We start from the raw sequence: 121,960 nt of genomic DNA, 5'->3' as shown, positions 1-121,960 counted from the left end.
GGAAAAACAAGATTAACATATGGGGAAAACAGAGCAGTATCAGGAAGATAGCCCTGAGCAAATGTAAATGGGTGTTAAGTATTGGCAAGGATACCTTGAGCACTTATCTGGGAGAGAACAATGGGATTCTGGTTGAGGGATATTAGCCTGAAGCACCCAGAGATTACCTGCTGAGGCATTTCCCTGTGTACCTGGTCTCTCGCCTACTGGATCATGGCAGAGAGATGGGTCCCCTTAAGGGCATCACTCCATACCCCAAATGAGTTTACTCGGGAAGAGACTTCGCTTAGGTGACCCCCCCCACCCGCATAATTTCCGTAACAACATTAATCTGAGACACGTAGATCATTGGTGCTGCCGGGCTGGTGTTTCGCAGCCTGGAGTTTTGACCCAATAATTGCATGGAATAAATCCATGATGGGTTTGTTTTGCCTTGTTCATTGCTATAACAACAAACAACAACAACAACAATTTAATTATACCCCGCTCGCCTGGTTGGGTTTCCCCAGCCGGTCTGTTGGCTGCTCCCAACAGAATATTAAAAACACGACAACACATCAAACATGAAAAACGTCCCTAAACTTCCCCCCACTTTTCCCATCACACTGTCTGGACTAGAGCATGGGTAGGCAAACTAAGGCCCGGGGGGCCGGATCCAGCCCAATCGCCTCCTAAATCCGGCTCGCGGAGGGTCCAGGAATCAGCGTGTTTTTAAATGGGTAGAAGGTGTCTTTTTATTTAAAATGCATCTCTGGGTTATTTGTGGGGCATAGGAATTCGTTGATCCCCCCCCCCAAAAAAAATATAGTCCGGCCCCCGCACAAGGTCTGAGGGACAGTGGAGCGGCCCCCTGCTGGAAAAGGTTGCCGACCCCCGGTCTAGCGGGGATCTAGTATGACGAAGGCAGGACAGAAACGAACCAGAGCATTTGTCGAAACAAAATAGACAATTCTTTCCAGTAGCACCTTAGAGACCAACTGAGTTTGTTCTTGGTATGAGCTTTCGTGTGCATGCACACTTCTTCAGATACACTGAAACAGAAGTCACCAGACCCTTAAATATAGTGAGGGAGTGGGGAGGGGTATGACTCAGAAGGGTGGTGGGAATGGGTGATCGGCTGATAGGTGTGGAAAACTTGGCTCATCTTCCAACATTGTGTATGCAATCAAATGCCAACAGTGCCCTTCAGCTCTCTATATTGGACAAACAGGCCAAACCCTACGCCAAAGGATAAATGGACATAAATCTGAGATCAGGAATCACAAGACAGAGAAACCAGTAGGAGAACACTTCAATCTCCCAGGACATTCTATACATGATCTCAAAGTAGCTGTCTTAATACAAATAAATTTCAGAAATAGACTGGAAAGAGAAGTGGCTGAATTGCAACTAATCACCAAACTTAACACCATGGAGAAACCTGGTCTGAACAAAGACATTGGATTCTTATCTCATTATACGTAACAAAGCTATCTTTAGCCATCTCACCCCTTGCCTTTCCCTGCAAGACCAATTGCAGCCGTTAAGAGTCGTCAACAGGTTTTCCACACCTATCAGCTGATCACATATGAAGCAGACTTCATATGCTCAGGGGCACTTTGCCCAAAGTTGTTGCTGTGTTTTTTTTTAAAAACAAAACAAAACAAAACACAAGGACTTCTTCCTACTCAAGAAAAAAAAGCAAATTCTAACAGGTATCAGAATTTTGCAAAGGTAAAGGGAACAAGCTTACCTAGGTGCTCACCCTAATTTTTAATTCTATTCCCCACTACCATACTCATTTCCCCACCTCTCCCTCTGGCATCTCTGAAGGAGAGCTCAGTCGGTAAAAGCACGAGGCTCTTCGTCTCGGCGAGGTTGCGGGTTCGATTCCTGCACCGCAGGGGGGTCGGACTAGATGACCCTTGGGGGGTCCCCCCTCCAACTCTACAATTCCAATGCCCCTTCTCTGCCTCTCAGAACTTTACTGCGCCAACCTGGAACGCTTTCCCGAGTAACCATCAAAACAGAACTTTTTCTCCGTGGCGACGGATCCAGGAAGTCAGTCCTCGGGCAGGCGCCCCTCGGCAAAGGGGGGTCCAGATGGGCAGACTGCCCTTCAGCTCAACAGAGGGATTATGCAGCAACCGAAACTGTTTTACCCCCAGCATGAGACGTACAACCCTCGGCCTTTAGAGCGACCAGACGGACAGTCAAACCGGCCCTTCCCGGCTTTCGTTCTCCCTGAAAACATTGCCTCCGTAGGTAGGATCGGTTTACGCCAGCGGGTTTTCTTACCTCGTTTTCTTCTCGGACGCTGCCAACCCCACGTCTAAGGAGGACAGCCACAGGGCAAGTCCCTGGGGGTTGCTTGGCTTGTTGGCTCAATGGCATATGACACAAGGACAGGTTCCCCACTTACAGCTTCCTGTAAAACTAATTCTACACCCCATATTATTGCAAGGAGGTAACCTGTCCTTTGGTCATGGCCTCTCCAACCCAAGGTCAACCTCGGCCCCATTTTCCTTCCCATTCCCTCACATCGCTAGCAATGACTTGGGTGCCCTCGGAGGCCTCTTTCCCCCTTGGCGTTCATATTTTCTCGCACACGGCTGAAGCAACGTTGCTGAAACATGCGCCATGTTGGTACGGAAGGAAGTGTGCCGCCAACCGCCGCAGCAGATCCCTTCAGACCCGTAGCTTTTTGAATTATACAGGTGAAACTCGAAAAATTATAGTATCGTGGAAAAGTCCATTTATGTAAGCAATTGTTTTCATTAGCTTGTTGTTGTTCAGTCGTTCAGTCGTGTCTGACTCTTCGTGACCCCATGGACCAGAGCACGCCAGGCACGCCTATCCTTCACTGCCTCTCGTAGTTTGGCCAAACTCATGTTAGTAGCTTCGAGAACACTGTCCCACCATCTCATCCTCTGTCGTCCCCTTCTCCTTGTGCCCTCCATATTTCCCAACATCAGGGTCTTTTCTAGGGAGTCTTCTCTTCTCATGAGGTGGCCAAAGTACTGGAGCCTCAACTTCAGGATCTGTCCTTCTAGTGAGCACTCAGGGCTAATTTCTTTGAGAATGGATAGGTTGGATCTTCTTGCAGTCCATGGGACTCTCAGGAGTCTCCTCCAGCACCATAATTCCAAAGCATCAATTCTTCGGCCATCAGCCTTCTTGATGGTCCAGCTCTCACTTCCGTACATTACTACTGGGAAAACCATAGCTTTAACTATTCATTAGCTACTGGAGTTTAATATATGAGACAGACTCGTGACACGCAAAGCAAGATATGTCAAGCCTTTGCTTGTTATAATTGTGATGATTATGGCGCACAGCTGATGAAAACCCCAAAGTTGAAATTGTTAATTTGGGGTTCTCATCAGCTGTACACCGTAATCATCACAATTATAGCAAATAAAGGCTTGACACATATCTCGCTTTGCATGTCATGAGTCTATCTCATATATTAGTTTCACCTTTTAAGTTGAATTACTGAAAGAAATGAACCTTTCCACGATATTCTAATTTTTCGAGTTTCACCTGTATTCTGATTATTGGGGTGGGGAATCAGGATTGTGTGTGTGTGTGTGTGTGTGTGTGTGTGTGTGTGAAATTTCACAGGGAATAGAGCCCCGATACCTCGCCGTTGCTGAAATTCGGTCGAGCGGCACAGCTACTACGAAGCGCGCTGCAAAATTGCGCACAAATGTTCGGCAGCTTTCGGGCGCACAGAGCGTCCGAGGGCAAGGGGTGGTGGACTCGCTCCATAGCTCTTGCAAAACTCACGGAAGGAAAAACAAGGAAGACTCACAACACACACACACACACACACGGGCTCACTGAAAAGACACAATGGATTTGAGTTTCAGGAAGGCAGACTATAAAAGGTACAATCAAACCTCTGTTGTCGAACAGAATCTGTTCCGGAAGACTGTTTGGCTTCCGAAATGTTCAACAACCGAGGCGCGGCGGCTTCCGATTGGTTGCCAGAGCTTCTTGCACTCAAGCGTAAGCCGCGCCGGACGTTCGGCTTCCAGAAAATGCTCGAAAACCGGAGCATTTACTTCCGTGTTTTCGGCGTTCGGGAATCGAAACGTTCCAAAACGGAGCCATTCGAGAACCGAGGTTTTGACTGTAGAGTATAGCAAACTGACAGCATACAGCAGAAGAACCAGGTATCGCAAGTGTCCCTGTTTTCCGGGGATGGTCCCGGAATTACAAATGCCATCCTGGCTTCTGATTTGATTCTGGAATGTCCCTTCCCTCCCTCCGAGCTCAGGGAGGAGGAGGACGAGCCGACGCTTGAGCAACAACGGCGGTAGCGTTGGTGGCCGCAAGAGAGCACCCTGCTGACTCTCCACAGCTGCTGCTGCCGGCGTCCTCCCTTGGGCAGCTCATAGTGGCTACTGGAGAGCAGGCGAGGAGGAGCAGAGGCTGCAGCTGCCCCAAAGTTCAGCCTCACATTGGGTCTGAGGTGCAGGCAGAGGGCAGGGCAGCCCTGGGCAGGAAGAATGGGGGAAGCAGGAGAAGTCTTGGGTTTTTATTTTTTAATCCTTTGTGCATCCGCGTATAATTTCTCCTGTTTCTCAAATGCATTTATTAGCCTGCATTTCCCTCTCTGTAAATCGACCGAAAACGAAATAAAAGCGGGATTAAGGAGTTTTCTCAGGACGGCGGAGGGCTTGTGTGGCGCGTCCCCTTGGTGGGTGTGTGGGGCAGGGGTGGGGAAACTCTGCGGTTGTGGCCGGAACAAAAAATGGGGCTCGAGAATCATAGAATCCTAGAGTTGGAAGAGACTACAAGGGCCATCCAGTCCAACCCCCTGCCAAGCAGGAAACACCATCAAAGCATTCCTGACAGATGGCTGTCAAGCCTCTGCTTAAAGACCTCCAAAGAAGGAGACTCCACCACACTCAGTTTGAAGGGTCAGTTTGGGGTGGGGTGGGGGGCGAGAAATGTCCCCTACAGTCGTACCTTGGTTTCCGAACAGCTTAGTTCTCGAACGTTTTGGCTCCTGGATGCCACAAACCCGGAAGCGAGTGTTCCGGTTTGCGAACTATTTCTGGGAGCCGAACGTCCCGGCGCGGCTTCCGATTGGCAGCTTCCTGCAGCCAACCAGAAGCCGCGGTTTGGTTTCCGAACGTTCGACTTCCGCTCAGCCTCCGGAGGCACGGCTGTGTTTTCATCCGAGGCATGTTGGAGGGCATGGCATCGTTGCTAAGGGGTGACACCCAAAGGTGTCAGCCCTTTGGAGCCCAACCAGAAGCAGAGGAGGAGATTCCCGGGAGACGGAACTAGAGAAACAACGCGGCGGCTGGCAAGAGCAGAGGGTAGAGCATGAATTTTTCTGTGTGTTGACGTTACAGGGACACCCAGCTTGTACCACGCCCCCAGCCAAGAGAAAGAGATATTTGCAACACCCCCGGCAGGTAACGCTTACGTGGTGCGTAGAAAAGAGCAACTCTCGCGGGCGCGTGGGTGGGCCTTTGCGGATTGTGGCCTGTATATCTCGACTCAGGACAGGCCAGGGCGACGCCTGGCTAGGTTTCCGGCGGACTGAACCTGAGATTTGGTCGGCAGCTATTGCGATAAGGAAACGGAGCGCACTGCCAAGTAATGGGATTCATCCCTTCAAAGTACACGGGCATGATTAGTTTTGTTGTTTTTTTAAAATAAAGAATTTATTGGTATTTAGAGAAAATACAAAGAAAAAACAGAGGAAATACACACAAAATGTAAACTACAAAATACAAAACAAAAAAGGCTTATACAAAACATAAAACGCATCTAAAACAACAAACACCAATTTAACTATCTTAAACTTCTTTAAAATCTTACTTGGGGGGACTTCCTCACGCCCTCTCTTCTGGGTTCATTTCTAATATACTGTAGTAACTTTATAACTACTTTGACTCTACTTTTACAACTAATATTAATCCTTATCTACCATCTTATATCTATCGCCTTATTCTTAACACAAATACAAAAAATACAAAAAATCACAATTTATCTTCTTATATCCTATTTTAAACTAACATTTTAATGCTATCGCCTATAATGTTCACTGATTTCCATTTCAAATATCCAACTTTTCACGTTGTTTCAAATATTCTTTAAATTTCTTCCAATCTTCTTGCACCTTCTCTGGTCTCGGAGATTCGCGGTCAGTTCTGCGAATTCCATATATTCAATCAACTTCATCTGCCGATCTTCGACTGTTGGTAGCTCTTCAGTTTTCCAGTTTTTAGCTATTAAAATCCTAGCAGCTGTTGTGGCATACATAAAAAAATGTTCTGTCTTTGTTGGGGATCTCATGATTGGTCATGCCCAGCAGAAAGGCCTCTGGTTTCTTGGCAAGGGCATGATTGGTTTTGATTTTGCTTGCCGTAGGGATGGGACACAAAAGCCCACCTGCTGCAAATGCAGGAAGCCCCGGGTTCGAGTATCTCGAGGTAGGGAAGAGACTCCTTGCCTGAAACCCTGCAAAGCTGCTACCAGTGAGTGAAGACAAATACTAAGCTAGCTGGACTAAAGGCCTGGCTCAGAATAAGTCTGTTTCCCAGACTCAGACATATAAGCTAGGTGCCAAATGGCTCCTTACGCCAAAATGGAACGCCCAGTGTTGCCATTTTTGGGCAAGATGGCTCTAAAGTCTTATTTTTCAAAGGATGGACTGGGTGTGATTGATTCTCAGATAAACATCCGGCTAGTTCAGATAACAGCCTTGAGCTAGGTTAAGAACTTTGCTGTGCAAATTTCAATGTATTATTTTTGTATTGTTGATTTAGTAAGTTGGTCTGTGGCCGTAAAAATAAATTCATTCATTCAGAACTTAAAATAAGAAAAGTCACTTGATCCAGGAATAGTCCACATATATAAATTGGCCCATTCCGACCTCTTTTTCTTAATGGTGACACAGACCATTCATAACATAAGAATAATGTTCACAAGTGTGAGCAGGGCAGGGGGGTGGGGTGAGTGTCGACAAGCGGCAATAATGAGCTATAAAGTTGTCCACTGCTCCTGCAGTTTGGAAGAGAGATTCCCACCGCAGAGTTAGCACAATGGTGACTGTGCCAAACACAATAAAACCTGGCTAGATTTTTAACTTCTCCCTCATCCACCTTTAGGCAAGCATTCCGCACAAAAATACTTAGGCTAGAATAAATCACAGACACTTAGCTTTGCAAATAAGCGAGTATTTTACACACAGGGTTTCAGGAGTTACAGAAAATAAGTCTCTGTCTGCTGGCAGTAAAAAAAAAAAAGGAAGAAAAAGCTTCCAAATGGCTTTAAAAGAAAGAACTTGTTTCTTTCAAAATAATAATGCAGGCTTTGTGTTATGCAGGTTGTAAAAATCTCCTTTAGAGAGATTTTATTCATGTGGTTATCCTTTAGCTGGGAGCCATTGTGCACGGCTCCTTTCTTCCAGGAAGACACAGAGAGAGGGGGAGGGAGGGAGGGAGGATGCAAAGGCTGCTAGCCACCCACTGGCAACTTGAGCTCAGGGCATTAGGTATCACCAGAGCTGAAGGACGCCTTCTAGTGGTGGAGCCCTGGGGAAGAAGAGTTTGAAAAAGAAGAGTTTGGATTTGATATCCCGCTTTATCCCTACCCGAAGGAGTCTCAAAGCGGCTAACATTCTCCTTCGCCTTCCTCCCCTGCAACAAACACTCTGTGAGGTGAGTGGGGCTGAGAGACTTCAGAGAAGTGTGACTAGCCCAAGGTCACCCAGCAGCTGCATGTGGAGGAGCGGGGAAGCGAACCCGGTTCACCAGATTACAAGTCTACCGCTCTTAACCACTACACCACATGGGCTCCCAAGGGTGTTTGGCCTGGACAGAGCCACTAGGGCCATAGAGAGAGGGCTTGGGGGGCTGCGCTAAAGTTCAGCACCTCAACTAGTTAGTAGTAATAATAATAATAATAATAATAATAATAATAATAATAATAATAATAATAATTTATTATTTATACCACGCCCATCTGGTTGGGTTTCCCCAGCCACTCTGGGTGGCTCCAAACAGAATATTGAAAACATGATAAAACAGCAAACATTAGGAACTTCCCTAAACAGGGCTGCCTTCAGATGTCTTCTAAAAGTCAGGTAGTTGTTTATTTCCCTGACATCTGGTGGGAGGGCATTCCACAGGGGGGGAGCCACCACAGAGAAGGCCCTCTGCCTGGTTCCCTGTAACCTTGCTTCTCGCAGGGAGGGAACTGCCAGAAGGCCCTCGGAGCTGGACCTCAGTGTCCGGGCTGAACGATGGGGGTGGAGACTCTCCTTCAGGTATACTGGGCCGAGGCCGTTTAGGGCTTTAAAGGTCAGTACCAACACTTTGAATTGTGCTCGGAAACGTACTGGGAGGTCTTTCTGGACAGGTTTTAAATGGTTCTGGTGGCCACTCCCAGTCACCAGTCTAGCTGCCGCATTCTGGGTTAGTTGCAGTTTCCAGGTCACCTTCAAAGGCAGCCCCACAGAGAGCGCATGGCAGTAGTCCAAGCGGGATATAACCAGAGCATGTACCACTCTGGCGAGACAGTCTGCGGGCAGGGAGGTTCTCATCCTGCATACCAGACAGCCGCCCTGGACACAGAATTGGCCTGCGCCTCCATGGACAGCTGTGAGTCCAAAACGACTCCCAGGCTGCGCACCTGGTCCTTCAGGGACACAGTTACCCCATTCAGGACCAGGGAATCCCGCCCCCTGTCACCTCCGCAGTCAAAGGAAGTGGCAGCCAGCCTTTCCTTGGCAGATTTGAGCAGGACACGTGTTGGAGGGTCTCCTCGTCCGTCCCTCATTTTCCTCTCTCCTCGCCCCCCTGCCAGGCTTCCACATGGCTCCGTGCGGGTGCTTCTTTGACCCCAGGATCTACCGCATCGAGTGGGCTACGGCCAACTTCGTCCAGCCCTCCGTGTACAAACTCTCTGGTGCGCCGGGCCCGCAGAACACCTACCTGCTGGACGGCCAGAAATACCTCAAGAGCCCCGTCCAGCCGGTGCCATACCCGGCCTACCAGCCGGTCGCCAGCAACCCCCCGTTCGTCTTGCCCTTCTTCAAGCCCGAGGGGCCCTCCACCCACTTGGCGGACCACATCGGCTTCGTGGGGAGCCCTGCCCATGGCTCCCCCTTTGCGGAGGCGGTCTCTCTCCACAGTGAGGGCCCGGGGCAGAGCAAGGAGCACAAGCTACTCTCCGCGCTCCCTGGGCTGAACCCCAGCGAACGGCCAGCCCTGGCGGCCACCTATGAGCCCCTGAAAGACTGCCACGACTTGGCCTTCCAAGCTTTCAAGGACTTCCAAGCAGACGAGGCGGACGAGGTCCGGAACCCAGATTTTGCAGGGGACCCTCCGGCCCCGCCGAACGCCTCTCCCGAAGACCACCAGGCCATCCTCGGTGCGGCGAGTGCGGACATCATGCCCGAAGCGGAGTCTTGCGTGGACCTGGAGAGCATCATCGCGGACGGGAACGCATTGATAGAGGAGGAGGAGGAGGAGGAGGAGGTGTCCTTCAACCTCCCGGAGAAGGTCCTCTTGGAAGATGCCATGAAGTTGTTTGACTGCTCCCCGGTGAACTCGGACACCGAGGCCTCGTTGGACGGCCTGGGCAGCGGACGCCGCAGCCGGCACTGGGGAGACAGCCTGAGGGACAGTTGCTTCTCTGGCGAGGATTCGACCAGTGACATCCGGTCCCTCAACTTGCCCGACGAGCTGCTGTCCTTCGATTACAGCGTGCCGGAAATCCTCAGCGCGGTCACAAGCCTGGACTACCTCTACGACGTGAACGCTTTCGGGGAGGAGCCGCAGTGGGAGGCCCGGCCACTCTCACAGCCCCCTCTGCAGCACGAGCCCCACGTGGGCCTCGAGGACAAAGCGACGAGCGGTGTTGCCAAGAAAAGCAAGCCTGCGGCCGGCCAGTCAAAGGTAGCATCCGTGCAGGGAGGCGACGGTGAACCCCAGGGACAGGATTCCACCCCACTGGGGATCTGACCAGTGCAACTAACTGGACAGGGGGTTGTGCCACTAGATGAAGGATGGGGACAGAGTTCCTGCCGTTTTGTCTATTAAAAAGAGAGAGAGAGCTTTTTAGAACTCGAACTGTGTGCCTGTCACTCCGGGAGAACTCGCTGTGTATATTTGCAAAGTTAAAAACTGCATGGGAACCTGGCTTTATGTTGCGCAGGTGAAACTGTAGTCGGTGGGGGGAGTCAAGGTCTTTGTCTTCTTCGGACTACATTGGTACCTTGGTTGTCAAATGGCTTGGCTCCTGAACAAATCGGCTCCCAAACGCCGCAAGCCCAGAAGTAAGTGTTCCGGTTTGCAAGCGTTTTTCGGAAGCCGAACGTCCGATGCGGCTTCCGATTGAGTGCAGGAAGCTCCTGCGGCCAATCGGAAGCTGCACCTTGGTTTTCGAACGGTTCCGGGAGTCGAACGGACTCCCGGAACGGATTAAATTCGAGAACCAAGGTACCAATGTACATGTCAAGTTGGGATTTGGCAGCAGGTTTGGAATAACTCAGAAGGTGTCAAGTGAAGTTAACTCTTTATTCAAGGAATCCAAAACAGTGCAGGCCTAGTGGTCCCAGCAACTCTTCCCAGTGGGTCTTGTCCCGATGAGGCAGTTGTGAGGACTGCCGCTCTCTAAGGCTCCTCCTCATCCAATTCCTTCCCAAGCAATCTGAGACGTCTCCATTTTGCCTGTCTCCGCTCTGCGCTTTTCATACCTCTTCTGGTTCCGGGAGACCAGAAGGAAGGGGATCTTGTTGCAGCAGGAGGGGGAGAAACACAAGACTCTTCACCAGCCTGTCTCTCAGCCTCCCTCCTCTCCAGCCTCTGCTTGCACCTCCGATTCTGGGCTGCTCTCTGCCACAGACTCTTCCTGCTCACAAAACCCTGTCACCTTTCCTGTTTCTGCTCCCTCTCCTCCCTCTGACCACTCACCAATCCCCAGGCTCTGAGCCTTCTTCCCTTGGACGTCCCCCACCTGGTTCCTCTCACCACTTCTCTGCACCCTGCCAGTTCGTGACGCTACAGCTCCCTGTAAAATAGGCCAAGGGTTGTGTGTTCCAAACTCACACTTGGTCATGTACCCAAACGCATTGGCTACCCGACTGCGAAAGGATGGGTATGCCTCCTTGCTGAACGACAACTCACCCCAGGCAGCGAACCCATTCAGAGAGACAACAGGAAGCCTCTTTTGAGAATGAGCCATCCTGCCGTCCCTCTGCGCCAAGAGTGGTTTGCTGAGCCAATCCTTCTCAATGCAAACCCCCTCAAGACCTAGCAGGGGGAGGCTGGAGGAAGGCAGTGACAGAACAGGGATCCACACAGAGGCTCGGCGGTCAGCCTCCCAGGCGGGATGAGAGGATCTTTTGGCGTCATTGGAGACTAGGAATAATTCCTCACAGTACAGCGGGGGGGGGATCGGGGGGGCTAAAGGGCCCTGTAAATGCAAAATATACCGCTTGATTGTAGGGGAAAACCTCAAAGCAATTGCACTGCTCCCAACGCGGTGATCTCAGGAACCATCGTGCAAAATTTGGCTAGAATCTGCAGTATTGAAAGGCTGATTCAAATTGGCATCTGATTTTATCAAAACAACTGTGTGCATAAGCAACAGTTTTAAAGCATGTTTTCTCCCTCTCCCCCCTCTTCCTTACACACACCACCAACATTTTTTTGGGGGGGAATTTATTATCTGTTTTTTAAAATTTATTAAAGTCGAAGCAGATTTGGGTAGGTCTTGACCACTTCTGTACAGTAAAATAATTTCGAAATTGGACAGGGGCTGTACAACCCCCAAGTGCTCCTGGCTTGGATGGACTGTCTCCTGGGGGGGGGTCCTCTGGAGGCTCAGATTGCTGTGAAATGTCTTGCAAGGACAAAAAAAGGGGGGCATACGTTTGCATTAAGGGGAGGCGGCGTGGTAAATGCGATGAATAAAAGCGCTTCTTTAATTTATATATTTAAAAAAGGGAGCTTCCAGTTTCAGGGGCACTCCGCTGCAGAATAGCAGTGCTTGCCTTTGCGTTGCCTGCATCTGATTGGCGACTGCGGAGAACAGCGTGCTCCGCCTCTTTCCGCGTCTAACTCTGGGCACGCTAAGAAATAATGCAAGATCAAAATCTGTAGCAAGCCATCAGGCTCCGTTGCGGGGCCCCCCTCTGGCGCCACCTTCTGTTGTCTTCCTGCCTTGCACCCCGCGAGTCCCAATGTCAGCTGCCGTGGTCACTGGGACAATGAGTGCTCCTCTCTGGGAGCGGTTGGCGCTGTGGTGTCTAAAGCACCGAGCCTCTTGGGCTTGCCGATCAGGCCGGCGGTTCGAATCCCCGCAATGACGGGGCGAGCTCCCGTTGCTCTGTCCCAGCTCCTGCCAACCTAGCCGTTCGAAAGCACACCGGCGGAAGTAGATAAATAGGTACCGCCGCGGCGGGAAGGTAAACGGTGTTTCCGTGTGCTCTGGCTTCTGTTGAACCAGAAGCGGTTTAGTCCTGCTGGCCACATGACCCGGAAAGCTGTCTGCGGACAAACGCCGGCTCCCTTGGCCTGAAAGCGAGAAGAGTGCCACAACCCCATAGTCGCCTTGGACTGGACTTAACCGTCCAGGGGTCCTTTATTTTTTCTTTAACCTCTACCTCTCGGAGTACCAGAAATTGGGGCTGCATAAGCCGAGCATCCCATGCTGCCTCTCTGGTGTGTGGTATTTCTCAAGCCCAGCCTGAAATTGTCCCAGGCCCAAACTAGTTCCAAACAGGGGATCCCCCCTCCTGCTAATGGCTACCCCCCCCCCCGGCTGAATACAAGGGCTGGGAAATGATGCTGCTTAGCCTGCAGAATGCCTCTTGGCAGGACAGGGAAGGTAACATTCTACAAAATCATGAGAGAAAGGGAATGGGAACAACAGGGGGGGTTACGGGGGGCACATTACTTCACCTTACACAATTTAAGCTTAGTTATAGCAGGAATAGGCTGGACCCCCTCCTATCAACAACTGCCCTGAAATCTATGGGGAATAGGTAAAGGTAAAGAGACCCCTGACCGGTGGTCCAGTCGCAGACAACTCTGGGGTTGCGCTGCTCATCTCGCTTTACTGGCCGAGGGAGCCGGCGTACAGCTTCCGGGTCATGTGGCCAGCATGACTAAGCCGCTTCTGGCGAACCAGAGCAGCGCACAGAAACGCCGTTTACCTTCCCGCCGGAGTGGTACCTATTTATCTACTTGCACTTAGACGTGCTTTCGAACTGCTAGGTTGGCAGGAGCTGGGACCGAGCAACGGGAGCTCACCCCGTCATTGCGGGGATTCGAACCGCCGACCTTCTGATCGGCAAGCCCTATAAATTGAATAAATAATAATCTCAGCCGTCACGGCTAATGGTTAGGGACGAGGGGAGCTGTAATATGACTTCAGGAGGACGACATATTCCCTAGCTCCACACTTTAGTCTTTTAATCGTGTCCGCCTCTTCGTGACCCCATGGACCAGAAAACGCCAGGCACTCCTGTCTTCCTCTGCCTCCCGCAGTTTGGCCAGACTCATGCCAGTCGCTTCGAGAACACTGTCCAACCATCTCGTCCTTTGTCGTCCCCTTCTCCTTGTGCCCTCCATCTTTCCCAACACTAGGCATCGGTATTTAGTGCACAGGGCGGTTGTCTATGTGGAAAAGGCTCCATTTTATATTTCACTCAATTTCTAGTTAACCGTGCAAGCTATGGTTCCTAGCCGAAATGCATGAACTGGGAGGTTATACTGGTTCCAAGCCGAAATGCATGAATTGGGAGGTTATATTGGTTCAGTGCCACGCATCAAAACTTTCGCCGGAAACTGCCTTTCTCAAACAGTGACCTGCTCCCCAACCCTTCCCACTCCCTCGGTGAGAAATGTCTCAATGCCTTCAGTAGTTTGGTTTCAGAAGAACCCCACACTTGCCGGCCAACAGCTCAACAGGGCCATACCAGAAAACCGGCGCCGTGCAAGATCTGTGGGAAGAGACCGCAGTTTTTAAGTCCTAGCTTCTCCCCTGGCCCGCCTGCAGTCAGGAGCAGCTCAGCTCGGTGCCCCAAAAAAGTGCTTTATGGAAGGGGAAAAGACCTCCCATCAGCCACAGGGGCACATTTCTTTCGGGGCAACTTTGTGTGCGAGGGGTAGGGTGCGGGAAGGACAAAAGGCAGAAGCGGCCAGACTTTTGTAAGCTTTACTTTCTTACGTTGGGTCAATCCTGCACAATGTATTTAAAGCACACAGCTTCCCCTACCTCCAGAAATCCTGGGGACTGTAGTTTAGGAGTGCTGGGGATTGTAGCTCTGCAAGGATTCCTTGTGGTTCATGGTGCAGGTGTAATAATAATAATAATAATAATAATAATAATAATAATAATATATTTATACCCCACCCATCTGGTTGGGTTTCCCCAGCCACTCTGGGTGGCTCCAAACAGAATATTGAAAACATAAAACAGCAAACATTAGCAACTTCCCTAAACAGGGCTGCCTTCAGATGCCTTCTAAAAGTCAGATAGTTGTTTATTTCCTTGAGATCTGATAGGGAGGGCGATCCACAGGGCAGGCGCCACTACCGAGAAGGCCCTCTGCCTGGTTCCCTGTAACCTCACTTCTCGCAGGGAGGGAACCGCCAGAAGGCCCTTGGAACTGGACTTCCGTGTCTGGGCTGAACGATGGGGGTGGAGACGCTCCTTTAGGTATACTTGGGCCGTTTAGGGCTTTAAAGGTCAGCACCAACACTTTGATTTGCGCTCAGAAACGTACTGGGAGCCAATGTAGGTCTTTCAGGACCGGTGTTATATGGTCTTGGCGGCTGCTCCCAGTCCCCAGTCTAGCTACCGCATTCTGGATTAGTTGTAGTTTCCGGGTCACCTTCAAAGGTAGCCCCACGTAGAGCGCAGGGCAGTAGTCCAAGCGGGAGATAACTAGAGAATGCACCTCTCTGGAGAGACAGTCTGCGGGCAAGAAGGGTCTCATCCTGCGTAACAGAGGGAGCTGGTAGATAGCCACCCTGGACACAGAATTGATCTGCGCCTCCAAGGAGAGCTACGAGTCCAAAACGACTCCCAGGCTGCGCACCTGGTCCTTCAGTGGCACAGTTACCCCATGCAGGACGAGGGAGTCCTCCACACCTGCCTGCCCCATCCCCCCAAAACAGTACTTCCCTCTTGTCAGGATTCAACCTCAATCTGTTAGCCGCCATCCATCCTCCATCTGCCTCCAGGCACCTTTCTCCTCTTCAATCTCTCCTCTCTTCTCATGCCCATCTCTCTCCCCCTGCTACCCCCAGTGGGTACTGCCTTTCCGTTCAAGACAGGACTGACCGCTCAGTGCCCTGCCCTCAGCTCAGCTGCCAAGACCCTCACTTTAAAAACTGCACAATTCCCAGCTTTGATGTGTTAAGCCCCGAAAACGACACCCGTCTCGCTTGCAGCTCGGTGCACATGCACATCCGGCGACCGGGGTGGGTGAAAGCCCTTCTACTATGGAGCAATTTAAAAGAAGAACCACAACAGGCCGTGTGCCACATTGTAAATTTATTTGGCAAGTAGGGGAAAGCACGGGGGGGGGCAGACCAGATGCCCCCCCTACCTCTGCCTCCCCACGAGGCGCAGTGGAAAGGAAAGGGGTCTTTCGGGGAGGCAAGCAGAGCTGCGTCACAGTGGTAATATAGGGAACCCCGGAGGAGACGGCTGGGTTTGGGGACGTCGCTGCCAACCAAGCACCCTGTCTCCGAGGGTTCCGCAATCCATTCAAAGAGTCAGTTAAGGCCAAGAGCATGAGGGTATGAGGGAGAGGGGAATTGAGAGAGGGAGAGAGGGAGAGACAGACAGACAGACAGAAAGCTCCACGTTCAGCGCAGAAGGGGCCAGGGACCCCCCCCCCATTGGAAGGGAAGAGCCGGCCGCTGATTCCCTTTGCTGCAACTGGGCCAGCTTGTGCCCGCGCAGCTGATCAGGCAGGGACCACATCTGTGAAACGTTAAGAGGAGCTGAGAGGCACTCGGATTGTGGAGGAGGCGGAAACCCAGCCTTTGGGGTTTCCAGAAAGCTTTGGAAACTTTTGCTTCCGGAGTTGGGACGCGATGGGGAGCTGGGCGTCTCCCGCCGTGCCGCCAACTCTTTAGATCTCTTGCAGCGAGGGGCCGGGGTCGCTGCGTTCGCGCTTCACGAGGGGCTCGCCGGCGCACCGGGAATCCGCCTCCGCCTCGCTGCCCAGGTCGCTGATGTCGTCTGCGGGGAAAGAGGAGAGACAGAAGTCAGAGGGCTGCATCCAGCAGGAGTCGCGACTCCGGAGCAGACCCACCGGGAATGAACGGGCACAGCTGACTTAGGACCACTCATTCTAGCAGGTTCGCTCCGAGTTGAGCATAGCTGCCACAGAAGTCCAGCGAAATTGGGGGGGCCAACAGAGGCAGGGACAGGTTTAGATGATGGTTTGGGTCTACATCAACTTGAACTAATAACCCGAACTTTACACTGCATTTTTAAAAGCATTAATGGCCTAACTACCCAGATAGACAAGCTCCTACAAGCACTTACTACCCGTCTACCTATCCTGACTGACCTGCCTAATTCACACTAGTTCCACCATTTGCATGGTGAGCTGCCAAAGGACCTCCAAAGCCAGCTAAAACGGCCAAACGAAAGTGGATGCTCCCCCTCAAGTCCGCCTGGCAAACAATCACTCCTACTTCTACCGGACAGGATATGCTTAACTATATATAACGGGGTCCCTGGGGTCCCAAGATGGACTAATCAGAACTTGGCAAAAGAACACCTATGTGCCCTTCTACATATTCCTTCATCACAAATAGACCTTACCTCTGTGGACTTCTTAAACTCCACCCCCAGGTTCACCAAAGTTTTACTCGCCTTCCGGACTCCTAAAATACCAGTACTACTTCTTAGAAGGAAAGGACACCTGGCCAGCTGGGGTATCGCTCCGACGAGTTTTTAAAGATCTCAACATCAAACCCTTATTCCCTAACCTTACAGCAACTGGGGCCCGTGCCCCGCACCCGCCGGAACTAGTTTCCAAACCAAATTTGCATGCTACAAATTCATCTCCTCTGTCTCCACCAAAGCCGGCTAGCACTCAACCCTCCGCCTCACCGTGCCATGCGAATTCAGGGTTTAGCATCCTGGAAACTACTGAGCTGAATACAAGCCACAGGGTCCGGGTTGCAAGACCCTGCAGCTGCCACCCCCCTTTCCTCCAACCAGCCACCAATGACCCAACGGCCCACACCAAACGGTTTTATCAATGTATCGTTTTCTGCAAGTGTCTATAATTCATGTATTGTGAATTGAGAAGCAACGCATTGGATGAACAACAGCTAATCCACTTTTCGTTGTGACCGGGAAGCATCCTGGCAATAGTTACTACGACTTGTATTAATTCATTTGATGGATTGGCTGCTTGTCCTGCATTGCCGAGGGTTGGACTAGAGGACCCTTGGGGGTCCCTTCCAACTCCACGTTTCTATATGCTATTGTGTCTGACATTACAGCGGTTGAGCTGCAGTTCTCGTGAGCTGCTTCAAGCTCAGCCTTCGTTGTTGGAGAAGCGGGATACAAATATTTAACCCACTCGGCCCCAACCCTCTCCCTACTTGGCCCATGACCGGAAGGAGCAAAGAGAGATGAGATCTGAAGCAAGAAATACCTTTATCGAGCAAGGCTGGAGACATGGAGGCCAGGTCGCTGAACTGCAAGAGAAAACGGGCGGGTGGCATTTGGTTGTGAGCAAATCTGGAGAAGCCCCCCCCCCCACTTTGCTCATCAATTCCCCACTGCTCCCTTGTTAACCTCCCCCCCCCCCCGAGCTGTGGAGCGTCCAAAGCTGCTTGTGGGTCAAAGCTCTTGTTCTGATGCGCAAACGCCCTGAGCGATTCAGGTCCGGTGTACTTTCAGGACTGCCTGAGGCCAAGCAGCTTGATCTCGGAGACCAGTGCCGGATCTAACCCTTTGGCAGTCAAAATCACAGGGGGCTCCCTCACAAATTATCTCCCGATACGTTTTTTGATTTTACCAAACGACAATTCTAATAAGCCAATTTTATTACGCAAAACGAACAGCATTTATTTTTATCAGTTGTTGGGGGGGGCTAGGTAGAGGGGGGGGGAAAGTAAAGGACCCCTAGACGGTTAAGTCCAGTCAAAGGCGACTATGGGGTTGCAGTGCTCATCTCGCTTCCAGGCCGAGGGAGCCGGCGTTTGTCCACAGGCAGCTTTCCGGGTCATGTGGCCAGCAGGACTAAACCGCCTCTGGCACAACAGGACACCGTGACGGAAGCCGGAGCATGCGGATCTGCCATTTACCTTCCTGCCGCAGCGGTGCCTATTTATCTACTTGCGCTGGTGTGCTTTCGAACTGCTAGGTTGGCAGGAGCTGGGACAGAGCAACGGGAGCTCGCTCCGTCGCGGGCATTCGAACCGCCGACCTTCCGACCGGCAAGCCCAAGAGGCTCAGTGGTTTAGACCGCGGCGCCACCCGCTCCTGAGCTAAACCCATATAACTCATAGCAAACTCATTTCTCTCTCTCAGACGGTTTAGAACAGAAACAAAATAGAAAATTCTTTCCAGTAGCACCTTAGAGACCAGCTGAGTTTGTTCTTGGTATGAGCTTTCGTGTGCATGGACACTTCTTCAGATACAGGTATCCCCAAGTTGCGGCCCTCCAGATGTTTTGGACTAGAACTCCCATGACCCCTAGCTAACAGGACCAGTGGTCAGGGATAATGATGGGAGTTCTAGTCCAAAACATCTGGAGGGCCGAAGGTTGGGGGTGCCTGGTATAGAAACTTCAGCTGGTGCACGATTCAGCGGGCAGGTTGCTCACCGGGGCAAGACAGATCTAGCCTACTGCAATGACTCTCTGGGTTTTGCAGCCCTGTGGGTGCCTCCAGAGAAGCTTTCCTGCCTGTGGCTCCCTCACCTCTCCCATCACGGCGATGGGCGTCTCCCCCGTCGCTTGAGCCACGCGATGCTCCACCAGGTAGAACATGTACTCGTCGTACAGCAGGCGGATCAGGTGAAAGGAGCCGAAGCTGGCAGCGCTGCGCAGGGTGAGGTCTCGGATCACCATGGAGCTGTCGAGGGACAACGCACAACACACACACACACAAACCGCTATCAATGCGACGGGGAGTTAACTTGCCACCGCAGCACGCAGGGGGTCGGTCGGAAGGAAAGCAGCCGGGGTTTTAACCCCGGGGGGGGGGGCAACAGGGCCTGACCTGTAGAAGGACCACTTCAGCAAGAACTGCCTGGCTGCCTTTGGGAAGCCGGCTCCTCCCTCGTGATGCTTCAGGACCTGGGTCACCACGTTGTCCAGCCAGCTGGCCCACTGGTCCAGAGAGCTCTGCTGCTGGAGGGTCAGCTTGAAATCCTGCTCCAGTTTCTGCACCAGGCCCTCCTCGCACTGGCACACCCACGAGGCTTGCTCCTGGACCGGGGAAAGGGAGGGATGGAGAGAAAGAGAAAGAGAGAGAGAGAAGGAGAAAGAGAGAGAGAAAGAGAGGTGTACATATAATAAATAATAATAGATAATAAACTTTTGGGACGCGGGTGGCGCTGTAAGGGACGCGGGTGGCACTGTGGTCTAAACCACAGAGCCTAGGACTTGCTGATCAGAAGGTCAGCAGTTTGAATCCCTGCGACGGGGTGAGCTCCCATTGCTCGGTCCCAGCTCCTGCCTGTTATGAAACGTCCCGCGGGGGCAGGTTGTGAGACTGACCCCCAGGTAGGGACGAAGCTTGCGCGCCCTCCTGGCTACTCGAGTCCAGAGGCACGTTAGTAATATGTGATTGTTCCCCATCTTGAAGAACAACACACACAAGCCATTTAGGCGAAAACTACTTTATTGTAGGTAAATTGCAGAATATGTTTCTGCTAGCCAGCTCAGATAGTCAGAGCTGTGCATAAAGGCGTCTAGCATCTCTCGAGCCAGAACTGAAAGTAAAGTACAACAGTACAGTACAAAACATCACATGTGTGAGAAAGCTGGTAGGACGGGTAGCTTTCCCACAGGATAAAAACAGACACAGTCATGCTGGCCTCGCTGCTGCAGCTGCTGCAGCTCGGCTTGTAATAATATCACAACACTGCCAACATAGCAGCCTCGAGTGATAGCAAAGGATTCAGGAGTCCATTGCAGGGGGATGGACTGGATGGCCCTTGGGGTCCCTTCCAGCACTACGGTTCTATGATGCTGCGATGCTCCAGCTCACCTGGACGTTAGCAAAATCCACCCGGTTGAGGTCGCTGAGCATCTGGTTGATCTGCGAGGTGTTCTGGAGGACGGCGCGAGCCGCCTGCGCCAGGTGGTTGAGGGAGGTGTACCTGCGAAGAGTCTGTGCAAAGGCGCTCACCACACCCACCTGGTGCGTTCGGGGTGTGGTGACAGGGATTGGGGAGGAGAGAGAGAGAGAGAGAGAGAGAGAGAGAGAGATAAAGTGAGGCCAAACTCAGAGAAAGTGAAGCAGAGAGCGGATGAAATGCAAGAGACGTGGAGTTGTGCTTCATTTATTGATTAAATTTATAAAAAGGTAAATATAAAAATATGGGGGGGAGGACGCGGAAGGTGCTGTGGTCTAAACCACCGAGTCTCTTGGGGTTGCCGATCGGAAGGGGGTCCACAGTGCTTAGCTAACTGGCAACCACCGTGTTAAAGTTATTCAACAAAGGGAGATAAGAACTAGCAACTAAGCTGCTGATCCTGCGTATAAACAAGGAGAAAAGTGCGTTTTGTGGTTGTCCCCTGCTGCTTTTTATGTGTGTTGGGTGTCTGACGGAAATTTGCGCTGCCGGCCCAACAAGACTAGTGAAAACGTATAAGAACACGACCGACATATATGTTGGAAGTGTAAAGTTAAAAGAAGGTACATTTCATCCTATGCGGTGGACATGTAAATTCAGCATCTTTCCGCAGGGCCTGCAAGAAGGAGCCGTTCCACCTGGCCTTTGGGTTGGTTTCTGTTCGATACTTATGCTTCATTCTTTTATTGGTGGGCTATTTGAAAATGAGACTGCGGTTTTAAATTTTGAATTTTTAAATTTGTATTTTAATCTGTTATTTTAAATTGATTGCTTTTTATGTTTTTGCTGTGATTTTAATTAGTGTTAGCCGCCCTGAGCCCGGTTTTTGGCTGGGAAGGGCGGGGTATAAATAAAATTATATTATTATTATTATTATTATTATTATTATTAAGGCCTTCTGGGAAATGATTTATAATGAACTGAAAAAAAATGTTTAAAATAATAATAATAATAATATTTATTATTTGTACCCCGCCCATCTGGCTGGATTTCCCCAGCCACTCTGGGCGGCTTCCAACAGAAACCAAATACAACAATATCAAACATTAAAAACTTCCCTAAAAAGGGAATAAAATAGCTTTTATTAAAAAGCCAGGGGCCTTTTTATTAGGTTTAGTAGGAGACGAATTACCGAAAGACAAGAAAGTACTGCTTATGTATGCACCGACAGTGGTAAGAATACTATATGCCCAGGGATGGAAAGAAGAAATGGCCCCATCGAAACAGAAATGGATAATGAAGCTGGCGGATTATGTGGAGATGGCAAGGCTGACCGGGAAGATCAGGCACCAAGAAGATAATAAATTTAATAGAGAATGGCGTAACTTTATAGAAATATATTAAAGAACACTGTGAAAGTCTAAAAAAAACGTTAGCAGGATTTACATAAAACTTGTAATTCAAAATAACAAAGGTTAAAAATGAAGTGTAACAATTTGGATAAATGTAATATAGATGCAGTTAAAAAAGGAAGATGAACTTTGGAAGCCAAGGGAGGGGCGGAGGGAAGTCTGGGAGTTCAGGGAACCCCCAAAAAATACTGATATGACTATGGTTTTATGAAAATAAGTGTGTGTGTGTAAAAAAAAAACTGTTGTCTCTTTTGTAAACTTTGGGGGAAAAACTTTGGTATCTGAAGAAGTGTGCAGGCACACGAAAGCTCATACCAAGAACAAACTTAGTTGGTCTCTAAGGTGCTACTGGAAAGAAATTTTTATTTTGTTTTGACTTTGGGGGGAAAAAGTTTTGTTTTTTTAAAAAGGAAATTTGTGCTGCCGGAAAATCCACTTTCAAAAACCCCTGGCAATTGCCAGGGGTTTGGATAACTGAGGCAAGGCTATGGGGACCCAGGGACCGGTTCCAAGCGCAGCTGCCCCAGAGCTTGTTCAGACCGTAAGGAAGGAAAGGGGTGTAACTTGCGACCCCCGCTGCTTACCTTTGTCTGGACGATCTGCTGGGGGAAGTCGCTCATGGCGTTTATTAGCCAACCTTCCAAACTTTTGGCGAAGTTGCGGATGGCCTGGGTCAACGTGCCTGCGGGGACAAAGCGAGATCTAGACAGGACAGCCTCGCCAGGCTGGCAAAACCTTCACAGCGTCCCACATTTCACCCCCCACCGATTTAAATTCTAAAGTTTCGCCCAAGTAAGCAAAATCTGCAGAAGATCAATGCTTAGCAAGGGAGGAAACGAGGCCAGGGTGCTGTCAGTGAAGTCTCAAGAGAGCAATAAGAGATATAAGAATGTAAGATATAAGAATAAGGCGGTTGGAGGATGGATGGCGGCTAACAGATTGAGGTTGACAAGACAGAAGTACTGTTTTGGGGGGACAGGGGGCAGGCGGGTGTGGAGGGCTCCCTGGTCCTGAATGGGGTAACTGTGCCCCTGAAGGACCAGGTGCGCAGCCTGGGAGTCGTTTTGGACTCGTAGCTGTCCATGGAGGTGCAGGTCAATTCTGTGTTCAGGGCGGCTGTCTACCAGCTCCATCTGGTACGCAGGATGAGACCCTCCCTGCCCACAGACTGTCTCGCCAGAGTGGTGCATGCTCTGGTTATCTCCCTCTTGGACTGCTGCCATGCGCTCTACGTGGGGCTATCTTTGAAGGTGATCCGGAAACTACAACTAATCCAGAATGTGGCAGCTACACTGGTAACTGGGAGCGGCCACTGGAACCACATAACACCGGTCTTGAATGACCTCCATTGGCTCCCAGTACATTTCTGAGCACAATTCAAAGTGTTGGTGCTGACCTTTAAAGCCCTAAATGGTCTCAGTCCAGTATACCCGAAGGAGCGTCTTCACCCCCATCGTTCAGCCCAGACACTGAGGTCCAGTGTCGAGGGCCTTCTGGCAGTTCCCTCACTACGAGAAGCAAAGGAACCAGGCAGAGGGCCTTCTTGGTGGTGGTGCACTCCCATCAGATGTCAAGGAAATTAACAACTATCTTACTTTTAAAACACATCTGAAGGCTGTTTAGGGAAGTTTTAAATGTTTGATGCTGTACTGTGCTTTTAAAATTCGGTTGGAAGCCGCCCAGAGTGGCTGGGGTATAAATAAATTTATGATGATGATGATGATGATGATGATTATGCAAGGCTGATGCTCTGCCCCCTTAAGGAGCAGGAAATGTCCCTTGTACAGGGTGAAAATAATTTAGGCACTTTAAGCAGATGAAAAGAAGAGGAAGAAGAAGAAGGAGTTTAAATTTGATATCCCGCTTTATCACTACCCGAAAGAGTCTCAAAGCGGCTAACATTCTCCTTTCCCTTCTTCCCCCACAACAAACACTCTGTGAGGTGAGTGGGGCTGAGAGACTTCAAGGAAGTGTGACTAGCCCAAGGTTACCCAGCAGCTGCATGTGGAGGAGCGGGGACGCGAACCCGGTTCACCAGATTACGAGTCTACTGCTCTTAACCACTACACCACACGGGCTCCCAAGGGTGTTTGGCCTGGACAGAGCCACTAGGGCCATAGAGAGAGGGCTTGGGGGGCTGCGCTAAAGTTCAGCACCTCAACTAGTTAGTAGTAGTAGTAGTAATAATAATAATAATAATAATAATAATAATAATAATAATAATAATATATTATTTATACCACGCCCATCTGGTTGGGTTTCCCCAGCCACTCTGGGTGTCTCCAAACAGAATATTGAAAACATGATAAAACAGCAAACATTAAAAAGGGCTGCCTTCAGATGTCTTCTAAAAGTCAGGTAGTTGTTGTTCTCTTTGATATCTGGTGGGAGGGCATTCCACAGGGTGGGAGCCACCACCGAGAAGGCCCTCTGCCTGGTTCCCTGCATGTGGAGGAGCGGGGAAGCGAACCCGGTTCACCGGATTATGAGTCCACCGCTCTTAACCACTACACCACACTGGCTCTCAAAAGCAAGAGGGAGCCTTGAGAGAAAGGGAGAGGGAGGGTGGGAGAGAGACGGAGAGAGAGAGATGGATTTAGCGGCGTTCCCCGTCCCCCCCATACTCACTGGGAACAGGCCGGAGAACATCTGGGATGAGGATCTCCACAAGCGTCTGGTACAAGATGTGGTCGCAGCCCCGCATCCATTTCATGATGGGGATGTATTTGCACATGGCGATCAGCTTGTGCCTCGGGACGAGGGCGTCGCAGGGCTCTTCGCTGCACGGGGAGGGAGAAGGGCGAGGGTCAGCAGCCCCTAGGCTTCCGAAATTTGAAACACGGGGGCCACTCGGGGTGGAGGAAGGTAGGTAAAGGACCCCTGGATTGTTAAGTCCAGTCCAAGGCGACTATGGGGTTGCGGCGCTCATCTCGCTTCCAGGCCGAGGGAGCCGGCGTTTCTCTGCACACGGCTTTCCAGGTCATGTGGCCAGCAGGACTAAACTAAGTTTGTTCTTGGCATGAGCTTTCGTGTGTATCTGAAGAAGTGCGCATGCACACGAAAGCTCATACCAAGAACAAACTTAATTGGTCTCTAAGTTGCTCCTGGAAGGATTTTTTTTATTTTTTTTTTTGTTACGTTTAAATGAGTATTTTAAATTGTAAAACAGAAAATATAATTAAAAAATTATATGTGATGTACTATGTACAAAGTGTTGTACGTGCCTTAGAAAATCTGCAAGCTCCGTTTTCCCTGTATTATAACACACAATTATGATTATCACGCATAATTTACACAATGCATTATACAGTTACATATACAAAAAAATCGATTCATTGATTTCGGGGTGACCTTCCCCCCCCCAAAAAAAAGATTTGGAAGCGACAGCTCATTCCTTTGTTTTCAGGCCAAAGTTCGTCTAACTAAGCTGCAGGAACACGGGGTTGCTTTAAAAAAAAGTTATAACCCTATTGCAGACAGCGGCAGTGTAACGATTCGCTCATTTTAAGGCCAAGGGTGGGGATTCCCATGTCCAGCTGAGGTCATGGCTGCTAGGACACGTAATGCAAAATGCAAGGATTTTGCAAACTTCAGCCGGGAAGTTTTAGTTTCATTATTAATTGAGGGGGCGGGGAAGATGATAAACTGCTTATCGATCGAGTTCTTACAGACACAGTGTTGGGTTTTCCTTTGCTCAGGAGGCACGCAATCCCTAGAAATGGCCATCGGTTTTTGACTGTGAGATGGAGTAGGGAATCTACTCTTTTTTAACGTGTAGAATTTTCAACGAAATTCTCTTTTTCGTTGTTGTTGTTGGGGGGGGGGAGGGCAGGCTGCGCAGCGTGGTGGTTTACCTGGCAGGGACGGCAGCGGAGGCCGATTCGCTCGAGTGGGACTCCGAATTCCAGAAAGACTGCCATAGCTTCTCGATGTAAGGGAACTGCAAGCTCATCACGACGTCCACGTTGGCCTGGGGAGAGAGAGGGACCCCTGGAAATGTAGCGTGGCAAAAGGAGCCAGAGATCCTTGGTCAGAACCAAGCGAGAGTCACTGTCAGTGCCAGAGGTGTAGGAAGGTCAGATGGTACCCGGTGCGGAAAATTAATTTGTCATACCCCCCCACGTTGTTGTTGGGGTTTTTTTTGCCTGCAAAAATGGTTTTACTTTATTTCTGAATAAGGCAAAAACAATTATTACCCAGAGACTTTTTGGCATTGAATTGCAAAAAGAAGGTGCCTCTCTCCCTGAGAATTAGGTAAAGGTAAAGGGACCCCTGACCGTCAGATCCAGTCGTGTCCGACTCTGGGGTTGCGGCGCTCATCTCGCTCTATAGACCGAGGGAGCTGGCGTTTGTCCGCAGACAGCTTCCGGGTCATGTGGCCACAGCATGACAAAGCCGCTTCTGGCGAACCAGAGCAGCGCACGGAAACGCCGTTTACCTTCCCGCCGGAGCGGTACTTATTTATCTACTTGCGCTTTGACGTGCTTTCGAACTGCTAGGTGGGTAGGAGCGGGGACCGAACAACGGGAGCTCACCCCGTCGCAGGGATTCGAACCGCCGACCTTCTGATCAGCAAGCCCTAGGCTCTGTGGTTTAACCCACAGCGCCACCTGGGTCCCTCCCTGAGAATTGTTGTTGTTCAGTCGTTCAGTCATGTCCGACTCTTCGTGACCCCACGGACCAGAGCACGCCAGGCACCCCTATCCTTCATTGCCTCTCGTAGTTTGGCCAAACTCATGTTAGTAGCTTCGAGAACACTGTCCCACCATCTCATCCTCTGTCGTCCCCTTCTCCTTGCGCCCTCCATCTTTCCCAACATCAGGGTCTTTTCTAGGGAGTCTTCTCTTCTCATGAGATGGCCAAAGTACTGGAGCCTCAACTTCAGGATCTGCCCTTCCAGTGAGCACTCAGAGCACACCAGAATTCAAAAGCATCAATTCTTCGGTGCGTCCGTTCGCGGTGGCGGCAAAACCAATTCCACAGCTCCAGATTGAGTGCAGGAAGTTTACTGCAGCCAATCGGAAGCCGCACCTTGGTTTCCAAACGTTTCCAGAAGTCGGGCAGACTTCCGGAACGGATTCCGTTCGAGAACCAAGGTATGAAGAAAGGGAGGTATACAAATTAAAAGTGAAATGAAACATGCATTGATTAATACAAATTACTGTATTTTCCCGTGTATAAGACTAGGTTTTTTAACCCAAAAATTAGGTTTAAAATTGGGGCTTGCCTTATACACGGGTAGTGCTGGGGGTATTTTCTTAAAATACGGTATGTAGAGTGGCTGGGGAAACCCAGCCAGATGGGTGGGGTACAAATAAATTATTATTATTATTATTATTATTATTATTATTATTATTATTATTATTATTTTGAAATATGGCACCCTTTTGTAAAACAGTTTACTGACAACCCTGAAGAATGGAAACCGCCTTTGGCAAACTTAGCTGGATTAATCAGTCCGGGGGTGGGTGGCGAGCTGCGATTTTGTTTTCGCATCCTTTCCTCTCTCTCTTTGTAATTGTCACTTCACCGGAGATCGATAAACCTGCTTTGCAATCACCTCGCAATGCCGCCTGTAGAGGACCTGGAGAGTCTTGACGTCGCTCGCGTCGATTCCCTCCTGCAGGAGCACGTTTTCCAGATCGAGGGCTGGGAACGCAGGGAGGGTGTGGGTGACGTCTGCAGGGCAGGGAGAAAAATGTTAGAGGGAAGGAAGAAAACAATGGCATCTGGTGGAGTTTTTTTTTTTGGGGGGGGAACAATTATTATTATTATTATTATTATTATTATTATTATTATTATTATTATTTTTTAATGTATATGCCACCCTATACCTGGGGGTCTCAGGGTGGTTCACAGAACAAAATCAAAATATAAAGCCACAAAATATATAATCAAAATAAAGAAAACAACCCATTAACACCCCCCCCCCCAAATCCCAAATTTTAAAAGGGCATAGGCATAGTTGTCAACTTTTTCCTTTTCTGGCGAGGAATCCTATTCGGAATAAGGGAATTTCCCTTTAAAAAGGGGGAAAGTTGACAGCTATGGCATAGGATGAATCCCAAACTGGAATTAAGATTGCCGGAACAACCTCAGATATGCAGATGACACAACCTTGATGGCGGAAAGCGAGGAGGAATTAAAGAACCTCTTAATGAGGGTGAAAGAGGAGAGCGCAAAATATGGTCTGAAGCTCAACATCGAAAAAAACTAAGGTCATGGCCACCAGTCCCATCACCTCCTGGCAAATAGAAGGGGAGGAAATGTACACACACATGCAGGGCCGGATTTAGGTTTGATGAGGCCCTAAGCTACTGAAGGTAATGGGGCCCTTTAAATGTCCAGCTGTCCTTTGTCAACAACAAATTGCCGCTGTTTTTTGTGTTGAATATATGCCATATGGTAATTTATGGACCTAACAGGTATCTCAAGCCATTTGCCCATGTTGCCGTGCAACCAGTCCACGCAGAATGTAGGCACCCTATATATAGAAAGGAGCAAACCAGGGATATTTTAGGGAGCAGGCTAGCAGGCGGGGCCCATGACTAGCATCATAGGAGCCCACACAACACAAAATACTGTTGCTGTATGTAGGTTTTATTTTTATTTATTTATTATCTTATATTTTGGAAATGTACATCCAGGTCTTTTTTTCCTTTTGGGGGCCTCCAAGAGAGTGGAGCCCTAAGCTATAGCTTGTTTAGCTTACACGTAAATCCGGCACTGTATTCATGCACATATATTTATTTATACAGACACACACACACATCATTATGCATTCCCTAATAGATCATAGAATTACGGAGTTGGAAAGGACCCCAAGGATCATGGAGTCTGTTTCCCCCCCCCCCCGGTAATGCATGAATATGCAGCCACCCCATACAGGGATCGAACCTGCAACCTTGGCATTAGATAGCTGCTCACCAATGAACTGCTGGTGGTGCTGGCTCTGCGCTGCAACGGATTGCTCGGGCGTGGAGTGCAGGCTGCTGTTCGAACCGGCCTCCGCCAGGCCGTCCAACTTCTGCGAAGGTCTGTACCTACAGTCGGGAGGGACGAAAGCGTCAAACCGAGACTTCCATTTCTTCAACACCGCTCCAAATCTCCTCATCGCTTTGGATCATTTTTAGACACCTCAAGCACATGTCGTCCGGTTGGGGGAAACCAGTACACAATAAGCAGAACATCTAATCTTCTTCATTTTGGCTAAATGAATAAATGCTTAAGCCAAGAAAGAACTTAGCATATGAAGTTGAAAGTGTGTAAATGTACCAAAACCTTGAGAAAGAATATTTTGAAGAAGAAGATTAGATGTTCTAGTTAAGATGAGATGTTAACATGTAAATTTGTATTTATGAAAATACAGTAAACCCTGGGAAAGAATTTACTGAAGAAGCCCAAAACTGTCCATGGGCGAAACAGGGGACAAACGCCGGCACCCTGTCTAACTTTTGTGCGTAACATCTTCAATATTTCATCTGATTGGACTTGCCTTCATCAATTAACATCTGTGCGTATCATCATTGATATTTCATCTGACTGGACTTATTTTCATCAATATCTACAGGAGCCTGGCTAAAGAAATTTAAAGACTGTAATTGTCCTGTTGCACTAACTTGGAATGAGTTTTCTGTTTGTGGCTTCTTTGTTAGACTTCTTGCATTGCTATCTCTTTGGTTGGGCTACCAATATAGAATTCAGAACGTGGAATGGTTTGGTAGTGTAAGGACGTTCAGCGGTTGCTCATGAGAAATCGGCCAAACGCAGAACTTCTAAAACTAAGTTCTTTATTGCGCAGATATTTACAGTGGAGCAAAAGTTCAAACGTCCATCTCATCCCTCTGCAGAGTCCGGGAATGAACCCTTCCGGTTCTTGGTCCAGCAAAAGAGGCGCGGGATCCTGAACCCCCGCCTCCCCCTTCCACGTCTTTCCTGTCTGCGAACTCGGGGTGTGGGAAACTATCCCTGTTCCCCGCTTCCCCCTTGGTGCTCAGGCTCTGCAATGTCTTCACAGCCCCTACGCCGACCTCCTGCCTCTAACTCCCCCTCCCCACTGGAGGAATGGTTGCTTCCTGCAGAGGAGGGGGATGACGAACTGGTGAACAAAGGGGGTGGTTCTTTAAATTCAATTATCTAGGAATCACCTTCCACCATAGGCTCCTCTGGTCTCCACACCGAGATTCGGCGGTGAATGCCAGTAAGCTGGCTATGCAGGCTATAATGCGCTTTTTTTACAACAAGGGGTAATTCGTATATCCCCTCTGCGCTCAAGGTTTTTAATGCCAAAATTATCTCTCAACTGCTCTACGGCATTCCAGTATGGATCCCAGGTTTCGCTCAGACAGTAGAACGAGTGCAATCAGTCTTCCTCTACAAGATTTTTTCAGTCCCACGATGTGTACCATATGCAGTTTTATGTTTAGAGGGAGCTCAACATAAGGTGGAGTCTGTTGCCTGGGTAAGATTTCTCTCATTCTGGCTAAACATCTGCCTCGACTCTGATAGAGACCCTCTCCTCCAGCTAATGTTATTGGTTCCCTGTACTGCAAGCTCTCCCGGGATGCTACCTGTCGTGGGGAGCGGGGTTTCCTGACAGGTAGATTTGTGTGCGCCGTTTTTGTGCTGCTTATTGTATGCTGATTTACCACGAGTATTGGGCAGCATAGGTTTATTTTTGCAGCGGTTGGGGGAATCGGCAACATCCGTACCTTTGTTTCTGGTGGATGGGCTGTTGCCTCATGGCCATATACTGAGCGTCCTCCTGCAAGCGGTTGAGCGGGGAGTCTGGCTTGAGGCGGATACCGTAGTAATGGTATTTGGAATTTCCCCTGAGAGGGAGAAGATCGGTTAAGTAAAAACAACAACAAACAACAACAACAACCCAACCAGCACCTTGCCAGTCTAGGGGCTTCATATTGCCGGGCTCTGCATTTGAAGTCTCTGAGCACCCTTCGCAGGATAGGATAAATTTTTATTTCAGCTATAAGCCCACAGAAATAGAAATAGCACATAGCATAACATAAATATAAAACACGGATACGCATTTCTGGTACATAGATAAAATATCACTACACCACCACAATTAGAGGGGCACAATCTTTAAGTATATCACTATTACGGTTTCAAGGAATAATTAAAAATAAGATGTTAAAATATCAATGATCGTGTAACATTCCAGCTCGTCTCTTATACGAGAGAACTGAAATCAGAAATCTTGCTACCTGCAGTGTTCTGTGCGGGTCAGCACACAGGTGAAACTCGAAAAATTAGAATATCGTGGAAAGGTTCGTTTCTTTCAGTAATTCAACTTAAAAGGTGAAACTAATGTATGAGATAGACTCATGACATGCAAAGTGAGATGTGTCAAGCCTTTATTTGCTTTAATTGTGATGATTATGGCGTACAGCTGATGGAAACCCCAAATTAACAATTTCAACTTGGGGTTCATCAGCTGCACGCCATAATCATCACAATTATAACAAGCAAAGGCTTGACATATCTCGCTTTGCATGTCATGAGTCTATCTCATATATTAAACTCCAGTAGCTAATGAAAACAATTGCTTACATAAATGGACTTTTCCACAATATTCTAATTTTTTTGACTTTTACCTGTATGTGCTAAATGAGATTCAGATGGTTTATTAGCAATCTCCAAGATTATTGGATTATGCTGGTCGGAGCTGCAGTATACAGAGGGCAATTAAACATTATATGGTAAAGGGATTCTATTGGTTTATTATCGCAAGCACATAAAACGGAAACTTGGCCTTTAGAAAACCTGTGACTCAGTACATTGGATGGAAACACATTGAACCTTGCTTTGATGAATGCGAATCCTTCGTAGAAAGTTCTGCTATGCCAAGTCAGACCCCTCGGCCCATGTTGATTGGCACTGCTTTCACTGGCTGGGAGGTGCTCTCCGGACTTTCAATTAGGAGGGAGTTTCCAGAGCTACCTGGCAGCGGATCTGTGGCATTTCGGACAGGAAAGGCAGAGCAAGTGCTTTCTTTCAATACGCAGGATGAGACCCTCCCTTGCCTGTGGACCGTTTGGCCAGAGTGGTGCATGCTCTGGTTATCTCCCGCTTGGACTACTGCAATGCGCTCTATATGGGGCTACCTTTGAAGGTGACCCGGAAACTGCAACTAATCCATAATGCGGCAGCTAGACTGGTGACTGGGAGCGGCCGCCGAGACCATATAACACTGGTCCTGAAAGGACCTACGTTGGCTCCCAGTATGTTTCCGAGTGCAAGTCAAAGTGTTGGTGCTGACCTTTAAAGCCCTAAACGGCCTCGGTCCTGTATAACTGAAGGAGCGTCTCCACCCTCATCGTTCAGCCCGGACACTGAGGTCCAGCTCCGAGGGCCTTCTGGCGGTTCTCTCACTGCAAGAAGCGAGGTTACAGGGAACCAGGCAGAGGGCCTTCTCGGTGGTGGCGCCCTCCCACCAGATGTCAAGGAAATAAACAACTATCTCACTTTTAGAAGACATCGGGATGCAGCCTTGTTTAGGGAAGCTTTTAATGTTTGATGTTTTATCGTGTTTTTAATATTCTGTTGGGAGCTGCCCAGAGTGACTGGGGAAACGCAGCCAGATGGGCAGGGTATAAATAACAAATTATTATTATTATTATTATTGGCAATTGTCCTTCCTTAACCCTCCCCACCCGAGCAGGATTCTAGTCCTCAGGCTCCAAAAACAAAGGGCTGGTTTTAAATAAGAACGCCGGAAGTAACCTTACGCCGAGTCAGATAATTGGGTCCATTGAGCTGGGCACTGCAAATACTGCCTTTCTGCAGCTCTCATAGGGTCTTTCGCGGCCCTGCCTAGAGGCAATGGGGGTTGCACAGGCTTGGAAAATATGCCCTCCACCGCTGAGCTGCAGTCCCTAGAAATAAAGCTTAAGTTTCCGGTCCTCGGGGTTTTGAAGGAAGATCGAGCCCGGTGTATGCAGAGGCCTCTTAAGCCCACCCTGCCGCAACCCCGCCTCCCCTGCAAACCTTGTGCCAAGCCGGCGTGTCCTCAGTCCCATGAAGACGGAGCGGATCAGCTTCCCGAAGGACGCGGCGTTCACAGGGTCCAGCTTGTGCTCTTGGCAGTGGCGCAGGTAATGGTTATAGAGAGAGCTCCGGGGCAGGCTGACCCCTTCGGCCGTCTCGTAGTTGTCCAGCAGCCACTGAAGCTACAGATTTTATTTTTATTTTTTGAAGGAGAGAAGGGGGAGGGAAGAGAATTTAAGAGGATTTTGCATTCTGTGTCCCATTTGTTCACACGCATCCAGCTCCCACAGAGGACGCAATTGAAACCAAACCAGGATAGCTCAGTTGGTTAGAGCGTGGCGCTGATAACGCCAAGGTTTCAGGTTCAATCCCTGTATGGGACAGTTGCATATTCCTGCACTGCAAGGGGTTGGGATAGATGATCCGCAGGGGCCCTTCCAACTCTACAATTCTGTGATTCAACAATTCCACGAACCTCTCCCCTTACCACCAAGCAAATGCACAAAAGGTAGGTGTCACCTTTTGCAAACCCGCTTTGAGCGGCGTATAAATTTCATGCAATAAAATAAATTCTACTGCGGTCTGACCGCAGGCCCCCAAAATGGTTTGACAGGCCAATTTTTGTTGTTGCTGTTGCAAGAGACGAAACCTGAATTTGTCGTGGGCGAAAATGCAGCTTAGCGGTGGAGAAAGTGCGATCTGGAATGCAGAAGCTTCAATCCCTACCGGGGACACCCAACTGGACCCACGAAACCATTCAGGATCAGACTGAAACCTCACACGCACCCCCTGCCCCCCCAACTCATGAACCGATGAAGCAGAGAACTTCAACCCTGCCAGGGGCTGCTTTGCCAGTGTTTCACAAACACAAAAAACGTAACCGGCTGCGTTATAACACAAATGGTAAAGTCTGTTATTTACTGTATCATATTAACAGATCGACAAAGATGAGACATAAAATTCAACCGAAGGACCAGAAGACCCAGTGGATCTGTTACTAAAGTCCATTCCACATGCGTTTGTTCATGTAGTCCAAAAACAATCCATACGTAGGGTATTGTAATTCCTTAAGACGACAAGGATTTCCGGAATATTTTTATCCTCGTTTCGCCATCCTGGGCTTCATCAGTGATATGAATTCAAATGTGACGTTACACGACAGAGGATCAATAGCACAATGGTGGCTGCGATAAACACAACCGCCTTATGGAATTACAACTGGACTACATAAACAAACGCATGTGGAATGGACTTTATTAACTGATCCACTTTTATCTGTGTTATAACGCAGCCGGTCACGTTTATTGTGTTTGTGTAGTATCTTGTACGTAGCCAAAGGTTTATTGTTGTGTTGCCAGTGTTTCATGCAGGAAACATGCTGGCGAGGATTAGCCTCTCTACCCACTGTTCCAACTTTGCCAGGTTTGGGGGGGGACCCACCGGCAGGGACGGAGGGAGGGAGATGAAGATCTGGCCTGCCAGGCCAAAAACAGTTCCCCGACCCTAACACGCTACAGGACGGCTTCAGACAGACCTAAGTTCAGAGTCTGCCCCATAACACACACGCTGCAATACACTGCAGCTCTTTCCTGCCCCCCCCCCACAACTGTTGTGTTGCTCCCTGTTCTTTCTCCCCTGAACCCAACAGCCGAGAGAAGCTACCAAGAGCTCTGCGAAGGGCTAAGAAGCATGCAGTTAACTTGGCAGGTAGCAAGAAGAGGCACCAATTCAGGACAGGACAGAAAGAGGAGCCAAGCAGAGGAAGTTCTGCTGCAACTGAAGACAGGGAAGGCTGCGGATAAGGGGGAGATTTCTGAAAGCAGCAGTGAACCAGAAGCAAAGCTCTGAAGGTGACTTGGTAGCTACGACTAATCCAGAATGCGGTTGCCAGGCGGTGACTGGGAGCGACTGCTGGGACACAGGTCCTAAAGGATCTACACAGTTCCTTTAGTGTTGGTGCTGACATTTAAAGTCCTAAATGGCCCAGGCCCTGTAGGCCCGAAGGAGCGTCTTCACCCCCATCATTCTGCCCAGACACTGAGGTCCAGTTCCAAGGGTCTTCTGGGGTTCCCTCACACCAAGAAGCGAAGTTACAGGGATCTAGGCAGAGGGCCTTCTTGGTGGTGGCGCCCGCCCTGTGGAACGCCCTCCCGTTCAGATGTCAAAGGAGATAAACAACTACGCGACTTTCCGGAGACATCTGAAGGCAGCTGGGAAGTTTTAAATGTTTGCTGTTTTTCTATTTTGTTGGGAGCCGCCCAGAGTGGCTGGGGAATAAATAATAAATTAACATTATTTGCTGTGTTTTTATTATTTTTGAAGCCGTCCAAAGGTGCTGGGGTAACCCTGTCAGATGGGCGGGGTACAATTAATTTTTAAAAAAGGTAAAGGTAAAGGACCCGTGGACGGTTAAGTCCAGTCAAAGGCGACTCTGGGGTTACGGCGCTCATCTCGCTTAAGGCCGAGGGAGCCGGCGTTTGTCCGCAGACAGCTTTCCGGGTCATGTGGCCAGCAGGACTAAATCGCTTCTGGCGCAACGGGACACCGTGACAGAAACCAGAGCGCATGGAAACAGCGTTTACCTTCCCGCCGGAGCAGTGCCTATTTATCTACTTGCGCCGGCGTGCTTTCGAACTGCTAGGTTGGCAGGAGCTGGGACAGAGCAACGGGAGCTCACCCCGTCATTGCGGGGATTCGAACCGCCGACCTTCTGATCGGCAAGCCCAAGAGGCTCAGTGGTTTAGACCACAGCGCCACCCGCGTCCCTGGTAGAAGTAATTGATCGGTACCCAGCAGCACATACAAAGGAGTTAATATGCCACACTGGCTTAATGTTTGTGGGAGTCAATGGGCAGCTTGGCCATTGCTGTGTCTTAGGCGGCCTGCCATCACACATGCAGAAGGCGCAGGATTTCAACCCTTGCGATCCCCAGTAGGAATGAGAGGGAGACCCCTACATGGAACCCCGGAGAGCTGCTGCCAGCCAGTGACTGCAACACTGAGCTAAATGATTCAACAGCTTGGCTTGTCCATGGTAGCATCCCACCATTTCCTTTTAAATCAGCCCTTCGTTCGGAAGTACAGGGGCTAAAACAGGGGGCTTTGTTTATAAGGGGAACTGCAGCTTAGTGGCCAAGTTCACACATGAATGGTCCTTGGCATCTGCATGTGGGATAGCTCAGTCGGCAGAGCGGGAGGCTCCTAATACCAGGGTTCTGGGTTCGAGTCCCACGCCGGGCAATAGATTCCTGTATTGCAAGGGGCTGGGCTAGATGACCCCCGGGGGTCCTTCCAACTCTACAATTCTATGATTGTATGACCTGCTCTGCCCGAAACCCTGCAGAGCGGCTGACGGTCAGTGCAGACAATACTGAGGTAGAGGGATCTGATTAGGTACAATGTTCCTATATTGCATTTCGGGACAGCAGATAGCGTGGTCGTTCCTGACCACCTACGGTCAATCTGTCTCTGCTGCCCCCCCAAAAAACCCTCCCCTCGCCTTGCCTCATGATGTGTGCGCCTCACAAGCTCAAAACCGGGGAACACATTTAATTGGTGGGTCTGCCGATGCCAGGGGGGGGGGGGTCAGTCGCACCATTTGCGCGACAAAAACTACCCTAGAAATGTCAACATTTTCAAAAGCAGGGGGTGCGCGGTTTGGCTTTTGGAAAACAGCGGGGTCCGCAGTACTTTGCTAATTGGGAACCGCTGATTTAATGAATGGTTTACAGGGCTGAGGTTTGCTCCTGGCAACCGGCGGGGAGGTGGGGGAAACACATGCTTGCTTTTCAAGTGCCACAAGATGCTCGGCTTGTGCTTCGCTGCAGTAAATGAGACCCTGGAAAGCGCACGGAAGCCGGAAAACAGGGCGCCGGGGTGGGGTGGGGTGGGGTCTACGGAGGGGCCAGGCAGGGCGAGAGGCAAAACTTACATGGCTGTTCAGCAAGCTGCTTTTGTGCGACGTTATGCCTTCATTTTTTTGGAGGTTTTCAATCGCCATTTCAAGCTGGAAAAGGGGCGGCGGCAGGGCCAAAGAGAGAGAGAGAGAGAAAAAAGAAGGGAAATCAGACACTCGGGCAAACAGCCGGGGGACACCCGCTTGGGCCACTGTGAAGCCCTTCCCTCAAATAGGCAAAGTGGGGCATGGGATCAGGCACAGGAAAGCATGATTGTTACATTGGGGGGGGGGAGAGAAGGCATGCAAAAGAAGCCACACAGTGCGGGTGGGTTTTTTTTTTGGAGGGGGGGGATGCGAAAGAGAAAAAAGCAGCCCCTTGCGCTGCAAATATAGGTTTATCAGGCGTCTGTCATTGATTTAGAAGTCACATATCAAAACAGGTAGGCGGTGACGACTTGGCAGCCGAATGCAGAAAGGGTTCACTCTGACCCATTGGAATTAATGGACCCAAATTGGCCATGCTCATTCACTTCAATGGGCTCATCTAAGACTAGCGGTGGATATCGTTCTTCCGGTCTCCGCCCTTTTTCCACGCGACGTCAATGCAGGAATCTGCCCTCACCCCTCCCTTAAGTCTTCTCTTCTTAGCTATCGATCAGCTCCTTCAACTTTTCCTCAAAGCAGTCCGATCTGCACAGCTTAAAAGCCTTTTATTTTTCCCAAAAGGCTCAACGCACTGGATGTAAATGCAAAGTTTGGCAGCGCCCCGTGCGAGGCAGAACAGTTGCTTTTAGGCCCAACACACACCTGAGTCCCAAATGTCCATTTATCTACAGCAGCAGAGATACCCCACTTTTCGTACTTCTGCTCCCAGTGGAGGCTGATCCACTAGGTGAATGGGGCACTGGCCCCACCAACTTGATGCAGCAGCAGAAAAAGCTTTTAACAGAAGTACAGAGTCCATATCAGGCATAGGTAAAGGTAAAAGACCCCTGACAGTTAAGTCCAGTCGCAGACGACTCAGGGGTTGCGGTGCTCATCTCGCTTTACTGGCCGAGGGAGCCGGCGCACAGCTTCCGGGTCATGTGGCCAGCATGACTAAGCCGCTTCTGGCAAAGCCAGAGCAGCGCAAGGAAATGCTGTTTACCTTCCCGCCGGAGTGGTGCCTATTTATCTACTTGCGCTTTTTGGCGTGCTTTCGAACTGCTAGGTTGGCAGGAGCTGGGACCGAGCAACGGGAGCTCACCCCGTCATTGCGGGGATTCGAACCGCCAACCTTCTGATCGGCAAGCCCTAGGCTCCGTGGTTTAGACCACAGCGCCACCCGAGTCCCCGTATCAGGGCATAGTACCACTCTATTCTGCCTTGGTCAGACACCACCTGTGTCCAGTTCTGGGCACCACAATTTAAGAAGGATGTTGACAAGCTGGAAGGTGTGCAGAGGAGGTCGACCGAGGTGATCAACGGTCTGGAAAGCAAGCCTGATGAGGAACGGTTGAAGGAGCTGGATGTTTAGCCTGGAAAAGAGGAGACTGAAAGGAGATATGAGAGCCATCTTCCCATATCCCAAAGGCTGCTGCGTGGGAAATGGAGCAAGCTTGTTTTCTCCTGGGTAGGTCTTGAGCCAATGGCTTTTAGTTACAAGAAAGGAGATTCCGACTTAACACGGTAAGAGCTGTTCAACATTGGAAAGATCTCCCTCAAGAAGTGGTGGACTCTCCTTCCTTGGAGGTTTTTAAGCAGAGGTTGGATGGCCATCTGGCAGGGATGCTTTAGTCGAGATTCCTGCATCGCAGGGGGTTAGGCTAGACAAAACCTCGGGTCCCCTTTCAACTACTCTTCTATGATTCTATGAACTTTGATTAGTCCCTAGACAGACCCAAACAGCCTGCTTTCCTACTTGCAACTAGCCCAGTGAGTGGGGCTGCCTGTCTGCCAGCTTCTTCCTTCTCTGCAGTATGTTTTGCTCTCCTATTACGTAAAGGTAAAAGACCCCTGGACGGTTAAGTCCTGTCAAAGGCGACTGTGGGGTTGCGGCGCTCATCTCGCTTTCAGGCCAAGGGAGCCGGCGTTTGTCCGCAGACAGCTTTCCGGGTCATGTGGCCAGCAGGACTCAACCTCTTCTGGCGCAACGAGACACCGTGACGGAAACCAGAGCACACGGAAACACCATTTACCTTCCCGCCGGAGCGGTACCTATTTATCTCCTTGCGCTGGCGTGCTTTTGAACAGCTAGGTTGGCAGGAGCTGGGACAGAGCAATGGGAGCTCACCCCGTCGCGGGGATTCGAACTGCCAACCTTCTGATCGGCAATCCCAAGAGGCTTGGTGGTTTAGACCACAGCGCCACCCTCGTCCCTGCCCTGCTATCACTGTATTTTTCGCTCCATAAGACGTACCTTTTCCCTCCTAAAAGGGGGAAATGTCTGTGCGTCTTATGGAGCGAATGCGTGGTCCCAGGAGCCGAATTGCCCAGGGCCCAAAAGCAGATTGTGCTTCTTTTTCCCAAAGAGAGAGGAGGGTGTTGAAAGGAAGCCGCTGAACAGCTGATCAGCAAGCGATAGGGGGAGAGAGATAGGGCTCCCTTTCCGCCCCACCCCCTTGCCCAGGCCTCCATTGTTGAATGTTCTGCAGAAAGAGGCTGCTTGTTTCCCCAGCGACATGTGACTGGCTGATTAGATTATCTGTCTGGAAACTGTAGAAATTGCTTCTTTTCCTTTCCTTTAGAAGCTGCAGAACTGCGAGTTGAACCCCATAAAATGGGGCTTTTCCTCTTTGCAAAAGAAGCTTCACAACTTTGAGCTAATCCTCAAAAAAACGGGGCTTTCCCCCTTTCCTCCTCTTAAAAACTAGGTGCATCTTATGTTCAGGTGCGTCTTATGGAGCAAAAATACGGTGCTCGGCAGTGGCACAGATGGGGAAGAACCTAGACTGAGTTGACTCCACCTGCCACCTGCTCTGGCTCTACCTACTGCTTCCGCCCTGCCAGTCCCAATATCCAACAACCACCACTGCCACCCCTTTCAGGTGCCTGAAACACACACACACCCTTCCCAGAATGCACCTCAATCGGATTTCAGGCCGCCCGGGGAGGCGGCAGCAGTGGCGGCAGCGAGCCCCGACGTACCGTGGCTGGGGAGGAGCGCGAGGTGTGAGATAGGGCGTGCCTGGCACTCTCCATGCCGCTGTGGATGAGGTAGGCTCCCGAGCTGGACACGATCTGGCTTCCCCCGATGTCCATCGCGATGCCCACCATGCCGTGCGAGGGGATGGTAGTCGGAGACGAAGGCCCCGTGCTCACCTGAGAGCTACCTCCCTGAGCTTCGAAGTAGGAGGATGCGCTGCTCGGGGCGTAGATCTGAGCCTCGGTGTTGTACGAATAAGCGGCACGTCTGCTGGAAGACCGGGGTTGGGGTGGGGGGAAGAGACAGGAGACAGAGAGACAAGGGGTTTAGTTACGGACACACGCAGGCAGGCAGGAGGGCCTTCCGAGTGGGATTGTGAAGACCTAAGGGTTTGAAAGAAAAGCAAAGGTAAAGGGAACCCTGACATTAGGTCCAGTTGCGGACGACTATGGGGTTGCGGCGCTCATCTCGCTTTACTGGCCGAGGGAGCCGGCATACAGCTTCCGGGTCATGTGGCCAGCATGACTAAGCCGCTTCTGGCGAACCAGAGCAGTGCACGGAAACGCCGCTTACCTTCCCGCCGGAGTAGTACCTATTTATCTACTTGCACTTTGACGTGCTTTCGAACTGCTAGGTGGGCAGGAGCAGGGACCGAGCAACGGGAGCTCACCCTGCCATGGGGATTTGAACCACTGACTTTCTGATCGGCAAGCCCTAGTCTCTGTGGTTTAACCCACAGTGCCACCCACGTCCCTAAAGGGTTTGAAAGCACTTTCCCCCCAAAAAACAGGGTCCTTTCTGTTGGGGATGATTCAATATCTCAATATATCATCCAAAGTCCCTATCGTGATCTTGCTTCCATAATTTTTGACCTGGCAATATATTGCAAATCAGGGTGTGTGTTTGCGTGTGCTATGCAAAAGTCACGATACTAGGGGACGGATGGACCATGAAGCATGTTCATCCTTGTTCCAGACATTGTGAGATATCAGTATATTGTGGTGTTTAGCTGGTAATAATATCACAAATTTGAAAACCAGATATTGCCCTGGCAAATGATCTATAATGAATTGAAAAAAATGTTTAAAAGTACTTCCCCCCCCTGCCCCCGAGTCCTTTCTGTTGGGGATAATTCAGACTGAAATTCCCAGGTGTCAAAAAAGGTTATTTATGTATGCTACAACTGCGGCCTGTGTTTTGTTAGCCCCAAAATAGAAAATGAGCAAGGTCCCAACCAAAGAAAAATGACAACTTAAGCTGACAGAATATGCACAGCTCACGGGCTTAACATATAGAATAAGAGAACAAGAAGAACATACGTTTAAAGAAGGTTGAAAAACATTTATTGAATATATGGGAAATAACTGTATACAGCTGACACGCTGGCAGCATTAAGATAAATTCAACAGTGTAAACAAGTTTTGATGGAGGGAATAATGGAATACGGAATGGTATAGTTTTATTTTGTAAAATATGCAGGGATATAAGATATGCAAAACAAACCATGGAAAGAGAAAGGAAGTCATTGACATCTTAAGGATGTAGAATGAGTATTTTAAATTGTAAATATAAGCCGCGACCGAATATAAGCCGCACCATTAAAATTCAAGGGGGGGAGGAAAAAAAAGAAAAAAGCCGAATATAAGCCGTTCCCTTAAAATTCCACAGGCACTCACACCCGTTCTGTCTTACCGTATGTCTGTTCCGGCAGCGATATTGTAAAAGCCAGTTTTTGCAAGGTCGCGAATTTAAGCCGCACTTTAACTCTTCACGTTGGGAATTTGGGGGAGAAAAGTGAGGCTTATATTCAGGCCAATACGGTAACTGGGGAGGGAGGGGAGGGGAGATTTACTTACATGGTCCCATTGGTATAGACAGCTTCTCCTCCTTCCACGTACTGGACTTGAGCTGGATAGATATGCTGTACCGCTTGCACCTAAGAGAAAGGCACGGAGATGGGAGCAGCCATGAAATCTTGCCATTGCGTCTCTACAACAGCCTCAGCATCCTGCCAGCTCCCTGGGCTGGGAGGCGCAAAGGAGGGCAAAACAGTCTCGTGTCCCCGCACCCCAGCTGAAAGAGGAGTTCAGGGAGCAGGGGGGAATCTTTTAACAATTCTATGTTATGTGGATAAATAGAAATGATAGAGCAAGTGCTTGCTTCTCCAGGTGAAACTCGAAAAATTAGAATATCGTGGAAAGGTTCATTTCTTTCAGTAATTCAACTTAAAAGGCGAAACTAATATATGAGATAGACTCATGACATGCAAAGCGAGATATGTCAAGCCTTTATTTATTATAATTGTGATGATTATGGCGTACAGCTGATGAGAACCCCAAATTAACAATCTCAACTTTGGGGTTTTCATCAGCTGTGCGCCATAATCATCACAATTATAACAAGCAAAGGCTTGACATATCTCGCTTTGCATGTCACGAGTCTATCTCATATATTAAACTCCAGTAGCTAATGAAAACAATTGCTTACATAAATGGACTTTTCCACGATATTCTGATTTTTCGAGTTTCACCTGTAAGGCAGCCTTCCTCAAGCAAGTGCCGCCTGTGTGTTTTGGACTACCAGTCCCATCATACCTGGCCATGTTGGCTGGGGCTGATGGGAGTTGTGGTCCAACAATGTTTGGAGAGCACCAAGTTGGGGACGGCAGGTTTGCGGTGTTTCCCGATTTGACTTTGCGCGATTTCTGTGCTCCAAAACTTTGAGGATGCAAGTCAAACAAGCAGCTCATTAATAATCTAAAGATACATATGTCAACTAATTCAGAGCAGGCCTCCATCTGTTCAGCGACTTCCCGCATTATCAAAATAAGAGAGAGTTCATTACAAGAAAATCCTGCCCCTTTTGATTCAGCTTTTGAAAAAATGTGTCTACTCAGAAATATGTGCCCCTGAGTTGAATGGTACTTACTCCCAGGTTGTGGGAGGACTGAAACCTCAGTGAATACCTCATTTTTAAGGTGCCGATGAGGACCTTTTTGGATGAAATTCATCTGGGAATTTTTCCTTTTCGTTTAACTGTATAGCAACACCACTTAAGCTCAGAGAACGATGCTCGTTTGAATGCAGTGCGTCCAGTTAACGTATTTGCACAATCGTACCTTGGTTTGCAAACAGCTTAGTCCATGAACAACTTGGAACTCGAACGCCGCAAACCCAGAAGTAGGTGTTCCGATTTGCGAACTTTGCGAAAATCTGGCAAAGCTCCCATGGCTTCCGATTGGCTGCAAGGACGCTCCTGCAGCCAATCGGAAGCCGCACCTTAGTTTCTGAACGTTTCGGAAGTTGAATGGATTTCCTGAACGCGTTCTGTTCGCAAACCAAAGTATGACTGTATCCTGAACTTGCATGTTTATAAAAAAAAGTTTTTTTTAATTGCAGCTAATCTGTGGCTCTAAAAGGGGCAGGGAGAGATAGACTAAGAAAAGAACTAATGCTTTTTCCCATTTACAAACACTTCCCTGTTTGGGTCCCCCAGAGGCAATCTTCATTCGATGAGAAGTTAGGTGTTCAAGACAGAATCCAGCTAGTCTAAACTTGCCCACTGCTGTTTTAAGGGAAGCATGCCTCAAAACTCAAGAGCTTAATTATTATTTTTATTATTTTTTTGCAATTTAAGGTTATTTTATGGTATGTTCTGACACTATTATCCCCAAACCAAGACATCTGATGGTGCAATATGGTTTCTGAAGCCAGCACAGGGCTCAGCTGAAGCCTGGGAGCAACCTGGTCTCTGTTGCAAAATGGAGATTACCGTACCTGCTGTGGAACCTGCTGGACTCTGGGGACGGACAGCTGTTGCATTTGTGCCCCTTTCGGAGTGGAGCCTGTCGCTTGTACCAAAACCCTCTGGAAGACAAACGAAACACAGAACCACCCTTTTAGATGCCTTTCATTCCGATTCCCTTGGTTGTATTGTTATCGGAGAGGGGGGAATCCAATTGTTGAGAGGGAGCTCAACGTAAGGTGGAGTCTGTTGCCTGGGTAAGATTTCTCTCATTCTGGCTAAATATCTGCCTCGACTCTGATAGAGACGCTCTCCTCCAGGCAATGTTATTGGACACCTTCCTCTCCTCTGGGTTACAACACTTCAAAAGGAAGGTTCAACAACTGGGGCTATCAGTGGAATTTCTGCACTCAATGTCCTTACTATCTGCCAAGGCCACAATAAAAACTAGGTTGTGGGACATCGAGCGCCAAGAACTCATAGAGGCAGCAGGCAAAACATGTTCCCCTCTCTATTTTCATCTTCCGTGGGCACACGAAACAAATTGTAATTATCTTGATTTTCTACAGAACCCCCCAGAAAGAAGGGCTTTTTCGTTGGCCAGGTTCAACGCAAATCCATCGAACCTCCTATGGGGAAGGTTTTCAGGCAGGGTGGAGGGCGAGAGGATTTGTCCATGCGATGACCATCAGGTGGAAAGCCTGGTTCATATGGTTTTTCACTGCAAACTTTACGTCGATCTCCGCCAGCAGTTCCTGGACCAGCTCTGTATCCCTAGAAGGAGACCAGAGCGGGAAGTCTTGCGTTTCCTACTAAAGGGAACTGACCAGGCGCTTACCAAATTGGTAGCTCAATACCTACATTTGCTCTTTTCTCGTCGTAATATTCTGCAGTCGTCTGAGTTATCAGGAGTCCCAGAGCTATGTGATCGTGGACAGCGGAGTCTTGTCTCTTTTCTCTTCTAATATAGTTTGCCCCACTGTGAAAGTATTATTTCGCTACTGTTTTGTATGTATGTATGTTTGTTTGTTTGATGCCAATAAAAGGTTGATGATGATGAATTGACATTTATCCTAAGTTAATAAAACATTGATCGAGTTCCCGCCTATTCCAGTGTTGCCACCTTCTACACTAAAACAAAACAAAACAGAAAGTCCCAAACATTTCGGGGACATTGCCTCACAAGGAAAGAGCTGCAATATCCTCTGGCACCGTCCACACTCTTAAGATGGCTAAAAAAGACAGAAAGATGGATTCACCCTGAGAACCATCAGCAGGGAGCCAGCCTTGAATTCCTGCTTCCTTCCCACCAAAGGCACCTAGCATCTCGGGAGATTTTATTTTCATTTCGGCAGAGCTGATGGAACGAAAGGGCAGCACCAGCCGCACACTCTGTAGGATCCCTCCCTGAATGGGTCTCACACAGCCAAGAAAGAACTTAGCATATGAAGTTGAAAGTGTGCAAATGTACCAAATCTTTGAGAAAGAATATTTTGATGAAGAAGAAGACTAGATGTTCTAGTCTAGATGAGATGTAACATGTAAATTTGTATGTATGAATATACAGTAAATCCTGGGAAAGAATTTACTGAAGAAGCCCAAAATTGTCCAGGGGCGAAACAGGGGACAAACGCCGGCACCCTGTCTAATTTTTGTGCGTCACATCTTCAATATTCCATCTGATTGGACTTGCTTTCATCTATCAACATCTGTGCGTATCATCTGACTGGACCTATTTTCATCACTATCTACAGGAGCCTGGCTAAAGACATTTAAAGACTGAAATTGTCCTGTTGTACTAACTTGAATGAGTTTTCTGTTTGTGGCTTCTTTGTTTGACTTTTTGCATTGCTCTCTTTTTGATTGGACTACCAATATAGAATTCAATAAGTGGAATGGTTTGGTAGATTTGTGTGTGCCGTTTTTGTGCTGCTTATTGTATACTGATTTACCTTGAGTATTGGCAGCATAGGTTTATTTCTTCAGCAATTCCTGGCCTTCTCGGCTTCTCATTTCCCCAATCTTATATTCATTCAACTCTCCACATTTCTGCAGCGTTCTCTGATTAGTATTATTTTAAAATCAAGAAAATGCACCAGCATTTTTCCCCCTAACACACATATTCTCAATTTCCCCCTAATTCCCTCCCCCTCCCCAAATCCACCCCCCCAATAGAATATAACGCAGTTTCTGCATTTTCACCAATGCATGCACTTTCATGCACAACGTAACCTAGCATATGCATTTTTGTACACATCCGTTGGCTGCTGAACTGCCCTGGGAAATTTCAATACAGTGGGACCTTGGTTCTCGGACTCAATCTGTTCCGGAAGTCCGTTCAACTCCTGAAATGTTCGAAAACCAAGGCGCAGCTTCCGATTGGCACAGGCGCCCCGGAAACAATAGCCGACAGCCTCATCGGAAGTTCGGCTTCTGAAAAACGTTCGAAAACCGGAACACTCTCTTCCAGGTTTCTGGCGTTCGGGAGCCGATTTGTTCGTCAACTAAGCCGTTCAAGAACCGAGTAACTGCAAATTTCGAAGGACGGCTGTTCGATAGGCTTGCCTTTGAATGTGAACATGAGTGTAATTTCTCCTCCACCCTTTGTCCCGCTTGCTGCAGGCCCTGCAACTTGCCCCATCCGTATAGACGGTTCACAAGGTTTGTGAACAGAGAGGGACAGGTGAACAGACAAGAGACAGACCGCACAGGGTGGTTGCGGGGACTGTGGACCTCAACAGATGCCCTGTGGTGCCTATTCCTGATGCCAGCTTGGTGGTGGTGGGAGGAAGCAAGCAGATAAGATTCCTTCCCCCTTTTCCCAAAGCCTCGGAGTTTAATAATAATAATAATAATAATAATAATAATTTATTTGTACCCCACCCATATCGGGCTGGGTTCCCCCAACCACTCTGGGCGGCCTCCAACAGATATTAAAATACATTAAAATATCACAGGTTAAAAACTTCCCTAAACAGGGCTGCCTTCAGGTATTTTCTGAATGTCAGATAGTTATTTATCTCTCTGACCTCTGAAGGGAGGGCGTTCCACAGGGCGGACGCCACCACCGAGAAGGCCCTCTGCCTGGTTCTCTGTAACCTCACTTCTCGCAATGAGGGAACCGCCAGAAGGCCCTCAGCGCTGGACCTCAGTGTCTGGGCTGAACAATGGGGGTGGAGACGCTCCTTCAGGTATACAGGACCAAGGCTGTTTAGGGCTTTAAAGGTCAGCACCAACACTTTGAATTGTGCTCGGAAACGTACTGGGAGCCAATGTAGCTCTCTTATATGGTCCCGGCGGCCACTCCCAGTCACCAGTCTAGCTGCCGCATTCTGGATTAATTGCAGTTTCCGAGTCACCTTCAAAGGTAGCCCCATGTAGAGCGCATTGCAGTAGTCCAAGCGGGAGATAACCAGAGCATACACCACTCTGGCAAGACAGTCTGCAGGCAGGGAGGGTCTCATCCTGGGTACCAGATGGAGACAGCCACCCTGGACACAGAATTGACCTGCGCCTGCATGGACAGCTGTGAGTCCAAAATGACTCCCAGGCTGCGCACCTGGTCCTTCTGGGGCACAGTTATCCCATTCAGGAAAGGAAGCAAGAAGGCATCACTCAGAGAGGAGAGCGGATGGAGGGCTCCTTACCTGCTGGGATGCTGGCACCGGCTGGACCACCGGGGCCTGGACCGATGCCGACGTTCGCAGCGCCACAGGAGTCGTGGAATCTGAGCCGCCCTCAGACTCCTGCATGCCTGGCTCTAGGAGAGAGAGGATGATGGGGTGGTGGGGGGGGGAACAAAGACACAGTTTTTAATTAACAGCAAAAGCTAAGGGTGCATGCTGGTTTCTCGGTGGGCCGGTGGCCATGGCAAGCGATTTCTATTTGCGTTATTACGTTCGGCACAACAAGGGGAAGTTCGGCTGCAAGTTTCTCGAGTTCGAGTTCCGCCCTGACGTAAACAACAGCAATTATAAAAATGATGTTGTAATAACCTGCAGTTTCCTAAGAGTATATGTTTAAAGAAGATGAATAAATGAACCAATTAAGTTAATTTGGATATGCAAAAGATATTGAAAATAAATCTAAGGAACTGCAGAAGGTGGGAGAAGGAACTCAAGTTTTGAAAGGTCAAAATGATTGTAAAATCAGCGAAATGTTTAAATCTGAAAAGTATAAATAAAAATAAAATAAAAAATAAAATAAAATACGGACGCCTAAAGGAAAAGCAGGACATTCTGGTTATCAAATCAGAAACTGGGATGGCTTCTGCACATCCAGGACTGTCCCTGGAAAATAGGGACACTTGGAGGGTCTGCATCTAGAATAGTTAGTCCAGATCCTTTTACCCATTTATAGTGCTTCTCTGCGTAAACTAGAGTAGTACCTTGGATCCCGAACACCTTGCGAGTTGAACGTTTTGGCTCCCGGACGCCGCAAACCCAAAAGTGAGTGTTCCGGTTTGCAAACGTTTTTTGGAACCCGAACGTCCGGCAGGGCTTCTGATTGGCTGCAGGAGCTTCCTGCAGCCAATCGGAAGCCGCGCTTTGGTTTCTGAACGTTTTGGAAGTCAAACGGCCTTCCGGAACGGATTCCATTCGGCTTCCGAGGTACGGCTGTATGTTCAACCTCCACTGTCTCCAATGCCACCCCCCACCATTGTTGGAGGCCAGAAACCGCAGGAGGAGAGAGAACTTGCACTCTTCCCATCTAGTTGACCCCCGTGAGAACGGGATGATGGACTAGATAAGCCTCATTCAGCAGAGAAAATTCTGCTCTTCTTAAATCCTTAACTGAAGCCAAGGGGGAGCAGTTGCCAATCGAAAACAAAACGTAACCACTCCCCCCGCCCCAATTTTTTTTCTTTTAGCCGTCCCACGGAGTTATACCAAAGAGCAAAGTGGGTTTCCATAATACAGGAATGCTGATGGTAGGAAAGAGAGTCGCAAATAGACGCCGCCTCTTGCGTCACGGACAAGCAAACTCCGACTTGCAAGCAAACTAGGCAGACGCTCGGGACAGATGGAGTCCCTAGAAACCGTCTCTATTTACCCTCGGTATCCAGGCACGGAGCATGCAACAGGAAAAGGAACTATTTGGAAAGAGGGGAGGGGAGGGGGGGCCCCAGAGAAGCAAGGAACCAACTTCTGGGTTCTATTTCTGGGGTTAACATGTGCCGTGACCCTGGAGAAGCCAAACAGCGTTTGGGAAACGTGCTCTCGTCACCCTGTTCCTCCGGATCGCTGGTCTTCGGGGGTGGTGTTTTCAGAACCAAACAGCGGGTCACACAATGGTGGTTTGGATTGCTCCGTGTTTTTACGAGAAAAGGCAGGAAGAGAAGGGGGGGGGGACAGAGAAAAAGGGGAAGGGGGGTCGGATCTAAAGGAGGAGGGACATTGCTTTCTTTTCAAGCGGCGTCAAGGTGGAGGTTTTCGAAAGGTCTGCCACACGATTAAAGATATCGAAGATGATTAATTCAAATAGATTCTTGTGACCTGCCCCCCCCCCAGAAGCCAAGGAGATAAGTAACTATACAACCTTCGGAAGACATCTGATGGCAGCCCTGTATAAGGATGTATAGATCTGAAAAGTATAAATATAAAATAAAATAAAATAAAATAAAATAAAATACAGACGCCTAAAGGAAAAGCGAGACATTCTGCGATCGAATCAGAAACCGGGATGCCTTCTGCACATCCAGGACAGTCCCTGGAAAATAGGGACACATTAAAAAAAATGTTTAATGTTTTATTATGTTTTTATATACAGGTGAAACTCGAAAAATTAGAATATCGTGGAAAGGTTCATTTCTTTCAGTAATTCAACTTAAAAGGTGAAATTAATACATGAGATAGACTCACGACATGCAAAGCGAGATATGTCAAGCCTTTATTAGTTATAATTGTGATGATTATGGCGTACAGCTGATGAAAACCCCAAATTAACCATTTCAACTTTGGGGTTTTTCATCAGCTGCACGCCATAATCACCACAATTATAACAAGCAAAGGCTTGACATATCTCACTTTGCATGTCTATCTCATATATTAAACTCCAGTAGCTAATGAAAACAATTGCTTACATAAATGGACTTTCCCACGATATTCTAAATTTTTGAGTTTCACCTGTAAAAGATGCAGTCGGAACGGATTAATAACCCACAAAGGGGAGGATGGAAGTCCAGGAGATTCCTTGGAATCTTGTTTTTTATGAATTATGTGTGATATATCTCTGTAAAGTTTTGATTTGGAAAACCAAATAAGCAAATTTTAAGGAAGCTGCCCAGAGTGGCTGGGGCAACCTACTCAGATAGGCAGGGTAATAATAATAATAATAATAATAATAATAATAATAATAATAATAATAATAATAATAATAATAATAATAATAATAATAATATTTCTGGAATAGGGTGCCCCTATTTTCATCGGAGAAATGTTGGAGGGTATGTGGGTTATGTCCTACCTCTCTGCCTCTTCTCTAGCTCCCCTGCGTAGAGGACAGAGAGAAGCGTGAATGTTTCTGTAGAAACAGGCCTACTGCCCAGAGGTGAAATTGATGTTTGTTTCCCCGCCCACTTTTTGTCCCTGGCTCCGCCCACCGCTCGAATGTGGCCCCTGGAAGTTTGCGCAGAAGGTAATGCGGCCCTCGAGCCGATAAAGGTTCTGCACCCGTCCTTTGCAGGCTGAGGCAGTGCCCGGACCTTAGGAAGATAGTCTAAATTTTTTGTCATTGCAAAGATCCCAGGTCTTTTAGTACAGCCCTGCAGATTTTAGTAAGAGAGTGCAATTCACCCAAGTAATCTGGCATTTGTAATCTAAAGGACAGCATCCCATTAAGTAATAATTCAGAGCTGACCTACTATTTCTCAGAGGCCTAAATCAAGAAATTCTTCTATATATATATATATATTTCTTGATTTACAAAGGTATTGCAATGTCTCTCTCGTATTTTTCCGTATAACATTTTTACAAATCAGTTTTTTTTGTTGAGACATTAGGAAGAAAAGAGGCAGAGAGGTGGGGCAGATGGGGGGGATAGTTTAAAATTAAAAACAAATGGGGAGCAGTCCATTTCCAGCCCACCTGCCTATCGTAAGCAATTTGGTGCTGCCGTTGGGTTGTTTTCCTCTGCCCTGCCCACCATTCCTTTTGTGTCGTGTCTTTTTTCTTTCTTTGTTTGTTTTAAAAGACCAAGGGCAGGGACTGTCATTTGTAAGATGCTCTGGAGCAGTCTGGCTGATGAACAAGACAGAAATGCTTTGAATAAATAAATAAATGCATACATACATTCACACACCGATTATTGATATTATTATTATTATTATTATTATTATTATTATTATTATTATTATTATTATTATTTCTAGCCTCCGCAAAGTCTGCCCAACCCTCACCTGCTACTTCACAGCCCTGCTAGCATGGAGAGCCATGTGAAGATTTTGCTAAGTCAGGCACGGAGCCCTGCTCATAACGATGACAACGAAAGCACAACTCTTTACAATCCCGAAAGTTGTCACGTTGCAGGCTTTTAAAGTCTCATTGTGGATCTCAAAAACATTTCCATTCAACAAAAGGCTCCCCCCGCCGGCACATACAGGTGAAACTTGAAAAATTAGAATACCGTGGAAAGGTTCGTTTCTTTCAGTAATTCAACTTGAAAGGTGAAACTAATATATGAGACAGACGCATGACATGCAAAGCGAGATACGTCAAGCCTTTGCTTGTTATAATTGTGATGATTATGGCGTACAGCTGATGAGAACCCCAAAGCTGAGATTGTTAATTTGGGGTTCTCACCAGCTGCACGCCATAATCATCACAATTATAACAAACAAAGGCTTGGCATATCTCGCTTTGCATGTCATGAGACTATCTCATATATTAAACTCCAGTAGCTAATGAAAGATCGCCGAAGAAAGATCGCCGAAGAATGGATGCTTTTGAATTCTGGTGCTGGCGGAGACTCTTGAGAGTCCCATGGACTGCAAGAAGATCAAACCTATCCATTCTTAAAGAAATCAGCCCTGAGTGCTCACTAGAAGGGCAGATCCTGAAGTTGAGGCTCCGGTACTTTGGCCACCTCATGAGAAGAGAAGACTCCCTGGAAAAGACCGTGATGTTGGGAAAGATGGAGGGCACAAGGAGAAGGGGACGACAGAGGGTGAGATGGTTGGACGGTGTTCTCGAAGCTACTAACATGAGTTTGGCCAAACTGCAGGAGGCAGCGGAGGATAGGCGTGCCTGGCATGCTCTGGTCCATGGGGTCACGAAGAGTCGGACACGACTGAATGACAACAACAACAACAACAACAACAACAACAACAACAACAACAACAGCTAATGAAAACAATTGCTTACATAAATGGACTTTCCAACGATATTCTAATTTTTCGAGTTTCACCTGTATACACACATATTCACACACACAAACCACCACCAAAGACGGGGCTTTGCAAAGCACTTTTCACTTAGTTAAGAAATCAAATAAGGGCCAGTGGAAAGGGGGGGGGGGCAGGGATAAGCCCCCTTGCAGAACGGCTGCTGTCGGCTCCAAGAGCCCCGTTTTGCTGCTGTTCCTGAAAGAACAGGTGAATTCTGCGCTTAAAGAGCAGACCCAGGAAAAAAATCAGTTTTATTTTAGGGGCTAAAAGTGGCTTGCATGCCTCTCCGTCTCCTCCTCTAAGCCCCACAACCACCCTGCGAGGTAGGTTCGGCTGAGGGAGGCAGTGAGCGGCCCCCGAGTTCACACCCAGCGAGCTTTGTGGCCAAGTGGGGGGGAAATCGGTCTCTCCCCCAGGTTCTAGCCCAGCGCTCTAACCACTGCACCACGCTGCCTCTGGTCGTTTGCCCCAGGTCAGCCCTGCCCATCAATTTCGTCGAGTTCAATCGTGAGTGTGACCAGTGTTGGACGCAACTCCTTTTTCTTTTAAACAGCCCCCCCCACCCTACCCCTGCCAATTCCTCCTGCTTTCCTGGACATTGGTTTCGAAGGAAGATTGGGTTCGTGGGGTGCTCGGCTTGCAACTGGCGCTCTTCTCGAAAAGCAAGCATTTTAAAAAAATAGCTTCATTTCAATTACTATAGAAAAGAAATGATTATTTCCCTTTTCCCTCTCTCTGCAACCCTCTTCCCCCCCTCTCCCCCCCCCACCTACCCTGCCATCCGCCCTGGAACGATTGACAAATCAGCCTGACATATTTAGTGTGTTTTTAATGGGAGGAGGAGGGAGGGAGAGTCGTGGCGAGGGGGGGGGGCGACGGCGGCGGAGGCATTGTTTAGTTTGGGAAGCATTCTATCCGTTGCCGGGCAACCGGCCCCTGGAAACGGGAGTGGACTGCGTCGCCCGGGGAAACCGTTGTTACTCAATAAACAATGCGGGGACCGGTGCAAAACTCAGCCAGCGCTCCCGTTATTAATTGAACATCTGCATGTGCTTCTATCTCTCTCTCTCCCCCCCCCCAACAACACCAAACCCCCCCCCCCCACGATTAAAACTGGAGGAAAGCAGATAGGACTTTGAAGCTGGAGTTTGGGAGCGATTATCTTGGTGCCCGAGCGGCTGGCTCAATTTGATAATATTGTTGAATCCTCAAATGCAGAAGTTGTTGTTCTGTTGTTTTTTTTCCAAGGGATGGAGGCGTGGGGGGGGGCTTAATCTCCTCCACCACCCCGTAATCCTGGGTGGCACCGGGGTGGTGGAGGAGATTAAGGCCCCCCCCCAACTACAGAGGCGGTTTCAAACTGCTCCAAAACAAAACTTTTCGCTCTGTCCCAATCTGCCCCCGCGAAAAGATGGGCAGGCCTGACCTACAAGAACGGCAGCCGAGATGCAAGAAATCTAACAGCCAAGTGACCTGCAAGAATTTCACCAACAGCCTCTTCTCAGAAGCTACCAGGGAGCTGGGGCAGGAGGCACCAATGGGAACTGCAGTTTGCCCCAAGAGAGCTGCACTTTTAACGAACCACCGTTCCCAGGATTCTTTGGGGAAAGTCATGTGCTTCGCATATATGGCGTGGAAGTGACCCATAACAGGGATTCTGACAACAGGATGACGGATGCTGTGCCTGGGCTACAGTATAACCCTGTCTAACATGGGGACCGTATCCCATTTTGCACCCACCCTCCCCAAAGTACATTCCGAACCTGCCTTACACGTTGCAAATTATTTCCATTAATGAACACCTCACAGCTTGCTTTTAGATATGTGCTGAAGTCTCTTAAATGTATTTCCCCTCAAAACATACAACTGGACGCCTGCGTCTGCCCCGGCTGCAACAAAACATGTCTCTCCTGCATCGGTCTCGACAGCCGCAGCAGGCACACCGCAGCTGTCCAGCAGCTTGACCTCCCCCCCTCCAACAAAAGCGTTGTCTCCTGAGGAAGACGGATGCCAAACAACAACTAAACATTTAAACGTTCGAGACCCGTGTCCCCGGGTTGGAGAAAGTGCTGAATCCGGCAGAAATCTAATCTGCTCATTACTCGAGAGGTGCGGATCGGTTTGTTCGCAACGGGATTTGCAGAGGTCCAAGTCTTTCTGGCATCTCCAGCCGGGGCTCGAGGAGTGCGTTCAAATCCCGGCTCAGCCAACAGTTGGGTGGGACGGCACAAGGGGCCGCCACAAACCTACGTCAGGGGCTCTGTGCTTAAAGGCTAAACCGAGGAGCAGATACAAAGAGCGAGAGAAGGCCAAGGGGTGTAATCCGAACCCGCCTTTCCACAGCTAGACGCAAGCCGCCCACTCCCACCGCCAAGCCAAAAACCTTGATGATTCGAGCGAGCGTGTTGCCTGGGTGGAAAGGAGATGCAACTTCTCCAACCATCTCTCATTGAAGCTCTGTGACACATTTCACCGCCACCAAGGGAGAAAAAGACTGCAAAGCAAAGGACGGGTTAGGGCACAGCTCACGTTTTCATCCAACCGAAAGCCGAGTTGTTTCCATCTCGAGTGGGGAGCTGGTGTTTCTAAAGGAGCTTTCCGCACCACGGAGAATCGCGACGGGACCCACAAATTGTGTACGCTTGAAAACGTTGGCAACAGTATGAATAAGTTTTGATGGGTGCAGTAATGGAATACTGAATGGTTTAGTTTATACAGATTTTGCGGGGGTTTATGTTATGCAAAATGAACCATGGAAAGAGGGGAAGGGAAGTTTTTGATATTTTAAGGTTGTTTAAATGAATATTCTAAATTGTAGAACAGAAAAAAAATAATTAAAAAATATCTATACCTATCTATCTATGAAAGAGAGAAACCACTAAACTGGCAGCCAAGAGAACATCATGTAGGACGTGTTTCAAAGTTGCGGAGACTCCGCACTCCCGGCAGAGGAAAGTTCTGGCTATCAACCCACAATGCGCTGGCAAAGCGGCAACTGTCTGTGACTTCTGTGAATGTTGTATACAAAGCAAAAAATACACAAACGTGCACAGACCACAAGGAGGAAAAATGCCTTCCTTACTCCTGATTGTCATAGCTAAGCCTGAGTGTCCAAAATAAACACAACGCCCCATCTCCCTGACTTTACCTGTTTCTCCATTTCCATTCCCTCCCTCTGCTTCCCCCATGCCAAATTTTAAACTGGAAGCTCCTCGGGGCAGGGATCTGCTCTACAGTATTCTGCAAAGCAAGGGGGGTGGTGTGCAAAGCAAAAACTACAAATCACTGCACGTCACAATACACTCAGTGGGAATGAGAGTTTGTCGCACATCAGATTCACGGGAAGACGGAAGCCAAATCCACATTTCCCTGTGAGTTTGGTAACAGCAGGCGCACCATACATTTAAGCATAGCCGCGAACTCCCTGGGTTCCCCATGACAACAAATTTCAGTGCCAGGGTCATGCATGCTGCATGGCACCCATAGCCCCAGGCACCCATGGTTGTGGAGCCAAGCTGGCACTCCTGCTCCAAAGCACCCTGGGAACTGTAGTTTGCTCCTTAAAAGGTAAAGGGACCCCTGACCATTAGGTCCAGTTGTGTCCGACTCTGGGGTTGCGGCGCTCATCTCGCGTTAATGGCCGAGGGAGCCGGCGTACAGCTTCTGGGTCATGTGGCCAGCAGGACTAAGCCGCTTCTGGAGAAGCAGAGAAGCACATGGAAACGCCGTTTACCTTCCCGCCGGAGCGGTACCTATTTATCTACTTGCACTTTTGACGTGCTTTTGAACTGCTAGGTGGGCAGGAGCTGGGACCGAGCAACGGGAGCTCACCCCGTCATTGCGGGGATTCGAATCGCCGACCTTCCGATCGGCAAGCCCTAGGCTCTGTGGTTTAACCCGCTGCTGCAACTCCTTTAACAAATGATGGTCCCCCGGGGGAAGTCACACGCTTTAAATGTAGTAAATTGTGGACGTGACTGAACACCGTTCTTTCGGGGAGCACTCCAATGCCTAGGTTACCTTCATCCAATTTAGTGGACCAGGCACAGCTGGAGAGGCAGTGATGGAAACTCACAAAACCAGGGCTTGGCGAATGAGAAAGTGAACACACACACACTGAAAAGGCCTGAATTTGAATGAAATGAGAATGACAAGATCATGTGAAACAGCAAAGGCAGTCAAGACAGCTCCGGAACCTGCTTCTAAAGAGCAGTGCTTTAGGTGTGCGCTGGGCCATGCGCTGAAAGCCTCCCCATGATGAAAACAGCGCACACGAAGGATTCAAAGGTCTCTGTTAGCAGGCTCTCCTCCTTTCAGAAGTTCGCTTGTGATCCAAAGAGCGCTCGCAGGCTCCCGGTTTTTCAAACTGGCTTGGTGCAAGCAAACCAAGGCCGAGACCAAGTCTCTCTGGCAATTTTTTCCCTTTTCCATTTATAGATCTGTGCTTTGGTGCCCCCATGAAACAGGGCAGGGCTGCCTCAGCCCCGCCAGGTGTTGGTGAGGGCCGGTGCAAGTTGAAATACTGGAGAGAAACCGGTTCCTCATCTGTGATGAGGAAAGGAATGATGAGAGGAACGAAGCCCCTTTTCCTTTTCATTCATGCTACTCTCCAAAACAACATCCAAACTACTGTATGTCTCGCTAGCTTTCCCTCCGTCCCACTATAAGTTTTTGAGGGGCGGGGGACAATGTCTGGGAAGATGATACAAAATAAAAAATTAAAAAAAAATCCTTCCAGTAGCTCCTTAGAGACCAACAAAGTCTGTTATTGGTATGACCTTTTGTGTGCATGCACACTGCTTCAGATGGGAGCGCATGCGAAGTAAATTAGGTCGTTTCTTAATAAAATGCAAACAGAATCAATTTCCTACCCACCCAGATGACATGCCCTTGCAGGGCCCATTTCTAATAAATAACGATTTGTAAAATCAAGCATATGATGGGAGACTCTTAGCAATTGCGGACAGGGAACATCCTTGGAAAATCAGCAGGCCCCCTGTAATGGCACAGAGGCGTGCCACACAAGGTTGTTGTTGTTGTTCAGTTGTTCAGTCATGTCCGACTCTTCGTGACCCCATGGACCAGAGCACACCAGGCACTCTTGTCTTTCACTGCCTCCCGCAGTTTGGTCAGACTCATGTTGAGAACACTGTCCAACCATCTCATCCTCTGTCGTCCCCTTCTCCTTGTGCCCTCCATCTTTCCCAACATCAGGATCTTTTCCAGAGAGTCTTCTCTTCTCATGAGGTGGCCAAAGTCTTGGAGCCTCAGCTTCAGGATCTGTCCTTCCAGTGAGCACTCAGGGCTGATTTCCTTCAGAATGGATAAGTTTGATCTTTTTGCAGTCCATGGGACTCTCAAGAGTCTCCTCCAGCACCATAATTCAAAAGCATCCATTCTTCGGCGATCAGCCTTCTTTATGGTCCAGCTCTCACTACTGGGAAAACCATAGCTTGAACTATATGGACCTTTGTCAGCAAGGTGGTGTCTCTGCTTTTTAAGATGCTGTCTAGGTTTGTCATTGCTTTCCTCCCAAGAAGCAGGCGTCTTTTAATTTCATGAGCGCTGTCACCATCTGCAGTGATCATGGAACCCAAGAAAGTAAAATCTCTCACTGCCTCCATTTCTTCCCCCTTCTATTTGCCAGGAGGTGATGGGACCAGTGGCCATGATCTTAGGTTTTTTTTTTTATGTTGAGCTTCAGACCATATTTTGCGCTCTCCTCTTTCACCCTCATTAAAAGGTTCTTAAATTCCTCCTCGCTTTCCCACCCAAGGTTAGAACTCCTTTAAACTGGCTTGATCCATGTGAAAACCATGACAGCAGACTCTTTAACAGTCTGGGGTCCAAATGCAAGCCCCCAGGAGTATGTTTCACCAGGGCAAGGAAGGTGCCGACTTCCTTTCCCGCATGTTCCTGCACCGTCACAGGAAACCGCACAGAGGAACTGCCCCCACAGCCTTCCTTGCAGAGAGAGAGAAATGTCACCAGAAAGGATGGGGGACGGGCTGGGCGGAAATGTTTTCAGCGATTCCTAATCCGTTTCTGAGCCTTCCCTGGCTCCCTGTTCAGTGGGGATTTCAGTTCCACTTGCTGCACATCGAAAGCAGGGGAATAGAGGCACCCGCCGAAACTTCTCCCAAACTCACGTCGCAAACTTGAGAGAGAATCTCTATGTTTTCAAATCTCTAGAGAACCTCCCGCTGGGTATTCAAAAGCGATCTGTCAGATCCAGATCCCAACAAGGACTCATCCAACATCCTGCATACCCCTACCCAAGAAACCTAGGAAATGTAGTTTACCCCTCATGGAGGTGCAGTGCCACAGAGGCAAAACACCTTTATCAACAGATCTCAAGATTATTGGGGCGGGGTTTGTGTGCTTTAAATGTATGGGGGTGTACACAAACCCCATTTCCAACAGCAGCCCATCACAGACTTAAGGTAAAGGGTAAAGGGACCCCTGACCATTAGGTCCAGTCGCAGACGACTTTGGGGTTGCGGCGCTCATCTCACTTTACTGGCCGAGGGAGCCGGCGTACAGCTTCCGGGTCATGTGGTCAGCATGGCTAAGCCGTTTCTGGCGAACCAGAGCAGCGCACAGAAATGCCGTTTACCTTCCCGCCGGAGCGGTATCTATTTATCTACTTGCGCTTTGACGTGCTTTTGAACTGCTAGGTGGGCAGGAGCTGGGATCGAGCAACGGGAGCTCACCCCGTCATTGCGGGGATTCGAACCGCCGACCTTCTGATCGGCAAGCCCTAGGCTCTGTGGTTTAACCCACAGCGCCACACGCGTCCTTCATGCTACTTATTTTTAATAGGATGGCACACGCTGTTCTAGAAAAGTACATGCATGTTTACCAATGCACTTGGCAGCAAATGTTCCTTTAACTGGGCAACATCCCTGCTGAAATCTCTTCCGTTTATGCAACTTGATAAAGGCATGGAGGCAACTGTCTGCTCCTCAGCAAGTCATTAGAACCATCATGGCTGAAACGCCATCGACAGATCTGATACCTCAGTTGGTTGAAGCATGGTGCTGTTAACACCCAAGGTTGCAGGTTCGATCCCGGCCTTCATATGTGGATCAGGCAGAGCGGAAGACATTAAGTCCCGCCAATGAGATTTATGAACTGGGAAGTTCAGATTACTTAGCATCATTCTGCCTGAAAGACCTTAGATCTGAGCTCCGTGACAGCTCAGATAACTTGCCAACGTCCTGCTTGCAATACCTTAGATCTGAGCAACAGCAGCTCAGGTTATTTAAGCCACGTTTGCATTTACAAAGGAAACAGAAGTCTCATCAAAGATCCTGATTTAATGTAGAAACCAAAGCTCTGTATTTATTTGATTTCTCGCCAGCTCTTTTGACACAAGTTCCCAGGGCGAGTTACAACAATATATCTGATTTCACGCCTGTCGACCCAGGGCAACCCAAAAACCTGAAAAAGCCAGCTGCTTTGCTGATGTGAATTTGGGCTAAGGTCCACTCCAAGTCAAGGTGCCGAGAGATACGGCAGAACAATTAGAAGGGAGGCTCAAAATGTCCCGGGAAAAGGAAGACATGGTTTTTTCGTATGCGAAATACAATCTCAAGTCAGGAGAGTTTCTGCTTTCCGAGCAGCAAGCCCTGGCACGCCAACCAGACTGAAATCAACTCCAGAAGGAATGTTAGCCAGACTTTGACTGCGCTGGCATTTGAGACTTGAGAGGGGAGTGAACGTTTTAAATATATCTTGGCAGCCATCGGAGAGAAACCCTTTGCTGAGCAGGAAGATAAAGCCAGCCCACCCCGCTACATATCTTGCCGCTTGTAAAGGCCGTCGGGTCTGGAGTACATTTGACGACAGAGAACCGAAATGTTTAATCGATGAGTTCTGAAAGGAGGGCAGAGCTATTAAAAGTTTTGTAAATTCCTCCCCGGCTATCCCTCTCCCGCCCCGCAAACACGCAGGTTCGGCCTCCGATGCAAACTACAAAATCCACACCAAGGAAGCAGTTTTATGCTCGCCGAATAATTGATCGTGTTTCTACGGTTTGCGACTTTTAGAAGAAAATGGCATTTTCTGGCAAAGCAGCGCTGGGATGCCGACGATAGCTAGTAACACAATTTGTACTCCAGGGCATAGCAGGCTGCAAATATCTCAGTTAAGTAGACGCTGCAAGTTGCTTCATATCCCTTAAAAGCAGGGGTGGGGAGGGGTTTGGAGATAAATTCTAATAATTTGAAGCAGCCAGCCAGGAATTTGAAACATTCATTCAGGCCCGCAGCTTGGAAATCTGGTGATGGCGCCTAGGAATTTGAAAGGTTTTTTCCCCCCTTTCCTCTTCCCCATTCGTCCCTGACGAAGGAGAACGATAATTGGACATTTTTGTGCGATGCTTATATCTGTGTGAGTCGATTGCCATGGAAACGACCTGGTCCTTACCCTGTTACTGCAAAGGTTTAAACTCCATGACGCTAACAAGAATTTCTCGTAGCCTTATCTCGCCTTGCATTAAAACTGTCACACTGTTTTGAGAAGCAGGAATCCGATCTGCAAAGGATCTTAAACATGCAAGCAGGAGAACTAGTGGGGGGGGGGGTGAAAATGATTCAGTCTGATCTTTAATTAATATATATTTAATAAAACTTTAATATTCAACAGGGAATTTTAAATCAGTAAACGGAACACAACCTCTGCTCCCGATCCTATACACCTCCAGTTCAACCACGACCCCCGATTGCCGCAAGCAAAGAGAAACAAGAGGAGATAACTCGAGGCAAGTGAGTCAAGCCACACACAGCAGTTTAGTGGAAAGAAAGCCGTTCTCCTGGATCGCTCCAGCTGGAATTAACTAAACAAGGCACACAGACATACGAGAGCGTTACGATTCCAGACCTGCAAAGTCTGGGTTGCTGTGGTTGTTGCTTTTGTACACACGGCAGAGCAATTTTTAGGCTGCTTATAAATAAATCGGTGGAAAGTTTATCGGAGGATTATTGGAGAACGGACCGAAAGAAAAAGTTAAAGGAACACAACTCTTCCTTTCGTTTTTTGTTTTCGGTCGTTGCCGGCTTTGAAGCTCTTTTCAACATTTTGCAAATCGCTTTGGGAAACCTTACACCTGAGAAGCAAAGATGGGGGGGGGCAAAGATTTAAAATAGAGAAACGGCTGAATAACGGCACAGAGGCTGGTGTAAAGCAGTGTTTTTCAACCTTTTTTGGGCAAAGGCACACTTGTTTCATGAAAAAAATCACGAGGCACACCACCATTAGAAAATGTTAAAAAATTTAACTCTGTGCCTATATTGACTATATATAAAGTAATTCTCTTGAATAGGAATCAAATAAACAAATTTTTCCCACGGCACACCAGGCAACATCTCGCGGCACACTAGTGTGCCACGGAACAGTGGTTGAAAAACACTGGTGTAAAGAACGGGGCAGAATGCTGGTTGCTGAACTGTTGTGTAGGAAAAGCAATTACTGAAAGGTGTGGGGTGTGTGGGGAACACATATCTAGCCTTGCTAAAGAGTGGCCTTCCTATAGCTCACTACTCAGGCAGGTGTGATAAGAGGGCAGACCCTCGCTTACTCTGGATTTCGTGGGGCTACCATTTATTTATTTATTGCAGTTTCCTGGCATTTCACATCTCCTGCATTCGCCCTCCGCCCTCCAATAAATAAAATAAAATAAAATAAAATAAAATAAAATAAAATAAAAGTACAGCCAACTTCTTAGGCACTTCCAGATGAGCGCAGTAAGATTCCACACACACCAATCCGGAGTCACACCAAATCAGAGTTGGTGCTGCAGAAGCGGGTTGCTCCGGAGCGCCACCGAACCCTGAATCGCTATCTTCCCTCTTGCAGTTCGGCGGCTGAGCACACGGACTGCATGCAGGAGGTTCCAGGTTCGAGACACCACAGAGTCCAGGACGCTGCCAGTCAGTGCAGGCAATTTTGAGCCTCAAGGTGGAGAACTTGGAGCTCTTTAATTCTGCACGGAGCGGCTTCCTCTAGTTTCAAACCGCACCTTCCTGCCCTTTTCGAGTCCGGAGTTGCCTGGGGCAACCGGGCTCCCCGTTAGTGCCCCGCTTCGCCCTCCACTCCGCCCTCCCCCCCCGAATCCGGAGCCACTCCGAATTAAAAACCCATCTTTACAACAGGAACAACGCGCCACTCTGCCCGCCATCATTGCTCTCATCCGACACCAGGCTCATTCAATTTCTCTTACCCCCCCCCCCCACCTCGCAGGAACGATAAGAATAAAAAACTTTCCCCGGCCGCTGAAGTTCCCAGCCCTCCAAACTCGACGTCACTCCGGATTCGGGAAGCCGCCCGCTGCAAAGGCGACCCCCCCCCCTCCGTCCCCCGTACTTCCCCTTTCTCTCAAGCGCGCGCACGCACGGCGACCCCCCAACTCCCCTCTGGGCTCCCCACCCCTCTTCGCCTCCCACCCGCCCCGATCCGGAGTCACTCCGGATTCCCCCAACCCCATCCCCCACCCCCACGGTCCTCTCTGAAGAGGCGCCCTCCTCACGAAACTCCCCGCCGCCGTCACTGCGGCGTCACCCCGGCTCCTCCTCCCGTTCGGGAAGCGGAGGGAGTCCCCCCCCCCACCCGCGCTAATCCGGAGTGACTCCGGAGTAGTAGATCCGGGGCGAGGGGGGAAAAGGAGCCCCGGCGCGGCGCCGTCCCCCCCGGCAGGCTTACCTCGGTGGCTCCCCGGCGCCTCCAGGCTCCCCTCAGGGCTGCGCGGGGCTCCGGCGGCGGTCGGGGCTGCGTGAGGCGGCGGCGGCGGCTCCCGTTGGCAAGTAACCGTCTCCAGGGCTACAGTCACTATGGCGCCTCCTCGCGCGGGGTTTCGAGGCAACTGTTGCTAGCCTCCCGCGTGACGTCGTCGGCGCCGAGGCCACGCCCACTCCCCCGCTCTTTCCACGCCCCGCCCTCTCGAAGCCACGGAGGGCGGCGCTCTCTCTCTCTCTCTCTCTCCCCCGGCCTAACCTGGCGCTGATTGGGCAGCCGCGGCGGCCAATGGGAGCGGCGTTGCTCGAGGAGGGGGACGGCCTGGCCCGGGGCTGCGGGTTTCTGAGCGCGTGCAGAGCGCCTTCCGACCCCGCCGCCTGCCAACCGCTTCCACGCTGTTTATTTCGTTTTGTTTTCTCCATCAACCCTCCAATCCCTTCCAGGCTTTTTGCTTTGTTTTATTTCCTCCCCTGCTTTCCATGCTATTTATTCATTTTATTTTATTTCCGACGCACCCCTACCTTGTTTTAAATGCTGTATCATTATACTATATAATGATATATTTTTTGTTGTCATTTTGGGGTTTTTTCTTTTTTTTTGGTATTGTTTTGTATTTGATTTTATGTTTGTTTCTTTTTGTTAATTTGTTGTTGTTTTTGGAAAATATAATAAATATTATTTGAAAAAAAAAATTAAATTCTGTATCGTTTTAACATTCGTTTGGGAGCTGCCCAGAGTGGCTGGGGAAGCTCAGCCAGATGGGCGGGGTGCAAATAATAAATTATTATTACTATTATTATTATTGTTCCATGCTATTTATTCATTTTATTTTATTTCCTCTCCCACCCTCCCCCTACCTTCCATGCTATTTATGCATTTCATTTTGTTTCATTTCATTTCCTCTCCCACCTTCCCCTACCTTCCACTCTCTTCATTCCTGTTATTTCCAGAACAGTGGAAATGATACACACCCAACAAAGGCCGATTGGCTACAACAGCCTTTATACAGAGAGCCTCCACATTCAGAGGCACTCTACCCCTGAAAGCAGTGGGAGATGGGGGAAGAATGCAAGGATAAAGGGGGAAAACCTGGAGTTTCACAGGACATTCGAAAGAGGGGCTCCAGGAAAAGTATTTTAATTTCCTGTACACAGCGGCCCAGAGGCATTGTGGGAATTAATATCGCAGCTGGGCCAAGGTGCTCCGCGTTGCTCAGGGCACCAAGGCCACGAGGCTGGCGGCGTGCGCATGAACAGGAAGGAAGGAAGGATGCATTAGTCAAGAGCGCAACTTGCTGAGCCTGCATGTAGCTTATGGGGCAGACATGTCAGCTTCAGCAAAAGCAAGATCCTTAAGTCCTCTAAAAAAAAAAAAAGATCAATGCATATATTATAGATTAAGCTTTGCAGATCAGAGCATTCGCCTTATTCTGTGGCCCTGGAAATAATTGCATTAAAACATACCATGCTCTATGCGAATCAAGACTGAGGAACTGCAGTTGAAAGCGAGAGTTGTGTGTGAATGTCTGCCTGCGTATGTTCAGTAGATAGACAGGTGAAACTCGATAAATTAGAATATCGTGGAAAAGTCCGTTTATGTAAGCAATTGTTTTCATTAGCTACTGGAATTTAATATATGAGATAGACTCATGGCATGCAAAGCGAGGTACGTCAAGCCTTTGCTTGTTATAATTGTGATGGGTTATGGCGTGCAGCTGATGGAAAACCCCAAAATTGAGATTATTTTGGGGTTCTCATCAGCTGCACGCCGTAATCATCACAATTATAACAAATAAAGGCTTGACGTATCTCTCTCTGTGTGTCATGAGTCTATCTCGTATATTAGTTTCGCCTTTTAAGTTGAATTACTGAAAGAAACAAACCTTTCCATGATATTCTAATTTTTCGAGTTTCATCTGTAAACAAAGCGGTACCTCTGGTTGCGATCGGGATCCATTCCGGAGGCCCGTTTGCAACATGAAAAGCCCTTAACCTGAAGCGGCGTATCTGCGCAGGTGCGCGGTGCCATTTGGCGCTACTGCGCATGCGGCAAAACCCGGAAGTAACCCTTTCCGGTACTTCTGGGTCGCCGTGGGATGCAACCTGAAAAAACATATCATGAAGCAAACGTAACATGAGGTACGACTAGGGATTTTTGTGTGTCTGTACTACTCACTGGTACAAAGTAAGGTCACCTCTTTTTCTTCCGCAGATGGCAGCCATTTTGTATCGGCACCCATAGTATTTTTCTCCATTCATTATAGACAAGCGCCAAAACAACAACAAGAAAGGACTCGAGTCATTTACGACGCGTTTTTGGAAAGCCGTGCGCTTGGACATCTCTTGAAATGCCACCACCAAACCTGGCGAGAGGCAGGGAAAACGGACGGCAGTTGTCGTCGATGTTTGGATGGAGTGGCAGCTGCCATTTCAAACCAAGGTTGTCATCCGAAACGTGACTTTGATGCGACTTATGTCCGATTTTTGGCACAACGGGTCCGAATCGCGCCAGTTTCGAACTCGGCAGGAGGGTTCCTCGTGGAATCTGTGTTGACGTCGATCCGGTGGCCGCCATTTTGAATCAAGATGGCGGGCCAAAACATGTGCTTGGTGCCATTTTCACCGCTTCTTGGCATGGCGGGCCCCAACTGCGTCAACATGTAGGACTCTAAGGATATCCCTGCACATTTGGACATCACCGCACCCATTTTAGGTCCAAACTGCGCCGGTTTGGAGCATTCTGAAGGTATGGCTGCCCAGTTTGACACGATGGGTCGCAATCGTGTCGTTTTGGGATGCCCAAGTTGCCACGAGATGGAGGCAGTGGTCTTTGTCCACGTCTGGGTGCCATTTTGAATCAAGATGGCGGACCTAAACATGACTCTGGCCCAGCTTGCTGTGACAAATTTGTACGCTGCCCTATAACATGGTAGTTCTCTTAAAGCTACTGAAATGCAAAGTACCGATAAAATAGACAATTAAAACTCTCCACACCCACAATGCAGGAAATGTTTCAATTGTTTTTTTTTTTAAAAGGCCCAGACAACTTAAGTCCAGGGTGTTCCATCTACCAAGAAGCAGTATCCTTTAAAACCGGAGAAGAAACACGAAGGAGCAGTATTATTTGAGGAGGAGAATGAAAGGGAAAAACGAAGGCCAAGACTTGAGATATTCAGACATTTTATTAAACACTCATTCCAACAGGGCAGGAGAGGTGTACATAAACCTTGGCTTGTAGCAAACATTGTATTTTTATTTTTTGGGAAGGGGAAGGTACAATATGACCCTCCCCTCTCCGGCCCCGCTATTTAAACCCCAATACATTCAGTTGCAAACATGATTTAACCACGACACCAAATACCCAAATATGCTATTTACATTCGGGGAGTATTTTCTCCGGACATCGACAGCTCTTCGCCTTACCCCCAAATACCTCCCCCTCTATCCCTGCACGGGCACAACTCTCTCAAAAAACAAACACCCTAAAACAATACCCCCATAGGCTATTTCTCAACTCTGCAGCACACCAGAACATATTGTGTCTCTCCCCGATGAGGTTTAACAGCTTTAGCGTAAGCAAGAGGCATTGGGGAGCAAATATCTCCCAGATATATTTTGCTGTGGGTAGGTCTTACATCTGTAGTCAAGTTAGCAAATACAGAAAAAAAGGAGAGGGGAAAAAAACTCCTATAAAAGAACAAGAACCAACCCCAGAAAGCTATACAGATGTTCTCCCAGCCTGGCAACGCTTTGCGGCACGATTGAATGGGCACAACTTTCAGAGAAGGGTTTTAGAGTGCCCGGGGAGTCCCATGTGCTCATTTCTCCCAGAGGGCTAAAAAGCACGTTCACAGACACAAGGATTTTTCCAAAAGGGCCCACCACTTTCCAACGTTTCCTCGGTGGCACAGGAGGAACCGCTCAAACATGGTTGCCGGGAGGACAGGGTTTGAAGCTGTTGTGGGTGGGTGGGTGGGTGAACATTCGCCAAGAGTCGCTGCTGCCTGTGTTTCTGCAAAAAAAAAATAGTCTCCACGCAAACGGATGGCTACAGCCGAGCCACAACACGTGAACAGACTCCAAAGTATATAATAGAAATAATAATAATAATGTTTTTAGTGAGTGCACCGGATTCCTTTGTACCCACACGTGAAAGGCATCTGTGGTTGTTTCTCGGTGGGTCGCGTGTCTCTGTGGGAGGGGAGGGGTGGGGTGGGGGAAAGCTCACACAACCATAAAGTTGTGCCACATTTCACCAAAGGAAAGAAAAAAGGAAATCAGTTCAGTGGGGGAGATGGTTTCACTGCAACCCCCGCCAGCCGCTTGCTAGGATAGCATTCCGTTTAGACCGTGGGACAGGGGAGATGCTGCCATTATTTGTACCTCTAAACAGCAGGGTTCCCCCGACCCCCGCAAGGCACAGTTAAGAGGACAAAAGCCACACTCTCTTGTACATTCAATTTCAAGAAAGGGTGAGGGGTGGGTTGTGAAAGACGCAGACGTGGCAGAAAAGTCCGAGGGAGATCTTTGCCCGGGTGCAAAGTCACGAAAGCAGGCTGCAGCCGTGTGTCAAAAATGGGATTCCAAAACCAAAACGTGGGGTGGGGTGGGGAGACAGAAAAGCAGCGAAGGCCGCTGGCGTTTTGCAACCGAAATACTTGGCTTTGGAGTGGGGTGCGGTGGGGCAGGGAGCAACTGCGGCTGAGAAAAACCAAGCTGAATTCGGGGAGCTGCCTTTATTGAAACCTCGTTTTTCAATAAGGGTAGAGGAAAGAGGAGCGAGACGGTGGCGTTTCCCTTTCCATATGAGGACGGTCCGTGCAGCGAAGAGCGAAGATTGGGCTTCTGATAGAGGCAGGCCGGGCGGGTTATGCATTCCTCCGGCGATCATTAGGTGCTCGGTTACTCCGCGTAAAGCTGGTCTATTTGCTGTTTGTACATCTTGGCGACCACGGGCCTCTTTAGTTTCATCGTGGGGCCTGGAAACGAGAGGAGGAGCGTTACGATCTGCCCAGCAAGGATTTCCCCCCCCCCCCGAAGAAAAGTCCAGGTTCGATCCCTGGCACCGTCTCCAAGGAGCTTCCTGGATAGCTCAGGTGGTTCGAATTGTTGCTGTTAAGGCCAAGGTTGCAGGTTCGATCCCCGTAAGGGACAAGCTTGCATATTTCTGGGGGTTGGATCGGATGAAAATCAGGGTCCCTTTTAAAACACTGGGCAGTGGCTGCTACTCAGTGCAGACCAGTGGTTGCCAACCTTCCCCCACCCAAAAACTGCTTGAAAATATTGCTGGCTGTCTTCGCAAACCATTCATTTTTAACCTTCGGTATGGACCCAGGTGGCGCTGTGGGATAAACCACAGAGCCTAGGGCTTGCCGATCAGAAGGTCGGCGGTTCGAATCCCCGCAGTGACGGGGTGAGCTCCCGTTGCTCGGTCCCTGCCCCTGCCCACCTAGCAGTTCGAAAGCACGTCAAAGTGCAAGTAGATAAATAGGTACCGCTCCGGCGGGAAGGTAAACGGCGTTTCCATGCGCTGCTCTGGTTCACCAGAAGCGGCTTAAGTCATGCTGGCCACATGACCCGGAAGCTGTACGCCGGCTCCCTCGGCCAGTAAAGCAAGATGAGCGCCGCAACCCCAGAGTTGTCTACGACTGGACCTAATGGTCAAGGGTCCCTTTACTTTTATGGTTTTTTCATAGTGTCACGGAGCTGGAAGGGACCCCCAAGGGTCATCCAATCCAGCCCCTTGTAACGCAAAACCGCAACTACAGATTTATTTACGCATGCAACAATAAATAATAATAATAATTTATTATTGTTGTTGTTATTCTTGTTGTTGTTGTTATTATTATTATTATTATTAATACCCCGCCCATCTGGCTGGGCCTCTCCAGCCACTCTGGGCGGCTTCCAACACAATATTAAAATACAATAATTCACCAGACATTAAAAGCTTCCCTAAACAGCAGCCAGAATCTTGCATGTGCAGAGCTGGAAAGAAAACACCAACAAAAGAAGAATGGATAAGAATAAGAATAGTTTTCTTAGCGAAAACTAAGAGCATAAATAAGAAACCAACACGATGGACTACGCACAGAAGAATGGAAGACCCTTTTGGAATACCTGAAAAAAATACCGTAATCAGATGAAATTGCGAGCAGGATTTGAAATATTGATTAACGTATGAAATAAGAGGGATATTTCTTAGGGGAAATGTTTGTAAGAAGGCAGGATGTAAATGGGATGGGAGGTAAAAGGTAAAGGACCCCGGACAGTTAAGTCCAGTCCAAGGCGACTTTGGAGTTGCGGTGTTCATCATTTGTCCGCAGACGGCTTTCCAGGTCATATAGCCAGCAGGACTAAACCGCTTCTGGCGCAACGGGACACCGTGATGGAAACCAGAGCTCATGGAAATGCCGTTTAACTTCCCGCCAAAGCAGTACCTATTTATCTACTTGCACCGGCGTGCTTTCGAACTGCTAGGTTGGCAGGAGCTGGGACAGAGCAACGGGAGCTCACCCCGTCATTGCGGGGATTCGAACCGCCGACCTTCCGATCGGCAAGCCCAAGAGGCTCGGTGGTTTAGACCACAGCGCCACCCGCGTCAGGGATGGGAGGTAAAAACAGCCTGGAGCGCTGGAGAGAAACATACCAACGAATTTGGAATACGGAATACGTACGGTAAGATTTTGAAGCCCAAATAAAAACTTGACTGCCGAAAGACAAGGGCGTCTGCTTCACCCACTCACCCAGTTCTCCGCCAGAGATGGAGAAGTCCCTTTCTAGAAGCATCCACTTTTGGATTTTCTGAGCGTTCGAAGTGGCTCGGTCGTTGACGGACGTGACCCCTTTCTGAATGGCGGCGTACACAGCCGGGTCTTTGTTGTTCACAATGTCGGACACTTTGGTGGCCTTGCTGCCCAGTTTGTGGCAGAACTCGATGGCTTGAGGCGTCAGAGCGTCCTCCGGGTCTCCGGTTTCCAAGTTCACCATGCACTGGAACGGGAGAATCCAAAAGGGCGCGTCAGCACAACACAGGAGGCCACCATCTCTCCAACCCAAGTCCTACTGAATGACTGAACTGAACCAGGGCATTCTGTACAAGATCTCAAAGATCTTATTACAAAAGAATTCCAGAAACAGACTGGAAAGAGAAGTTGCTGAATTGCAACTTATTGCCAAACTTAAAACCACGGAGAGACTCTGGTTGGCCTCTGTTATTTCCTCCTATTGATGGGGAACCCACTTAAGGACTCTATACGGGCTCTGTTATACCCCGTAAGGGAAAGGGCGCAGTTTTTTTCTTACAACAAGCTTTACGGCTGAAGAAGAAGAAGAGTTTGGATGTGATATCCCGCTTTATCACTACCCGAAGGAGTCTCAAAGCGGCTAACATTCTCCTTTTCCCTTCCTCCCCCATAATAAACACTCTGTGGGGTGAGTGGGGCTGAGAGACTTCAAAGAAGTGTGACTAGCCCAAGGTCACCCAGCAGCTGCATGTGGAGGAGCGGGGAAGCGAACCCGGTTCAGCAGATTATGAGTCTACCGCTCTTCACCACTACACCACACTGGCTGACCTGTTCCCAATAACTGCCCTGAGACGGAAACACAAGACTGGGGAAGGAGACAGGAAGCAGCAGGACTTACCTTCAGAGTCATGAGCATCACGAGGAATTTGGCCTTGTCCCCTATCAACATGACGTTGCTGAGGATGGGAACGGCCTCTTTGATAGCATCCTCGATAGGGACCGGAGGGATGTTTTCCCCGCCCGCTGTGATGATTAGCTCTGGAAGGAGACGACACAGCATAAGCCATCAGGAACCACGATCCCTACCTTCCAGGACCAGTGGTCAGGGATGATGGGAATTGTAGTCTCAAAACATCTGGAGGGCCGAGGTTGAGGAAGCCTGTCTTATTATGCTTTTACGTATGCTGTAGGGACGCGGGTGGCACTGTGGGCTAAACCGCAGAGCCTAGGGCTTGGTGATCAGAAGGTCGGCGGTTCGAATCCCCGCAATGACGGGGTGAGCTCCCGTTGCTCGGTCCCAGCTCCTGCCAACCTAGCAGTTTGAAAGCACGTCAAAGTGCAAGTAGATAAATAGGTATCGCTCCGGCGGGAAGGTAAACGGCGTTTCCGTGCGCTGCTCTGGTTCGCCAGAAGCGGCTTTGTCATGCTGGCCACATGACCCTGAAGCTGTACGCCAGCTCCCTCGGCCATTAACGTGAGATGAGTGCCGCAACCCCAGAGTCGGAGATGACTGGACCTAATGGTCAGGGGTCTCTTTACCTTTACCTATGCTGTAAGCTGCTCAGAGTGTCTGGGGAAACCCAGCCAGATGGGCAGGGTATAAATCAGGGGTCAGCAAACTTTTTCAGCAGGGGGCCAGTCCACTGTGCCTCAGACCTTGTGGGGGGCCAGACTATATTTTGAAAAAAAATATGAACGAATTCCTATGCTGGACAAATAACCCAGATACGCATTTTAAATAAAAGCACACATTCTACTCATGTAAAAACACCAGGCAGGCCCCACAAATAACCCAGAGATGCATTTTAAATAAAAGGACACATTCTACTCATGTAAAAACATGCTGATTCCCGCACCGTCCATGGGCCGGATTGAGAAGGCGATTGGGCCGGATTTGGCCCCTGGGCCTTAGTCAGGGGTCAGCAAACTTTTTCACCACTGTCCCTCAGACCTTATGGGGGGGCTGGACTATATTTTGAAAGGGGGGGGGGTGAACGAATTCCTATGCCCCACAAATAACCCAGAGATGCATTTTAAATAAAAGGACACATTCTACTCATGTAAAAACACCAGGAAGGCCCCACAAATAACCCAGAGGTGCATTTTAAATAAAAGGACACATTCTACTCATGTAAAAACACCAGGAAGGCCCCACAAATAACCCAGAGATGCATTTTAAATAAAAGCGCACATTCTACTCATGTAAAAACACGCTGATTCCTGTGCCGTCCGCTGGCCCCTAGTTTGGGGACCCCTGGTATGATTGTGTAATAAATAGTGTAATAAATAATAATAATAATAATAATAATAATGATAATAATAATAACAATAATAATAATGATAATGATAATGATAATGATAATAATAATATACACTGAACTACATTCCAGCCTCTGTAGCAGATCCAGTTTTGGAAAATCTAAACTTAACCCCCCTCCCTACAGTTAAGAGATTCTGGTTTTCCCAAGGACTGTGAGAAGGGTAGCCTTTTTCACCTTTGATTCTTCCCGTGATGTAGAGGAACCCGTCTGCGTCGTGCTTCCCTAGGTCCCCCGAATGCAGCCAGCCCTCGTCATCCATGGCCTCTTTCGTCTTGTCTTCCATGTTGAGGTAACCCATAAAGACATGGCGCCCAGCGAAGCAAACTTCGCCGACTCCTTCGATGTCCGGCTTGAAGAGCATCGTTTTGCAGCCCGTGAGCTCTTTGCCACAACTGGGGGGGGGGGAAGCAGAAAACGCGGTTTGTGAGCAGTCGAGACCAACCGAATTGCCCATTTCCCAAAAGGAAAACAGCTAGAATGCTTTGTCTGATGTGATGGGGCTTCTCCCCACACACACACCTCACCAATTGATTTTTATCCCCTTCCATTTTTGCAAAACCAAGTAACATCAAATCAATTCACATCTGATACAATTTAAATGTCGACTTCCTGCCCCGCTGGCCTTGATGTTTATAATAACAACAACAAACAACAACAGCTTATTAGTTATACCCCTCCCATCTGGCTGGGTCTCCCCAGCCACCCTGGGCGGCCTCCAACAAATTTGAAAATACCGTATTTTCCGGAGTATAAGACGACTGGGCGTATAAGACGACCCCCAACTTTTCCAGTTAAAATACAGAGTTTGAGATATACTCGACCGCAGATTCCCCACCACCCGGCATATAAGACGACCCCTGACTTTTGAGAAGGTTTTCCTGGATTGAAAAGTAGTCTTATACGCCAGAATACAGAGTACATTAAAATATCACAGATTAAAAACTTCCCTACACAATGCCAAAACGTTCCATACCCATGCTTTCCTAAGTAGCGGTGGGAGAAGATATTGTTCTGGTGGTCCTCATTTTATAGCAAAAAAGACTTACTTTATTATTATTTTTTAAGAAGGAGAGTTTGGATTTGATACCCCGCTTTATCACTACCCGAAGGAGTCTCAAAGCGGCTCACATTCTCCTTTTCCCTTCCTGCCTGACAGCAAACACTCTGTTGAGGTGAGTGGGGCTGAGAGACTTCAGAGAAGTGTGACTAGCCCAAGGTCACCCAGCAGCTGCATGTGGAGGAGTGGAGATGCGAACGCGGTTCACCAGATTACGAATCTACCGCTCTTAACCACTACACCACACTGGCTCTCATGGTTCCTGTGATTTCCTCCGATATATATATATATATATAGAATTTATTGGTATTTAAAAAGGAATACAGACAAAAAAGAGAAAAATACATACAACTACACAATACAAAACAAAAAACAAACTTAAACAAAACATAAAAGAGTTATAAAAACAATAACACCCCTATTTCACTATTTTAATCTTATTTACTATCTTACTGGGGGGGGGGACTTCCTCGCGTCCTCTCTTCTGCGTTCATTTCAAATATACTGTAGTAACTTTAAAACTATTTTAACTCTACTTTTATAACTAATCTTAATCCTCATCTAACATCTTATATCTATCATCTTGTTCTTAACAAAAATTCATCCCACTGCAAGTTACTGTTCTTCCACATATTTCCCAAAAGGAGATTGTTTACCTCTATAAATATGTACTGTACAGGGATACTTTTTTAAATACTGGCTGCGTTTTGCTTTTTTAAAAATAATTTTTTTTGGGGGGGGGGAAACAAAACGAAACAAATTACGCCCCTACCTTCCCAGCTTGTATGCACTCGGGCGCGAAACCGTGTGAGGCCCCGAACTCTCGCTCATGCCGTAGAGCTCATAAACGCGGATGTCGAGACTCAGGAAATATTCCAGGGTATCTTTGGTGATGGGAGCGGCTCCTGTGTAGCATTTGGTGCAACGGTCCAAGCCCAACTGTTTCCGCACTTTCTTGAAGACTAAGGTCCTGGCCAGGCGGAAATTCAGAGGGAGGTCTTCGGACCTATGGAGATTGGACAGACAGAGCAGTTTATGGAAATGAAGAACCTAGGTTCAGTCCACGGCTAGAACTCCAGAAAACCTCTGTCCGTCGCTCGGCCCCTGCTCCTGCCAACCTAGCAGTTTGAAAGCACGTCAAAAGTGCAAGTAGATAAATAGGTACTGCTCTGGCGGGAAGGTAAACGGCGTTTCCATGCGCTGCTCTGGTTCGCCAGAAGCGGCTTAGTCATGCTGGCCACATGACCTGGAAGCTGTACGCCGGCTCCCTCGGCTAGCATAGCTGTCAAGTTTTGGATTTGAAAATAAGGGATCAGCAGTCTCACCTATCCCGGGGACAGTCACATGTCAGTGGTGGGTGGAGCCAGAAGCAAAAGTGGGCGGAGCAGCAATGCAAACTCCAAGCGGAGCAAAGAGGAGGGCAGCCAGCAAAGAGGAGGGCAGCCATGTGGTCCGCGCAATGGAGCCCCATCGTCTTCTTGTCTGATCCCATCAAAACAGGACAGGAAGCAGCAGCTGCTCAAAGGCAGCCAGGCTCCGCCCGCCAGCTAACCCTACTGGCCGGCTGAGGGGCTCGGGGGCAACGGATAGGGGCTGATGCAGGGGGAGGAATACACCCCCCTGTAAGCACGGGAAACGGCTCCCACTTGCTTTGAGGGCTGAGGCTTTTCTCTCCAAGTAGGCGAGGTCTTCCCACCCAGTCCCTGGCCAGCAGGGGAGGAGCTGCTTCCATTAAAAACAGGAAATTTAAGGGAAATAAAAATTAAGGGAGAGCAGCGGGAAACTGCTTGAAATAAGGGAGAATCCCGGGGGAAACGGGATACTTGACAGCACTGTCGGCCAGTAAAGCGAGATGAGCGCCGCAACCCCAGAGTCGTCCACAACTGGACCTAATGGTCAGGGGTCCCTTTACCCTTCACCTTACCAATGCTACAATCCTATGATGGGAGATCAAGCGTTCCCAATATATCATTATCGTTTCATTTATTTTTTTATGGGTTATTTTTGAACAACATTTCAGATTCAGCAATCCACCCTTCCACCTACGACTTCCCCTCCCTCCTTCCACGGTTCCCTCAAAATTTCCATTACTGCTGCATATTATGGTTACTCTATGTTGGGAGATTCGTTCCCCTGTGCGCAGTCATGGGTTTGTTGTTATTTCACATGACTGGGTGTATGTGTTTTGTTTCCACAGAGTGGGAAGTGACGGAAGACAGGATGTTGTGTCTTACTGTGTTCCCTGAAGTGGGACTTTTGTCCTTTGTTCTTCCTCTTTTCTGTCTGATGCTAGAGAGAGAGGGAGCCATGTTTGTAGTGCTCCGACTGTGTATATATGTAAATAAAGTAGGTTAGCCAACATGCTGAGTTGCTGTGGTCTGTTGCGCAACTGCAGATGCCTAAGAGTATGTTGATGTTCTCCCACATCAATCACTATGATGTCCGGGAGCTGAAGAAGCCAAGAAGCTCCTGAACGCAGGAAGGAGGGAACATGCCAGTCGGGCATGTATCTCTGCCAGAGTTCTACTTGTGAGTAGAGGCCATTTCCTGACACTCTGTACCTTCAACCTAACCTCACAGTAAAAACAAAGATTTCACTCCCCACTGCTGTTCTCGCTTCAAACCCGATTTGCATCCTAACATTTTGACACTGAGTTTTTAAGTAAGGGTTGCCAGACGTCCGGAAATTCCCAGAGATAGCTGGGATTTGGCCCGTCTGGGAGGAAATCGCTGAAATGTTCGCTGGGGGGACGGGGGGACGGGACGGACCCAAACCAATATCCTGCAAACATTTCCTTCTTTAAAATCATTTTTTTATTATTTCAATTATTGAGTTTGTAACTTGTGCCCTTCGTCCCAGAATAGACCAGGGCAGCAACCAGGAGGTTGTGAAATAATCGGAAGCATTCGATCGTCGCAGGTTCGATCGACAACTACACATTCCTGCATTGCAGGGGGTCGGAAGAGAGGATTCTCAGGGTCCCCTTTCCAACGCTACAATTCTATGATCCTATATTAAAAACAGTTACAGCCTTTTACAGCAGGTATTCAAACTGCTATCGAGTCCGATCAGGAACAAGAACAACAAGTACAAGAACAGCAACAACAACTGGGTGTGTGTGTGTGCTTCTAAACAGTGCAGGTTTAACCGTACAAACTTCTTAAAAAAGTTATACCTGTTTGCTTCGCCCGAACGTCGTGAGCTTCCAGTTTTAAGTCTGAATTGGGGGGGGGGAGGAGAAAGAAGAAGAAAAGGCCCCCTCATCTTATCAGGAGTTTCACAAGTTTGTGAAGCTCTTGAGTTTTGCAGGGTCCAAGCGGAACGCTACCATACCATAATAAATAATAATAATAATAATAATAATAATAATACAAGTTACAGGGAACCAGGCGGAGGGCCTTCTCGGTGGTGGCACCCGCCCTGCGGAACACCCTCCCACCAGATGTCAAAGAGGAAACCAACTACCAGACTTTTAGGAGACATCTGAAAGAAGAAGAAGAAGAAGAAGAAGAAGAAGAAGAGAAGAAGAGTATGGACTTGATATCCCGCTTTATCACTACCCGAAGGAGTCTCAAAGCGGCTCACATTCTCCTTTCCCTTCCTCCCCCACAACAAACACTCTGTGAGATGAGTGGGGCTGAGAGACTTCAGAGAAGCGTGACTAGCCCAAGGTCACCCAGCAGCTGCATGTGGAGGAGAGGAGACGCGAACCCGGTTCACCAGATTACGAGTCTACCGCTCTTAACCACTATACCACACTGGCAGCCCTGTTTAGGAAAGGCTTTTAATGTTTAATAGATTATTGCATTTTAACTTTCTGTTGGAAGCCGCCCAGAGTGGCTGGGGAAGCCCAGCCAGATGGGCGGGGTATAAATAATAAATTATTAATTATTATTATTATTATTATTACTACTCCTCTTAACCACTACACCATGCTATAGTTCATAATACTGAAATGGCAGCTCGGGAGAAATTATGGATCACAGATATGAAATTTACAGCATGCTATACATTAGGTCCCTGCTGTTCTACCCCCGGCAGTCCCCGGGGCTCCAGGACCCGATACAACGCCACCACGTTCTTCCTACCCGTTGATGCGTCTCAGGTTGGTCTCTAGTCCAACGACTTTTGCCCAGGCTGCGATCCGCTTCTTCAAGGCGGAGAACTTCAGCCCGGCAGCTTTCATCCTCTCCTGCATCTTCTCCCAGACACGAGGGACCCCCAGGAACGCCGTGGGCCGCACTTCCTTGAGGGTCTCCACCAAAGTGCCCTGTAGGGACATAAAATTTCGGGAGAGGGAGCCGAAGGTCAGGTGTGGGAGCCAAGGGGTCCCGGGTTCAACCCCCAGGGGGAAGACCTGAAGTTTAGATCCAGAAGAGGGCAACCAAAATGGACAGAGGCCTGGAAAAGTTGCCTTAGGAGGAACGGCTTAGGGAGCTGGGTATGTTTAGCCTGGAGAAGAGAAGGATAAGGGGTGATATGATAGCCATGTTCAAATATATCAAAGGATGTCATATAGAGGAGGGAGAAAGGTTGTTTTCTGCTGCTCCAGAGAAGCGGACACGGGGCAATGGATTCAAACTACAAGAAAGAAGATTCCACCTAAACATTAGGAAGAACTTCCTGACAGTGAGAGCTGTTGGACAGTGGGATTTGCTGCCAAGGAGTGTGGTGGAGTCTCCTTCTTTGGAGGTCTTGAAGCGGAGGCTTGACAGCCATATGTCAGGAATGCTTTGATGGTGTTTCCTGCTTGGCAGGGGGTTGGACTGGATGGTCTCTTCCAACTCTAGGATTCTATGTTTCTAGTAAAAACGTATGTGCTGTAAACACAGCTGATAAAATGGGAAACATCAGAAAAGGGAAGGTGGGAAGTCAAGGAGAAACTGTGTGGGATTGTGTCAGGATACGTGAATTCTGAGACACATTACAATGAACTTAAAAAGATTTTCAAATTCTCCTCCCCCCCAACCCAGAAGCCTTTCTGTTAGGTATCATATCCACTGAAATACAAAAAAATAAAATAAAAATAGAACCATCTTAACGTAAGTGACTACGGCGGCGAGAATCCTAATAGCAAAAAAACTGGAAAACTCGTGACTTAATTCCCACAAAGCTTGACTGGCAGGTGAAGATGACAGAATACTTGAAACTTGCAAAAATGACTGGGATAGCAAGAGGAAATACAAATCAGAAAGTGAGTAAAGAATGGATAATGTTTAAAGAATATATAAAACAATGTTGTGAAAATGCAGATTTCCTGACAGGTTTAGATTGAATCTTGACTATTAAGGATTGCTAGAACGTTAAATACGCTGATGACACAACCTTGATGGCAGAAAGCGAGGAGGAATTAAAGAACCTCTTAATGAGGGTGAAAGAGGAGAGCGCAAAATATGGTCCGAAGCTCAACATCAAAAAAACTAAGATCATGGCCACTGGTCCCATCACCTCCTGGCAAATAGAAGGGGAAGAAATGGAGGCAGTGAGAGATTTCACTTTCTTGGGCTCCATGATCACTGCAGATGGTGACAGCAGTCACGAAATTAAAAGACGCCTGCTTCTTGGGAGAAAAGCAATGAGAAACCTAGACAGCATCTTAAAAAGCAGAGACACCACCTTGCCGACAAAGGTCCGTATAGTTAAAGCTATGGTTTTCCCAGTAGTAATGTACGGAAGTGAGAGCTGGACCATAAAGAAGGCTGATTGCCGAAGAATGGATGCTTTTGAATTATGGTGCTGGAGGAGACTCTTGAGAGTCCCAATGGACTGCAAGAAGATCAAACCTATCCATTCTCAAGGAAATCAGCCCTGAGTGCTCACTGGAAGGACAGATCCTGAAGTTGAGGCTCCAAGACTTTGGCAACCTCAGGAGAAGAGAAGACTCCCTAGAAAAGACCCTGATGTTGGGAAAGATGGAGGGCACAAGGGGAAGGGGACGACAGAGGATGAGATGGTTGAACAGTGTTCTCGAAGCGACTAACATGAGTTTGGCCAAACTGCGAGAGGCAGTGAAGGATAGGCGTGCCTGGCGTGCTCTGGTCCATGGGGTCACGAAGAGTCGGACACGACTAAACGACTGAACAACAACAACAGAACCTTAAAAATTTCTTCATGATATGCAATAGATATAACAGGAGTTAAGAATATGTGTAGGTTAAGAATATGTAGAAAGCACAATAAGGTGATTCAGAAGTCAAAAGTGTGTGTGAAGTTAGAAGATTTGTTGTTGGTGTTAGTGTTTTTTATGTTTGTGGTATTTTATGTAAATTGTTTTGCAATAAAAATTTATGTAAAAAAAGAAGAAGAAGAAACTGGTTTGTTTGTTTTTTTAAAAAAGAAAGAAATTGTGCATGATGAGAAATGTTTTGGAATCTTTTTGGAGATTTAATAAAAGAAAAAGAACACGCAAGCGCTTCTGTGTGTTCTTGCGGGGCTGTGGGTTCTGCTTTTTTAAAAAAATAAAAAATAAAATAAAAATAAAAATAAAAAATTCCCCGAACATCACCTTCAAAGCATCTGGTTGCGCAAAGCAAGTATGCACTCCGAATGTGATGGGTAGCCAGATATCGATCATCTGCGCAGCCACATGGCTGAGAGGCAGATAGCTGACTATCACCTCCTGATTCTCGGTGGCTTTGCTCAAGCCGACGTATTCGCCTCCTGCCCGGGCCGTCCAGGTGATCTGCAAAGGCACGACACACACACAATAATAATATAATAATAATAATAATAACTTATTATTTATACCCTGCCCATCTGGCTTATTGCAGGGAAGATTTGCAGGTAAACCATATGCAGAACGAGTCTGCCCCTGCAGGTAGAATCTGTTTCTCGTGTTTTATTACGCTGCTGCTTTTACAACGACATACGCCGGGTTTTTATATCCCCGGTCATACAAAATCCTTTAAATGAATTCCTTCCACTGGATTCCCCGACTGAAAACAGTCAAAACCTGCGCCAATTACTTGGTGAACATCACCGATCCCACCCTTCGGAGAGCTTTCACCATGGCCCGTTTTCAAACTATCCCTACGGCCTATCTGTCAGGCAGATTTGCAAAAATCCCGGTAGGGCACCGTATATGTCCCTTGCCACATGAGAACCAAAGAGGATCTCACACATTATTTGTTGCACTGTCCCATCTACTCGGCCTTCAGGGATGTGATCTTGCAAACTATTCCCAAATCAATAGTCAACTCTGAGGACCAAGTAAAAGTTTCTGCTGGTGGACGCTGACCCACGGATTTCCCACGTGGTAGCAGTCTTTGTGGCGAGGGCTATGAAAACTAGGGTGGGGTTCATGGATGATGTAGTGAGGGCCCTTCCATCGCCCTCCTAACCTGTTGTTGCATCTTCTTTCCTGAATGGTGGTGTTTTTTGGGTAGTCTCCTTTGCTGGGACAGTGCGGCATGAATTTTAACTTATTGTAATAATTTTATTGTTTATCTTTTTAATAATGTTTTATGGTATTTTGTGTAAAGGCATGGACCTCACAAATTTAATAAACTTTGTTTGTTTGTGTGTCCTATGCCTTAAATGCCTTGTAGAAGATATGGACCACCCTGAAAGTAGCAGAATACTGCGTAGCAGCCATAAAGCTCAGAGAACAAGCGGTGTTATCGCTATGAATAGGACCCTAAATGGCGATTTTCAGGCCATATTTTAATGCCCCAATTCTAATCTATATATTTTAAATGCTGCTGCATATGTGTGTGTGTGTGTGTGTGTATATATATATATACGTGTATGGTTTCGTTGTGAAAATTTTAATGTATTATTTTTGTATTACTGATTTAGTAAGTTGGTCTGTGACCGTAAAAATAAATTCATTCATCTGGCTGGGTTTCCCCAGCCAGCCTGGGCGGCTCCCAACAGAACACGATAAAAGATCAAACATTAAAAACTTCCCTAAACAGGGCTGCCTTCAGATGTCTTCTAAAAAGTCAGATAGTTGTTTATTTCCTTGTCATCTGACGGGAGGGCGTTCCACAGGGCGGGAGCCACCACCGAGAAGGCCCTCCGCCTGGTTCCCTGCAACCTCGCTTGTCGCAGGTAGGGGACAGCCAGAAGGCCCTCGGAGCCGGACCTCAGTGTTGTTGTAAGAAATTAAGGAGATTATATATATATATATATGTTCGTAGGTGTTCCAAGCAAACAAGGCCACATGTCTGAAGCAGCACAGGAAGACAGTCCTGACACCATTTTGACTCTCAAAACTGACCAAATGTTTCTCTGCAAGGAAGGAGGGGTGCGGGAGTTTTTCCATTGTCCCAGGAATTAAGAGAGATTACCACCTGAAAAAATCAAACTTTATTTGCGTAGCCGACTGGCCATAGCATCTAAAGAACAGCCACTAACGAAAATACAACAAATATGGTTATCAATAAAACCTTATAACCTATTAAAACTCAAGGTAATAGCTAAATTATCGTTTCCTCAAGGTCCCTCTGTCCCATGGGCGGCGACCTTTTCTCCTGAAAGGAATGGCCAGGCTACTGAGAAAAGGCAATCAGATAACGCCTTTTTTTGTGTGATGTAGGTGCGATGTATCTGGACTCCAAGGGGGATTTTTGAAATGTCTTTATAAGTGCTTGCACACATGGCTCAAGGTACCGTCCCTGCTGTCCTGCGTGTGGGGAGGTCAACCCTCTTGCAACAGAGCAATAAAGATCAAGCTTAGTAGAAGAGTTTGGATTTGATATCCCGCTTTATCATTACCTGAAGGAGTCTCAAAGCGGCTCACATTCTCCTTTTCCCTTCCTCCCCCACAACAAACACTCTGTGAGGTGAGTGGGGCTGAGAGACTTCAAAGAAGTGTGACTAGCCCAAGGTCACCCAGCAGCTGCATGTGGAGGAGCGGGGATGCGAACCCGGTTCACCAGATTACGAGTTTACCCCTCTTAACCACTACACCACAGTAGCTGCTTGGCTTCTAATTATTCTTTGGTTGGCCTCTGTTTTTTTTACTCCTACCAATGGAGAACCTGCAAAGGACTTTACAAGGGCTCTTGTGTGTCCAGCCAGATGGGCAGGGTATAAATAATAAATTTATTTATTATTATTTTAAATTATTATATTATTATCATCATCCTTATAAAAACGGGGGGCACGGCGAGACCTCAAATTGCCCTTCCCCACCAGAGGCACCCACATGCCCTTAAGTTTCAAAAGGGGGCTTAATCGTGACCGCATTCCTCCCTTCTCACCCATGGCAATTTCTTGCACAACTCAAGTGGCCGGTATCTGATACGGGAGACCAGTCTGAGAGCTCGGATTCCAACCCCAGGGGCCGCGACTCTTCCGTTAAGTTCCCCAAAAGCGGCGAAATCTTCAACTTACGTTGTCGTGGCTCAACATGACTCCCTTGGGCTGACCCGTCGTCCCCGAGGTGTAGATTAGGGTGCAGCATTGGTTGGGTTTCTGGGACGCGATGATTTTGTCGAGCTGGTCATCGGAGACGCTGGCCCCAAGAGCCATGAAGTCGCTCCACTGTGAAACAACGTGAAAAATTACCGTATATACCCGAGTATAAGCCGACCCGAATATAAACCGAGGCACCTAATTTTCCTACAAAAACCTGGGAAAGCTTATTGACTCGAGTATAAGCCGGTTCACCTTTGCCGCTGTGGAGGAGGAGGAGGAACGAGCAGCCCGAAAGCAGCCCTTTGGTCTGCTCCTTACTCTTCCTCCTTTGCCAAGTTTGCATTTATGCGAGCAGTTCAGGAATGGAACAAGCTGCCTGGGGAGAGTAAAGAACCGCCGTTCTTGTACGCTTCTTAAGGAATGGTTGACTGGGGAGAGCGGGTGGCGGCACGAGTGGAGAGAAATGGCTTCTTTCTCGCCGCCCCCACCGCCCGCCTCACTCGAGCATAAGCCGAGGGCAGCTTTTCCAGCACAAAAAATGTGCTGAAAAACTAGGCTTATACTCAAGTATATACAGTAGATTACTTGAAATTGAAATCAGTGGATATTATAGGCGATAGCGTTAAAATGTTAGTTTAAAATAGGACATAAGAAGCTTAATTGTGATTTAAGTATCTTTCGTATTTCTGTTAAGAATAATGGGTTAGACATAAGATGTTAGATAAGGATTATTATAAAATTAGAGTTGAAATAGTTAAAAAGTAACTACAGTGTATTTGAAATGAACGCAGAAGAGAGAACGTGAGGAAGTCCCCCCCCCCATGTAAGATTATAGATAAGAGAAAAATTATGAAATAGGGGTATTTTTGTTTTTATATAAGTCTTATGTTTGTATAAGTTTGTTTTTCCTTTTTTGTTTTTGTTCTGTATTTTGTAGTATGTATGTTTTTTTCTTTTTTTTGTCTGTATTTTTTCTAAATACCAATAAATTCTTTATTTAAAAAAGAAGAAGTCGTCGCTCCACTGCACGAACGAAAGAGACCCGAGGGTAAAGGTGAAAGACCCCTGGACGGTTGTGTTATGTATGCAACAAATGCAGCCCGTGTTTCGTTAACCCCCAAATGGAAAACGAGCGACGTCCCAACCAAAGAACTTCATTTGACTTCATTTGACGGAATATACACAGCTTGCAGACTTAACATACACAGGTGAAACTCGAAAAATCAGAATATCGTGGAAAGGTTCGTTTCTTTCAGTAATTCAACTTAAAAGGTGAAACTAATATATGAGATGGACTCATGACATGCAAAGCGAGATGTGTCAAGCCTTTATTTGTTATAATTGTGATGATTATGGCGTGCAGCTGATGAGAACCCCAAATTAACAATTTCAACTTAGGGGGTTTTCATCAGCTGTGTACGCCATAATCACCACAATTATAACAAGCAAAGGCTTGACGTATCTCGCTTTGCATGTCATGAGTCTAACTCATATTAAACTCCAGTAGCTAATGAAAACAATTGCTTACATAAATGGACTTTTCCACGATATTCTAATTTTTCCTGTATACTCTGGTTGGCCTCTGTTATTTCCTCCTATTGATGGGGAACCCACTTAAGGAGTCTATACGGGCTCTGTTATACCCCGTAAGGGAAAGGGAGCAGTTTTTTTTTCTTATCGTGGACTTTCCCACAATATTCTAATTTTTCGAGTTTCACCTGTAGAACAGGGATGATGGGAATTGTAGTCTCAAAACATCTGGAGGGCCGAGACTGAGGAAGCCTGATGTAGAGTAAGAGAACAAGGAGAACATACGTTTAAAGAAGATTGGAAAACTTTTACTGAGTATATGGGAGATAATTGTGTACAGCTGAAAACGCTGGCAGCAATAGGACAAATTCAACACTATAAATATGTTTTGATGGATGCAATAATGGAAAATCGATTGGGACAGTCGGCTCCCGAGCAATCAAAAACCGGAAGTGAGTGTTCCGGCTTTTGAACGATTTTCGGAAGCCCAAAGTCCAGCGCCGAAACTCCCTCAGCCAATCAGAAGCAGTGCCTTGGTTTTCAAACAGTTCCGGAAGCCAAACAGACTCAAACGCTTTCTGTTTGAGAACCAAGGTACGACTGTATCGTTTTTGTAAAATATGCAGGGATTTAAGATACGCAAAACGAACCGCGGAAAGAGAAGAAGGGAAGTCACGGATATCTTAAGGATGTAAGAATGTTTGTTCGAAATGCTAAAACAGAAAAACTTAGTAAAAGTTATATTAAAAAAGAAAAGAAAAGAAAACCAGGTATTGCTAGTCACCTGAGCAAGGAGAAGGCAGTGCCAAGCAAGGTTTCAAAACAGAGAAAAAGAAGTTGCCGGGAAGCTGAGATTCCTGCATCGCAGGGGGTTGGTCTAGATGACCCCCGGGGGTACCTCCCAACTCTATAAAACTCAATGAAGCACACAGGAGAGGTTTAGAGAAGGTGGAACAGAAGGAAAAAGAGGATACACTCACCGTGTACAGATCTGGCCTTTTCTCCTTGAGCTCTTCGCCATACTGGATGATTGCCTTCACAAGAGGCAACTTGCTCTTAACCTAGAGCAAGAAAGATCACAGAACTGAGTGTGGGGCACCTCAGAGGTCATCCATCCCAGCCCCCTACTCAGTGCTGCAGGAATCCCGCAGCTTTGCAGTCATTTCCATGAGGAAATCCCTGTGCACCGATGGCTTAATACACTACAGCGCAACTTGGTTTTGTAACGCTTTGGTTTTGAAACGGATTTCCGGAACGGATTACCGTATTTTTCGCTCCATAAGACGCACTTTTTTCCTCCTAAAAAGTAAGGGGGAATATCTGTGCGTCTTATGGAGCGAATGGTGGTCCCTGGAGCTGAATTGCCCAGGGGCCAAAAGAGGATCATGCTTTCTATTTTACAAAGATAAAAGGGGGTGTTGAAAGGACCCCGCTCAGCAGCTGATCAGCAAGAGATCGGGAGAGAAATAAGAGTCCCCAGCCCCCTTTGTCTGCCCCATTGCCCAGGCCTCCATTGTTGAATGTGCTGCAGAGGGAGGTTGTTTGTTTCCCCAGCGACATGTGACTGGCTGATTAGATTATCTGTCTGGAAACTGTAGAAAAGGCTCCCTTTCCTTTAGAAGCTGCAGAAATGTGAGTTGAACCCCATAAAAATGGGGCTTTTCCTCTTTGCTTTTCCCCATTTGCAAAAGGAGCTTTGCTTCTCCCCCTTTGCAAAAACAGCTGCAAAACTTTTAGCTGGTCCTCAAAAAAACCAGGGCTTTTCCCTTTGCAAAAAAAGCTGCAAAACTTTCAGCTGGTCCTCAAAAAACCAGGGCTTTTCCCTTTGCAAACAAAAGCTGCAAAACTTTTAGCTGGTCCTCAAAAAAACAGGGTTTTTCCCTTTGCAAAAAAAGCTGCAAAACTTTTAGCTGATCCTCAAAAAACCAGGGCTTTTAGAGGAGGAAAACCAGAAAAATATTGTTTTTTATTGTTTCCTCCTCTAAAAACAAGGTGCGCCCTATGGAGCGAAAAACACAGCAAGTTTGAGACCCGAGCTGCCACTGTAAATGCAACTTAACGTTGTGATCGCAGTTTCCCTCGACACGGATGGGGTTTTAAGGATTCCGATTTCAACCTGGGTTACCGAATCTGGGTTTTGCGCCCCCGTTTACGGCCCTAAAAGTATAAATTTCGCGAGCTAGCGTGCACCCGAACGCCCACAGGACTGCAGCAAGGCCCCTTCAACCAAGCGTGCCCAAGCCGCAGCTGACGGCGCCACGTCACCTCCAAGATTTTCTGAAGCTGCCGGTCGTTCTCCACCACGATGATATTGGCTCCGCAGTTCTCTGCGACGTACTGGCAGGCCTCCGGGGAGTTGGTTGTGTAAATGCCAACAGCGAAACCTCTGCGTGGGGCGGGGGGGGGGGGGAGGAAAAAAGCAGAGGGCCTGTAATCCGGGTGCAACAGACACCCGAGATGTGGGCTGGACACAGAGGGACCAGGCTGCAAACTTGGAAAACAGACCACAGCCCTGGGCCCTCTTTCCTAGCCCTGCAAATGACGAACAATATTTGCTATAATTGTGATGGTTATGGCGTACAGCTGATGAGAACCCCAAATTAACAATCTCAACTTTGGGGTTTTCATCAGCTGTGCGCCATAAACATCACAATTATAACAAATAAAGGCTTGACATATCTCGCTTTGCATGTCATGAGTCTATCTCATATATTAGTTTCACCTTTTAAGTTGAATTACTGAAAGAAATGAAACTTTCCACAATATTGTAATTTTTCGAGTTTCACCTGTATATGAGTCTATCTCATATATTAAACTCCAGTAGCTAATGAAAACAATTGCTTACATAAATGGACTTTCCCACAATATTGTAATTTTTTGAGTTTCGCCTGGTCTCCAGCTGTTTTTGGACTACAAATCCCATCATCCCTGACCACTGGGTCCTGTTAGCTAGGGATGATGGGAGTTGTAGTCCCAAAACATCCAGAGGGACGAGTTTGCCTGTGCCTATCTTAAAAACCACTATAAACAGCTAAAACCGTTAGTGGGATTGGAATAAGTTTAATGGTGAATTTTGGATATCACGGAGATGTAAAAGATTTGGATTGTATTAGAAAAGATGCAGGAGGAAGTGGTTAAGAACAGGAGGACCCACAAAGGGCAAGAGGGAAGTCCTGGAGGTTCTATGGAACCCGGTTGTTTTTTTATTGTATGTTGATACGTGACTTACAAATTTTAATTTGAAAAACCAAATAATTAAATTATTAAAAAAAGGAAAGAAGGAACAGTGAGCAGGTCCCGGTCCCGGTCGGATTTACGCTTTTCCTCTTATGGAACGATCAAACTCACCCAGCCAGAATCGCTCCGATGTCCGCTATGAACCATTCGGCGGAATTGAATCCCAGGATTCCAACCCCATGGAAGCGTTCCAGGCCCAACTGCAACACAAAGAGGAGATACTTGGATAAGGCGGCATCTTACAAAATGTGCTCCCCCTTTTTTTAAACAAAGGTTTAAAGGTAAAGAGACCCCTGACCATCAGGTCCAGTCGCGGACGACTCTGGGGTTGCGGCGCTCATCTCGCTTCACTGGCCGAGGGAGCCGGCTTACAGCTTCCGGGTCATGTGGCCAGCATGACAAAGCCGCTTCTGGCGAACCAGAGCAGCGCACGGAAACGCCGTTTACCTTCCCGCCAGAGCGGTACCTATTTATGTACTTGCACTTTGACGTGCTTTTGAACTGCTAGGTGGGCAGGAGCTGGGACCGAGCAACGGGAGCTCACCCCGTCATTGCGGGGATTCAAACCGCCGACCTTCTGATCGGGAAGCCCTAGGCTCAGTGGTTCAACCCACAGCGCCACCTATAACAGATGTTGGAGATGTATGGAAAAGGAAGGAACATTTTATCATATGTGGTGGGAATGCAAATGCACAAAAAAATTGGGAAGTGATATATTTATTGGGAAGTGATATATGGTGCTGGAGGAGACTCTTTGAGAGTCCCATGGACTGCAAGAAGTTCAAACTTATCCATCCTTAAAGAAATCAGCCCTGAGTGCTCACTAGAAGGACAGATCCTGAAGTTGAGTCTCCAGTACTTTGGCCACCTCATGAGAAGAGAAGACTCTCTGGAAAAGACCCTGATGTTGGGAAAGATGGAGGGCACAAGGAGAAGGGGACGACAGAGGATGAGATGGTTGGACAGTGTTCTCTAAGCGACTAGCCTGAGTTTGGCCAAACTGTGGGAGGCAGTGGAGGATAGGGGTGCCTGGTGTGCTCTGGTCCATGGGGTCACGAAGAGTCGGACACGACTGAACAACAACACCCCCACCCATGTGGCTGGGTTTCCCCCAACTAAACAGACTGGGAAGCTCTAGGGCCCGCATTCCCAGAGAGTTGGGCAAGCATGGGGCCAAGTATCCTACCTCGCAGGGTCCCTGTGAAGGTAAAGGGAAGAAGATGGGGATCAAAAGAGAGATGCCTCGTCCCTGCAAACCCCCGAACCTTTATAAAGCTCTTGGCGGCTCCGCGGCACTCCTGGTAGTACTGCTTGAAAGTGATTTTGGTCCACTTGCCATCCTTCTTGGAAGAAAGGGCAGGATAGTCACCAAACTGACTGACGGAGTTCAGAAGAAGTTCGTGAACCGTGATGGGGGTCTCGCACCCGATCCCGCTTTCGTCCATCCTCAGCAGGACTTCCCCATCTCTCTTTGAGGTCCATAGTCCTACAGAAGGGGCCGCTGGGGTGTCCATGGGAGAGAGAACAAGGTGGAGGAGGGGGGGGAAACAGGGGCCATTAAAAAAGTCTTAAATGGGCAGCTTAAACAAGTCCTTCAAGCATTAAAATGGGCATTGTAGGAATACTGGCCAACGGATCATCAACTGTTCTCACCTGTGGATTTTTATGTATAGTTGTACCTTGGTTCTCAAACTTAATCCGTTCTGGAAGTCCGCTCCAAAACCAAAGCATTCCAAAACCGAGGCGGGCTTTCCCATAGAAAGTAACGCAAAACGGACTTAATCCGCGCCAGACTTTTAAAAGCTATTCCCCAGATGTTATATGGGGTAGAACTCTGGGGGTGGAACCGGAGGCTGTTGGAACGACTTGAAATTTTTGCAAAATTGCTATCTCAAGAGGATCCCAGGACTTCCTCAAGGAATTCCGGCAGCTTTCTTGAGAGTGGAGGTAGGATTCCCTTCTGTGTCTGCTAGGGGCCCACTTAAGATTCCTACGTTTTTTACATCAAACTTGCAAACACCTCGAACACCTTCTTGGCCAAACAAGCCCTTGTATCTCTTCAAAAGAACACCACTTGGCGTCAAAACCTATCTGAGATCCTGGTTAGATACACCCTACCGGAGTTTAATACACTCAAACTGTGGAGCCCTGACAAAGTTCGGGAATGGATCCTGGAGAGAGACGCCTTGTTAGACATCACAAAAATACAGAACCCAGGGTCCTCCCACTGGTTTCCCCGACTGAAAACAGTCAAAACCTGCGCCAATTACTTGGCGAACATCACCGATCCCACCCTTCGGAGAGCTTTCACCCTGGCCCGTTTTCAAACTATCCCTACGGCCTATCTGTCAGGCAGATTTGCAAAAACCCCGGTAGGGCACCGTATATGTCCTTGTCATATGAGAACCAAAGAGGACCTCACGCATTACTTGTTGCACTGTCCCATCTACTCGGCCTTCAGGGATGCGATCTTACAAACTATTCCCAAATCAACAGTCAACTCTGAGGACCAAGTAAAGTTTCTGCTGGTGGAATTTTTTCACCCCAGCCCCCTGGTGGACTGGGCAGCTGGGCTGGAAGTGCACGCTTTGGGGGGGGAAGGCGGGTAGCAGGCACAACCCAGCCCCATTGCATTGCACAGAGAAATCCAGAACTGAAACACAGCGCCACCAGAGGTTGGGATGATACCCGAATGTGCCCCGGATGCCCCTCTGTAGGAACTCAGCCACGCAGCCTCGATAAGAGAACCTTCCATGGGGGTGCCTGGTTGTGCCCCTCTCAGAATTCTGCACCTACATCAAACGCAACCCCCACCCCCCAACGTGCAACAGGCACACCGGCAACTTTTGCGTACCTTTGGACCGGAACATCTCTGCCGCTGGCGAATCTCCTCCTTCCGCTGGTTGTGGGTGGTGGTTTCCAACGCTGCGGAGCGGACGAGACAAGACAGGTCAATGCAGCAATACGACCCAAAGCAAGATTACTGTATTTTCCGGCGTATAAGACGACTGGCCGTATAAGACGACCCCCCAACTTTTCCAGTTAAAATATAGAGTTAGAGATGTACTCGGCCGCAGATTCTCCACCCGGTGTATAAGACGACCCCCCGACTTTTGAGAAGGTTTTCCTGGATTAAAAAGTAGTCTTATACACCAGAATATACAGTAAGTTGTTTTTCACCACATCCCCTGGACGGTATCACCCCCCACCCTCCAACCTGAGGCACTCTAATATTTCGTGAAAGAAGGATTTCAGGCACGGTCCTCTCTCCGTCGGACGATGCCTTTCTGCAAAACAACAACAACAACAACAACAACAACAACAACAGAGATTTGCTCTAATTCACTGACGGGGAGCAGGATCCACAACCTCCCCAATCTATTTTCTAGAAGCAAAGCAGCAATATAAACAAGCCTGGCAAATCTTCAGAAAGGCGTTTCATTTTTGTCGTTTTTTAAGTCAAAGGAACCAATAAGCTTCCTTTAATAGTTCCAGTTACAGGTAGGTAGCCGTGTTGGTCTGCCATAGTCAAAAAACAAAACAAAATAAAAAATTCCTTCCAATAGCACCTTAGAGAACTAAGTTTGTTCTTGGTATGAGCTTTCGTGTGCATGCACACAAAAGCTCATACCAAGAACAAACTTAGTTCTCTAAGGTGCTACTGGAAGGAATTTTTTATTTTGTAATGACAATTCAATTTTTTTTTTTTAAGCCAGGCTACATCCTAGAGGGCCACCCCCCCAACCACCCTCGACATTAAAATAAAAATAAAACAACAAACAAATCGAATAGATAGATATAAATTAAATAAATAATTAAAATTAAATTAAAATTAAATTAAAATTAAAAATTATTATTATTTTATCCGGCTAGGCCTCCCCAGCCACTCTGGGCAGCTTCCAACAGGATATTTATTAAAAAAAAAAAAAAAAAACAACGAACAATAAAACACCATTAAAACCCACAACCAAACATCAAAAGCCGCAACTCCCGGCTGCCACGCAGCTCAGGTTAGGGCAAAGCCGCCAATTTCGCGCGACCCGAGGCGCACGTGCGCCAGGCCCCCTCGCCGTGTTGCAAAGGAAAAGCACGTTGTAAAAAAAAAACAAAAAAAAAAAACAACGATGCCGCAACTTGCGCAAGCAAAATAAACGGGGGGGGGGGGGGGGGAGAGACTGAGCATGCCGGTGTTTTCTGCCGCAGACGCACCCTGCCTCCTCGCTGCTCCCGACTCTCCAAAACCGAAGCTGGGTGATGTTATGCCTTCAAGCGCCTTCGTCCCATGTCAATGTGGCATTTCCCCCCCCCCCTCCCTTCTTTCCAGCTGCGGGGAGTGCCACGGGATATTTCCTTTCCTGCGTTCTGTTCCGGCGCCGGCCTTTGGGAAGCTCCCCCCCCTTCCCCCTGCCCGCTCCCCCGGGGTGTTTCTCCGGCAGAGGTCTTGCTGCCACTGCGGGCCAGGGGGGGGAGCCCCCCCCCTTCTAGAACGCCGCGCTTGTGATGTCGCTGCCACAGCTATAGCCTCCCGTGTCCCAGTGTTCCACCCTTCGTGGGTCCTGCAGCGTGTGAGTGCCTGGAGGGGGTTGGAGGATGGATGGCGGCTAATAGATTGAGGTTGAATCCTGACAAGACAGAAGAACTGTTCTTTGGGGGGACAGGGGGCGGGCGGTTGTGGGGGACTCCCTGGTCCTGAATGGGGCAACTGTGCCCCTGAAGGACCAGGTGCGCAGCCTGGGAGTCATTTTGGACTCAGTGCTGTCCATGGAGGCGCAGGTCAATTCTGTGTCCAGGGCAGCTGTCTACCAGCTCCATCTGGTACGCAGGATGAGACCCTCCCTGCCCGCAGACTGTCTCGCCAGAATGGTGCATGCTCTGGTTATCTCCCGCTTGGACTACTGCAATGCGCTCTACGTGGGGCTACCTTTGAAGGTGACCTGGAAACTACAACTAATCCAGAATGCGGCAGCTGGACCACCAAGACCACATCAACCTTTTTTGGGCAAAGGCACACTTGTTTCATGAAAAAAATCACGAGGCACACCACCATTAGAAAATGTTAAAAAATTTAACTCTAGTGCCTATATTGACTATATATAAAGTAATTCTCTTGAATAGGAATCAAACAAACACAAAGAAAGTATTTTATAATTACTTTATTATGAAATAGTAAGTAAACAGAAATATGAAAAATTATAAAATACTTTATTCAGTGCGCAACCTGGGTCTGTTTGGCTGGTTTTTTTTTAATCTTTCAAATTTTTCAATTTTTCCCACGGCACACCAGGCAACATCTCGCGGCACACTAGTGTGCCGCGGAACAGTGTTTGAAAAACACTGGACCACATAACACCGGTCCTGAGAGATCTGCATTGGCTCCCAGTACGTTTCCGAGCACAATTCAAAGTGTTGGTGCTGACCTTTAAAGCCCTAGATGTCCTTTGTCCTGAAGGAGCATCTCCACCTCCCATCATTCAGCCCGGACAGTGAGATCCAACGCCGAGGGCCTTCTGGCGGTTCCCTCCCTGCGAGAAGCGAGGTTACAGGGAACCAGGCAGAGGGCCTTCTCGGTGGTGGCGCCCGCCCTGTGGAACGCCCTCCCATCAGAGGTCAAAGAGATAAACAACTACCTGACATTTAGAGGACATCTGAGGGCAGCCCTGTTATCTCCAGCTTGGACTACTCCCATGCGCTCTACATGGGTCTACCTTTGAAGGTGACTCAGAAATGACCACTAATCCAGAACGTGACAGTAGTCCGAGGAAGAATGTATACAAAAACTTACGGAATATGCAGAAATGGCGAAAGTTACTGGAAGAAATCAATATAAAGTTACTGGAAGAAATCAATATAAACTCTTTATAAAAGAAAGGAATTATTTTTTTTTTAGTATTTACAGATAAATGGTAAACAAATGAGAACATTGGCAGGATCCCTGCAATAGCCTATAGTTTCGTAAGAGTAGATATTTAAAGAAGATGAATAAATGAGAATCTGGATATGCAGAAGGTATTAAAAAATAAAATTTAAGGAACTGCAGAAAGAGGGGGAAGGAAGTCAATTTTGAAATGTCAAAATGATTGTAGAATTAGGGAAATGTATAAACCTGAAAAAGGGGAGCAGGTGGTGCTGTGGGTTAAACCACAGAGCCTAGGGCTTGCCGATCAGAAGGTCGGCAGTTTGAATCCTCAAGACGGGGTGAGCTCCCTTTGCTCGGTCCCTGCTCCTGCCAACCTAGCAGTTCGAAAGCACATCAAAGTGCAAGTAGATAAATAGGTACCGCTCCGGCGGGAAGGTAAACGGCATTTCTGTGCGTTGCTCTGGTTCGCCAGAAGTGGCTTTGTCATGCTGGACACATGACCCGGAAGCTGCACGCCGGCTCCCTCGGCCAGTAAAGCAAGATGAGCGCCGCAACCCCAGAGTCGTCCGCGACTGGACCTAATGACCCGAAAGGATACTGACAAGCTGGAACGTGTCCAGAGGAGGGCAACCAAAATGGTCCAAGGCCTGGAAACGATGCCTTATGAGGAACGGCTTAGGGAGCTGGGTATGTTTAGCCTGGAGAAGAGAAGGTTAAGGGGTGATATGATAGCCATGTTCAAATATATAAAAGGATGTCATATAGAGGAGGAAGAAAGGTTGTTTTCTGTTGCTCAAGAGAAGCGGACACGGGGCAATGAATTCAAACTACAAGAAAGAAGATTCCACCTAAACATTAGGAAGAACTTCCTGACAGTAAGAGCTGTTGGACAGTGGGATTTGCTGCCAAGGAGTGTGGTGGAGTCTCCTTCTTTGGAGGTCTTGAAGCGGAGGCTTGACAGCCGTCCGTCAGGAATGCTTTGATGGCGTTTCCTGCTTGGCAGGGGGTTGGACTGGATGGCCCTTGGGGTCTCTTCCAACTCTAGGATTCTAATGGTCAGGGGTCTCTTTACCTTTATAAACCTGAAAAGTATAAATAAAAAAATTATATATATATATATATATATATATATATATATATATATATATATATATATGCATGCGCTGGTGAACCAAGTTTGGGAAAATGAGCTAGAAGGATCAATTGGCCTGACGTTCCACGAAGCGGTCTTCCTGTGTTCCGAAGTAAAACCATTATTTCCACCCACGCGTTCTGTGCCTTTCCACCGTCATCTGACAAAGTTGACCGGGTCCCACAAATAGCTCAAAGCCACAAAAATGTTTCTGAAGGTTTTCAAGTATGACAAGATTCCTTTGTTGCCTTCATCAGCCCTTCAGATCTCAAGAGAAGGGAACACTGAGAAATTGAGCCGATTTATGGTGTGTTGAGGAGGAGGAGAGGCTGGCCAACTTCTTCCAAGATGGCACAGGTGCCAAGAGCACGCAACCACCCTTGGAAAATGTTGACTGAATCCTAGCGGCGCATGAACGCGGTCAAGTCTTGCATCTTGGGATTGAAAGAATTCTCTCCTCTTAAAAAGATGAATGGTCCGTGTCACCATTAATAAAAAGTGGTTTTTCTTCTTTAAGTTCTCAAAGTTCTTAACCGAGCTCAAGGTTGTCAACTGAAAACCGATCATCAACCATCCTTTGAAAAATAAGACTGTTTATAAGGATTAAGATTAGATGAGAACAATGATTTTATGTTATGAAATTACTAAAGAAGATTAGTAATGAACTCAGAAAGAGAGATGTGAGGAGGTCCCTAAACAATGTTAGAAATTTTATAAGGATAGTTAAATAAGTGTTTGTTAAGATTTTTGTATTTTTGTAGTTTTTTTCTTTCTTTATAGTGTTTTGTAATGTTGTGTTATATTTTGTGTTTGTTGTATTGTTGAAATTTAATAAATTATTATTTTAAAAAATGGAAGGTAAACGGCGTTTCCGTGCGCTGCTCTGGTTCGCCAGAAGCGGCTTAGTCATGCTGGCCACATGACCCGGAAGCTGTATGCCGGCTCCCTCGGCCAGTAAAGCGAGATGAGCGCCGCAACCCCAGAGTCGTCCGCGACTGGACCTAACGGTCAGGGGTCCCTTTACCTTTAACCTTGGTTTAAGGAGACATTTGGCACCTAGCTTGTATATCTGAGTTCCTAATAATAATTATAATTTATAATTCATACCCTACCCACCTGGCTGGGTTTCCCACCTGGGCGGCTACCAACGAAGTATTAAAAATTCAATACAACATCAAACATTAAAAACTTCCCTAAACAGGGCCGGCCTCTGATGTCTTCTAAAAGTCAGATAGCTGTTTATTTCCTTGACATCTGATGGGAGGGCGTTCCACAGGGCGGGCGCCACCACCGAGAAGGCCTGGTTCCCTGTAACCTCACTTCTCGCAGGGAGGGAACCGCCAGAAGGCCCTCGGAGCTGGACCTCAGTGTCCGGGCTGAACGATGAAGGTGGAGACGCTCCTTCAGGGATACTGGGTCATTTACGGGTTTCAAGGTTAGCACCAAAACTTTTAATTGCTCTTGGAAACGTACTGGGAGTCAATGTAGGTCTTTCAGGACCAGTGTTATGTGGTCTCGGCGGCCGCTCCCAGTCACCAGTACGGCAGTCAAATTCTGGATTAGCTGCAATTTCTGGGTCACCTTCAAAGGTAGCCCCACGGAGAGCGCATGGCAGTAGTCCAAGCGGGAGATAACCAGAGCATGCACCACTCTGGAGAGAGAGTCTGTGGGCAGGGAGGGTCTCAGCCTGCATACCAGATGGAGCCAACACTGGTTCCAGGATCCGTGTCTCCTTTTGGGAATGAGGCACAGTGGAGACTGTCTTATCTTTAGTATATATGGTTTCTTGACACATATATACAGCACAACCTGAGCCCAAATTGGATGGGCTCAAGGCATTAAGACCCCAAAGAGCCTGGGATTTCCGGCAAAATCAGGCATGGCTCCGTTTCTCTGATTCAACTCTGGCTTTTGTTTTTTTCACCTGCTAGCCGAGGGATGGGGGAGGGGGGGGAGATTTGGCTTCTGGCACAGAGCCAGTTCCTTTGTTACCTTAACGACCCATACTTAGGCCATTCCCAATTAACTTGTCTGATTGCTCCAGAGATTGGGATCATTGTTGCTTCCGGGACTTAAAAGGCACTCTGGCATACAGCCTAACTGCAACCCCCATCCAGCAAACGTACAACAGTATTTAAGGTTGCTCATTTGGAAACCCACAAACTTCAGTAATCCGAGTACTGGGAGTTCTGTCATGACTGCACCATGGCTACAGACACTCAGAAGAAACATGATCATAGAATCATAGGCTTGGAGGGTCATCTAGTCCAGGCATGGCCAGACTTGGCCCTCCAGCTGTTTTTGGGACTACAATTCCCATCATCCCTGACCACTGGTCCTGTTAGCTAGGGATGATGGGAGTTGTAGTACCCAAACAGCTGGAGGGCCAAATTTGGCCATGCCTGATCTAGTCCAACCCCCTGCAATGCAGGAATTCCTCAGCCAATGCATCAATGCCAGATGTCCATTTAACCCAGGGATAGGCAACCCTAAGGCCCGTGGGCCGGATGCGGCCCAATCGCCTTCTTAATCTGGCCCATGGACGGTCCGGGAATCAGCGTGTTTTTACATGAGTAGAATGTGTCCTTTTATTTAAAATGCATCTCTGGGTTATTTGTGGAGCATGCCTGGTGTTTTTACATGGGTAGAATGTGTCCTTTTATTTAAAATGCATCAAGTGCATTCAAATGGGTTATTTTAGAGGAGGAAACAAAGAAAAAAAAATATTTTTCTGGTTTTCCTCCTCTAAAAGCCCTGTTTTTTTGAGGATCAGCTAAAGGTTTTGCAGCTTTTTTGCAAAGGGAAAAGCCTTGTTTTTCTGAGGATCAGTTAAAAGTTTTGTAGCTTTTTTTGCAAAGGGAAAAGCCCTGGTTTTTTTTTTTGTTTTTTTTTGAGGATCAGCTAAAAGTTTTGCAGCTTTTTTGCAAAGGGAGAAAAGCAAAGCTCCTTTTGCAAAGGGGGAAAAGCAAAGAGGAAAAGCCCCATTTTTTACGAGGTTCAACTCACATTTCTGCAGCTTCTGAAGGAAAGGGAGCCATTTCTACAGTTTCCAGACAGATAATCTAATCAGCCAGTCCCATGTCGCTGGGGAAACAAACAACCTCCCTCTGCAGCACATTCAACAAAGGAGGGTGGGGCTGAAAGGGAGCCAGGACTCTTATCTCTCTCCCGATCTCTTGCTGATCAGCTGCTGAGCGGGGTCCTTTCAACACCCCTTTTCCTCTTTGTAAAATAAAAAGCACGATCTGCTTTTGGCCCCTGGGCAATTCAGCTCCAGGGACCACCATTTGCTCCATAAGACGCACAGATATTTCCCCTTAATTTTTAGGAGGGAAAAAGTGTGTCTTATGGAGCGAAAAATACGGTACTGGGTCATCATTTTTATTCTGATTATATATGTTGCGATCTTTTCTGTGAACCGCCCCGAGACCTCCGGGTATATGAAACTCTAACAAAACGAAACAAAATCAAAACATGCATGTATAGACACGTGTGAGAAACTATTAACCAACCTGGGTGAAGTGGCCACAAAGACATCATCGATGGACACCTTGCAGGGCTGTTGGACAGGAGACTGCATGGAGACCCCAAGAGAGGAGTTTGCGATCGCCACTTGAGTTGCCATCTCGCACAGCACCTCCCTGGAAGAAAGCCACTCATTTAGATTAAGAAGAAGAGTATGGATTTGATATCCCGCTTTATCACTACCCGAAGGAGTCTCAAAGCGGCTCACATTCTCCTTTCCCTTCCACCCCCACAACAAACACTCTGTGAGGCGAGTGGGGCTGAGAGACTTCAGAGAAGTGTGACTAGCCCAAGGTTACCCAGCAGCTGCATGTGGAGGAGTGGAGACGCGAACCCGGTTCCCCAGATTACAAGTCTACCGCTCTTAACCACTACACCACACTGGCTCTCAGAAAGAGATGGCAGAAACTGGCTTCACGTGCCTTTTCATCCTTGGCCGACCCTCCTCCATTCTCCCCCCAGCTTTTACGGATGCAGAACTGCCCGCCCCCCTAGCTAATTTCATCTTCCAGCTCAGCATTCAATGGAAGTAAATTTCCATCTATGCAAAGAGAGCTGCAATACCAGAGAACCCCCCCTCTGTCCCGTTCGTGGGAAATTCAGATGCGGCCGAGACATTTCCCGGGCGGAACATGATGCAAAACTCCCTACAAATATAGCTCTCTTTGCATAATCAGGTCTGAGCAAAAAATGAAGACACAGATAGGACACATCCAAAAATAGAGTTCACACAGCAATCGCAGAAAACCAGCGTCTGTGCAGTTTCAACGCTCCTGTTTGTCTTCTTTACTCACCTGTCTGATTACCTGTCTGAAAATTAAGGAGCACTCCCAGAGTTTTGGGCAAGAGGTGGTTTGTGAGGGGGAGCCAAGCTACACCTGTCAGGAACCCAAAACGCAACAGAAGTGCAGTGACCCCAAGTCACAACACGGTTCCGCATCCCTGAAGGCCGAATAGATGGGACAATACAACATGTAATGTGTGAGATCCTCTTTGGTTCTCATATGACAATGTTACAAACTATTCCCAAATCAATAGTCAACTCTGAGGAACAAGTAAAGTTTTTGCTGGTGCACTCGGACCCACGGATTTCCCACGTGGTAGCGGTCTTTGTGGCGAAGGCTATGAAAACTAGGGTATGGTTCCTGGATGAAATGGTGAGGTCCCTCCCATTGCTCTCCTAACCTGTTGCTGTATCTTCTTTCCTGAATGGTGGGGGGGTTTGGGGTAGTCTCCTTTGCTGGGACAGCGCGGCATGAATTTTAATTTTAATAATTTTATTGTTTATCCTTTTAATAATGTTTTATGGTATTTTGTGTAAAGGTATGGACCTCACAAATTTAATAAACTTGTTGTTGTTGTTGATACTGGTTTTTTTGTATCCTTTGTTGTTTATTTTTCTAACTTTTTGTTGAAAATACAATTTAAAATATTTTAAAAAATAGAAACAAAGAACTGGCCACTTATCCACAATTTATTAGCCCCCCTTCCATTGAGAAGGTTCCAGCTGGAAATGCAAAGCTCTTTCCCACGTGAACTGCACTATATATAGTTTCTCTCTCTTCTTCCTTCCTAGCTGACACTAAGAGAGAGAGAAAACCACGTTGCTCAACGCAGACATTGCCGCACCTGCCACCTCCTCACTTCCAGCCGCCCTACGGCTGCCAAAAATCATCCAAGCCGTTTCAGCCAATGGGAGGGCTGCAAAGCATCATCCCAGCTCCCGTCATGTGAAGACGGGTCTCTAGACACAGCGGCAAGCTGGGGTTACTACAGAGCATTCACCTGCTAGCAATGGTGAGCTCAGAAAGCCGTGACACCCCGCCTGAGCCACAGTCAGCAGATCTGACTCATTCTCGCACTTTGCCCCACAGTTTTTTTTTTTTTTTTTTTTGGTTTGGTGCATGCATTGCAAAACAGCACCTTCCAAAACACATAATACGGACCAGGGTCTGTCCGTCCGTCCCCCTCCCTTGCAGGGGAAGCAGTATTAGAAACCGAGGTATGAAAGGAAGGGGCTCAGCGGCACTTTAAACCGAGGTTAGGGGCACGACAACAGAATGTCTAGGCACACTTTTTAATAAAGTAAAATAAAATAAAACGACAAGAATACAAAGCTGAAAATGAATGAACTGCAGCTAAAATGTCACGGTCCTTTTTCACATGGTCTAGTCCAGGGATGTCCAACGGATAGATCGCCATGCCCTTTCTCCCCCCCCCCCCGCCAAAGCTCAACAACTTTGCCCCCCCAAAAGCTCACAACCACTAGCATGGGTAGATCACTGCCACCCCCTTTTTTAGCCTGGGAGTAGATCGCTGACTCTTGGTAACTCCTGGTCTAGCCCATGGGTAGGCAAACTAAGGCCCGGGGGCCGGATCCGGCCCAATCGCCTTCTAAATCTGGCCCGCAGACGGTGCGGGAATCAGTGTGTTTTCACATGAGTAGAATGTGTCCTTTTATTTAAATTGCACCTCTGGGTTATTTGTGGGGCCTGCCTGGTGTTTTCACATGAGCAGAATGTGTCCTTTTATTTAAAATGCACCTCTGGGTTATTTGTCAGGCATAGGAATTCATTCACCCCCCCTTCCAAAATATAGTCCGGCCCCCACAAGGTCTGAGGGACAGTGGACCGGCCCCCTGCTGAAAAAGTTTGATTACCCCTGGGTCTAGTCCTTCCCCTGCCCACCCCCCTAATATTCTTAAGAGGGTCTCTTCTCCGGTCTTCAGAGAGTGGCTGGAAGTGGGGAGGCAGGAAAAACAAGGTCCTCCTTTCCGTCCACTCTGCAGTTTTAATCTGGAATCATAGGCGCGGTACTGCAGCCAGAGATAAGAAACCGCTCGCGCCAACGAAATTCCCCACCGCAAAATGCGCCTAGAAGAAGGGGAGTTTCGAAAACTGCCGGGGGGGGGAGGGGGAACGACTATGCAGCTCCCCAGTATCAGCCTCTAAATAAAACAGGCACATTAACAACCCCCAGTTCTGTTTTGCAAATGCCACCCCCTCCAGCAGTGACGCAGCGCAGTCATTTTTAGACAGGAGACTGAATGGTTAATGGCAGGGTCGGGGGGGGGGCAACAGAGGGGATTTAAAAATTGCCATGTGAACCGAACCACTAAGACTTCCGTTCTCCCCATCCTGTGCTGCTCGGAGCTTCTGGGTTCCAGATATGTAATGGGGAGGGTGGGGTGGGGGGGTGGAGGAAAGAAAAACAGTTTGCCAACCCCAATGAAAATAATATTTACTTGGAGCAGGTGCATGCCCACATTTTAAGCACGCGTAAAAACCTCGGCACCGTCACGACGGCGGAAATAAAATGTGCGTTTGCTTCTCCAAACAATGAGGACTGCAACCTTGTTTTGTCAGCCTGCTTGCCTACCTGGAATTCTTGCCACCGACAGCTAGCAGGTGGGCCAATATGGAGCTGCTGAAAGCTGGAAGCTTCCCGAACCCCTTAAATGCTGAAGGCGAGGAGACCTGTGATCCCCTGGGGGTTGCCGATACGGACAGCTCTGTCCCGGGGTTCCAGATGCAGGTTCTGGTTTGCACTCAAACCAATCCTGACCCATCGATGTAGCCACCAAGGGAGTCCTGCCAACCGGTTTCAGTGGGTTTACGCTGACCCGGAGCAGCACTGGCTACGAGCAATTTTTATTATTACTTATTAACTTCATGATCACTGCAGATGGTGACAGCAGTCACGAAATTAGAAGACTCCTGCTTCTTGGGAGAAATGCAATGACAAACCTAGACAGCATCTTAAAAAGCAAAGACATCACCTTGCCGACAAAGGTCCGTATAGTTAAAGCTATGGTTTTCCCAGTAGTAATGTACGGAAGTGAGAGCTGGACCATAAAGAAGGCTGATCGCCGAAGAATTGATGCTTTTGAATTATGGTGCTGGAGGAGACTCTTGAGAGTCCCATGGACTGCAAGAAGATCAAACCTCTCCATTCTCAAAGCAATCAGCCCTGAGTGCTCACTAGAAGGACAGATCCTGAAGTTGAGGCTCCAGTATTTTGGCCACCTCATGAGAAGAGAAGACTCCCTAGAAAAGACCCTGATGTTGGGAAAGATGGAGGGCACAAGGAGAAGGGGACGACAGAGGAGATGGTTGGACAGTGTCCTCGAAGCTACTAACATGAGTTTGGCCAAACTACGAGAGGCAGTGAAGGATAGGCGTGCCTGGCGTGCTCTGGTCCATGGGGTCACGAGGAGTCGGACACGACTGAACGACTGAACAACAACAACAAATTAACTTCAAATGCCATGCTTTCATCCGGAGACCACAGGGCGGTTTACAGCACAGAACGTAACAACCCTCCACTTCGTGGAATAACCAACAGAATGTTCCTTCTCCCTTTCAGTGCCTAACGCGGTAGCAAGGGAATTAGTTGCAATCCAGCGACACATCAGAGATGAAAGCTCCGAAATCGTACATTAAACGCATGCTACCATGTAATGGATTTAGATTAAGCCCATGTTATCCTGGACTGCCTTTCTTCCTTTCTTTTAAATAATCAGCTGCTTTTTCTCTTGGCCTTAAATACCTCGCAGAAGACGAAGAGAAGAAGAGTTTGGATTTGATATCCCGCTTTATCACTACCCGAAGGAGTCTCAAAGCGGCTAACATTCTCCTTTCCCTTCCTCCCCCACAACAAACACTCTGTGAGGTGAGTGGGGCTGAGAGACTTCAGAGAAGTGTGACTGGCCCAAGGTCACCCAGCAGCTGCATGTGGAAGAGCAGGGAAGCGAACCCGGTTCACCAGATTACAAGTCTACCGCTCTTAACCACTACGCCACACTGGCTGAGCCGAGAGGGCAAAATGGGCAGAGGGAAGGCGACTGAGGAATACCATTCGGAGGAACACAAAGGCAACAAACGAAAAGTCTACAGGGCCACAAGACACCCCAATAACACAATGCATCTTCCAAGGGAGACAATCCAGATTGGAGGCTCCTTGGGGCAGAGAGGCCCTTGCTCTCCTCTTATTACATTCCGCTTGGCTGGGATCACAAGGACTCTTTGCCTCAGGCCGAATCCACCGGCCCAAGTTGCTTAGCGATGCCCCGGGGGCGTGTGACTCCCAACAGACAATTTCCCCTGTGGTTTTGCCTCGGATGTCACAAGAATTATTCATGCACAAAACAAGCACCTGTTGGCTTGCGAGCCCCCATAAATCTTCCTTCATAAATGCAGGAAGCTAAACAGGACTGGCACTGGTCCCATCACCTCCTGGCAAATAGAAGGGGAAGAAATAGAGGCAGTGAGAGATTTCACTTTCTTGGGATCCATGATGACTGCAGATGGTGACAGCAGTCACGAAATTAGAAGACGCCTGCTTCTTGGGAGGAAAGTGATGACAAACCTAGACAGCATCTTAAAAAGCAAAGACATCACCTTGCCGACAAAGGTCCGTATAGTTAAAGCTATAGTTTTCCCAGTAGTAATGTACGGAAGTGAGAGCTGGACCATAAAGAAGGCTGATCGCCGAAGAATGAATGCTTTTGAATTATGGTGCTGGAGGAGACTCTTGAGAGTCCCATGGACTGCAAGAAGATCAAACCTATCCATTCTCAAGGAAATCAGCCCTGAGTGCTCACTAGAAGGACAGATCCTGAAGTTGAGGCTCCAGTACTTTGGCCACCTCATGAGAAAAGAAGACTCCCTGGAAAAGACCCTGATGTTGGGAAAGATGGAGGGCACAAGGAGAAGGGGACGACAGAGGATGAGATGGTGGAACAGTGTTCTCGAAGCTACTAACATGAGTTTGGCCAAACTGCGGGAGGCAGTGAAGGATAGGCGTGTCTGGCGTGCTCTGGTCCATGGGGTCACGAAGAGTCGGACACGACTGAACGACTGAACAACAACAAACAGGACTGGAGGAGGCAAAGCTGAAACGCTTTGTCCTGTCAAGGAAGGGCTATTATTATTTGCAGAGGAAACTGGCCATTGCGAGCGTCCTCAGCCATGCCCCAGGAAGAGCTGGACCACTTCATCTGTTTCTGAGCCTTCGACTTATACAGAAGTGGGCTTAACACCCCACGGCAGACGGAACTGCCTTATGCTATCACACCACCCGTCCCACCTAGCTCAATACTGTCCACACAGACTGGCAGCAGCGCTTCAGTCTGGGAGTCTCTTCCAACCCTACGGCAGTGAATCGAACCCAGAAACTGCACGCAAAGCAGGTGCTCCGCTGCCGAGCTGCGCCCCTCCCCCACAACCCCCAAAACACTCGGGGAATGCAACGTTCGAAATTATACAGGCGCCAAACGGCTGCAGGTCCGTTGGGGACCCATGGAGATCACTGGGTGCCAGGCTGGCGACAAGACACCTCCGTCTCGCTGGCTTGAATTTGTTCTACCCTGCAAAGGTTTCGTTGTACTTTTTAACGTTCTCCTTTAGAACAAAGCGGAACACGGCGGGACCTCAGTTCTCGAACGTAACCCGTTCCGGAAGAAGAAGAAGAGTTTGGATTTGATATCCCGCTTTTCACTACCCGAAGGAGTCTCAAAGCGGCTAACATTCTCCTTTCCCTTCCTCCCCCACAACAAACACTCTGTGAGGTGAGTGGGGCTGAGAGACTTCAAAGAAGTGTGACTAGCCCAAGGTCACCCAGCAGCTGCATGTGGAGGAGCGGAGACACGAACCCGGTTCCCCAGATTACAAGTCTACACTCTTAACCACTACACCACTCTGGCTCGACTACCGGAATGTTCGAAAACCCGAGGCGGAATGGGCAGCCGGCAAAATCCATTGAGAAAATTGGGGGGGGGGGAACACTTAGCGGATGCCATTTGAACTTCCGAGGCGCGTTCGAAAACGGAAGCGTTTACTTGCGGGTTTTCGGTGTCCGGGTTCCGAAACGTTCGTCGACGTTCGAGAACCGAGGTACCACTGTAGAAATGAAGAGTAATAATCATCATAAACAAACAAACAAACAAAAACCCCCAGAAAAAAACCAACCAATTTCATGGGGGGTGGAAATGGCGAGCAGAAGAGGAAGAAGAGTTTGGATTTGACATCCCGCTTTATCACTACCCGAAGGAGTCTCAAAGCGGCTAACATTCTCCTTTCCCTTCCTCCCCCACAACAAACACTCAGTGAGGTGAGTGGGGCTGAGAGACTTCAGAGAAGTGTGACTAGCCCAAGGTCACCCAGCAGCTGCATGCGGAGGAGCGGGGAAGCGAACCCGGTTCCCCAGATTACGGGTCTACCACTCTTAACCACTACACCACACTGGCTCTCCAGACAGTCCGTTGTGGCGACCACCAACCAGGTTGGAGATTAGTTATTTTTCCTGAGTTTTTAACACTGCTCCTTGCCAGGCCGACCTTGTGGGGTGTGTGTGTGTGTGTGTGTGCCAACTTTTGCATCTTCCAAAGTAGATGCTTGACCACTGAGCTACTGGTTTCTTTTTTAGAAAGGGGGTGGGGGTGGGAAACGGATCCAGTTTCTGCGCTCCCGCTTCCTTATGCAAATACTCCAACAATGCTGCAATTTGTCAACAGAGATGGCTTACGCAACTGCGGTCTGGTCACTAGGGTGTTTTGGAGAGTTTTCACCTGCAGTTGGGGGGGGGAATGCATTTTATGGGGAACCAAGAGTCCACGCTGCCCTTGGCAAACAGGTTAAAACAACCGATCTTTTGTCACGGAGCAGGACCGCTGCAACCTCCCATTGTTCCGAACAGCTTGCTCAAGGCCAACCAACCAGTGTTAGGAACTCAGAAAGACAGGTGCCTCCCCCCCCTCCCCACAATAAAATTTATTATTATTCATCTCATTCCTATACCACATTATATTTTAAAGAAAAATCTCCAAGCGATTTACAACACATTGAAACGTCTAACAAATTCAAGCTTCCAGGGAAAAAATTCAGATCCTTCTCTATGGGGCGATTTGCTTTCCCCATAGTTATCTGCCTACTCGATTTATAGAAATGCCAGAAGGACAGGGTGGTGTAGTGGTTAGAGCATGGGTAGGCAAACTAAGTCCCGGAGGTCGGATGTGGCCCAATCGCCTTCTAAATCCGGCTCGCGGATGGTCCGGGAACCGGCGTTTTTTCCCATGAGTAGAATGTGTCCTTTTATTTAAAATGCATCTCTGGGTTATTTGTGGGGCATAGGAATTCGTGTCGGACTAGGACCTGGGAGATCAGGGTTCGAATCCCCACTCCACCACGAAGCTCACTGGGTGACCTTGGAGTCGGTCGCAGCCTCTTCGCCTTCCTCGCAGGGTCGTTGTAGGGACTAACCGAGGAGGGGCTTCTTGGAAGAAAGGGCAGGAGAGAAATGCAATGAATAAGCTCTTCTACTGACCAGCCAGATGGAGAGGTCAGTTGCCAACCTGGCACCCAGAGATCTCCACGGTGGTTCGCAACTGGAACCCGCGCCCGCCGCAAAATGCGCCTGGAGAACTTCGGACATTTCACAAAGAGCTGTCTTCAGTCTCCAGAGAGCCACAGTCAGTGCGTACTGTTCTGAACTGTGTAAATTCAGAATAAATGTAAGACGCCGTCCCCTACGTACCCAGTTTTTATTGGGTCAGAGCAGGTTTAAGAGGGTCTGTATGCAGATCTGGGGTATTATTCCAGGGCGATAAAACTCCACTGTTTGATCAGATATCGAATGTTTACAGTAAGACCCGCACCGCCTCTCTCGGGGGAAATACTCTGCAAATGGCATTGTTACTAGAATTCCGGTGAGAACCCCGGTGAGCTCCCCAGGGGGATTTCTCTCCATCTTCTTGGTTACATTTTTGGCCTTGCTTTGTTTACCGCTCCAGGGGACTGGGGGGGGGGGGGAATGCCATAAAGCTTTTTCACGGAAATGTACGGTTGGAAGGGCCGCCAAGTCCAGACCCCCTGCAAGGCAGCGATCTCAGCTCGACCAATCCCTGGCAGGTGCCGATACGATCTCGACCTAAAAACCTCCAGTGAAGGAGACCTCACCAGCTTCCGAGGAAGTTTGCTGTCAAACAGCTTCCTGATCTTCAGGGCCCCTTTCCAAATCTACAAGCCTGTGATTATACGACTCCCCCTTGTTCAGATGGGATCCTTTTTGTTAACTTGATGCAATTGGCTTGGCGGGTCCTACCCTCCGGAGCTGCCAGGAAACAAGCTCGGTCCATCTTCCGTGATGTCTACAGCCCCTTCAAGCGGAATCATAGAATCACGGAATTGTAGAGCTGGAAGGGACCCAGGGGGGTCATCTAGTCCAACCCCCGGCAACGCAGGGATCATTCCCCAAGGGGGGGGGCTCGAACCCCGAGAGATTGAGAGTCTCACATGCTCTACTGACCGAACAAAAAGGTACCCAACTCGCTCAACAAGGAACAGTTTGTTTAATTAATTCAGTTGCACCTGTCTGTCACGTAGAAAGCTGGATTTTACCAAATCAGACCACTGGCCAAACTAACTCAATATTGCCCATACTAAATGGTACCTGCTTTCGAGAAGGTGTTTCGCCCAGCCCAATCAGGAGATGACAAAGTTTGGATCTGAGATCTTTTGCATACAAAGCAGACGGTTCTGCCGTCCCACAGAAGAGGAAGGAGCTACGATGCACGAAAAGTAATTTCTTTTTTTTTTTTTTTAGCAAAACCAGCAAAATACTGGAAAACCGGGCAGTTTTGTATACCTCATCTTGTATACACACCCTTTTCAGAGCGGGGGTGGGCAGCAAAACACAATGGCTGAGAAAAAGGATTGCCCCCCACCCCGGGGAACATCAATACGACAGGCTGAAAGCTCGCTTTGTACATCTGCTCACAAGCAAAAAAAATGCATAGGATGAGAAACACCAACAAAGCGGGAAAAATTGCTGCAGGTTCGAAGTCTTCATGGGGTAAAGAGGAAGCGTCATACCTGTAAAAGCAGTTTTAGCTTGCAGTTCAAGAAACGGGGTTAAAAATAAAGAAACGCATCTTGTTCTGTTCGACTTTTAGTGTTACAAACCTGTTAACTGAAAGCAGCTGTGCCGAGCAAATTCTAGCAGTTCGGAAGCACGTCAAAGTGCAAGTAGATAAATAGGGACCGCTCCAGCGGGAAGGTAAACGGCGTTTCCGTGCGCTGCTCTGGTTCGTCAGAAGCGGCTTAGTCATGCTGGCCACATGACCCGGAAGCTCTCTGCAGACAAACGCCGGCTCCCTCGGCCTATAGAAGGAGATGAGCGCCGCAACCCCAGAGTCGGACACGACTGGACCTGATGGTCAGGGGTCCCTTTACCTTTACCTAAAGGTAAGGTAAAGGGACCCCTGACCATTAGGTCCAGTTGCGGACGACTCTGGGGTTGCGGCGCTCATCTCGCTTCACTGGCCGAGGGAGCCGGCGTACAGCTTCCGGGTCATGTGGCCAGCATGACTAAGCCGCTTCTGGCGAACCAGAGCAGCGCACGGAAACGCCGTTTACCTTCCCACCAGAGCGGTACCTATTTATCTACTTGCACTTTGACGTGCTTTCAAACTGCTAGGTGGGCAGGAGCAGGGACCGAGCAACGGGAGCTCACCCCGTCATTGCGGGGATTCGAACCGCCGACCTTCTGATCAGCAAGCCCTAGGCTTTGTGGTTTAAGCTACAGGTACTGGGCACAAAAGATGAGTGAGAGCCTGGCCAACACCCACCAACCTTCAGATTATTATTTTTTTTTTAAGGAATATGCTGTGCATTTGGAGTTCACCTTGTTGGAGACGTACCACTGATCAAAATAATCTTTCCACAAGTATCTACCTGGACATAGTGAGAACAGAATGCTGGACACCACAGGCCACTGGCAAGCAGCTTCTTATGCCAACCGAGGAGTAACAAGGAACTACTAGCAGATGAAACGAGATAAAAGGAAGGTTTCCCTAGATTTGCATCTTTGTTCCCAAAAGAGGAAGAGAAAAAGCAAGTTGTATTTTTTGCATCAACACCAGCGACTTCTGCTTTAGAGACTAAGGCCAGCAACAGAAGTCACAGAAGAGACACACACACCCCTCTCTCAAAAAAGACAACATTTCCTGCCCTCTCGCAGGAAACGTGCTGAAGCAAAGGTGATTTTTCAGATTCCGGATGTCACACCTAAACAGGCCCTTCTTTAGCAAGCATTGCTTCAAAATGTGGTACGTAGACTCCGGGCTGCCCCTGTTCCTTCCCCCCCAAAACACCCCGGCTGATTCCTCTGAAGGGAGACCTCAGCCCCAAAATCTGACCCCCACAAAAAGGATGACCTCACAGAGGAAAGGGAACGAAAAAACGCTTTGCAAAAAGTGACCTCCTTTCTCAAAATAAGATTGCTAGCTCGTCTCTTAGCAGCCTTCTTTTGAAAAGGAGGATCAGAGGTTTACTTTAAAAGCATCCTGTTCTGCGGGAGAGGTAGTTCTATAGAGACACACAGGCTTCCATACAAAATACACATACTGTACAGCATGGGCGTACCGGGGGGGGGGGGGGAGCTGCCCCCCCCCAGAAGCAAAAAATAATAATTAAATGGTTATCGGCAGCCTAAAAGTAAAAAAAAAAGCTCTCCTCCTGAAAAAAACTCAATTAACAATTGAGCTCTTGGCCTCTTGCGGAGGCACAGTTGGCCACTGTGTGTTTGTGTGTGTGTGTGTTGCGCAGGCTGTCCCCCCCCCCCATGCCCACAAAGAGCTGGCATGCCTATCAGAGACTGGATCCTAGCCTGCACCCTGCTTAGTCAAATGGGGATGCAGGCTGAGACTTGGGCAGTGTCAGGGGGCGAATTCATCGTTGCAAGGGAGCTTGGCAAACTGAGTTCCCTTGCATGGCGATTAGTTCCTTTGCGAGGACTGAGGATCCTGGGAAACTGAGTTTTTCAGCCATTTGGGGCTTTCTGTTTTTTTTTGGGGGGGGAGTTTCTGTTTTTTGAAGCTGTTTTTGTTTTTGAACCTGAACGACCATGGCTTGCCCCCCCCCGCCTAGTTTTGATCCTGGGTACGCCCCTGCTGTATAGCAGGAGACAGTGGATGGGGGGGGGCAGGTTAGAAAAGGAGCCCAAAATTTCAGCTTGCACTCTGCCCTCTCTGCCTGAGGGTTGTGGGAACCTGTGGACCCTCCAAATGTTGCTGAGGTCAGCTTTCACACCACACCCCTTAAAATGATAATATGAACACAGAAAAAATGGCAAGCGTGATAGATAAAAATGCATATGGAAACAGGAAAAATTAATAAAACAGAGGTACAACAAGAAAACCCAGAAAAGAACCGCATTCAACTATTGTATTTGAAAAGAAGGAAAGAGGGCAAGTCAATTTATTTCTCAATAAAGCCCATCAATCCATGTTGACTGCTGGGAACTGGGGTCCAACAACATGGGTGTGTGGGGGGGGGAGCACAGTTTTGCCATCCTCCCACAATGCTCAGGGGATAACTAACCTCCTTCATCTGTCTAAGACCACCTCACAGGGTTATTGGGATGATAAAATTGGGAGTTTTAGCAGGGGGCGGGGTAGAGAGATGCAAGCCCACATTGCTGAACTCCTGCAAACCTGAACTCCTATCAAATAATTATTTAATGCCCTGCAGCTGCTACAGTTCAATTTCCAGCTGTTTCCCTCCCCTTTTCTTTAAGCGTTTAGGGTACAAATGTTTAGGGCTGAACACCTGCCACCAGCCACCGCAACCCCCCCCCCACCCTTCCCACCCATTTCTCACAAAGCTTCAGCTCACCCCCCAACCCACCACAAAAGCCCACCCACCCAAAGTAACACGGGAACTGGGTGGGACCCTTTCCCCTTTCTCTATTAGGGACCCTGCCTACCAACCAGCCCCAACCCTCTTCTCACTGCAAGACAGTTTCCACAATAAGGGGTTTTTCAAGCCACCCCCCCCCAAAAAAAACCTGGAGCTCTTGAGAAAAGTAGCTGTAAACCACGGTACACGGCCCCCCCACCCAGCCAGAAACCAGTTTAAAACGAAGAGCCCCCAGGCAACCCAAGCCTTCTGGAAAGCCTCACATGCACCCAATTTAAATGCAACGCGCTCTTTAATTTTTACTACCATTACCAGAAGCAGCTACAGTATATTATCACATAGCTTCACACCTCCTAAGGTCCAAGGGCAGGTTAATATTAAAACGCCAGCATTTAAAAACCGGTTAAAAATTAACCAAAAAGTTGAGAGGGTTTTTTTACAACCCTCTTTCCCCTACAATAAAACCCCAGCCAGGGCAGCTTCCTCAAGTACCAGGAAAGGTACAATAAAACTGAACTGCAGCCATTCATATTTATTATTATTATTATTGATTGAATTCGTCTATATTTTTAGCCTTCCTGCCACCGAGGCACATGAAGCACGCAAAATTGCCCCCAGCTCCAAAAAGTACACGGTCTGCTCAATAAACCTCCCCCCACCCACCCACCCACCCACCCCGGAAAAAAATGAGTCAAATCTCCCTATCGCTCTTACCTGCCCTGTTGAGAATAGCTTCTGCCGCAGAACAAGCGGCGTGCGCGGTCCCTTTTAAAGGCTGGGGGCGTGGCCTGTAAAACGGGGGCGTGGCCTCCCCCCCCGCCCGCTCCACATCTGTCGCTGCCTTTGCCATTGGCTGGAGGACGGGCGCGCGAGGAAGGCGGCGCCATCTTGGGAGCTGGCGCTCAGCTGCGCTTCATTCACCAGCCGGCTGCCACGCCCTCCTTCTGCGCACGCGCGCGCCTGTGTGTATTTATGTATTGCTGCCGAGTAACCCTCGGTCATTGACCTCCCCGGTTGGCTGGCTGAATGAGTGAATGAATGAATGAATGGGCGAGCGGCTGGCAGCGAATGAATGGGAAGCCCGCCGCCACGTGTCTCTGGATTGTGGCTCTTGGAGGAGGTGGGCGGGCGGGGGAATGACGGGAGATGTTAACCGGAGGCGGGAGGCCAGTTTTAAGTACATGAGGCGAGTGACCCGCGGAACTCCTGGCCGCGTGATGAAGCCTATATGCCACGGTTTTATTTTGTGAGGTCTTTCTTCAGCGAGGCGGCTTACAAGACTCTTTAACAAAACGCCCGGAAATAACTACAAAACACAAACGAAAGCAGTAGCAGCTGAAGTTTTATTTTTATTTTTTCCAAGTACAGCGCACTTCGCAGATTCTCCCCACCCGCCTTCCAAGCTAAATGGTCTCATTCATTGGGGGGGGGAACATGCCCCCCCCAATCAAGTAAAACAATAGAAATACTTAACTGACCAGTCACGTCGTTTCTGCCTCCCGCTAACAAATGTCCTCCCCCCAAACAAAGTCCTGCCCCCCCAAAAAAATTCCTGGCTACGCCCATGGTCTTATTTACTAGGACTCTTATGAGATCCGTATTCAAACGATTATTCAAGGTGGCAGACGGCACCCGTTATGATAATTATTTTCCAGAGAAATATCCTCTGTCCTCTTCCAGCGAAATGATCGTAACAGGCAACCCCCCCCCCCCCCGAGAAAAATAACGTTGTTACTGGAATGGTAAGAGTCCCTGTAGTATCCTCCTGCGATTCCTGCAAGAGCAGTACAATTCTATGATGGGAGTTTTCTCTCGGAAATATTTAAACACCTGCTGCTTCTAAAAACAAACCCTTTCTAACCGGCTTGTTCTTTTAAAAAACTCATTTTGCAATTGTTATTTAAAAAAATATTTAACCACGTTGCCGTTTTCAACTGCAGAGCGCAGACTTTGGCTATCATTTATTAACAGGCTATTTTGTGGATTAGTTGGAGCTAAACAAGCAACACTGTTATAAAAATTAGGTTCAACCCCAGAAGGGAGTCCATGAACCTGGGGGAGAGCCTTAGTAGGGCTCCCCTCCTCTCAAGAGCACTTATGAATAAAATAGAGACGATACAGAATCTCCCAAAGCAAGGCGATTGCCCTGTATTTTATTACTGCTGCAGCAGGGTGTCTTGCAAGCAAAAGACCCCGAACAAAGGTGTGCAAGCTCCTATATAGACTTTTGAAATTCCCCCCCTCCAGCTCAAGACCACCCCTCCATACATTAGAATTACATCACAAATTGGGAGGGTCTGGTGGCAACTTGGACCCTGCCCCCATGACTCTTGCCCTCCACAAAAAACCCATCAAGTGAAACAAAAGATATTTACATTTCCCTATATCCCAGCCAAGTTAATCACACCTTTTTGTCTGACACAGGTATCAGGATGCCAGAGATTATCACTCAGGCAGAGGTCTGCTGAGTAGCTGGAGGGGCAACCCCCCTTTGTTCCTGAGACAAAGAAATACTTGGTCAGTTGGGAGTGAAGTCTGTCTTCCTGTGCTGGTTTTCAGACATGTGGCCTTATTTGTTTTGGTACATTAATAACAATTAATATATAAATAAAATACCCTAAAATTCTTACAACAACACCCACAAAGCCCCTTGTGGCTCATTGCCTTAGCCAGGCAGGCTTCTGGGAATTTCCAGCAGACTGTAGAAGATGAAGAAATCTGCACTGAAGGTTCCCCGGCTGCTTGTTTTGGTCTTCCTGTCCAAACTCTTCTGTTATTATGGCCCAGGTCTCACAGCCGTGGGCAATTGCATCCACATTGCCACATATAACAGTTTCGAAGCACATGGTTTTCGTCCCAAACAGTCTCCGAGAATTCCCAGCATCTCCCGCAAACTAAAATAGCCAAGATTCTATGGGCCAAAGCCCAATGTGCTTTAAACGTGTATTAAATGAGAACAAACTTAACCAAACTTGGTGGTTAACAAACCACCAAGAACAAACTTAGTTGGTCTCTAAGGTGCAACCGGAAAGAATTTTTTATTTATTTTGTTTTAAATGAGAAAAGGTTCGAGTAGAAACACTTTGGAAGTTGGGGGTTGGTGGGAAGTCAACTCATGAAACAATGTGAAGATTATTGTGAAAATGTTTGAAAAATTAAATTAAAAAAAATTATTACAAAAAATAAAATGAAAATAAATGTGTATTAAATGCGTGAGATTGACGGTGTGTGTTTGGGGGGCTGCACTGCAAGTCCCAACCAGGTGGGTGAGGGGAGATAGACTTTGGCATTTTAGCATTTATTAGTAGTACCGGTATGTCTTCTGCCGGCCTTTCCTTAAAGGAAAGGCTAAATTCAGCCAGAACGTTACACAGTTTATAAACCATTAAGACTTGCTGGAGGTCTTATTTTATTTTCCATCTTCATTTTGAAACTTCAAGGCAATTGCATCTCTCGGTTAAAAACAAACCAAACAAAAACAGTTGGGAAATTTGGGGAGAAAATTCCCACAAACTGTTCTGCACCTTGGTTTTCTGTGTTTTTTACATTGTGGTTTTTGTGTTTGCGAACTGCCCCGAGATCTACAGGTATAAAGGTAAAGGGACCCCTGACCATCGGGTCCAGTCGTGTCTGACTCTGGTGCTCATCTCGCATTACTGGCCGAGGGAGCTGGCGTACAGCTTCCGGGTCATGTGGCCAGCATGACTAAGCCGCTTCTGGCGAACCAGAGCAGCACACGGAAACGCCGTTTAGCTTCCCGCCGGAGCGGTACCTATTTACTTGCACTTTGACATGCTTTCGAACTGCTAGGTGGGCAGGAGCTGGGACCGAGCAACGGGAGCTCACCTTGTCATTGCGGGGATTCGAACCGCCGACCTTCTGTTCAGCAAGCCCTAGGCTCTGTGGTTTAACCCACCACTAAAGAGTTTAGCGACCACTAAAGAGGCCTATTCTCGTGTTAATACCCTGTGAACCTCCTGCGGAGAAGGGCCTCAGATTGTGCCTACTGGGTCTGGGGCGGTTCATGTGGAAAGAGGTGATCCTTGAGGTACGTTACTGGCATTCAGAGGCATGCTGCCTGCAAAGGTGGAGACAGAGCATAGCCTTTCGCTCCTTTTATTTCTGTCATCCCCTTTGTAAGCCACACAGCTCCTGCTTCCCAACACCAAGTCATGAACAATAAAATGCAGCCTCCTTGTTCAAAGGTAAAGATAAAGGTACTGCTGACCGTTAGGTCCAGTTGCGGATGACTCTGGGGTTGCGGCGCTCATCTCACTCTATAGGCCGAGGGAGCTGGTTTGTCCGCAGACAGCTTCCGGGTCATGTCGCCAGCATGACAAAGCCACTTCTGGCGAACCAGAGCAGAGCACGGAAACGCCGTTTACCTTCCCGCTGGAGTGGTACCTATTTATCTACTCGCACTGGTGTGCTTTCGAACTGCTAGGTGGGCAGGAGCTGGGACCGAGCAACGGGAGCTCACCCCATCGCGGGGCTTCGAACCGCCGACCTTCTGATCAGCAAGCCCTAGGCTCTGTGGTTTAGACCACAGCGCCACCCGCGTCGCTCTTCTGCACTAGACGTCCAAATAAAGAGAAGTTGTCTTATTTCTGTGCCTTCTTCCATGGGAGGCAGCTGCCAAGCTGGGCAACATGAGTTAAGGTGGCCCCTTTTTCCTCAGCCAGCAGCCAGACTTTTCCGGGGGAGAAGAAAAGTGGGTCAGTCAGAATGCTGCTTTGGCACTGTAATTCTAACAGGGTTTAAAGACCCTGATTTTTCTCCCCAATTTTTCCTTTACACTTGGGAACTCAGATGAACTTTATGCTTAAGTTTTAATGGCAGGGTCAAACGCTAAGATGCAGTACAAAACCAGGGCACAACCGTTAAAGGAAAGATGAGTTCAGAGTCACAATTGTCTGCATCTTTCAACTATTTCCGATTACAGGTAGGTAGCCGTGTTGGTCTGCCATGGTCAAAACAAAATATAAATCAAATTATTCCTTCCAGTAGCACCTTAGAGACCAATTAAGTTTGTTCTTGGTATGAGCTTTTGTGTGCATGCACACTTCTTCAGGTATCTCTTCAGGTATTTCGTGTATGCACATGAAAGCTCATACCAAGAACAAACTTAGTTGGTCTCTAAGGTGCTACTGGAAGGATTTTTTGATTTTATATTTTGTTTTGACTACTTCCAATTGTTCATGGAGTTTGTCATGCTCTTACCTTAAAAGGCACAATTTGTGTGTGTGTGTATTCTCTGCTATGGTGGTCTTGATAGCCCTCTGCTGTATCCGATTTGTTTATGGTCTGCAGACAAAATAAAACTGAAATGGAACCTCCATATATCAAGGGAGTCTACCGCTGTATTCCATTCACCAGAGGGTGGGCAAGAAACCATCCCTTGAGCACCAGCTACCGTGGGTTCTGGCTGGGCTCTGCTTAGGTCCCATTTCTCACACAACCAAGATGACTAGTTATGGGATGTTGTTAGCAGAGGCAGGAAGCACAGTCCCCCCCCCCCACACCATTTTCGGGTTTTGCATCCTCCACAATGCCACAGACCTACTAGCATTGTTCCGGGGCAGCGTGTGTGTTTGTGTATAGAATGGGAGAGAGAAAGGATGGTGGCAGATTTTTCATACCCTAACCATTTATAACATTTCTAAGAAAAATGTACTCCAAGAAATTTGGAACCCATGGGAAGAGATGGGCGGGAACTTATGGGGGAAGGAGAGTCCAAACGCATGGGTAGGCAAACTAAGGCCCTGGGGCCAGATCTGGCCCAATCGCCTTCTCAATCTGGCCCGCAGATGGTCCAGGAATCAGCTGTTTTTCCTTTTATTTAAAATGCACCTCTGGGTTATTTGTGGGGCATGTATGGTGTTTTTACATGAGTAGAATGTGTGCTTTTATTTAAAATGCATCTCTGGGTTATTTGTGGGGCCTGCCTGTTGTTTTTACATGAGTAGAATGTGTGCTTTTTATTTAAAATGCATCTCTGGGTTATTTGTGGGGCATAGGAATTAGTTCATCCCCCCCCCCGCCAAAAAAATATATAGTCCAGCCTCTCACAAGGTCTGAGGGACAGTGGACCGGCCCCCTGCTGAAAATGTTTGCTGACCCCTGGACCAAAGGAAACAGGCTCCAGCTGAACCTCTAGGCGTAGCTGTCAAATTTCCCCCCTTTTTTAAAGGGAAATTCCCTTATTCCGAATAGGATTCCTCGCAAGAAAAGGGAGAAGTTGACAGCTATGCCTCTAGGTGGTGGTGGTGTTGGAAATGGGGGCAAAGGAAACCGTCAAGAGAAACATCACAAAAAAAATGCCGCCGCTTGTGACTCTCTCACCTTTATTTCATGTTTTCTTTTTCCTATAAAACTCCTCCATAAATTTCACAAATTTAACAAAAAAAAAAAAGGCGTAAAAGTCAGGACGAGAAGAAAAAAAAAGCAATCCCTTAACTTATTACAAACATTCCCCCTCCCCACCCCTCCCGCCTTTCCAGGTTTCATTTCGGAATATTGGGCTAGGTTCATTTCTTAACACCGGAGCAAAGAAATTCCCTCCCTCCACCCCCACCCCAGCCCCAAAGTACTTTTAATATCCTCTGTACATAATAGACCAGGTATTTAATACCTTTGCTTCTAGCAGAAGACAGAAGCTTTAAAAAAATTACACACCAGCGAGAGGATCAAGTACTCAGTCGCTTCCTTCAAGAGTGCAAAACTCCCATCTCTCTTTGTTTTGTTTTGTTCTCAAGGCCTTTACACACTCATGACACCCCCAGCCCCAGCCAATTAAAATTAGATATGTGTTATGACTATTCAAGGAGCATGGTTAGGGATATGCGTACTTTACAATAAAAAGGGAGGGGGGGGAATCGGAATACTGCAACCTGTATACATTATATGCAATTTTTCTTAATTTGCATATTTTTTTCTGGTATTGCTAATCACGGGGAGTGGCGAAGAGATATGAAAAGCCCCTCCCGTAACCACAGGAAACCGTAGCTAGCCCTCTGGGTACTAGATCTCACCAGGCATTTCCCCACCTACTGGTAAGAATACGAACTGGAAACTTGCTGATTTCATATTTTTTTTTGGAAAAAAGGAAAAGTCCTGAGATTCTCAGGAAGATTAATTCTGGAACCGACAGCACCTTTTCATACTCAGCTCTGCTCTAGCGCGAAATGGCAGTGGACACACAACTCTTAAACACGACGGACAGATCTTCCCGGGATGCTTCGAAGACCAGAAGCATCATCTTCGGCTGCGCACGGGGAGCGCAGATCTGTCCATAATTAAAAAACACTTTTTAAAATCCTATTTCCTTCCACGGGCGCGTGCATCTCCCCTGCTGAAGTAGAAGCGGTGTTTCAAAGAAAAATCACCAAAGTGGAAACAGACTGGAGAGCACTTCTGGCTTGCTGTTTGGACAGAACATGGGGGCAGAACTTTTGTTTGGAGACTGGTCCCACTATTCTTTGAGCTATGAACTCAGAACCTCATCTCTTCCCAACAGCTGCTCATGGGGGAAGAGGACAGAGCAGCTGAAATGGGTAACGGAACAGCTGCGGCTCTTTCCACTCCAGTTGGTTCCAAGGCTCTTGTGGCCAAAACGCTTCCTGTAAGTCATTGGTACAGCAGATGGAAGCTCTCTAAATCTCTGCTGGGTACCAGGAATGGGACACCAGAGCTGCGGGGAAAACCCAAGCAAATTTGGAGCACAAATCTTTCCTGCTGCCTGGCATTAAAAAAGGGGAAATCTGGGGGAAATATTTGTTCTGAGCAATAGCTAAAATGAATGTTTGTTGCATTAAAAAGGGTGTTCACCTCTGAGCTTTCCCCGCTAGAAACAAAACATTCCTTCCGTTTCTACTGTTCCTCAGCTCAAGCAGAACTTGCATTCTGGTTGAATTGCACCGTCAGTTTGTTCCTATTTTCATTTTCAATCCTATTTGCTAAGTGGCAAAAAAGAGAGAGAGAGAGAGAGACAGACTTAAAACAATCTGGTAGATGAAGCCAAGCTGCGAGAATGCAGCCCACCAATTTCATCAGTTAGCCTTGGGAGGCAGCCAGCTGAAATGGCACACCTGACACAAGGCCAGGTTGCTCCCCCCTCAAATCACAGAAGGCCAGCATCTTATCTGACATGGCACAGAGCCTCAAAGGCCAAACTTCATCTATTTCCTATTATCTGAGCACGTCCAAAGCTCAGCATGACTGTAGGGGCCGTCTCCTTTCTTCTGTGCCACACTTGTCAGAATATTACACATGTGCTCAGCACTGCCAAGCGTATTTATTTATTTCATAAAAAAAACTGTATACACACTGCTTGATTGTAAAAACCTTTGTGGACCCTTGAAGCAAGCCTTTTAAGTTGCCACTCCACAATGTTGCATTCCTGCTTTTAAAAGAGAGCCCTTTATCTCCCTACCCGTTAAATCTTAGCAGCACACAGATGCCTTAAGAATCTCCAGATTGTAACACTGCCACAGGGGATCATACAAGCAGCCGTTTAGACGCCTGAATCAGGTACTGTGCAGCTGCTAACACTGAAACGTATCTGTAATAATTATCTGAATGGAAAACGGAAAGAGCCCATGCTTACAGCTGTAGGGTTTTTTTGTGCTCCAAGTTGTATAGAATTCATTCCAGACTCTTTTTAAAGTGGCAGCTTTGCATATATTTTGCTTTCCCCCAAATTTCTCTTAGAAACAAAACAAACAGAGGGGGGGGGGAATAGCTTTCAAGTCTCTAAAATTTTCACATCTACTGAAAACACTTCCTTCCCCCTCCCCACCCATCCCACAGCTTTAAAACTCCTAACACCTCACATCTACTTAACACCATTGGGCCCAAAATGAAGAGGATAAACAGTATACGAAGATTTAGGTGGAGAGAGAGAGAGAGAGATTGGGTTTGCCCAACCAAAAACACTATCCATTTTAACCATTCCCCGAAATAGGCCCTTTAATACAAAACCAAAAGACAGACTTAAAGCGCTGTCAGTTTTAAGGAACGAAAGAGGAAAGGGGGGGGGAGGAGAGAGAGAAAGATCAGAAAGAAGACACCCATTTGGAAAGGGACCCCCCCCCCCCAATTCCTTACTACACTTCCCTTTGGGGTGATTTTTCAGACGCCGGAGATAGGTAAAACCATCCAGTCTCCCCATCTATGTTACAGCTACCCATGGACGCTCTCACTCAAGACACACACGAACACACACACACACACGAACACCACAATGGACCCACAAACACAGCAGCCATTCTAAGAGAAAAAATCTACAACAGAATGGAGGAGGAGGAGGAGGAGGATGGAACACCAGTATCATAATTTGGGCTCCAGTCCCAGCTATAAAGCCACAAAGGCTTTTGGAAATAAAAAGAAGGAGGAGAGGAGGTTGGGGTGGGGGAGAAAAGAAAGGGGGGGGGGAAATCAGATCACGAGGAAGTCCTTTGGTGATCAAAACAGCTACAAGGGCACCAATGGGGTGAGAGGAAGTGGGGGATCATTCTTAAAAAAAAATCAAATCTATAAAATACATTTTTTTAATAGTGGAAGAAAACAGCCCCCCAACTTCTTACAAATGTTCATTCTCCCCCTGCACACACACCCCCCCCCGAGCGATTAATACTTAAGTTTCGGGAGAGGCTGCCCTGACCAAAGGGAGCCCCCACCTCTTCTTGCTCACCCAAGAACGCAGCTGCCTGGCGGGAGGCAACATCCAGGAGGAAGCACGGGGGGGGGGGGTTTCCCTCCACCACCCTCTCGGGTGCCTTTTGTTCTCAAGGCAACTTCCAAATGCAAAGACGTAACAACATCTGGAATGAATGGATACTGGCAAAAGCGGAGTGTTTCGGGTGCCGGAGAGAGCTGTGCGGGGGGGGGGGGGTCGACAAATGCTTGTTCTTGCTTTGGAAAGGAGGGGGCCTTGCAGTACCCACGGCTGGAAGCAGGCCTCATCCTGAGGCTGCACAGCACCCGCGTTGCCTGCTAACCCCAAGCATAGCAAGGCAGCTGAGCTCCAGGGGGTGTTGCAAGGTCCTTGTAAAAAAAATCGGGGGGGGCATGGGCACAAATTTGTGTGTGTGTGTGTGTGTGTATCTATACGTATACACACACGTGCTCAAACATATGTATACACACAAATTTAGAAGCAAGACAGCTAGAGGCACGCCCCAGATAAATCAATTCAGTTAAATTGCATCCCATCCCAAATCATTCTCTCTTCCAATTCATTTAACCCCAATTTCATTTTCCCCAGCAGATGCTGCTCAAGGTCCATTTGCTTCCTCATTACGTCCCCCATTCATTAACCTCAAATCACCTCTAGGTAAGGGTTACGTTTAAAATTGTTTAGCCTCTTCGATCATCCTGCCCGATGTGGCAAGAATTGGTTCTGTGTTTTATTTAAGAGTAGGCCCTTCACCTGGGTAACACACAGAGTGGTGTAGAAGCAAATTTTTCGCCACGTTTTGGGGACCCCATCCAGCCCAATTCATTAGGCACCCAGAAACCCTTGGGGAACTTGTGAGAAAGAACCAGGGGCCCATGCCTCATGAGCCCCCTCCCTTCACTAGCAGCGCCCCCCATCAAACTCAAAATGGAAGCACCTCGACAAACACAGAAATCTCTCCTACTATTCTCTGTTTCTTTTCTGTTGGCACAGCAGAGTCTTCTCTGGAATTTCCCAAATTTCTGAGGCTCAGAACGACTGGCCAGATATGAGGCACAGCTGAGTCATTGCAACAGAGCAGCTCTGGAAGTTGGCATCTTAGAAAGACAAACGAGACACACGGACGAGAAGTTTAAAAAAAGGAAAGCTCAAAACAGGATTCGGGGTCAACATGACCTAACGCAGATCAGCTTATTGCCACATAATCGTTGTAACTTTCGCACGGGGGGAAAAAGAGGGGAAGGAACCCAGGAGGGACTAAAACTGTCAGGTTCAAAAACACCGCCTCCACAACACAACCAGCGTGACTCAACACACAAGCCGCAAAGCCCCCCCTGAGCACTCACTTTAGGACTCCTAAGAGAGCTCTAAGCAAAATCTTCTGGCCAACCCCCCCAGCCACAACACAAACAGCATCACCACCACCACCAGTAGTCCTGTAACATTTGGTAAAAGATTTAAGACTCTTGTTTGGAAGGTAAGCTGCACCTCTAAAATGCTAAAAGTGTGTGTGTGTGTGTGTGTGTGTGTTTGCGTATGGGGGTGGGAGGTCTCTGCATACTCCAGGGTCTTCCCCCTACAGGATACACCCCATGCACCAAAACTTAGCCAAGCAAGGAATACTGACAAATATTCCAATTAGTGTTGTCCAGCACCTGCCAAAGTTTGTTTTCAAAACCTTGTGTTTTAAAATGAAGAGGAGGAGAAAGACAAACTCTCAAGGGAAAGCTCCAGAGTTAGTTCTTCTCTTCCCCACCCCTGGGCCAACCGCTTTCACAGAAACTGACGGGGTGTGTGTGTGTGCGGGGGGGGGGGACACACACACGTTTCTCCGCAAAACGGCAATGGTGCTAACGCATTTTGGCAAAAGGTTATTTGAACACTGATGGCAAAGAATGAAAAGAAGGAAGAGCAGATCGGTCCCTTTTGGAGAACAGAGCGGGGTGGGAAGAGATCTTCAGGATATTTGCTTGGGTTTCCATATGCAAAAAAATTACCTGCCCACAGGTATGTTGAAGAAACAGGTCGAACTGTACTTTACCCCCCTCCCTATCTGCCACTGCAAATTTTTAAAAACGAAACGGAAACAGAAACAAAATATCAATGCCCCCAACCACGCAAACCCCCTACACACCCCTTTTTGAGACCTTAAGACCCAATTAGGCCCTTCTTACACACACACACACACACACACACATATATATAAATGACACACACACATATATATATAACACACACATATATATATGTGTGTATGTCATATAGATATATGAATGAC

General features: G+C 48.1%; 3 protein-coding genes across 6 annotated transcripts; 1 reads left to right on the top strand and 2 right to left on the bottom strand.

The window, feature by feature from the left end:
* Positions 1–1,947: 1,947 nt before the first annotated feature.
* Positions 1,948–9,971, top strand: PRR22 (proline rich 22). The gene is made up of 3 exons (XM_033136892.1): positions 1,948–2,244; positions 5,349–5,411; positions 8,812–9,971. The coding sequence occupies exons 1-3, from the start codon at positions 2,118–2,120 to the stop codon at positions 9,969–9,971; spliced, it is 1,350 nt and encodes a 449-aa protein (XP_032992783.1). The 5' UTR covers positions 1,948–2,117.
* A 5,963-nt stretch (positions 9,972–15,934) lies between these two features.
* On the bottom strand, positions 15,935–62,657 carry RFX2 (regulatory factor X2). Of its 3 annotated transcripts, none has more exons than XM_033136469.1 (18): positions 62,511–62,656; positions 47,074–47,186; positions 43,459–43,548; positions 41,539–41,618; positions 39,685–39,949; positions 36,592–36,666; positions 32,661–32,842; positions 30,365–30,484; positions 28,581–28,696; positions 27,214–27,332; positions 25,508–25,623; positions 24,282–24,433; positions 22,238–22,335; positions 20,214–20,363; positions 19,221–19,429; positions 18,920–19,073; positions 17,648–17,690; positions 15,935–16,212 (listed from the first exon to the last, which is right to left on the bottom strand). In XM_033136469.1, exons 2-18 carry the CDS (start codon positions 47,176–47,178, stop codon positions 16,103–16,105), a joined length of 2,184 nt encoding a protein of 727 aa, XP_032992360.1. In that variant the 5' UTR covers positions 47,179–47,186; positions 62,511–62,656; the 3' UTR covers positions 15,935–16,102. The 3 variants fall into 3 exon arrangements, with proteins under 3 accessions (XP_032992360.1, XP_032992362.1, XP_032992361.1); XM_033136471.1 differs by having other exon boundaries at positions 39,859–39,949; positions 62,511–62,655; XM_033136470.1 differs by lacking the exon at positions 36,592–36,666 and having other exon boundaries at positions 62,511–62,657.
* Positions 62,658–67,384: 4,727 nt separating this feature from the next.
* Positions 67,385–110,801, bottom strand: ACSBG2 (acyl-CoA synthetase bubblegum family member 2). 2 transcript variants are annotated; one of them, XM_033136472.1, is made up of 16 exons: positions 110,721–110,801; positions 97,299–97,427; positions 89,652–89,722; positions 88,063–88,298; positions 86,909–86,997; positions 85,826–85,946; positions 84,541–84,621; positions 82,007–82,156; positions 79,173–79,349; positions 76,756–76,937; positions 75,843–75,884; positions 73,439–73,672; positions 71,784–72,001; positions 70,187–70,326; positions 69,289–69,535; positions 67,385–67,521 (listed from the first exon to the last, which is right to left on the bottom strand). In XM_033136472.1, the coding sequence occupies exons 2-16, from the start codon at positions 97,409–97,411 to the stop codon at positions 67,445–67,447; spliced, it is 2,178 nt and encodes a 725-aa protein (XP_032992363.1). In that variant the 5' UTR covers positions 97,412–97,427; positions 110,721–110,801; the 3' UTR covers positions 67,385–67,444. The 2 variants fall into 2 exon arrangements, with proteins under 2 accessions (XP_032992363.1, XP_032992364.1); XM_033136473.1 differs by lacking the exon at positions 75,843–75,884.
* Positions 110,802–121,960: the final 11,159 nt, after the last annotated feature.

Source organism: Lacerta agilis, chromosome 18 (genome assembly GCF_009819535.1).
Source record: "Lacerta agilis isolate rLacAgi1 chromosome 18, rLacAgi1.pri, whole genome shotgun sequence".
NCBI classification, from domain to species: Eukaryota; Metazoa; Chordata; class Lepidosauria; order Squamata; family Lacertidae; genus Lacerta; species Lacerta agilis.
Note: the sequence above shows the minus strand (reverse complement) of the source record. Positions and strands in the feature narration are given on the sequence as shown.

Excerpts from the sequence above, each read along its gene's own strand:
- PRR22 (XM_033136892.1), top strand. The coding sequence starts at position 2,118 with ATGCAGCAACCGAAACTGTTTTACCCCCAGCATGAGACGTACAACCCT. Across the intron at positions 2,245-5,348 it reads TGAAAACATTGCCTCCGTAG|GGACACCCAGCTTGTACCAC; the intron begins GTAGGATCGGTT and ends TTGACGTTACAG. Across the intron at positions 5,412-8,811 it reads ATTTGCAACACCCCCGGCAG|GCTTCCACATGGCTCCGTGC; the intron begins GTAACGCTTACG and ends CCCCCCTGCCAG.
- RFX2 (XM_033136469.1), bottom strand. The coding sequence starts at position 47,178 with ATGCAGGAGTCTGAGGGCGGCTCAGATTCCACGACTCCTGTGGCGCTG. Across the intron at positions 27,333-28,580 it reads GCACCACCAGCAGTTCATTG|ACGTCACCCACACCCTCCCT; the intron begins GTGAGCAGCTAT and ends CCTGCCCTGCAG. Across the intron at positions 19,074-19,220 it reads CTGAAGTGGTCCTTCTACAG|CTCCATGGTGATCCGAGACC; the intron begins GTCAGGCCCTGT and ends GTCCCTCGACAG.
- ACSBG2 (XM_033136472.1), bottom strand. The coding sequence starts at position 97,411 with ATGGCAACTCAAGTGGCGATCGCAAACTCCTCTCTTGGGGTCTCCATG. Across the intron at positions 89,723-97,298 it reads TTTGTGGCCACTTCACCCAG|CGTTGGAAACCACCACCCAC; the intron begins GTTGGTTAATAG and ends TCCGCTCCGCAG. Across the intron at positions 76,938-79,172 it reads CGCAACCAGATGCTTTGAAG|GGCACTTTGGTGGAGACCCT; the intron begins GTGATGTTCGGG and ends ATGTCCCTACAG.